Source organism: Scyliorhinus canicula, chromosome 2, assembly GCF_902713615.1.
Source record: "Scyliorhinus canicula chromosome 2, sScyCan1.1, whole genome shotgun sequence".
Classification (NCBI taxonomy): Eukaryota; Metazoa; Chordata; class Chondrichthyes; order Carcharhiniformes; family Scyliorhinidae; genus Scyliorhinus; species Scyliorhinus canicula.
The window spans coordinates 64,277,796-64,421,974 of NC_052147.1; the positions used below are offsets into that span (position 1 = coordinate 64,277,796).

The window sequence follows — 144,179 nt, forward strand, 5'->3', positions numbered from 1 at the left end:
GGCAGCACAGTAGCACAAGTGATTAGCACTGTGGCTTCACAGCGCCAGGGTCCCAGGTTCGATTCCAGGCTGGGTCACTGTCTGTGCAGAGTTTGCATGTTCTCCTCGTGTCTGTGTCCTCCGGTTATTCCGGTTTCCTCCCACAGTCCAAAGACGTGCCGGTTAGTTGGATTGACCATGCTAAATTGCCCTTAGTGACCAAAAAGGTTCGGTGGGGTTATTGGGTTACGGGAATAGGGTGGAAGTGAGGGCTTAAGTGGGTCGGTGCAGACCTGATGGACCAAATGGCCTCCTTCTGCACTGTATGCTCTATGGTTTATGGTCAGTGAGAGGGAAGGGCCATTATGTCTGGCACAAACAACACACGTGTGGCAGATCATCTGGTGGGGGCCGGTGGATACTTACCTTTGCGGTGGAGGCCAATTTAGACGTCAGGAACCAATCTGTCTAAGCCCACCCCCTTGACCGCCAGATGAGAACTCTGACGTCCGGCACCTTGTTGCCCATCTGGGCCCTTTCTGTCTGTTGTGGGACAGCTTCTCCTGCAGGTACAGAGAAAAGGCATTGTGAGCTGCACGCTTTATGCATCAGAGGGGTGGCGGGGGGGTGGGGGGGGGGGGGGGGGGGGGGGGGGGGGTTGGGGGGGGGGCTGTCGCTGGGGACAGTTAAATGCAAACTGGGTGACTGCTTTGCAGAACACCTTCGGTCAGTCCACAAGCAGGACCCAGACCTTCCTGTTACTTGCCATTTCAACTCACGGTCCTGCTCTTACGTCCACATGTCCATCCCTGGCCTGCTGTAATGTTCCTGTGAAGCCAGGCACAAACTGAGCAGCACCTCATCTTCCGATGCAGCATGTTTCAGACTTCTGGACTTAACATTGAGTTCAAAAACTTCAGACTGTAAACTCTTTGCTCTGCCTTCATCCCATTTTTAGTTCTATTCATTTATTTTAATTTTTAAATTTTATTTGGGTGGCACGGTAGCACTGTAGTTAGCACTGTTGCTTCACAGCTCCAGGGTCCCAGGTTCGATTCCCGGCTTGTGTCACTGTCTGTGTGGAGTTTGCACGTTCTTCCCGTGTCTGCGTGGGTTTCCTCCGGATGCTCCGGTTTCCTCGCAAAGTACAAAGATGGGCAGGTTATGTGGATTGACCATGCTAAATTGCCCTTAGTGTCAAAAAGGTTGGGTGGGTCTACTGGGTTACGGGGATAGGGTGGCGGCGTGGACTTAAGTAGGGTGCTCTTTCCAAGGGCCGGTGCAGACTTGATGGGACAAATGACCTCCTTCCACCCTGTTTGATTTGATTTGACTTATTATTGTCACATGTATTAGCATACAGTAAAAATTACTGTTTCTTGCATGCTGTACAAACAATGCATACCGTACATAGGGAAGGAAGGAGAGACTGCAGAATATAATGTTACAGTTATAGCAAGGTGGAGAGAAAAGATCAACTTAATACGAGGTAGGTCCATTCAAAAGTCTGATGGCAGTAAGGAAAAAGATGTTCTTGAGTCTGTTGGTACGAGACCTCAAACTTTGGTATCTTTTTCCTGACGGAAGAAGATGGAAGACAGTATGTCCGGGGTGCGTGGGGTCCTTAATTATGCTGACTGCCTTTCCGAGGCAGCGGGAATTGTAGACAGAGTCGATGGATGGGAGGCTGGTTTGCATGATGGATTGGGCTACATTTACGACCTGTTGTAATTTCCTGCGGTCTTGGGCAGAGCAGGCTCCATACCAAGCTGTGATACAACCAGAAAGAATGCTTTCTATGGTGCATCTTTAGAAGTTGGTGAGAGTCGTAGGTGACATGCCAAATTTCCTTAGATGTAACTTCCATCTATGTGAATTTGCTTTCTTCCAATCATGTTTTTCCCTCATCATTGTCCCTCCTCCCCCACCCCACTTGTGCAATCTGTTCCCTGTTCCGAGTTGCCTTTTGACACATTGCTCACATTTTGACACACTGCTCACCTTTGTTCTGCCATTAACTCATTCCAATCTCTTTCTGTGCGACTATCAGCACCCCCTTAATCATCTCCATTAACATTCCTTTTGTCTTTCGCTCCTCTTGAGAGGGACGGACTGTTTTCTCTCTCTCCTCTGCCATGCTCCGTGTTGGAGTGGCCTATTCTGGTGGGTTGGGCTGGTGTGCCTCTCCGCTGACGTAGGTCGGGGGCGGGGGGGGGGGGGGGGGGGGGGGGGGGGGGGGTGGTAAGTGTGTCCTGGGGTGCCATGTGTTTGGTGTTCCTGTTGTACCGTTTTCTGCATTTTGCTGATGTTATTAAACTAAAATACATTCTTTTGTCTTTCTGTCCACGACATCTTTGTTAATCTCCACCTCTTTCCAGCCCCACCACTGAATGCCCCCCCCCCTCTCCTCCCCATAACATTATAAATCTGACCCTATTTCCAGTTCTCTCCAGCTTTGTCAAAGAGTCATCAAGATTCGTAACATTTGCTCTCTCCACAGATGCTGTCCGACCTGCGGTGATTGTTCCGTATTTTCTGTTTTAGTTAACAAGGGTATATTGATGAAAGCCAAAGGCAGTTAAGTAACAGTAACAGAACTCGATATAACAAGTCTAATCACTCTGGCTTCCGCGTGATTGGCCTCGAGCTGGTCACGGGATCCATCGAGCCTGCCCCCTTTAAGGGGGTGCTACCACACAAGCGGACCTCTATTATGCTGAAGGTAGAGGTTCTGCCAAAGAGGAAAATCTGAGGGTTGGATAACAACTGCTGAAAGGCATGGCCTACAGGCTAGGTATGGAAATGTACTCTTCAAGCCTTCAGTGTCCAAAATACTTTTTGCAGAGTGACATCTGTCACATTTTCAAATGATGAAGAAACGATGGATCAGATCAAATTGTGAGCTGTGGCTATCATAGGCAGGCCTGTTTCGGATTGACTGACTATAATATATGCACCTGATGTTGGAAGATGGGATCTGAGTCATCCTTCTGTGGCAGATTTTCGAAGTCAAAATCAGAGGCAGATTTCGCTGCAGTCCCCCAGGATGCTAATGATGATTGACAAACCAGCTTGGTCCATAAGTGAAGGTGTAAATCTATTCCTGCGAGTTGGGACTTGTTTCTCTCAGGATTCAGACCAGACCAGAAGCTATGACTCTGTTGGGTTCGGTGGCCCTCCCTGGATTAATGACAGGAATCTCTGTAACGTGGAACTGCATGACTTTGACTGTCGGTTGTGTTCGGTCAGATTTCCTAATTACACTGGGGATCCTAAAACATTGGCTCTTATCAATCTCAGCTTCCGTAATTAGGCCAATCGGATGTGTCACTCTTGGGAGAATGTGTGGAATCCACAGGCAAAGCTCAAACATATCTGCAAAAGTTAAAAAATGAGCAAACATTGACCAATAGTTTCAGAAAGAGTTTAAGCAGCCCCCAAAATGGATTAAACACCTGTGATGTAGAAAAAAACAAAAAGTTATACAGACTTGCAAACATAAGCTCCTAATTTTTTCACTTAGTGCTTATGGTTCTTTCCCCTCCAACAAATAGAAATATAAAGGGAAAATCCCATTGTTATATTTACTTTCTTGCAGAAAATGTCCGATGGGGTGTAGCATCCTAGGAAATTGTCGGCATTTTGTGAATTTTGCATTTTTTTGCAATGGTGCTTTTTTGATCTCAGGTGGATTCAATGTTTTGCTGACTTTTTTGCAAAAAGCTGCTCTCAATCCATCATTTGGGAATGAACGCTGTTCCTTTATACCTTGAAACGTCCTTCTACCAGTGGCAGCAACAGTTGCTCCACTGCCAGGTTAAGGAGCTGTACCTGCAATTTTCCTACAATTATATTGGTTCAAAACAGATGTAAAATTATAGCAAACGTTTTAGTTACCGGGGGAAAATAAGGTAATTTCTCTGCTTGTGCTGTCATTTTTAAAGTTATTTTTTAAAAATGTCTCCTCACTGGGACTATCATTGGGTTTTTGGTAAATTTGAACGCAAAGTGGACGATGCTTAGGTGACTTGAAAATGTGGGTGGATTTTTCCTGCAGGCGCCAGGACCTCGAGCAAGGACCAAACAGGAGTTCTGAGCCATTTGCCGGCAGCAAGGCTGGCCCACAGCTTTCCAGGAGGCTGCCGCTTAATTTGCTGTCTCTGAGCTTGCCATCCTATTGAGGAAGACAGGTGGGATCTTGATGTCCAATCAGATGATTAGTAGTGCTGAGGCCTTGGCAGCTCACTGGAAGAGATGGGTGCACCTGAGGCAGTTCGGGGATTGTGAGGGTGCCTCAGCATGGCCTTTGCTAACATGCAGATCAAATCTTAAATAACCAGGATATGGACCAGCTGGTTGGAACCCTCTGCGGGATATGTCTCAGCCACAATCATGGCCTTTTGTTAAGTCAGCCCCCTTCTTTGTGCCATGGACTCTCTGGCTGCAGTGGCCAGCCCCGTGGCTTGCGGCAGGGAAGCTATCTCCATTGGGCTGGGGGTCTCTAAACACAGTGGAGGCTGCTCCACCTTTGGCAAAATGGCGGAGAGGTTGCTAAATCAGCCAACCAGCTTCCCATCCTGTCCCTTGGAAAAGCTCTTTGGCAGTGGGAATGCATCAGGGAACTGTGTCGGTGAGGTTGATCACACCATCCTCCTCCGGTGGCTTCTCCACCCTCACCCAGCGGATTCTATTCTTATCTATCTAATTGTAACCAGCTATCCACTTGCAATGGTGTGTCTTCCTGTTCCAATGCCATTACCTCTGCTGCACCCAAGGATAGAACATAGAACAGTACAGCACAGAACAGGCCCTTCGGCCCTCAATGCTGTGCCGAGCCATGATCACCCTACTCAAACCCACGTATCCACCCTATACCCGTAACCCAACAACCCCCCCCATTAACCTTTTACTTTTTTTAGGACACTACGGGCAATTTAGCATGGCTAATCCACCTAACCCGCACACCTTTGGACTGTGGGAGGAAACCGGAGCACCCGGAGGAAACCCACGCACACAGGGGGAGGACGTGCAGACTCCACACAGACAGTGACCCAGCCGGGAATCGAACCTGGGACCCTGGAGCTGTGAAGCATTTATGCTAACCACCATGCTACCCTGCTGCCCCCTTGTATTATATGCCCCCTTATATGCCCCCTGCTGCTGATCTCTCCTTCTCCCTTTCTGTTTCTGATCTACATGCTTCTCGTTAGGGACATCATCTGAAAACATATAAGAACATATGAAATATGAGCAACAGCAGGACTTTGAGCCTTCTTTGCCATTCAATAAGGTCCTGGCTGACCTGATTGTGACCTTGACTCCACTTTCTGTCTCACTTCATCAAGCGTGAGTATATTCAATGACCTAACCTCCATTGCTCTCTGGGATTGTGAATTCTAAAGATTAACAACTCTCTGAGAAAATAAATTCCTCCTCATTGCCATCTAAAATGTGAGATACATAATTTAAATCCTCTGCTCTAGGTTCCCTAATGACGGAATCTTACGTCCATTCCTGTGGCAGTTTTGCAGGCTGTGGGGAGCATTGAATCAGGCAAGAGGGTGGTGGGTCAGGAACCCACATCTCTTTGGATTATGAAACCTTCCATGGCCACGGCCACATGCAGCAAGACCAAAACAGCACCAATACTTGGGCTGATAAGTGGCAAACAACATCCATGGTACCACCGTGCCAGGCCGTGACCATCTTCAATAAGAGAGTCTAACCACCTCATCTTAACATTCAACAGTATTATCATAGTCTACCATGAATAATATTCTGGTGGTCACCATTGCACATAAACTTAATTGTAAGTAGCCACATCTATACAGTGGCCCGTTGAGCTGGTCAAAGGCTGGGAATTCTGTGGCAATAATCTGACCTCTTGACCTCTGAAAGCCTTTCCACCATCTGGAAGGCACGATCAGGAATGATATGGAAAATTGTTCATTTGCCTGGAAGCAGGCAGCTCCAACAACACTCAAGAAACCTGATACTATCCAGGACAAGGCAGCCTGGTTAGCATCCACCACTTCCATCACTGATGCATCACAGCTTTCATCACTCAGCAACACTACACCCCTGTGTGCTTCACCCAATGCCGGTGTTATGTAGTTACATTTTGTCCCTTGTGTTGCCCTATTATGTATTTTCTTTCATTCCGTTTTCTTATCATGTACTTAATGATCTGTTGAGCTGCTCGCAGAAAAATACTTTTCACTGTCCCTTGGTTCATGTGACAATAAACAAAATCCAAATACAAACTTGCCGAACCTTGTCAACAGCACTTTCCAAACCTGCAACCTGTAACATAGAGAAAGAGTTGTCAGAAACAAGTACATGGGAACAGCACCAGTGCATGTTTCCCCTCCAAGTTACACACCATCCTGACTTGGAAATATAAAATATATCACCGTTCCTTCATTGTTATTGGATTAAACCTAGCAGCACTGTAGCTGTATTTACACCACAAGGGTTGAGAAGATGGCTCATCACCATTTCTCAAAGGCAATTAGGAAAGAACAATAAATGTTGGCTTTAAACTTCCGGTGACGGCGGGTGGGAGGCAGCCGCACAATGGAGGGCTCCCGTTCGGGAACGGCATTTTCGGGGCTTTAAGCCTGGTCCCAGGGGCCACGGAGGCGGCAAAAGCAGGGAGAAGGCACAGAGGAGGCACAGTGAAGGCACAGTGAAGGAAAATGTCGAGGGTGAGCAAACAAACGGCCGTAAAAGAAACAGCTGAAGGTCCGTCGGGGAGTGGAAAGGTCACCGCGGGGTCACCAAGGAAAATGGAGGCTGGAGCACCGGGGAGGCCGCATTGCTTACGGCTGAAGAAATGACTAAGGTAATGGCTGCAGAATTCGAAAGGCAGTTTACAAAATACATGGATACAATGAGGAAGGAGATGAGGGAGGTTTTGAGTGTGCTGGTGGAGGAGGCAATTTCCCCGGTGACGACGGCGGTGGCGAGTGCAGTGGCGGAGGTGCGGAAACAAGGGGAGGCGCTGAAGGAAGTGGAGGAGACATTATTGCAGCACAGTGATCAACTTACCTCGATGGGGAAGGAGATGCGGAAGGTGATGGAGATTAACAAGGATCTGTGAGGAAAAATGGAAGACCTGGAAAACAGATCCAGACGACAGAATTTGAGGATTGTAGGGCTGCCCGAAGGAGTTGAAGGGCCAAGGCCGACAGAGTATTTTGCTGCGATGCTGGCGAAACTATTGGGGGAGGGGGAGGATCCCTCCCGATATGAACTGGATCGGGCTCATCGGTCGTGGAGGCCTGTACCAAAGGCGGGTGAGCCGCCAAGGGTAGTGACTTTGTGCTTCCGTAGGTACAGTGTGAAGGAGAAGGTCCTGTGCTGGGCCAAGGAGAAGCAGGTGGTGCAGTGGGAAGGAGCTGGTATACGTGTATACCAGGACTTAGCGGTGGAGCTGGCGAGGAGGCGGGCTGCCTTTAACCGGGTGAAGAGGGCACTGTACATTAGCAAGGTGCAGTGCGGCATTGTATATCCAGCGAAGCTGACGGTGACTTATAAGCTCAAGGACTTTTATTTTGGAACGGCGGAAGCAGCGGAGGAGTTTGCGAAGGCAGAAGGACTGTGGCAGAACTGAGAAATTGAGAAATGGCCATGTGCCGATGTAACCTCATGACTGTATTTTCTTCTTTTTTTGTTGTTTCACTGCGTGTGGGTGTATGGGCTAAAGGAGCCAATGTTGTATGTATTTGGACAAGGGAAGTGATGGGACTCACTTGAAATGAGGGCCCTTTGGGGTGTAGATGGATATGTGGGGTTTGTGTGCTAAAAGGGGATTTCTGGGCTTTCCTGGGGCCGGGCAAGGGGGAAAGGGACCCGAGCGGGGGCCTCCATGCTGGCCGGTTTAAGCCGTCAGAGAACGGGAGTGAGGTGCGGGGAGGGGCTGCGGCCATCGGAGCCTGGCAGAACAGGGTCCGCGGAGTCTAGCTGGGGTGGAAAGTTGGGGGGAAGGAACCGAGGTTGGGGGGAGGAGTTTTACAAGAGGCAGTGGAGGGGAGGAGGGGGGGGGCTGTTTACAACTCTTGGGTATCATGTACGGTACTCTTTCAGAGGTTGGATGGCATTGAGTGTGTGTGGGGGGGGGGGGGGGGGGGTGGGGAGGGGAGAGGGGGGAGTGGACTCTCTTGGTTAATGGTGACCATGGGCGGTCCCGGACTCCTTTTTCTTATTCTCCTTTGTTTTTTGTTTTCACCGTGGAAGGGTTTGTTTTATTGGATGCATATATTGACAGGTGGGCCGTTGTTTGGGGTGGTGGGAGGATGGGATTGTTGTTATTGTTAAGGGGATTGATTTTGTATTTGTTACCGTTTACTGTCTGTGGGTGGGGTGTAAATTCTGAAGGAAAATGTGAAAATGGAGAATAAAAACATTTTTTTAAAAAATAAATAAATGTTGGCTTTACCAATGATGTACACATCTAATGAAAGAACAAGAAAATCTGCACCCTCCAGTTCTGACCTCTTGAACAAGTTTAATCAGTCCACTGGTGTCTGAGCTTTCAATTCTGGATATCCCTCCTCTCTACCTCATATCTTCTCTCTGCCCCTTACAACCTACTTCTGCTGAATCGTTTACTCATCTGCCCTAATATCTTTCTAATTTGTCATATTTTGCTTGATAACGCTCGTGAGAAGTGACCTGGGGTGTATTACAGGAAATGGGGCGATTTCCAGCCCGCATTCACTGTGAGCGCAAAATCTCATGAGAATTGGAAAACAACTGGCGAGATCTCGTTTCCAATTTTCTTCTGCCCATCGCCTGTGATGTAATGAACTTCCCACCCAGAAAGGGCGGGGACCTCACTTTAATGCATTTAAATACACTTAAAATAGGTAAATGGCTTCCCTGGCCATATGTTCCCCTCAGGTAAGGAATTCCCTTCTCGCCGAGGTGTTTACAACAGGTGTTGATAAATGGGAAGCAGTTGAACAGTATCCACTGGGGGTGCATAGCCCTGGTTGGGGGTTGCCCCAGTGCTCATGTGAGGGGCTTTGCACCGGCGCTCCATTGTTTGTGGTGGGAGGGAGGTCTCCCGTGTCTCTGGAGTGGGAGATGTTGTGGGGGGGAACTTTGCTTTAGAGCAGATCGTGGTGCCCTTTAAGAAGGTCATCTTGATCTCTGCAGAGCCTCTTTGCTGTCTGCATCAGGCCCTGCCCCGCCAGCGTGATGGCAGGAACCATGGGGCTGGATTCTCCCAAAATGGGGCTATTGTCCCCACGCCGGCATAAAAACACTGGAGTTTTACTCTCGTGATTTCTGCAAAAAAATACAGCTAATACAGCATGCGCACGGTGGAGGCCTTCAGCGGCCGAACCGAGCTCCATGGTGGACTCGGACCGCGGAGGCAGACATAAAAATTAGACCCCCTCGATTGAAATGAAATGAAATGAAATGAAAATCGCTTATTGTCACGAATAGGCTTCGATGAAGTTACTGTGAAAAGCCCCTAGTCGCCACATTCCGGCGCCTGTCCGGGGAGGCTGGTACGGGAATCGAACCATGCTGCTGGCCTGCTTGACCATGCGACCAAGCATTTGACTGCGCAATCTAACCTCCGGCCGCTTATAAGGCCCCCCACCGTCGGTGTCCGATCCCCCCCCCCTCACCCACCAGGGCAGCGACGCGGACTGAGTCCGCAGCCGCCACGCCAGCATCCTGACCGGCAATGGGTGTTCAGTTCCACGCCATCTGTAACTCGGCCGGCTGGGAGTGGAGGATCGCTGGGCGGGCCTCTGTCAATGGGCCCCCAGCAATGGACCGGCGCCAAGCCCGATTTCGGCGTGAAATTGGATTCTTTGAACGCAATTTTGGCGGGGGGCTGTGGAAAATCCGGCCAATGGCCTCAGATCTTCTGAGTAGAGAGAGCCAGAGAATTGGAGAGAAACCTAGGCTGGAGAGCTACACTCTGGTTTTCTCACCCCAGCCAGCACCTTGTGCACACAGAGTGCAAAATTCCACCCACTATCTCAAGGCAAGTTGTTCTTGTGTGTTGTGGCATAATAATCCAAGCAACATAATTCAGTAGTGATCATACCTGTATTTCATTTAAACAGTTTTGAAAGGTGAGAATTAAGGCCAAACCTCCCAGATGATATTAATATTTCACGTTTGTGCTATGTATCTGCATTGCAATTTGAAGGTCATTGTCAATTAAACTGAAGAAAACGATTTTGAAAGCCATAGAAACGCTGTTCGAAGGGCAGACTTATTTTTTAAAAATAGACACATAGTAAGTTAATCATTAATCCTAACATCTCACTTCAGATAGCTCTGCAGTGACTTGTGAAACAGTCATGTGGAGATGTGTACTTGGTAAACAGAAGCCTCCTGAAGAAAGACTACTTCAATCATACATTGTGCCGCTTCAAAGCCCAGGGTGAAGGTAAGGGCAGCAAAACCTATCTTTGATTGACTGTTATGAAAATGGGCACGTGTTCTCAGCTTTGTGTCATGCACCTCCTCTCTCTGTAGTCCAAATTGCCCTAATTCAGTCAAATAATAAAGCATTTCGAGAGCATGGCTCATGAGAGCTTGGACTCGTACTGCAGTCAGATATAATTGCCCATTTCCCAGGGTCATGTGCTCAATTTCAAAATAGCTGAAGACGTGTATAATTTTAATTCGTCATGGTCTGAAAACTGTACATCCTTCTAAATCCGGAAGTTTCTATTTCGCTATTTAATCCTTTGCTTGCTGCTGAGAGGGGGAGGAATCATATTGTGCCGATTTGTTCTTCGAAATTAATGAGTAGTCTCCATTAATTAAAGCATTTTTCTTACTTCGTACACTTATTTTGTTGTGCGGCTGATATGATGTTCTGCAGGTTGGTGTTTTCTCTTTATGCTCTGTGCTCTCGTCTAATAGTGGAGCTCAGGCATGATCCCTGCTTATATTCTTTATCCATCTCTCTGAAACAGGTAATAAGGGCTAGCCAGACTGTGTGGCTCCAGACTGCAAAGCTTTGCTTCGAGCATCCCAGCCTCATAAATGCAAAGCTGTCAGCGGGAGAGTTGAGGAGCTGGAATCCACAAACAGCTGATGTGGATTTTTTTTCCCCTTTAAGCTGTGACTTAAATGTGGTTTCTCTTTGAGATGAAAGGGACTGTGTCCCCTCTATTGGCCTTGCTGGGCTGTGTTTCAAAAGTACAAAATATCCACCACATTATCATTATAAATCTATTCCTGCTGCTTCTCAAACAGCTTTTCTATGGCTTGCAAAATCATTTTCTTCAGTCTAATTGACAATGAGCCATGCTAGGATTTCATTTTCTCAAGGCAGGAATGTAGCATAACACAGAAGCAGGTAGTCCGATATACGCAGGCTGTTGGTCAGACGGGAGGAATGATTGAGAAAAGGCGAAGTTTTAATGAAACATCACAAAGACCTGCCAAGTCATTGCTTATTTTTTTTCACAGTAGTTAGCATTGCTGCCTCACAGCACAAGGGACCCGGGTTCAATTCCGACCTTGGGTTACTGTCTGTGTGAAGTTTGCACGTTCTCCCCGTGTCTACGTCTTTTCCTCTGGGCGCTCCGGTTTGCTCCCACAGTCCAAAGATGTGCAAGTTAGGAGGATTGGTCGTGGTAAGTTGTCCCTAAATGTCTGAAAATGTGCAGGTTAGGTGGGGTTACGGGGGTGGGGCGGAGGGTGGGCCGAGGTAGGGTGCTCGTTCGGAGGGCTGGTGCAGGCTCGATGGGCCAAATGGCCCCCTTCTGCACTGTAGAGATTCTATGATTCTATAATATGGGTGTGGGCAGCAAACTGTGATGTGTAAAGTGGGATAGATTATAGAATAGAACATACAGTGCAGAAGGAGGCCATTCAGCCCATCGAGTCTGCACCGACCCACTTAAGCCCTCACTTCCACCCTATCCTCCGAACCCAATAACTCCTCCTAACCTTTTTTTGAACACTAAGGGCAATTTAGCATGGTCAATCCATCTAACCTGCACATCTTTGGACTGTGGGAGGAAACTGGAGCACCCGGAGGAAACCCACGCAGACACGGGGAGAATGTGCAGACTCCGCACAGACAGTGGCCCGGCGGGGATTGAACCCTGGCGCTGTGAAGCCGCAGTGCGAACCACTATGCTACTGTGCTGCCCAATGATACAGATGGTACTTATGGGACGTGCATATGATGTTCTGAATCGGGTATTGCAATACTTCACAATTTTCTACTTTGATGACTTTCGATGACAGTTTCAGTCTATTTCAATATTGAAGATTGGAGATCAAAGTTGCTATCAAAATAATGGTGAGACAAAGTTACGACCCCCAAAGGGGCTCGCACCTACATTTTATTAGATTCCCCTCCTACACCTTGGAGTATGAGCTCCCTAGGTGATTAGAGGGCGGAGCCTCCTCCCAATTGGAGGATCCCCACAATATACAAACCCCGGCCTGGGAGCAGGTCGGGGAAAAGGACCCTGGGGGGGAGTGGAGAGGGAGAGAGTATCATATTAAGTAGAATAAACCTAGTTGTATACCATCTGCCTGGCTACGTGTGGCGTCCTTACCTTCGGTTGCAACACTGGCAACGAGGATCAAGTGGAGCTGCTGCAACCACAGGACTCTGCGCCTCCGGCCTACCTCCACAGGGTTTGGAGAAGCTTTTGCTGCGGACAAACAAATGGCGCTCATCGGTAAGCTCAAAATCGTTGATGCCAATACTGATGATTGGGTCCAGTATGTGGAAAGGCTGCAACTGTTTTGTTTAACCCTGCCATCGTGAACAGCCAACAGCAGACGATGACCTTGCTGACCGCCATTGGCAGCCCTTCTTACATTTTGTTTAAGAACTTAGCTTACCCGGACAAGCCTGACGAGCTAGCATTTGATAGGTTGGTTGATCTGGTCGGCCATCACCTGAATCCGCAGCCCCCTATCATGGTCCGCCAGTACCGGTTTCACACGGCTTTGCAGCCTCTGACGGAGTTGGACGGGGAGTATTTGGCATGCCTGTGGGGTCTCGCTGCCCCCTGCGAGTTTGGAGCCTTCCTGGCTGACTCCCAAAGAGACCGTTTCATTTGTGGATTGCGGGACCGGGAGACACAGCGGAAGTTGCTGATGGAGTGCCCCCTAACCCTCCAGCTGGCCGTAGACATGACGCTTTCTTGGGAGAGCCCAAATGTGGGCTCCAGTAGCTCCTAGGCACATTGGTCTTCAACATTAGGCACCGGTGGGACCGCAGGCTGGGAGCAACTAGAAATGAGGAACCGGGCTCGTCGCAGGGTAGGGGTTTCCACAGGTCGCAAAAACACTGCCGAGACTCCCCCCGAAGTGACCGGGGGGACTCCCCCTAGCCAACACTGAGATGGCAGCCGCCTACATCGAGTGGGACACCACGGTCAGGAACAAGGCTCCTGGAGGTCACGTGAAGGGCAACAGGCTAGTCATCATCCCTTCCCGAGAGGCTGCACGCACTCACTGAAAGACCTGAAGGCTTAGGAACCACCTGTATTGCTACACTGTGTCACAGGCCCCAGGATCGGGCCTATCCGGATGACTCTGCAGCTTAAAGGACACCCCACTGAGATGGAGCCCGACACAGGGGCAGCAGTTTCCATCATCAGCGACCATACATTAATGATCGAGGGCACTGCCCATGTGCCCGTGGTGTACGGGAATCACTCATATGCCTACTATTGGTGGTAGTGCGCAGCGATGGGCTGAGCCTGTTGGGTCCTGATTTCCATCAACACCTGCGACCGGATTGGCAGCGCGTATGCCAGATGTACCCCTGCGGGCCAGAAGGGGTGCTGGCAAAATTTCCGTTGGTTTTTCTGAAGGACTTGGGGCAGCAGGGTAGCATGGTGGTTAGCATAAATGCTTCACAGCTCCAGGGTCCCAGGTTCGATTCCTGGCTGGGTCGCTGTCTGTGTGGAGTCTGCACGTCCTCCCCCTGTGTGCGTGGGTTTCCTCCGGGTGCTCCGGTTTCCTCCCACAGTCCAAAGATGTGCGGGTTAGGTGGATTGGCCATGCTAAATTGCCCGTAGTGTCCTAATAAAAGTAAGGTTAAGGGGGGGGTTGTTGGGTTACGGGTATAGGGTGGATATGTGGGTTTGAGTAGGGTGATCATGGCTCGGCACAACATTGAGGGCCGAAGGGCCTGTTCTGTGCTGTACTGTTCTATGTTCTATGACTCGGGACAATAAAGGGAGCGGTGGCCATGATCTGTGTGGATGAGAACGCCCAACCCAGGCATTTCTGTGCCCGCTCAATACCCGATACAGAACATCATATGCCATACGCATTCGGACCCAAGGTCGGCCAGGCGTTGGACCTGTTGGAGCAGTTGGGCATTACCCACTCCGTCCATTTCATGGATTGGGTCGCGCCAGTGGTCCCAGTAATGAAGCCCAAAGGGTCGGTGTGACTGTGCGCCGACGATAAGATGACTGTCAACCGAGTGTCCTGTCTCGACCGATACCAGTCACTCGGCTCAGCGGTGGGAAAACATTTACAAAGTTGGACATGAGCCATGCATACTTACAGCTGCTGCTGGACCCAGGGTCAAGGAAGTATGTATCAATCAACACCCATCGGGGTCTGTACGAATACATCCGTTTGCCACTTGGATTCTCCTCGACCTGTGGCATTTTGCAGCGTGTCATGGGGAACATACTACGTGGACTGCCACGAGTGGCTATTTACCTGGCCGACATCCTCATCACTGGCACCTCTGTTTGTGGAGTCCTTACCGTCGGTCACAACAACTAATGTCATTTATTTGAAGCCGCCACAATAACTTCATGCAGAATTCTAGAAGTTGCTGTCCGAGATGCACTACTCCGCTATTAGCGGCACGGGAAAGGCACCTCTCGTCTGGCTCCCAATTCAAATGCACTGAATAAAGTGCATTTCCTGTACTTGCCCTTTAGTTATAAACTATACACATTGCAGAAAGATAGCGTTTGCTCATTTTAATGATGTGATAAGTAATAGTTACTGCTAGTCAAGCTCACTGCCATTGAAAATTATGATGCTTCTGAACATAAGAACTAGGAGCAGGAGTAGGCCATCTGGCCCCTCGAGCCTGCTCCGCCATTCAATGAGATCATGGCTGATCTTTTGTGGACTCAGCTCCACTTTCCGGCCCGAACACCATAACCCTTAATCCCTTTATTCTTCAAAAAACTATCTATCTATATCTTAAAAACATTTAATGAAGGAGCCTCTACTGCTTCACTGGGCAAGGAATTCCATAGATAAAGCTCAATGGCGGGTAAGATGTTTGACAACACAGAGCCAGTTGATGAATCAAAAGAGGTGAAAAGATAGCCATGGGTATCATAAACATACACGTGGAAGATAACCCCAAACTTATGTGACTTCCCAGTTTCCATCCTCCGTAAATTACAGATTGCCCAAATCTTTACAACACATATCTTGCTAAGCACCAAGTTTGGCTTATCCTCACCTCATCCTTATACTTGCTCCTCATCTCCCATTGTTGTGTATGTAAAATCCTTAACCTCATCTCAAAAGCCCTCCAAACCCTCATCCCACCCTCACTTTATCATGCCATCCAGCCTTATATTCTCTTTCAATAGCTCTGCAAAGTGACAACACCACAATTTCATCACCACAATATTGATAAATCCTTTGTTCCGTACTAAATCCTACAAGAGGCCATGAATAATTGAGATCTCAATTTGCTCATGAGAACTAACCTCTGCCAACTATCCCAAGACGAAGCATACCATATAGAGTACATTAATCTAATGGAAATTGAGCAAAATAGCACTCGTGTGGAGGAATGCAAATTCCAAGGACCCCTGTTCAATTCTATCTACTCTGTGTGGTTCCATTTCTGGTTGGAGATTCAATTAAAGCAGGCTTTGGTTTTCTGTGCTTCTGACCTCTGTATCTTTGGATAGTTTAAAGTTTCAATGCCTGTTGTCAATGGAGTTGTACTTTCTTTGCAGTCCTGAGTGCGGGGGAGGCTGTGGCATAGTGGGAATATCACTGGACTAGTAATCCAGATGCCCAGACAAATGCTCTGGGGGCAGGTGTTTACATCCCACCACTGCCAGTGGGTGGAATTGAAATTCATTATGTAAAATCTGGAGTTAGAAAGTAGCCTCGGTAATAGCGATGATCATAAAAACCCACCTGCTTTACTGATGTTCTGTAGGTAAGGAAAATCTGCCGTCCCTGTCCGGCCTCCATGTGACTCCAGCCCCACGGCAATGTGGTTGACACAGAAATGGCAAAGCAAACCACTCAGTTCAAGGGCATTAGGGTTGGGGAACAAATGCTGGCCTTGCCACTGTCACCCACATCCCATGAAAAAAATCAATAAATAAATGATAGTGGTGTTGTGATCCTTATAGAGAATTGTATAACAAAATTTACTGAATAAGTCCCACATTAAGAAATTACCAAATAGATTTCACTCTTTGTAACATTTACTTTAACACAGATCAAAACCAATGTGCATTAAACTGAATTAACAGGCAAATTATACTTTAAATAAAAAGGTAAATTCCATTATAAATATGATGTGGAAATGTCAGCATTGGAGAGGTGGGCTCAATAAGAAGTCTGACAACACCAGGTTAAAGTCCAACAGGTTTATTTGGAATCACTAGTTTTCGGAGCACTGCCCCTTCCTCAGGTGAGTGAAGAGGTATGTTCCAGAAACACAGCATATATATAGACAAAGTCAATGATGCAAGATGATACTTTGAATGAGGGTCTTTGCAGGTAATTAAGTCTTTACAGGCCCAGACGGTGCGGCTGGAGAGAAGGATAATCACAGGTTAAAGAGGTGTGAATTGTCTCAAGCCAGGACAGTTGGTAGGATTTCGCAAGCCCAGGCTAGATGGCGGGGGGGGGGGGGGGGGGGGGTTTAAATGTAGTGAGACATGAATCCAGGATCCCGGTTGAGGCCGTACTCATGCGTGCAGAACTTGGCTATAAGTTTCTGCTCGACGATTCTGAGTTTTCGTGTGTCCTGAAGTCTGCCTTGGAGAACGCTTACCTGAATATCAGAGGCTGAATTCCCTTGACTGCTGAAGTGTTCCCCGACTGGAAGGGAACATTCCTGCCTAGTGATTGTCACGCGATGTCTGTTCATCCGTTGTCGGACATTGCGCGACAATCACCAGATGGGTTTTTATGACAAAGGTTTCACGGTCCTCGCGAGACATTTCATTCCAGATTTTTATTGAATTCAAATTTCACCATCTGCCGTAGTGGGATGTGGTGGTGACGTAGTGGTATCTTCACTGAACTAGTTAACCAGAGACCCAGAGTAATGCTCTGGGGACCCATGTACAAATCCTGCCATTGCAGATGGTGAAATTGAATTCAATAAAAATCTGGAATTAAAAGGTTAATGATGACCATGAGACCATTGCCGATTGTTGTAGAAACCCACCTTATTCACTAATGTCCTTTAGGGAAGGAAATCTGTCATCCTTACCTGGTCTGGCCTACGTGTGACTCCAGATCCACAGCAATGTGGTTGACTCTTAACTGCCCCCTCAAGGGCAATTAGGGATGGGCAATAAATGCTGATACAGCCTGCGGCACCCACATCCCCAAATCCTGCTTTGGGTCTCTGGATTACTAGTCCAGTGGCAATAGCACTGTGCCAGTGTATCCCCCACTAGTATCCCCCTCTGGGGCAGCACGGTAGCATGGTGGTTAGCATAAATGCTTCACAGCTCCAGGGTCCCAGGTTCAATTCCCGGCTGGGTCACTGTCTGTGCGGAGTCTGCACGTCCTCCCTGTGTGTGCGTGGGTTTCCTCCGGGTGCTCCGGTTTCCTCCCACAGTCCAAAGATGTGCGGGTTAGGTGGATTGGCCATGCTAAATTGCCCGTAGTGTCCTAAAAAGTAAGGTTAAGGGGGGGGTTGTTGGGTTACGGGTATAGGGTGGATACGTGGGTTTGAGTAGGGTGATCATGGCTCGGCACAACATCGAGGGCCGAAGGGCCTGTTCTGTGCTGTACTGTTCTATGTTCTATGTTTAGTGCTACTGCTAAACCAACCGGACCCTGACGTGGAAGTGACTATCTTTAGACACAAGAAGAATTACGAACCATTGATTGTTAGAATATTCAGTCATGTTCACAAGTTTCCTTTCTTCTCTTACTCCTGCTACTAAGAGCCATGGACCTATTTCAACAGACATGTTGAAACGTCACCAATCACATTCTATCAGAGATAGAAGGCCCTTCTGCCTGATGACAGTTGGCATGGGCAGAGGTCGCAGCAGAAATTAGCGCCCTTGGGGACCACAGGAGAACTGTCCAGAAAGGCTGGAAAAGGATGAATCATCCGCTGCTCTCCAGCATGAATGTGCGGCACAGTCTACTCACCAGGAAGTGTAAGTGTGCACGTGCACAGGGATGTCAGACAGGAGTTTGGGTTGCAGGACTCAGCAGATGGATCATGTGCATTTTGTAGAGGATACTCCATGCTCCCAATGTTCTGTAAGTTGCAGGACATCCTGCTTGCTAATCACATACTGGGGAGGGTTCAGAAGCTGAGATGGAAATGCATGCTCTTAGACTAAGTCTTGTGGCAGGGGTAAGAACCAGGAGTATTTCCTGCAGCAGATCCCGGGGGTACCTGCGTCAAACCGCACAATGCTGGACTCATTAATTGTGCAGTCGGGGGTTTCTTGTGACATTGCGTGGTGGGGTGGGCTGGATGACTTGCACCCTGCTATAATATCTGGACACCATTGTTAAAAGGCGCCCAGATATCAACTTCTATGTTGTGAACCCTCCGAGGAAGGCGGAGATGGCCGAACGATCCCAGGGAACACCAACCCCAAATTCAGCAATACTTCCCTCCATGTGCTGCTCAATGCAGTGAGGCCAGGAAGGGTGTCCTGAACCCCAAAGATGGAAGGAGGGGGCCAAGCTGTGTGACCAATCATGCATGGGAGGAAGTCACCAGGGTGGTCAGTGCCCACTGGAGGACTGCCCTGCAGTGCTGAAAACAGGTGAATGACATCATCTGGGCCTCAAGGTTAAGTGAACCTTCATCTGTTCACACCCACCTGCCTGAATGGTAGAGGGGACATGGCGTGGCCATCTAAAATGGCCGCCGCAAAGGATAATGGGAATTGTGGTCAGATTGGGACATAGATGATACACAGCTCATGTGTATTGTGCAAAGGAAACCAGACTTATACAGAAACTTGCACTTGCTAAAGGTCAATCACCGAGCTCCCCAGGACAATGGGACTCAGATTGAAACATAACAGTAGCAACAGACTTGGGAGCGCTTATTTGGAAGTGCATACGTGCCTTAGGCAATAACAAACTGGACTGCCCAGCTATCAAGGTACCCGCCCCTAATTGGCCACAAACAGGACTGCCCAGCTATCAAGGTACCCGCCCCTAATTGGCCACAAACAGGACTGCCCAGCTATCAAGGTACCCGCCCCTAATTGGCCACAAACAGGACTGCCCAGCTATCAAGGTACCCGGCCCTAATTGGCCAGAATCGAATAGGGTGATTGAAACCCTATCGATCCATTGGATCCCGAGTTGGGACCGCCCAAAAGGGCGTGAAAAATCGGAGGATAAGAGGAACTGCACGACCAACACTCACTCTCTTTTGGGACCAGCCTCTGCCCCACCAACTGCAACATATCGACCAGCCAAGTTCAAGGACCCGCGATCGCTACCAGAAGGACGAGCCTCAGCCCAGACGCACCTGACAACTTCCAGCCGCCACACGTGGGGAACTAGATATAGGCCTTATGTAACCTGCACAGAGCCGGTCACTTTAAAGTTAAGTAAAGGTCATTTAAGTTGTTAGATATAGTCTAATGTTTTGCAGCGTGTAAGTTATTAAGTGTAGAACCAATCCTATGTTTAATAATAAACTATAATTGAACTAATATACTGGTTGTGTGGTCATTTGTCCAATACACGGAACGTACATGCGTCTTGTGGTTATTGATAAAGATAGAAGAAGTCAGCAATGGCCATTAGAGGCAAGGGCAACATCTGTGCATGGCCCATTCATAAAAAGCTACTCAATGTGATATGGGGATGTATCATAGCCCCACTGCAGTCCACCTCGGTGGAGAAGCCAATACGGGTCCCTGTCCCTTCCACATACACAGCTCAGAAGCTGTCTGGGTTGGGTCGGGGGGGAGGGGGGGGGGGGGGGCGGGGGGGCAGGGTGGAGGGAAGGGGTTAGGTGTTGAGGGCATTAACAGGCACCATGAGTGACATGTCTCTGTGAGCCTGATCCTTCCATCCACATGGGCTCATCCCTCAGCATTGTCAGCACTATGTCAGGTTGGTGTTGCCGTTCAGTTGTCTAGTTGAGCTGATCTGCTAATGTGGCCACCCTCGATGATCCAACTGCCGTGCAACATCTTGAGATCTCAATGCTCTAGATAGTTGCAAGCGGCCATGGTCTACGGACTTTACAGGTAGAGTCCAACACCTTCCAACCTTCTCCCACGATCCACACTCTCTCCCCATAACCATTGACACTCTTGGTGTGAGCCCTCACCCATCACCATCAGTCCCGTGTAGGTGAATGTCTACATCCACTACTTTCCAGAGGAGCTAACCCCTGTGACAATAGACATAACCCCCTTATCCCGTAATACCAAGATTCAGGTTTTATTTCTGATGCCCCTCCAACAACCTTCAGCATCTCTTCACCTGTCATTGCCGAACTCTCACTATCCAACCTTCCCCATTTAATCCTCACCATCCGTTCCCAAGCAACAATTCGCTCAGCATGTCCCCGCAGGATTCATCAGTTGATGCCACAGACCCTTCCCTCTGATTCCCGTTCCCCTCTTCACACCGTGCATGCCTGTTCAAACCTGCACACCACTGCCACTGCCCCCCCCCCCCCCCCACCCCCCCACACATTCCATGGGGTCTCTTCCCACTCTCCCATTTCATAAACCATCTTATGCATTCCACGACCGCACAGCATCACTCACTTCTCCCAATATCTCCATGATCCCCCACACCCCCAGGCCTCCATGTCAGGCCACATCTCTTTTCCTCACCTCCCTCTCTGATACCCCCCCCCCCCTCACATACTATCATCGTTCAACAGAACCTTATGAAACCGACCACCTACAGTGTGAAGATCCACATCCTTATCTTCTGCAATATGAAGATTTGCGCACTGGAAGTTCCTGCAGTACAAATATCCACGGTCTTGAATCTCCTGCAGTGTGAGGATCCAGGTGGCATGGTGCCGCAGTGGTTAGCAGTGGTTAGCACAACTGCCTCACAGCGCCAGGGACTGTCCGTGTGGAGTTTGTACATTATCCCCGTATCTGCATGGGTTTCCTCCGGGTGCTCCGGTTTCCTCCCACAGTCCAGAGATGTGCGAGTTAGGTCGATTGGCCACGCTAAATTGGCCCTTCGTGTCCAGGGGTGTGCAGGTTAGACTATGGGGTTATGGAGGTAGGACAGAATGGACATGGAGAAAGTGCTCATTCGAAGGGTCGGTGTAGACCCAGTGGGCCGAATGGCCTCCTTCTGCAATGTAGGGATTCTATGATTCTATGAAGATGTACATCCTGGAATCTCCTGCAGTGTGAAGATCCACGTGTTGGAATCTCCTGCAGTGTGACGTTCCACAGGGTTGATGTTCCACCCACCCACTGCTGAATCTGATGTTCCAGGGTCCATAGTTGCTGGAGGCCTCCATTTTCCACAAGCTTCCCCAGGCCGCCTTTCAGGTGAGCCACGATGTATCCATGCCACATTGCCCCGACACATTCCGGACCAGCATGGTATCCCACTGGTGGCAGGGATCATTGGATCGGCGGTCAGTTCTGGTCGAGGATTCATCTGCATGTGATTAACAAGATGCAAAATGGCTAGACGCTGGCCTCTGGCAGGAAGATGATCTGCCATGACAGGCAACCTTGCATGCCTGCGCCGTCAATTCCCACCAGTGGGAAACTGACTTATCAGTTGCTGCCGCATTGTCTGTTCCTGCCCAGGAGGGATGGGTGACTCGAAATTCCCAGATATTATTTTAATATGCTCAGGCTACCACTAAAAATCTTTCTTTTCTTCATTCCATGTACCAGCAAGAAAAGGGGAGGCAAAGTAGGAAAATCAGCTACTGAACCAGATCTAACCCAGCCTCTGAGGAAGATGTCCCAGATTATTGCCAGCCAGATCCTCTGTGTAAAAAAGGTAGGCATTTTTAATGCCTTCCATTGGTCTGACTTCTGGGGATTATCATGCCAACTAATGCTATGAATCGCACCTAAATTGTCAGGGAAGGAAGATGGGAAGTAAGGAAGCACTTCTGGAAAAATAGACTTTAAAAATCCTTAGCTAGTTATTTATGCACTCTAAACTCTTCCAAGATGAAATTATGGTTTGTGTGGTTCTTCTTTTATAAACTGTAATTAAATAAATGTAATTAAGATTACAGACCCATAGAAAATAATAACAGATACAACATAAACTTATTTGGAAAATTTCCCTTCATATTCTCTTCATGTTAATCTGCTCGCCTTTCAGAAAGTCAATCTCTTTGTTGATGCTGTTGCCAGCAGTTTCTTCATTTGTTGCTGGCTGCTACACAAGCTTATGGCTTCATTGATGTGGTTTTTTGCCGTGCAATTTGGTAAAGAATCACTTGATCTAAAGTAATCGCACTTTTGAGGCAAGAACAAAGACATAAAAATAAGGCAATGATTCTTAATCTGGATGTGCATAAAAGCAGCATTGCCTATTATTATGGAAAATCATTCTTCAGTTCACTCTTCCCAGAGTGCACAAATTAAGATCCAATCCAATTTTTAAAAAACATTTTTTCCATTAAGGGGCAATTTAGCGTGGCCAATCCACCTACCCTGCACAACTTTGGGTTATGGGGGTGAGATCCAGCCAGACACGGGGGGAATGTGCAAACTCCACATGGCCAGTGACCTGGGACCGGGATCAAACCTGGGTCACTAGCGCCATGAGGTAGCAGTACTAACCACTGCACCACCGTGCCGCCCAATCCATACTATGAACGATCTGTATCTGTCCCTTGATTGACTGCAAAATGGCAAACACCCCACAGGTAAAATAAAGCCATCTCAAGTTTTGGATTATGCTTGATATATCAGTGATTTCATAGTAAATGGTGCACACTCCACATTTCTTTAAGATGTGGAGATGCCGGCGTTGGACTGGGGTGAGCACAGTAAGAAGTCTTACAACACCAGATTAAAGTCCAACAGGTTTGTTTCAAACACGAGCTTTCGGAGCACTGCTCCTTCCATTCACCTGAGGAAGGAGCAGTGCTCCGAAAGCTCGTGTTTGAAACAAACCTGTTGGACTTTAACCTGGTGGTGTAAGACTTCTTACTGTGCTCACATTTGTTTAGTTTGAATTACTCCTTTTCTGATGTTTCTATGTTTGCTAAATGGTTCAATCGGATTTTTAACCAAGGTATTCAGTTCAAAAGCATTTGTACCCCTGCTTGCACCTTGTCATCTCTAAGCTTGTTTCTCAATGAGCTACCTTCTCCCACACGAACAGGAGCTGCACTGGTGGATGCAGATCAAGAGCTGGCAAACACTTTACAGTCCCTTGTTAACATCACAGCGTACGCGTTTCACATTTCAGAATTAAAAATGTACCCTTCACTGAGCAGAGTTTACTGGTTGACAGGCAGCCAGTGTTCATTTGCAAGCTGCCTGTTTTACAAAATCCATCAATTAAGTGTGAGTAGATTATCTAAACTTCTATTTTTGGGAATACAATTGTAGCAAGGTGGCATTAGGAGGGGTAGGCCCACTTGTTGCTCAAAACCAAGGAGATCACTTGCAATTGGTTTCCTGGTCATTCACCTAAGTGCCATGATAATTTGCTGTAATTTGGAGTCATTCCCATGAACATGCTAAATACTCTTTCAAGTGAGCAGCCAGTTTTGTTGATGCTACAGCAATAGAGACCGGACTGCGTGGAGCCAGTATGTTGACGGGAAGCACTGTGACCCCTAGTCAGAATTAGAGTGGGATAATGAAGGGTTATTGACCTTCACTTTACAGCCTGGGAAGATGAGCAAAGAATTCTGCTGATACAACCAGCCTGAACCAACGTTCTTGATGTACTGTGGTGACATAAATTGGGTTTTGTTTTCGCAAGTTGGCAGAAGTTGCTCACTTAAAAAGTAACCTTCGTACAGTTTAAGGTTGTCAGCTGGGGACAATTAGTGAGTTTTCCAAATTCTCGTTATCTATTTTTGTAATGCTGAAACGTGCGCGTGTGTGTGCAATCTTACCTGAATCCAGCAGTCCACTAGAATATCTCAACTAGAAAACTGTACACGCTAACCCTGTTCTATATCCACTTCTAAAATTTCTTTTTAACCTGGTTTTCCTTCTTTTCTTCCCCACCTTCAGTGCTGTACACACAGCCAAACATTATATCCTCGTCATTGTAGAGATGGAATAAGGTTTTGTGGTCAAGCATTTTCACATTGATTTACAAGTTTAAGGATGTGTTTACATTGAAAGTGTAGTGTCAAATTGGCTAAGATTGCAGTTTACTGGAATCTAACCTTGATTGAATTTTTCTATGATTGAATGAAGCCAGGGAAGCTGAAAGAGTCTGATAACGCTGGCCGACTGAGCTGCGGGGCTGTGTACCTGGGGGATACCGTTAAACACCTAAGATGCACTTGAGAACCAGCACCCACCCCTCCCACCGGAAGTTCCCAGGTAAGGATTGCACAATTCCACAGCAATTGCCCGGGTGTTTCAAACTTCCTTTGGGCAACTGTCTTGCACGAGGAAGCATTCGAACATTCGATTCAAATCGCAGACTTCATAATCGTTCTGACTGTGTTACAGTAATAGTTACCCAGAAGATATTAGGAGAATTAAAACCACTTTTAGCTTTTGGGTAACTAGTGCACTGAATCACCACAAACCCCTATGGGACGCCTCCCACTCAGTACTGCACCCTCCCACCCCCAACCTGCTATGGAGCTTCCATACCCCCACTACTGCACCCCCTGACTAACACTGACTACCCACAGGGCTCCCCCTACCAGAGCGCCCCCCCCCCCCCCCCCCCCCCCCCACCACCACCACCACCACCAACCCCCAACAACTGCAACCCAACGCAATATCCACGCGCTGGCCTGACCTCGTCTGCCACGATCCCCCATGATTCAAACCTGCCCTACCGGGGCCTGATCTGATCCACCTCCACAGGCCTGGTCTGACCTAACCCAACTTGACCTGACATGACCACCCCTCCCGGCCTGATTCCCCCTCCCCCCAACCAAATTCTTGTTCACTTAACTTCTGCTTGGCATGCCAAAGTGGCTGGACCTTTAAACTTACCTGGTTTATGGCAGCAAGTGCTGTAAAAATGGGGTGTGGTTTTCTTTCTTTTGACATGGCTGCCCTTGTGTGGGCCTCAGGAACTTGCTCTGTGGAGTAATCCCGCCCAGCCTGAGTTGGAAGGTCGGGTGAGGTAGGAGTGGCTTCATTTTAAAAAATAAATTCAGAGAATCCAATTCATTTTTTCGAATTAAGGGGCAATTTAGCATGGCCCATTCACCTAGCCTGCACATCTTTGGGTTGTGGGGGCGAAATCCACACAAACACGGGGAGAATGTGCAAACTCCACACGGACAGTGACCCAGAGCCGGGATCGAACCTGGGACCTTGGCGCTGAGGCAGCTGTGGTAACCACTGTGCCCGGAGTGGCTTCATTTTAAGGTATGAAACTAGGAGCGGAGGGAAAGTCAACTCAATTGCCACTCCATCGGATGTTACTGGCCTTGATGTTTAGGGAGGCACGGTGGCACAGTGGTTAGCATTGCTGCCTCACAGCGCCAGAGACCCAGGTTCAATTCCGGCCTCTGGCGACTGTCTGTGTGGAGGTAGTACATTCTCCCCGTGAGTTTCCTCTGAGTGCTCTGGTTTCCTCCCACAGTCCAAAGACGTGCAGGTTAGGCGGGTTGGTCATGCTAAATTACCCCTTAGGTTAGGTTATGAGGTTACGGGGATAGGGCAAGGTGGATGGGTGAGTGGACCTGGGTAGGATGCTCTTTCAAAAGAGTTGGTGCAGACTTGATGGGCCGAATGGCCTCCTTCTGCAATGTAGGGATTTTATGATTGCATGTAGATGCTGCCTGAAACTCCACTCCAATTGTAAAGGTGCTAAGTGATGCACGATCAATTGCACAAAGACTCAGATTGGGTACAACTGTGGCTTTATTGCAGTCAGATGCGTGGCCTCCTGCTGCAGCTGGCGAAATGGCAGATCAATGGAGGACACGCATATTGATACAGCTCCTAGTGGGCGGAGCCAGCCGGCAGTGGCTACCGGCGAACCTGTAGTACAGGTCCTACCTTACATCCCCTAATACAGGTGTACACAATGGTTCACCACACTGAGGCAGTTCCCTGAGCCTCTTAAGCATTTGGAAGCATATTTAACTGTGTTGGGTGTGTGAACACTCCTGCACATTCTCTCTAGCCACCATTCAATTCCTCTTCATAGTGACTGGGAACCCTTATTTGCCTGGAGCTCCAGAGAGGAAAAATGGACAGGGATCCAGTCCGCTTTGTGATGCCATGGGATTTCTAGAACTTTTCCAAGTATTTGGAACAACAAGGGTTTGTGCCTACAGGAGTCAAAGACCTGACAGTGTGTTGTTAATGACAGCAGAGGAGATGTTCCAGTCCAGCCTCAATTTCTTCTCATTATAACCAAGCACCTGGAATCCCCGGAAGCCAGAGATGGGCTATGTTTCATGCTCCTCAGTGTCTGAGAATAGCAATGCAATGAGGGTCTCAAATATAAGTTGTTTTTAATTCTTTTCTGGGTGCGGTTGTCAATGGTACGGCCAGCATTTTGTAGCCCATCGTTAACTGCCCTTGAGAAGGCGGTGGTGAACCATCTTCTTGAACTTCTGCACTCCATCTGGTGCAGATACACCTACAGTGCTGTTAGGAAAGGAGCTTCAGGATTTTGAACCAGCAACAGTGAAGGAACAGTGGGGTAGTGCCAAGTTAGAATAGTGTGTGGTTTGAAATGAAATGAAAATGGCTTATTGTCACGAGTAGGCTCCAAATTAAATTACTGTGAAAAGCCCCTAGTCGCCACATTCCGGCGCCTGTTCGGGGAGGCTGGTACGGGAATTGAACCGTGCTGCTGGCCTGCCTTGGTCTGCTGTCAAAGCCAGCGATTTAGTCCAGAGTGCTCACCATTATACCATAGAACTCTAGGCTTTGAGGGGAACTTGTAGGTGGTGGTATTCCCATGCTTCTGCTGCCCTTATCCTTCCAGGTGGTAGAAGTTGAAGGTTTGGAAGGTGCTGTCAAAGGATGCTTGATGAGTTACTGCAGTCTATCTTGCATATTGTACACACTGTCGCAACTGTGCATCAATGGTGGAGGGAGTGAATGTTTAAGTTTCTGGCTGGGATGCCGATCAAGCAGACTGCAAGATGGTGTCAAGATTCTGGAGTGCTGTTGGAGCTGAACTCATCAAGGCAAATGGGAAGTCTGACTTGTGCCTTGTAGGTTGTGGATAGGCTTTAGGGAGTTAGCAGGTGAGTTAATCTCCACTCTCTGATCTGCTCTTCGCGCCATATTTTTTATATGGCTGGTCCAGCTCAGTTTCTGGCGGATGTTGATAGTGAGGGAATTCAGCAATGGTAATGCCTTTGAATGTCAACGAGAGATGGTTAGATTTTCTCTTGTTGGAGATGGTTATTGCCTGGCACTTGTGTGGCATGAATTGTAAGGACAAGGGCTGGTACATTTTTCCCTCTTGCTGGTTCCCTTACTTGTTGCAGGCCCAGTCTGGCACAAATGTCCTTCAAGACTCAGTCAGCTCAATCAGTAATGGGCTAAACATCCAGAGTACATCTGTACCTTGGCACCCTCAATACTTCAAAGTGATGTTCAATATGAATTGATTCATCTCCTGAGGGAGGGCAGTATGCAGTAATCACAAGGTGTCCTTCCCCATGGCGGACCTGATGTCATGTCCTACTCCCGATCCATCTGTGCCACAAATGTTGCTGTGTCTGTTCTGCCAGAGGGACAAAACATACCCAGGGATGGTGAAGGTGGTGAGAGAGACATTGGCGCAATTCTCCCAAAACTCTTGGGTCTTTGGCGGGAAACGAGATACCATTCCCGTTGGAAGGTTGGGCGCGATCCAGGTCACACCGAGAAACGTTTTTGGGAGGTCGGGGTGAAATGCGCCCTGAATGAGGTGTGCAGGACCTGAGGACACTGGCTGGCCTGGCAATGGGGTTAGTCTCAGACTAACACTCCGACCCCTCCCACTTCTCACCGGCAAAGACACCTATCCCTTCTCGCCGGCAACAGGTGCTGCCCCCAAATTGCTGGAATCAGCCACCCCTCACAAACTGTCAGTACCAGCACTCCCCCCACCCCCCCCCCCCAAACAGGTGAGCGACACCCCACCATGGAGTCGCCAAATGACCCCCTTTATGCCCTATTTAGGCTCTGCCTCCTCCAGGCTCTGTCCCCTTCATGCCCACCCCAGACCCTGATCCTTCAGGCCATGCCCCCTCAAGCCCCACCCATTGGCAGTGCTAACCTGACAGCAGCAGATTGGGATTGCCAGGGTGCCAAGGGGAACTGACACATCCCTGATCACCTGATGGCTATGATGGCCTCCGAGCCCCCTGGCAAGTGCATTGGGCTGGATTCTCCGATTCTGCGGCTTTGTCCGGAGGATGCGTCTGGTCATACGACCAAAACCTTGGCACCACCCCCGCACCGATGCTCCGACTGGTGGGGGGCTGGCAGCCGCACCATATAAAGCCCTTACCTGCCAATATGGATGCAGAATGGCCAGATCTGTGGCCGTGCATGTGCACGGTGGTGGCCTGTGGCAGCCGTGCCGTACAACATGGCGCCGGCCGTGCGCGGACCCAGCCTGCCAAGCATTGCCCCCCGCAACTCCTCTCACCCCCTATCACCCCTGGACCGCCCCCCCAACCCCCACAGAAGCCCCCCCATGCCAGCCCCCCCCCTCCCGACTGTGGCAGCGCAGGAGACAGTCCGCAGCCGCCACACGAGGTCCCTGAAAGTTGAGAGGACACATGCTCCACGCTGTCGGGCACTCGGACCATTGGGGGAGGAGCATCGGGGGAGGGCCTCCACTGAAGTCCTGAGGCCGTCCCGACGGCGTGCGGCGCACTCCACGAGTACAACGTTTTTGAGGGGGCGGAGCATCAGAAAAACGGCGCCGCCCCCGAATCCCGCATAAAAACGCATTCTCTGGCCGATCGCCGAATGCGATTTTGGCGTCGCCGATCGGAAAATACTGCGCCGGTGAGTGGGAGAATTGCAGCAGGCGGGAGTATTGGCTTTAAACAGTTCCTGCAAATTTAACTGAGGGAACAGATCACTCAGCTGGAGCGGGCTGGGAGCATGAGAAAGTGTCTGGCGTCTGGTGCAAATCCTGTATGTTCCAGAATTCATCCGACATAGCACGATTTGTCTCGGGCGCTATGTGGCCGGAGAGTAAGATGTGATTCTGTTGCTTGACTATCATCCACATTTGCTCAAGCATCATTAGAGCGAGAGCTCTCCCAATTTTGGCACAAGCCCCAGGAGTACTTTGTCAGGTTGGCAGGGTTGGGTCTGCCATGGTCGGTTTCAATGCCTAAGTCAATGCCATATTGCTTGCCTGGTTTTATTCCTGTTCGACTTTTAGTTTGGCATAACTGAGTGGCTTGCTGGGCCATTACAGAGGACAGTTAAGAGTCAACCACATTACCATGGGTCTGGAATCACAATTAGGCTGCACCAGGAAAGGGTGCAAGATTTCCTTCATTACGAGCCACATATATTCACACAGCAAGAGCAAGGAATACGATGGATGACAATTTTAACCAATACTTGTGGACTGTGCAAATGAATATGCCTATACATGTTAAGGGAATCATTTATGTCATCCCTTCAACTAATCCTTGGCTCATATCAACAATAACAATGTGCAGTTTTTAACCTACTTTGTTGCTAGGAAACTGACAATTTTTTCTTCAAAAAGCAATGCTTGAGTAAATGAACAGAAGCTTTAATGATGCTTGAATAAATGTGGATTATAGTGGACAGACTGGCTTTGCATCATCACTTTCTGTGTTGCTGCTGGAGTTCAAGAGGTCACCACACATATTCAGGACACAACTGGATTGGACCAGTTATCAGACAGAATAGCCTAAAATCTTGTCTGGGTAAAATAAACTGGTTTATTCTGCGATTAAAGTAAAACTCATTGGAGGTTAGGTTAATAGTAAGATTGTGTGTTTTTTAAAAAAGAAAAAGCCTTTGGGTATAGTTTGTAGTGAATGGAGACATTTTACATACATATTACAGTGCTCACATCAGCATTGATATGAAGATTAGAGTGCTCCTATGTCCTGGCAGTTTACACACTATTAAACTTTGGGTGGAAATGTCCCATCTGGGGACTATGGCTCATGGTGGGGATGGGAATGTGGAGTGTTCCCCACTGTGGAGGCCAGCGGGAAAACACGCCATGGGCGGGATTCTCTGTTGGCCGACACCGGAATCAGGAAACGCAATTAGGCAAAGTATAGGTTCCGACGCCAAAATTGCGGCGGGTGCCGATTTGACGCCAAATCGCAATTCTCCGTCACCTCGGCATTGGCGTCGATGCGTACCGGAACGCTTGTACAGTAAACACCCTTTGCATTTCATTAGCGTGCCTGACCCAGTATTCTCCTGGGCATCCGTGATTCTCCTCCGATGGGCCGAGTTCCCGACGACACGGTTCACTTGTGCTTTAAAAAATCGGGAAACTGGCGTTATGGCTGATGAGGGAGAGAGAGAGGGGGTAAGACGCAGAGACGAGTAACCGTGGGTTGCCAGGCCCGACACTGGCCGATTGGCTGAGGTGGAGGGGGCTTCCCAGAGCTTGTGGAGTGGGGATTAATGGGGGAATGGGCCGTGTGGCCAGGATGACGCCCCATGGGACTGTGGCAATGTCCAGTCCCACACCACCATTACCACGGCCTGCAAGGCAGTCATCTTGTTGCACACCCACTCACCACCCACCTTGGCCCCTGATTCTGCAGAGTGATACTCAATCGAGGACCTGCTGGACCAGGCATGCCATCAAAGATTCTGGCTCAGCAGAGAGGCAGTGCGACATATCTGCCAGGTCATGGCACACCTGGCAGCGTGGGGGTAAGAGGGAGGACACCCGTTCCCGGTGGCCATCAAGGTGACAGGTTTCCTGAACTTTTATGTGACGGGCTCCTTCCAGGCACCGAGTCAGGACCTGTCTGGGATCTCACAGACCTCGATGCATAGGTGCATCTGCGCCCTATATGCCCAGGCAGCTCAATACTTCCAAACCAATGTGGACCGAGCCCACCAGAATGCCTGGGCAGCGGGGTTCACCGCCATCGTCTACATGCCCCGAGTCCAGGGGATGATCAACGGGATGCATGCCCCCCTACAAACACCTGTTGATGACAGGTAGCTCTACACCAATCCGAAGGGGTTCCATTCGATGAATGTGCAGCTGATATGTGACCATCAGCTGCTCATCATTCACCTCTGCGCCCGATACGTGGTCAATGTGCACGACGTCTTCATCCTGGCACACTTGACGATTCCTGACATGCTCAAGATGCTCTCCCCCGGCAGGGGGGTTGGCTCCTGGGTGGCAGGGATTATCCACTATGGTTGTGGCTGCTGAGACCAACCCGGTAGCCACAGACTGACCCGCGGAGACACGCTACAACGACGCCCATACAGCGACCAGGTCCGTGATCGAGCCGTGCTTCGGCCTCCAGAAGATGCAGTTCAGATGCCTGGACCGCTCTGGAGGTGCCCTCCACTATGATGCTGAGAGGGTCACTCACATCGTGGCGGCTGGCTGCGCCCTCCACAACATTGCGCAGCAGAGGGGCGATGTGCTTGAGGAAGAGCAACACCAGGCCTCGTCTGATAAGGAGGATGCGGGGGAGGATGAGGATGGACAGGACATGGAGCTCAAGCAGGCATGGGAGGCCGCACGACGTGTGCGCCAGGGCCAATGCGCAAGGGACACTCTGATCAGTTCCAGGTTCACCATCCGGGGGGGCACCAGGCAGGGGCAAGGATGCCGCATCCCACCCCCGCACCCCTTCACTTCCCCCTCGGGCACCCCCCTCCCCCTGTCTGCAAATCCCTCTGTGATACATGTGGTGAATGTATAAGCACTAGTAATTCACCAGTATACTGTGTTGCATTATGCCATGCCATTAACCCTGTGGGCTCCATCTATGGCCACTGTGCGGCTTCACCCACAAGGGGAGATGTGGAGCATGTACGGACTCCGCCCATGGCTCCGCCCCTCATAAGAAGTATAAGAACAGCTGACCTGCGGGACCGCCAGTCGCAGGCAGGCAAAGTTGTAAGCTGATTAAAACCACTGTTTACTTCGACTTGAGTCTCCGAGTGAATTGATGGTCGCATCAATTTAATCAGCTTAGAGAACTACTGTGGAGTCAGCCCTCAAACCTGACAGACTTGAACTCGATCCACAGGCCGCAGAGGGAAAATACATTTTTTCACATTGGCTTCGGTGTTTCAAGGCCTACCTGGCCGAGTCTCCTCCACGCACGGGTGAGCCATCGCATTTCTGCCCAACTCGACGAAGCCACCTCCTATACTGAGGCCCTCGCGACACTCAAACGCATCTACGTGCGGCCCGTGAATGAAGTTACACGCGCCATATCTTCGCTACTCGCCGCCAGCGCCCCAGGGAGTCGCTAGATGACTATCTGAGCGACCCCAAAGCCCTCGCGCGCGACTGTAACTATCAGGCCCTTACAGCCACTCAGCGCATGGAACTCGCCGTGCGAGATGTTTACGTTGCGGGGGTCCGATCGAACTATGTGAGGCAGCTCCTGCATGAAAAAGGGGCCCAGGGCCTGGAGGACACGGGAAAACTGGCGGCCTCGCTGGAGGTCGCCTTTCAGAGTCTCACTGCGTTCCCGGCCGATCACGCGACCCCCTCGTGGGCCCCCGACCAGAGACTACCCCAGGCCTGCGCCGCGCGGCCGCCCCCCACCACGGGGGGGCTATCCTGCCATTTTTGCGGCCAGCCCCAACAACCCCGACAACAATGCCCGGCCCGCAAAGCGAACTGCAGCAGCTGCGGCCGAAAAGGACACTTCGCAAAGGTCTGCCTGGCCAAGCCTAAACACTCAAACCCGAACGCAAAAACTCGATTCACCGACTCTCATGCCCGCATACCCCGTAATGTGGCAGCATGTCTGCCGACCCCGACTCCACACAACGCGTGCAACTCACGGGGGCCGCCATCTTGGCAATCCTCCCCCACGCGGCCAGCCACGTGCGATCCATGGGGGCCGCCATCTTGGTCATCACCCGCTACGCCGCTCGACGCATACGATCTGCACGGACAGTCATCGCGGGGCCGCCCCAGCACCGCCGACGACGCCGACGACTATCCCCAATCCAGTGCAGTCACCTTGGACCAGTCGTGACCCAAGCACATCAAGAGCTCCATGATGGCCGTCCGGGTTAACGGATAGGAGATACCTTGCCTGTTCGACTCCGGGAGTACCGAGAGCTTTCTCTACCCTGATCTGGTAAGATGCTGTTCGCTCCCGATATTCCGACGCAACAAACAATCTCCCTCACCTCTGGGTCGCACTCAGTACAAATCCAAGGGCGCACTACTGCAACCTTAACGATACAGGGCGTTGAGTATACCAATTTTCAATTGTACATGCTCCCAGACCTCTGCGCTCCTCTCCTCTTAGGACTCGATTTTCAGTGCAATCTCAGGAGCCTAACTCTTAGTTTTGGCGAACTCCTGCCCCCGCTCACTATATGCAGCCTCGCAACACTAAAAATCGATCCCCCTCCCCTCTTCGCTAACCTCACCGCTGACTGCAAGCCAGTAGCCACTTGAGCAGGAGGTACAGTCTGCAGGACAGGGCATTTATTAGGTCCGAGGTTCAGCGTCTCTTGCGGAAAGGAGTCATAGAAGCCAGCAATAGCCCCTGGAGAGCTCAGGAGGTTGTCGTCAAGACCGGGGAAAAGTTCCGGATGGTGGTTGATTACAGCCAGACCATTAACCGGTTTATGCACCTTGATGCGTACCCCCTTCCCTGATTGCAGACATGGTGAACCAGATCGCGCACTACCGTGTGTTCTCCACGGTGGATCTGACGTCTGCATACCACCAGCTCCCAATCCGCCCAGAGGACCGCCACTACACGGCGTTTGAGGCAGACGGTCGATTCTTTCATTTCCTCTGGGTTCCCTTTGGCGTCACGAACGGGGTTTTGGTGTTCCAACGAGCAATGGACCGAATGGTGGACCAGTGCGGGCTGCAGGCCACGTTTCCGTACTTGGACAACGTCACCATCTGCGGCCATGATCAGCAGGACCACGACGCCAACCTCCACCGATTTCTCCAAACCGCCCAAAAACCTAACCTCACGTACAATAAGGAGAAATTCGTTTTCCGCACGACCAGGCTAGCCATCCTCGGCAATGTTGTGGAAAACGGGTTCCTGGGGCCTGACCCTGACCGTATGCGCCACCTCCTACAACTCCCCCTCCCTCACTGTCCCAAGGCTCTCAAAAGGTGCCTTGGATTTTTTTCCTATCACGCCCAGTGGGTCCCCCAGTATGCGGACAAAGCCTGCCCACTATTTGAAGCCACCCTTTTCCCACTGTCAGCCGAGGCTCGCAGGGCCTTCAACTGCGTCAAGGCGGACATCGCCAAAGCCACCATGAGTGCGGTGGATGAGTCTGTCCCCTTCCAGGTGGAGAGCGACGCTTCAGAGGTCGTTCTCGCCGCCACACTGAACCAAGCAGGCAGGCCGGTAGCGTTTTTTTCACGCACCCTCTCCACCTCTGAACTTCGACACCCCTCGGTGGAAAAGGAAGCTCAAGCCATTGTGGAAGCCGTACGGCACTGGAGGCACTACCTCACTGGTAGGAGGTTTACCCTCATCACCGACCATAGATCGGTTGCCTTCATGTTTGATCATTCGCAGCAGGGCAAGATCAAAAATAATAAGTTGTTGAGGTGGAGGATCGAACTCTCCACCTACAATTACAATATAGTATATCGTCCTGGGAAGCTCAACGAGCCCCCAGATGCCCTATCCCACGGCACATGCGTCGGTGCGCAAGATGACCGACTACAGGCTATCCACGACGACCTCTGCCACCCGGGGGTCACCCGGCTCGCCCATTACATCAAGGCCCGCAACCTGACCTTCTCCACCGAGGAGGTCAAAGCTGTAACCAGGAATTGTCAAATCTGTGCGGAGTGTAAACCGCCCTTCTATCGACCAGATAAGGCCCGCCTGGTAAAGGCATCCCGGCCCTTTGAATGCCTCAGTATTGATTTCAAAGGGCTGCTCGCCTCAAATAATCGCAATACCTATTTCCTTAACATTATAGAGGAGTTCTCCCATTTCCCGTTTGCCATCCCATGCCCCGACATGACCACCCCCACCGTCATTAGAGCCCTGCACAGCGTCTTCACACTGTTTGGTTTCCCCAATTATGTCCACAGTGACAGGGGCCCGAACTTCATGAGCGATGAACTGCGTCAGTACCTGCTCAGTAAGGGCATCGCCTCGAGCAAGACTACCAGTTACAACCCCAGGGGTAACGGGCAGGTGGAGAGGGAGAACGCGACGGTCTGGAAGACCGTCCTACTGACCCTACGGTCCAGGAATCTCCCGGTTTCCCACTGGCAGGAGGTCCTCCCCGATGCGCCCCACGCTATAAGGTCCCTCCTTTGCACGACCACAAACCAGACTCCTCATGACCGCTTGTTTATCTTCTCTAGGGGAACTACCACAGGGGCCACGCTTTCGCCCTGGCTGAGGACACCGGGTCCTGTCCTCCTCCGGAAACACGTTCGGACCCATAAGACCGACCCCCTGGTAGAGAGGGTCCAGCTCCTGCACTCGAACCCACACTATGCATACGTCGAACACCCCGATGGCCGGCAGGATACCGTCTCCCTCCGAGACCTGACGCCCGCAGGCTCCTCCACCACTACCACTAATGTACCACTCACACTATACCCCGCCCAACCCCCCGTGTCCGGCGCCCCCGCACGTATTTGGTTTCTGCGCTCCCTTCCACCCGGCACACCAGTCCACAGGAACGAAGACCCGCACCGAACACACTTCCACAGCCACCCGAAATGGCTGCGACGTACAATCCGGGCTTCGGACCGACTGAATTTGTGAACCCGTCACCCCCTCCGGACTTCATTTTTTTTACAGGGGTGAATGTGGTGAATGTATAAGCACTAGTAATTCACCAGTATACTGTGTTGCATTATGCCATGCCATTAACCCTGTGGGCTCCATCTATGGGCTACTGTGTGGCTTCACCCACATTGGGAGATGTGGAGCATGTATGGGCTCCGCCCATGGCTCCGCCCCTTATAGGAAGTATAAGAGCAGCTGACCTGCGGGACCGCCTTCAGCAATGTACCAGTCGCAGGCAGGCAAAGTTGTAAGCTGATTAAAACCACTGTTTACTTCGACTTGTGTCTCCGAGTGAATTGATGGTCGCATCAATACATACCTGCTGCACTACAGGGTGGAGCGCTGGGTTGGCGGTAATAGCAGTCTGCCCCATGGGATGGAGGATGATGACAACCTGCTCTGCATTGAGCTATGGTGCTCTGCATCTGGGGCAACTGGACCTGGAAGGGCCCCAATGTTGCTTGGGTATCCCAGGTGCCATGGTGCTGCCCTGTTCCACCCGCTGCCCAACAGATGCATCAGGGACAGGGACGGGGTGGAGGGGTGTGCGGTCCAAGGTGTTGCGGTGTTCCGACACCTCCCCTGCAGGAGGTACGGCACGGGCCCCATCATCGCCTCCACACCTCTACTCTTGGGGTGCCCCCAAGCTACTCCATGGGACATTTGAGTGAGCGGAGCCATTCCCTAAGGCTCCGCCATCTGGCCCTGCCAGTCCTGGATGCCCACTCTGGTCTCGACCAGGATCTGCACATTCGCGGCCAGGGAACCGTTGCACGTTTTACTTGAGTGTAATACGCGTTTATTGGAGTGTATTAACACACCTCCGTTTAAAGGCCGTGTGCTTAACACTGCTAGGCTCTGTATGTGTAATTTCAGCTCGGAAGTCGCCAGGTGTCGTATATAAACACCTCACAAATATTCCAAGGTCAGGTTCAAAGTAATAAAACTATACACCGATTAGTAAGTTCCAACGATCAATATTTATTATACAAATATAATAAATACGCATGCACACGCTAAAGACTAATACCTATTTCTACTATTAAACGACTAAATACTTATCTAAGTGGGAACCAGCAAGGTCAGGGGACAAGGCCTTTGGTCCTTTATGGGCTGCACCTTCTGTTCGTTATTAGAAGAGTACTGTATAAGTTCACGTAGCGAGCGTCGTTTTGGGACTTACTGAACGATGGCTGGTGCTCAACGGCTGGTGATGGAAGACAGGATCAACAGCTGGAGTCGGAGTCAGGATACAACAGCAGATCTGGGTCGAAGTCAAAACAGCAGTCCAAGCCGGAGCACAAAACAGACAGGACCATGTGTGGGGGTCTATCTTTATAGTGGTCCCCAATGTCCGTGCCTTTTCGGGGCGGGCTTTACCTTCCATGCATTGATTGGATCAATTCTCAATCGATGTCTCACTAATTCCCCAATCTGAGGGTCCCTTCTCGATGTGTGGGGCGGTCTCTAGGGTCTTTTGAGATGGATACTTCTGGTGCCGTTTTGTCTGGGCCTCCACTTAAAGTATCTATTCAAAACCAAATGTTGCTATTGTGTGTGCCCAGATCTGGATTGCCTCATTAATATGCAAAGCGTTTTGCTATTAACACCTTTGGTTGAGATCTTCCACCTGGCCAGAAACTAGTTTTGCTGCGTGCAGAATGCTAATCAGTCTTTGCAGACTGCTTGTCTTGGCTAAACTGCTTTTTCCCTGCAGTCTTAGCAGTTCTCCATTTTGTTAGCCCAGTGTCCATCTTAGGTGGCTACAGAACACAGGGAGTGGACCATCTCCATCTGGGATTGCGCCACATCACCTTGACTTTGCCACCTCATTCTGGGTTTCTGTCACATCAGCCAGTGACTGCGCAATCTCCCTCTGGGACAGGGCCAGCTCCCTCTGCGTCTGTGCCACGTTGGCAAGAACCTGGACAATGCCGGCAATGTTCTCAACCATCGCCCATTGTGACTGGGCCATGCCTTTGAGCTTGGACCCATCGTTCAGATCCTGGAGAACGGGAGGTCTGGTGCACTTTGGAGATTTATTTCTCGATGGAAGCTTTCTCAGCCTTGAAAAACTCACGGACAGATACAATCTGACTGGCTCAGTGGCGTGCAGAGTGGGGGGGGGGGGGGCGACGGTGCGTTGGCCCCGGGCATCCATTGGATGGGGGCATCAATCAGAGGCTATTGCTCTCCCCAATGTCACCCAGATGCCTAAATTTTTCCACCTGAATTTAACAAATTATTTTGCTAAGGGGGGGTCGTCACAATCAAATCCAGTGACTACCGACATGTACCTTGTGTCAGGGTGAGGTGACTGCGCTCCCAGACTCCCCCGCGGTGGGGAAACCGCCCTATCCGCCGCGAGGGCGGCCCGGGACTGCGCATGTCCAAGGGAGGGGGGGCTCCTCACATGCAGGGAAAGGCCCCGCCCCCTGATCTGCGTGCTGAGATGTTGACCAATGAAAAAAGATTGAGGACCGGAGGGACTGTGGTTCTCCAGCCAATCAGAGCTCCTCACATGCAGGGAAAGGCCCCGCCCCCTGATCTGCGTGCTGAGATGTTGACCAATGAAAAAAGATTGAGGACCGGAGGGACTGTGGTTCTCCAGCCAATCAGAGCGCGGGCTTTGTGTGAGTGATAATTGAGCTTTCACACCGACGGAATCTTCCTCCTGTCTCCAACAACTGTGAGTAAAACACTTTCTTTTCTCCCCCTTTCCATTTCTTTTTTCATTCTGACCATCAATTGGTCACTTGCAGCAACAGAAGGGAAAGGAAGTGAATCCAGGGAGGGTTCAGACTCTGGAAAGCTTGGCCCAGGTATCTCTCTTAAAAATATTGACATCCTTTGCTCCCTCAGTTTGACACATGAAATGAAATGAAAATCGCTTATTGTCAGGGGCTGTTTAGCACAGGGCTACATTGCTGGCTTTGAAAGCAGACCAAGGCAAGCCAGCAGCACGATTCGATTCCTGTAACAGCCTCCCCAAACAGGCGCTGGAATGTGGCGAATGCGGAATGTGACAATAAGCGATTTTCATTTCATAAGTAGGCTTCAAATGAAGTTACTGTGAAAAGCCCCTAGTATTGACCAGGACACGGGGGTAACTCCCCTGCTCTTCTTCAAAATAGTGGCTGTGGAATCTTCAACATCCACCTAATAGGGACAGACAGAGCCTCAGTTTAACAACTTATTTGAAAGAAGGCTGTTCTGACAGTGCAGCACTCCCTCAGTTCTGAGTGTGATTAGGGATTCAGTCATTCACCCCAACTGCTGATACACCAGCGAGTTCACTCTGGGGAGAGGCTGTTCACCTGCTCTGTGTGTGGGAAGAGATTCTCTCAATTAACCAACCTGCTGACACACCAGAGAGTTCACTCCGGGAAGAGGCCGTTCACCTGCAGTGTGTGTGGGAGGGGATTCACTCAGCCATCCATCCTGCGGAGACATCAGCGAGTTCACACTAGTGAGAGACCATTCACTGCTCTCTGCACACAACGGTTTAGAACATCATCTACATTGAAATGAAAATCGCTTATTGTCACAAGTAGGCTTCACTGAAGTTACTGTGAAAAGCCCCTAGTCGCCACATTCCGGCGCCTGTTCAGGAGGCTGGTACGGGAAGTTATATTCAAAATGTTTTCCTTTCTCATAATATTTCTCAGTATATTAGGCCTTATACTTGAGTCTTTGGGGCATACAATCAAGATTTGCCCCGGGCATCACCAGACCTCTGCACGCCACTGGACTGGCTCCAACCTTCTTTTTTCAAATTCGGGATTTCTCACTTCAGTTACTTTCCTCCTTCTGTGGGGAAGGTCTACCAGAGATGGTGGCCATCATTACTTTCCTTAAAGACCTGGACACTTTCAAGGGTTAAGGGACTTGAGTTAGAGGGGGTTAGTTTACTAATATGGGTTTCTTGTTCCATTGTATTTGTTAATGACTTTCTTACTCTTGATTCGGGTTTTGTTTTATGGAATATAGATTATGTGTATATACACATATGTGTATATCTTTGTCAATATGTATATTACTGTTTATAATTGATAATTTAATAGAATGTTTATTAAAAAAAAAGAAACCGGAACTTTCTGAGGCTGGAAGAAGGGCCTCCTCCAGGACACCGAATCTGGAAGATCCACTTGTAGATGCTCCCACCAACCCACTGCTGTGGTGTTCTGGAGTCCTGGGTTGCTGGCCGCTTCCATCCCGAACCCCTAAGGAAGCCTCATGTCTTGTTATGCTCTTGGCGTAGCATAAGCGGCTTCCTTGATGCGCACTCTGACAAAGGAAGGTTCAGACATGGAGATAACTTCAACACGTTTATTGAACTATTTACAATTCTCCTACTCGGGTTCGCCACTACTGTTAATCCTTCTGTAGCTACTCAGACTGACGAACCAGTCTGCTACAATCCACGTGGTGGGTGTGATATTGAATCAACCCTGTGTCTGTACTCACTGAGTGTCTCCACTGGAAAGAGGAAGATCATGTGTGGTGTCCTTTATATATGGGTTGGTGTAATGCCCCCCTGTGGTAGTGTCACCTCTGTCTGTATCGTGAATGCCCATTGGTCCTGTCCTATCTTCCTGACCAATTGGTTGACTGTCTGTGTGTCATGTCTCTGGTGCTCCCTCTAGTGTCTAGCTAGTCTACGTGTACTTACATTAACCCCTTGTGTATCTACAGTGATGCATATCACCACACCTCAGGCACATCTGCACGCCATGTTGTTTCACACGTGTTGTGCACCGGCATGTTTTCCCGCCGGCGTTGTGGAGAATTGGGCCTGGGTGGTCGGGCCTTCACCTGCATCTCATTGGCAGGATGCAAATCAGCTTCATCACGGCCACCAGAGGGTTTCCTGATCCACCATGACAGGCACCAGTGGAAGATCCCGCAGGAAGTTCATGGCGCCAGAAAATAGATTTTTGGGTATCCCGCAGAATTCCCCCTACACCTGCTGCCTGCTGTTGAACCTGGCAGTGGGGGCATGGGAAAATTCCACCCTTTACTTTCATCTAATTTTCTCTGGGAAACAAAGTGAGGAGTGATGCACGATCAATTACACGAAGACGATAGTTGGATGCAATCGAGGTTTTATTACACTAAGATGTGTGGCCTCCTACAGCAGCTGACGAAATGGCTGCTGTATGGGGAGCACACATATTTATACTCCGCCTGCTGGGTGGAGCCAGCAGGCAGGGAACTACCCCCGTACCTTTAGCGACTCCGGCGTTGGTTTGGTTTTCGGTGACTTCGGGAGCGTGTCAAAATCCTCTTCATCCCCGGGTGTGAGCAAGGGGAGGATGGATTGTCCTGGAGCGGGGGCTGCGGTGGGGCGCGCCGGGGGAGGGAAGGGTGGCGCCGGGTCGGGAGTGTGTGTGTGTGGAACCAGCTGGTGCCAGGTCCCTGAGGGAGCCTGTGTCTTGGTGGCCCTCGAGGTACGCTACGTAGGCGTACTGCGGGTTGCCGTGAAGTAGCTGTACCCTCTCAACCAACTGGTCCGCCTTGTGGAGTCAAACGTGTCTACGGAGGAGATCAGGTCCTGGAGCTGCCAGCCATGTTGGGAGCGAAACCCCGGAGGTGGCCTTCCTAGGGAAGGCAAGGAGACGTTCATGGGGAGTTTCATTAGTCGCGGTGCACAGGAGTGACCGAATGGAGTGAAGGGCGTCGGGGAGGACCTCCTGCCAGCGGGAGGTCGGGAGGATTCTGGACCGTAGGGCCAGTTGGACGGCCTTTCAGACCTTCCCATTCTCCCACTCCACCTGCCCGTTTCCCCTGGGGTTATAGCTGGTCGGCCTGCTCGAGGCAATGCCCCTGTTGACCAGGAACTGGCGCAGCTCATCGCTCATGAATAAGGATCCCCTGTCGCTGTGGACGTAGGCGGGGAAGCCGAACAGAGCGAAGATGGTGTTGAGGGCTTTGATGACGGTGGCAGACGTCATATCGGGCATGGGATGGCGAAGGGAAATCTGGAATATTCATCGACCACACTGAGGAAGTATGTGTTATGGTCGGTGGAGGGGAGAGGCCCTTTGAAGTCCACGCTGAGGCTTTCAAAGGGGCGGGAGGTCTTCCCCAGGCACGCACGGTCTGGGCGGTAGAAGTGCGGCTTACACTCCGTGCAGACCTGGCAGTCTCTGGTGATTGCCCTAATTTCCTCGATGGAGTAGGGCAGGTTGCGGGCCTTGATGAAATGGTAAAAACATGTGACCCCCGGGTGCCAGAGGTTGTCGTGCAGAGTGCGGAGTCGGTCCACCTGTGCACTGGCACATGTACCTCGGGATAGGGCATCAGGGGGGTCGTTGAGCTCACCGGGGCAATACAAAATCTCGTAGTTGTAGGTGGAGAACTCGATCCTCCACCTCACGATTTTATAGTTTTTGATCTTGCCCCGCTGTGTGTTATCAAACATGAAGGCAACCGACCGTTGGTCAGTGAGGAGAGTGAATCTGCTGCCGGCCAGGTAATGCTTGGGCTTGGGCCTCTTTTTTGATGGAGGAATGCTGAATTTCGGAGGCATGTAGGGTGCGGGAGAAGAATGCCACGGGACTGCCTGCCTGGTTGAGGGTGGGGCCAGAGCGACGTCGGATGCATCGCTCTCGACTTGGAAGGGGAGAGTCTTGTCGACCGTGTGCATCGCGGCCTTGGCGATGTCGGTCTGCGTGTACCGATTGATGGTCTGACTGTCGTCAACGACTATCCTGAGTTTCTCCCCAGTTTTCACAACTACTACTTGGGATTTCCAGAGGCTGTTGCTGGCCTCGATGATACCTTCCCGAAGCAGTCGCTGGACTTCGGATCTGATGAAGGTCCTGTCCTGGGAGCTGTACCGTCTGCTCCTGGTGGCGATGAGTTTGCAATCTGGGGTTAGGTTTGCAAATAGGGAAGGTGGGTCGACCTTTAGAGTCGCGAGGCCGCGTATGAATTTCAGTGTTAGGCTCTGGAGGTTGCACTGGAAGTCCAGGCCGTGTAGCAGGGCAGCGCAGAGGTTGGGAAGGACGTAGAGGCGGAAGCCACTGAACTCCACGCCCTGGATAGTGAGAGTGGCGATGCAGTACCCCTGGATCGTCACGGAGTGGGACCCGGAGGCCAGGGTGATTCTCTGGTTAGCGGGGTGTGCCTCGAGGGAGCAGCGCCATACCGTATCGGGGTGAATGAAGCTCTCGGTGCTCCCGGAGTCCAGCAGGCAGGAGATCTTGTGCCCGTCGTCCTTCAATTTGGTTGAAGCAGTTGCAAGGTTGTGTTGACGAGACTGGTCAATCGTGACCGAGGCGAGACGCGGCTGGTCATCGGTGGCTGCAGGTGACGAGCGGCCGGGTGAGGTGCCCGGGGTGCATGAGTCCTGGGCCGGGTAAGATGGAGGCGCCCACTGGCCGCACGTGTCGTAGGGAAAACAAGATGGCGGCACCTGTTGGTCCTGGGGGGAACAAAATGGCACGCCCACGGGCCACACGCGTCGCGAGTCGAGCAAGATGGCAGCGCCCACTGGCCGAACGTGGTCCGAGGAGGGGAAGATGGCGGCGCCAACGGTCCGCACGTGGTCCGAGGAGGGGAAGATGGCGGCGCCCACTGGCTGTACGTGGGAGGTGCCGGAACAATAGCGGCGACTGAGTGGGCCTGGCACACCGCAGCGAAGTGTCCCTTCTTGCCACAGGCCTTGCAGAGTGCGGACGTCCATCTTCTGAAAACTTAGTGTAATAAATTGATGCACGATCAATTACACAAAGACGAGAGTTGGATGCAATCGAGGCTTTATTACACTAAGGTGTGTGGCCTCCTACAGCAGCTGGCAAAATGGCTGCTGTACGGGGAGCACACATATTTATACTGCGCCTACTGGGCAGAGCCAGCAGACAGGGAACTTCCCCCGTACCTGTAGTACAGGGCCTTACCATAAAGCACCTACATTGACATCCTCTATATACAATATATACATCAGTGGTGACTACCACAAGGAGGTTGTGGGAAGGGGGGTGGGAGATAGAAACTGCTGTATGGGAATACAAACTGGCTGTAACAATGCCGTGGGGGGTGAATTCTCCCATCGCACCAATGGCAGGTTTTGTGACAGGTGAGAGCGGAGAATCCGGCAGGTGCCAAAAAGTTGAACCCAATCCCCCCCTCCCATATGGAGTTAGGGTGGTTCAACTATATAACCTTGAGGGGGGAGAAAGACCAGCAGCTTTTGCGTCACGTACCTTAGCAAGTGGTGAATCAAATTACAGCCGGTTGATGATGGAGACACTGAGTATTATTTCTGTGGTGCGAAAATGTCCTCACTTCACACTGTAGCCACCTAAAATGGACACTGGGCTAACAAAATGGAGAACTGCTAAGACTGCAGGGAAAAGCAGTTTAGCCAAGGCAGCAGTCTGCAAAGACTAATTAGCATTTTGCAAGCAGCAAAACTAGTTTCTGGCCAGGTGGAAGATCTCAAACCAAAGGTGTTAATGGCAAAACGCTTTGCATACTAATGAGGCAATTCAGATCTAGGCACACACAATGGCAACATCTAGGTTTGAATAGATACTTTAAGTGGATGTCCAGACAGAGCGGCACCAGAAGTATCCACTATAGAAACCGCCCCCTCCATCAAGAAGAAACCCTCACATTGGGGGAAATTCAAAAGATATCGATTAGAATTCGGTCCAATCGATACCTGAAGGTAAAGCCCGCCCCAAAAGAGGCACGGACATTGGGGTCCTATAAAAGATAGACCCCACACATGGTCCTGTCTGTTGTTTCGTGCTCCGGCTTTGACCAAGAACTTCAACCTGTATCCTGACTCCAGCCGTTGAGCACCAGCCGCCGAACCGTAAGTGACCATACGACGCTCGCTACGCGAACCAGGCCCACTAGACCCCCAGCGACCAGCGCGCTCTCTGAAGGTTGCAGACCAAGATCGGAACGAAGGCCTCGCTCCCTGACCTTGCCTGTTCCTGTTTAGTTAAGTGTTCTGATCGCTTAGTTTAGTTATAGCTTAGTCCCTTAGCGTGTGCATGCGTATTTATTATATTTGTATAATAAATATTGATCGTTTGGAACTTACTAATCGGTGTATCGTTTTATTACTTTGAACCTGACCTTGGAATATCTGTGAGTTGTCTAGATACGGCAACTGGCGACTCCCGAGCTGAAAATACATACATAGAGCCTAGCAGTGTTAAGCACACGGCCTTTAAACGGAGGCGTGTTAATACACTCCAATAAACGCGAATTACACTCAAGTAAAACGTGCAACAACACGCTGATGGACTACAGGACCTTAACAACTATTTTGGAGCGCATAAGGGTATTCCTTCATTGGCAGCAAGCAGACTCCAACGGTGGTCTTTAATATTATCTGCACATTCCTACAACATCAAATACCACCAGTCAGGTACGCTGGTCAGGTTCTACCCAGTAGTGAAAATATCTTCTATTATTTGCAGGTAGAATATGTCCAGGTGACTGCAGCTCAGATCCAACAACAGATTAGAAATAATCCTGTTTTAGGGAAGGTACTGGAAATGGTGCTAAACGTGAGGCTAGCGTGAACGCACCTCGAATTAAAGCCATATGTTTCCAGAAAACTTGGGTTGACAGTACAGGGTGGATGCCTGCTGTTGGGGATGAGGGGAATGATATCTCCAAACTTGTGATAAGGAGTATTAGAACAATTCGATAACGGACAGCCAGGTATAGTTTGAATGAAGGAACTCACAAGGAGCTACTTCTAGTGGTCAGGAATCAACGCCCAGATCGAGGAAAAAGCAAGACTGTGCCAGTCATGTGCGCAGGTAAGGAACGTGCCACCATTGTTCCCATTGCATCATGGGAGCAGCCTAAAATGCCGTGGCAACACCTACAAATTGACTTTGCAGGTCCATACGGCACATGTTCATGGTTGTCAGAGATACACACTCCAAATCGCCTAAGGTGGTCCTCATGAAGTCAATAACTGCGGAAAAAAAACATCAAAATGCTCTATGAGATTTTACACCAGATTTGGGAAACCGGAACAAAATGTCAGTGGGAACGGTCCACAATTCACGGCTCAGGAGTGGAAGAACTATCTAAAGATGAGAGGTATCCAACACATAAAATCAGCCCCTGACCACCCATCCACGAATGGTTTCACCAAAAGGTTTGTCTAGTCCTTGAAACATGCACTGAAACCCTCCATGGACCAGGTTTAATTGAATCGGAATCTGAATAATTTCTTGGCAACGTATGGCAACACCGCACACATGACTTTACTACACCTGAAGAGGAAGCTGAAAACTACATTTGACCTACTTTTACCGCAGGGGACGTCCAACAGTCACAAATCTTAAGAAGAGAAGGTAATTCCAAAAGATGCTTGTTTTGACATGGAGAGCAGGTTTTGGAACACAGCTTTACCACCAGCGATAAATGGGTTACTGGAACTCTATTGGCTCAGACTGACCCTATCTCCTATACAGTACAAACTGAAGATGGAGACGGCAGGCAGATCAGTTGTTATCTGTACACAGTTGTTATCGGGGCAGCACAGTAGCATTGTGGATAGCACAATTGCTTTACAGCTCCAGGGTCCCAGGTTCGAGTCCGGCTTGGGTCACTGTCTGTGTGGAGTCTGCACATCCTCCCTGTATGTGCGTGGGTTTCCTCCGGGTGCTCCGGTTTCCTCCCACGGTCCAAAGATGTGCAGGTTAGGTGGATTGGCCATGCTAAATTTCCCTTAGTGTCCAAAATTGCCTTTAATGTTGGGTGGGGTTACTGGGTTATGGGGATAGGGTGGAGGTGTTTGCCTTGGGTAGGGTGCTCTTTCCAAGAGCCGGTGCAGACTCGATGGGCCGAATGGCCTCCTTCTGCACTGTAAATTCTATGAATCTATGAATCTCACTGTGCCAGCACCGTATACGCTAGAAGTACCTTAGGATGAACTGCCATCCATCCTGTCAGACCATGTAACTTCTGACCAATCAGCAGAAGCAGAGATTGTCAAACAATCTCAAAAGACCCCGAGTGCCGGGGTCTGTCCCTGCCTCCAACTGCTGCGGGATGTTTTTGTGAGATGTACTCCCAGATGTTAGCCCAGGTCTAATCTCGAGATATAACCCCCCAAGGTGTGTGTCTCTGAGCTGGTGGAGGATGCAGATTAGCAATCTCATGGTTCTTTGTGAGCCCCTTAATCATCAGACATGCTCTGGCGGGGCTCTGAGTGCTGCTCTGCTGTATGAATAGCCTCGAGCTTCTGGTGCCTGCAAGAAATAAATGACAGTTTTAGTGGATGAGTTGAAGTTATTTCAGAGTACATTTATTCGTCAGAATTTGATGAAGTGATAGAGCTGAGATCAATACTAGGTTGTTGGTACACACCACTCTCCACTGGAACGACCCCTGTCCTCGCAGCTCATTACAGCCTCCTCACTTCCGCAAGGGCAATGATCTCTGTGCCAGCACTGCCTCCCCGCCTCCCTGGGGTCTGGGGGCTCAATCAGGCTTTCTGTGCGCCAGGTTGCCCTGTATGATGACGAAAGAGAGGTTATGTGATCAGAGAGGATAAAGCAGAGGTTGGGTGAAATGCATTTCCCTTGTGTGTGGACATGTCCCCAGAAGGGTCAGAGGGTGGAGTGTGAGCAGCGGGTGGAGTGTGAGCAGCGTAAAAGATGAGATGGCGATGATGTGAAAGTGCCTGTGAGAGAATGAATGTTGATACATGGGCCACTCTAATGGATGTGTGAGACATGTGAAGAGAGTAGCTGTTTGATTGCATGTTGCCATGATTGGAGTTTGATAGTGGAGGGAGCTGAGAGAGGACTGACCCTGACAGAGCGGAGCAGGTCATTCATTCCCTTCCTGCACTACGTGGCGCTCCTGACGCGATTCCCAGCCGCGCTGACTTCCTGGGCAGTGGCCACCCAGGCCGGAGAAGTGAGGGTCGGTGCGCTTCCTCAAGCCATCCCTGGGTTAGAGGACATGCCTCTGAACCCGGTCCCCGAATCAAGGCCCCAAGGGCATGGTGGTTAAATCGGGGTGAAGATTTCTTCTTGAGGCTGCTAGCCTTTTGCTTCTGGGTTCTGGACATCCTTCACGGTCTGGTGAAGACAGGTGGGCTGGAGAGAGTGATATGAGTGGACTGCACTGCTGTTTCAATATGGAGACAGGACCCTCAAACTCGAACACGTCAGCTGACAGCGGACAGATGAGTCAGCTCCCAACCTGCCAGGTGATTCAGAGAGATACTCGCTTGTACATAATCAATGAGGTTCCAAGCGCTAAATTAGGCGTGACTTTGCGCCATTTTGGCAAGTGGAAACAGTGTCGCAGGAACCACCCGCAATCACACTTTAAAAAGATGTGGAGAATTCCACCCATGGTGTTTATTAGTTCTTGGAATTGTAGTAACTCCACACTCAGATGTATTCGTACCATTTAAGATTTCAAAGGATTTTACATTAGAGGAGTGCAGTTGATGGTAAGTGAATGGCTTCATTAGTGTAAACAACCTTATGTCCAGGGAATTAACAACATTATAAACTCATGGCAGTTTGTGCCAAGGAATCTTCCATCAGACTAATGCTGACTGATCCAGCAAAGTAAACCCATTGAATTTGAATTTACACTTCTGGGCTTCCTTATGAGCAGCAAGACCCAACATGGCTGACTGCAACTGGGGGAGGTCAGTGCACAGAGGCTGTTCCTGTTAAATATAAACGTATCTCTGAGGGGAGTTCCAAATGTGATAATAGAGTGTAAAACTAGCATTCCATTGCAATATTCAGCACAGTGGGAAAATCTTCCCTGTTCCTATTCCTATTCACTGATCTGGGTACATTGTAAACACAGAACTGAGAGAACACTTTGCTGGAGATACCCATAATGCTAGCCATTGAAATCATTTGTTATAAACATTAAGCAGGCAACTGTGTGAGCATAACATCCTCCTTTCCTTAATTTCCTCCATGAGCTACGCCAACTCTATCCATTGAAGTCTCAGGAAACTTGCCCTAGTTTCAGATCAGATCCAGTGCCTCCCTTTGTCCAGGTAAATGTTGAATTACCCTGAATGCATGCCTACCCCTTAGGCTTCAGGTCTGTTCCAGGGTCTTTCAGCATCAATGCCATCTAGTTGCTGCCTGATGGAGTGACTTACTGTTTGAGGAGTGGGCTGTGTTTTCTCTCTCCCCTAAATCTCAACGGGTAAATGGGTGAGAGGAGCAATACATATTAATACTGTGAGAGGGGGACAGATGCGCACCGGGTGTGTGGTAGTTATCTGAAGTGAATAGTTGAACTCAAATACAACCCATTTTATTTTCAGTTGAGCCGTTAGGCATATTTAGTGGTTTAAAGTATTAGAGTATTAAAACTTCATTCTGCACCATTCTTGCCCGAGGGGTGATTGTTAACCCTTTGGCAACCTCGGATTTTGGGATCACATTTATGCTACAACTGTCAAGCTTGGTTATTGTATAATTCCAGATAAGAGCATTTTTCCTGCAAGAAGCTATGTTAAACCATTTCTAAAAAATGTCCGTCACACCTCCGGAAGTTTTAGACAGCGTCAGTGTGTCCACTGGAATGGCTAAGCATTTTAATGGAATCGCTAGGAGAGGAGCTCTCTGCCAGTCAGCATTGCAGAAGATTTGAAATTTCATCCAGGCGTGCAAATTGGAGGTTGACTGACCGAAGGCTGAGGTAGTAGCGACAGTCTAAATGCACCTTGAAAATAGACATTCTTCATGTAGCGAAATAATTCCAGCCCATTTAAGCTGCTTGTACGTTGCTGCTTGCTTGGGCTCAATTCTGGGAGCTCACATTATCACATCTGTCTCTTAATCCATCCAAGAGCCAGAATTGTACTGGGATTAGGATCTAAATTGGAGTTAGCAGTGTAAATGTCAATGCAGACTCTCAAGTGCATGGTTTGTACAATCTAATGTAAATACTGACTTAACAAAACCTGGAATCTGGCTATATTTCCCCACCCGAGGAGAATACCACCCCACAGTGGAACAATATTTGGGAGATCCAGGATAAATGCTGCTAATCGCTACCCAGTCAAATCTGCTCGAACTGGGTGATTGCCCAAGTCACAAAAGGCTTGGTTGTTTTGAGTGAGTTGGTAATTATCTCCAGTGCCAGTTATGGCCTTATCCCTCTTTCTAAAAGCATTCGCTCCAACTTGGATGGATGGCTCGTCAGAGTTATCAGTTCTCTCGATATTCAATGGGGGAGGGGGTTAGTTGCGGCAGGGGGTGGGGGGTGGGGGGGGGGGGGGGGGGGGGGCGGGGAGCCGGGGGTGGTGCGGGGGGTTTGGTCACAATCCACTTAGTAACTATCGGTCAGGCATTTCAGTAGAAATTACCAGCAGTTAGCCTGTCTTTAGTTTGTTTTCCACCACCTCCCCCATCATCGATCCCCCATCCCCCCAACCCCCGGCCATGCTCCATAAGACATAGGAGTAGAATTAGGCCACTTGGCCCATCGAGTCTGCTCCGCCATTCAATCATGGCTGATATTTTATCATCCTCATTCTCCTGCCTTCTCCCCATAACCCCTGATCCCCTTATTAATCAAGAACCTATCTATCTTTGTCTTAAAGGCACTCCGTGAATTGGCCTCCACAGCCTTGTGTCGCAAAGAGTTCTACAGATTCATCACTCTCTGGCAGAAGAAATTCCTCCTCATCTCTGTTTTAAAGGATCGTCCCTTCAGTCTGAGATGGTGTCCTCTGGTTCTAGTTTTTCCTACAAGTGGAAGCATCCTCTCCACGTCCACTCAATCCAGCCGTCTCAGTATCTTGTAACGCCGCACCCTCCTGCACAAACCCCACGTTATTAAACCATAGTTGCCAATGCAGTTTAGCACAACATAGGTGGAATGAACCCAGGATGATCTGTGTGGCTCAACAGCACATTTATACATTGAGCCATAATGGGAAAAGCTTTCGGATGTTATGAAAGCGTTTAAATTACGTAGGTAGTTTTTAGAGGTTTGTTTACGCAAAGAAAATTACCATGATTTGCGAGAAAATGGCAAAAGCTCTTTCGAAAATTCCGGAGTCAACTTCTGTTTATTGTGGAAGGACCACTGTGACTTAGGATGGAATTTACTTTTCATTTATAGAATGAATACAGTGTCCTGTGTAAGCCTTTTACTTCAAAGTGGAAAACTCAGCGTACAAACCCAGTCTTTCTCTTGGAATTACAAAACGAGGCTGTTTGTCTGCAAGGCCGTGCCACCATGTTGCAATCTAGAGCACACCCTCTATTTAATCTATAAGTGGGAGTTTTGTTTCCAAAGCCTTAAGCCCCGTTTTCCACACCAGCGAAAGTAGAGAAACGTTTTGAAATATGTACAGAGGAGAATTAAAGTTCCCAGTTCTCGACAAAGCTCCCAAGGCTAAATCGCTGGCTTTTAAAGCAGACCAAGCAGGCCAGCAGCACGGTTCGATTCCCGTACCAGCCTCCCTGGACAGGCGCCGGAATGTGGCGACTAGGGACTTTTCACAGTAACTTCATTGAAGCCTACTCGTGACAATAAGCGATTTTCATTTTTCATAAAGGGTGCTTTTGTATTATTCCAGTGCTGTAATTCAGCCAGTGATTAAACCAGAGATAAATACCCCTGGCTTTGTCAGTACAATGAGGCACCGGGAGTAGAAATAATTCATCATTGTTAACATGAAACGGTTGCAGTGGCCACCCTGCACCAGTCTGATATTCAGCTGCTGGATCTTGAAGAATGGGGGAAAAATATTGATGCCTTTGGGTGGGGAGTGGATTTGGAAAACTTATTTTTGTGGTGGCTCAAGGCAATACTAGAAAGACTTCCAGTGAAAGTGAACAAAGCTTTATTGGTAATAAGTTAAGGTAAATTATACATAGGCACAGAGTCACTAAACAGATCTTCACTCTCTGGCTCCAGGATCCACTCTGCCTGGGACCCCGCTCCCAGGTCCCACGCTCTTTCCCCATTGGTCAGAGTTCCGCGGCCTCCCGCGTGATAGGCGCTAAACTGGTCACATGGACAGCGAGGGCTTGCCCCTTAAAGGGACTGTGCTGTCATGCCCCTCCCCCCCGTGAGTCTCTCAATAACATATTTAAAGAACAGGTTATGTACAGTAATTATAGAAAATAAAAAGGTTGAGAAACAACCTGTAATTGTATGCTTCAACCGATGCCAATGCTTATGTAGTTACATTGTATATCTTGTGTTGCCCTATTATGTAGTCTCATGTATTTTCTTGAATTTTGTTTAATTCCCTTTTCTTCCATGTACTGAATGATCTGTTGAGCTGCTTGCAGAAAAATACTTTTCACCGTACCTCGGTACACGTGACAATAAACAAATCCAATCCAATCCAATCCAATCCACAAGGGGAGAGAGTCCATAACAGTTCATCAGAATGTCAATCTGTCAGGGGATTTTCAGGGCCCTGTGGCCCACCGTTCCTCCACCCTTCCCATCAGATTCTGTGAAACTGAGTCCATTAGCGTCCCCGAAGATGACGGTCTATAAGCAATTCCGTCAGTGTGAGCCCCATGGTGACATGAGGGTTGTGTTATAAGATAGAGGAAAGTTGACCAACCTATGGTGTAGTAGTCTCCTGGACTGCTTCGTCATGGCTCTCTTGAATGTCTGCCCAAATCTCTCAGCTAACCCGTTTGAGCGGGGTGATCGGGAGCTGTTCTAGTATGGCGAATGCCATTTGTTCATACAAAGTGCCGAAACGCTTCTCCAGTGAATGCAGTGCCGTTGTCAGATAGTATTACTTCGAAGAAGCCATGGGTAGAAAACAATCCATCACAGAGCCTCTATTGTGATCGCTGAGGTTGTCGTCCCCATCACTTGGATGTCTAACTACTTTGACTGGGTGTCAACCAAGATGAGGAACATTCTGCCCAAGAAAGGGCCTGCGAAGTACACATGTACCCTCGTCCATGGCCGACTAGGCCATTCCCATGGGTGGAGGTTGGCTGTGGGTGGCAACGTCTGCTATGTCTGGCAGGGGTTGCAGTGGTGCACCATGTTTTCAATATCCTCATCTATGCTGGGCCACCAAATGTAACTTTGAGCTAGCATTTCCATTTTCATTTGGCCTGGATGGGCACTGTGTATTTTCTGCAACAGTGGCTCCCTTGCTGGGCTTGGTACCACCATCGAGAACGCCAGACTTTGACGCCATCCTTGCAACTGAGTTCACCTTTGCAAGTGAGGAAAGGTCCTTAACTAGTCAGATTTATCATGGTGCCACCCGGTTAAGATCATGCGCTTCACTTTAGACAGGACTGGGTCGGGTTGTGTCCATTCTTTATATGACCTTACGATACTGGACAGATGCCCAGAAAGTTTAGTGCCAGGACAGTTTCTTGAGACACCGATGGTGGTGCTCGGTTCTTTGGAAGTGGGATGAACTTAGCACATCAGCTTTTGAAATTTGTGTGCCTGGCTTATGCTGAAAGATGTAATCGTAGACCGCCAGCAACAAACCCCACCGGTGTACCCTGGCAGAGGCGATTGGCTTGTCTTCACAGAGGAGCCCAACCTTATTATTGTGAAGCCTCGCTCATAGATACACTGCTAACATTTCTCAATCATAGATTACAGCAAGGCCTTCTTTCTCGATCTGTGCGTATTTCCGCTCAGCATTGGAAAGCGTTCTGGAGGCGAAAACAATTGGCCATCTTCCATTTTATGGGGCAGGACCATCCCTATTCCATATGATGATGCATTGCAAGTTAAGATGATTGGCTTACCCAGGTCAAAGTGAACAAATAGACTTGATGGTCTGCTTGATGTTCTGGAAGGCCTGCTCATGTGGTTCCTTCCAACGCCATCGCTGGTGTTTTCTTAAGAGCAAGTGTAGTGGCGCCAACATTACTGCTAGGTTGGGGGTAAAACTACCATAGTAGCTTACCACCCTCAGGAAGATCATTAATTCTGCCATGTTCTTCGTTGCCAGGATTTCTCTTATGGCTTTCACCTTGTCTTTCAGTGGGTGCAGGTTTTTGAGTCCACCTTGAATCCTGGGTAAATGACCTCACTAGCTTGAAAAGTGTACTTCTCACGCTTCAGTTGGATTCCCGCATCTCTAAATCTCCTCAGCACCTCTTCTAGGCTTGCTAGGTGCTATTCATGAGGTTTTCCTGTTACTCGAATGGTATCCAGGTAGACCACAAACTTCAGGATGCCCTGGTGCAGATTCTCCATTGTGTGCTGGAATATTGCATAGGCTGAGGGAGATGCAAAAGGGTGGTGTATTCAAACAGGCCTTTATGCGTGTTAATTATCGCAAACTTTCGGGAATGTTTATCTAGTTCTAACTGCAGATAGGCGAGACTGAGGTTGAGTTTGGTGTACGTGAGCCCCCGCCAACATTGCCGAAAGCTTTTCAATTTGTGGAATTGGGTATTTGTAGACTTGGGCTACCTGGTTTATTGTAACCTTGTAATCTCCACAAACTCCAACTGAGCGGTCCCGGTTTTAGCACAGGAACGATGGGGGCTGCCCATTCAGTAAACTGCACGGGTCTGATAATTTCCAATTCTTTCAGGTGTTTAAGTACGGCTAACACTTGTTGGTATACAGTGTAAGGGACGAGTTTTGCCCTGAAGAACTTTGGTGTGGAATCAGGATTGATGTAAATCTTGGCCTTAACATCCCTTATTCAACCCAACTCGTTCTGGAATATGTTGTTATATTAACAGAAGACTTCCTGGAAGACACTATCTGAATTTTTGAAGACTTCCAGCCAGTTCAACTTGATTTGGTGCAACCAATCTCATCCCATGAGACTTGGCCGATGTTGCTTGACAATGATCAGAGGTAGCTGGGCATCCTGTTGCTGATACGACTCTGGCATTATGGTTGTCCCCAAAGCTTTCAGGGTTTCCCCCTGTATATATCAGCAACTTAGCCATTGTGCCACTTAGGTTCAAAGACTGAACTCCTTCTTGAAGATTTTTGAATGTTTGTTCGCCCATAATCATGGCCATGCCCCCGGTGTGATGCTCCGATTTTAGTTGCCTTCCATTTACTGTGAGGACTATCTCAATTGGGGCAATTTTGTTCACTTTCACAGTGTTTAATCTGTATATTTCAGGTTAGCTATCTGAATTCCTCTTCACTTTGTTCACTGGAGTCATGACTTGATTTTTTTTGATATGGCACATTCTGCCTGTGCGGCAACATGCTTCGATTTGGCCCTTCCTATTACACTAAAAACAAGTAAACTCTCTGCAACGGTACTCTTCTTGCGGGTAGTCTCCCTCGGGTAGGGTGCTCTTTCCAAGAGCCGGTGCAGACTCGATGGGCCGAGTGGCCTCCTTCTGCACTGTAAATTCTATGATCGCGAGCAATCACCTTGTCTGCTGGGCTGACAAGCCACTTTCTCCCCTGACCATTGACTGTGACCCTGTTCCTGGGATAGTGGCTGAACGTCCTCTGTGCCTGTTGACCTGGCTGCGCGCCTTGCACTTTGAAGCTCTGATACCCCCCTCTCGGTGCACTCGGTTGCCTGAGTTATTTTGATCGCCCTGTCTGGGGTAATCTTCATTTCACCCAGCAGTTTCTTTTGAGACCATAAGGTATAGGAGCAGAATTAGGTCATTTGGACAATGAGTCTGCTCCGCCATTCGATCATGGCCGGTATGTTTCTCATCCCCATTCTCCTGCCTTCTCCCCGCAACCCCTGATCCCCAGGTGCCGGAATGTGGCGACTAGGGGATTTTCACAGTTACTTCATTGAAGCCTACTTGTGACAATAAGCGATTATTATTATTATAATCAAGAATCTACCTGTCTCTGTCTTAAAGACTCAGTAACCTGGCCTCCACAGCCTTCTGTGGCAATGGGTTCCACAGATTTAACACCCTCTGGCTGAATTAATTCTTCCTCATTTCAGTTTCAAAGGATTGCCCCTTTCGTCTGAGATTGTGCCCTCGGACTCTAGTTTCTCCTGCTTCACGTCCACTCTATCCAGGCCACTCATCATTCTGTACGTTTCAATATGACCCCCCCCCCCCCCTCCTCCCCCCCCCCCCATCCTTCTAAATTCCCTTGAGTACAGACCCAGAGTCCTCAACTGCTCCCCATATGACAAGCCCTTCATTCCGTAGATCATTCTTCTGAACCTCCTCTGGATCTCCTCCAAGGCCAGCACATCCTTCCTTAGATTTTGGGGCCACAATTGCTCACAATATTCCAAATTGAGTGTGACCAGAGCCTTATACAGCCTCAGCAGTGCATCCCCACTCTTGTATTCCAGGCATCTCGAAATGAATGCCAACATTGCATTTGCCTTCCTAACTGCCAACTGAATCTGCATGTTAACCTTAAGAGAATACCGAACCAGAACTCTTAAGTCCCTTTTGCTTCATATTTCCAAAGCCTTGTCCCATTTAGAAAATAGTCTGTGCCTCCATTCTTCCAACCAAGGTGCATAACCTCACACTTCTCCACATTGTATTCCACCTGCCACTTCTTTGCCCACTCTCCTAGCCTGTCCTGTAGAATACTACTAGTCACCAGCTGCTATCCTGAAAAAGACCCCTTTATCCCCACCCTCCGCCTTCTGTCAGTCAGCCAATCCTCTATCCATGCCAGTACCTTGCCCCTAACACCTTGGGCTCTTATCTTATTTAGCAGCCTCATGTACAGCACTGTGTCAAAGGCCTTTTGGAAATCCAAATAGATCACATCCACTGACTCCCCTTTGTCTAACTTCCTTGTTACACCCTCAAAGAATTCTAACAGATTTTTCAGACCCCCCTTGACAAAGCCATGCTGACTCAGCCCTATTTTACCATGCACTTTGAAGTACTCTGAAAACTCATCCTTAATAATAGACTATAAAATTTTACCAACGACTGAAGTCAGGCTAACCTGCCTATAATTTCCCGTCTTCTGTCTCCCTCCCTTCTTAAACATTAGCCATTTTCCAATCCTCTAAGACCCTTCTTGACTCCAGTGATTCCTGAAAGATCATCTCCAATGCCTCCACAATCTCCTCAGTTATCTCCTTCAGAACCCTGGGGTGTAGTCCGTCCAGTCCGGGTGATTTACCTTCAGACCTTTCAGTTTTCCTTGCACCTTCTCCTTAGTAATGTCCTCTAGATGGGCTTTAGATTGGTTTCACAGGTCGGCGCAACATCGAGGGCCGAAGGGCCTGTACTGCGCTGTAATGTTCTATGTTCTACTCCACTCACCTCTGCCCCCTGACTCTTTTGAAGTTCTGGTATGCCACTGTTGTCTTCCACTGTGAAGACCACTGTGAAGACTAATGCAAAGTACCTATTCAGTTCCTCTGCTATTTCTTTGTTCCCTATTACTACCTCTCTAGCCTCATTTTCCAGTGGTCCAATGCCCATTCTTGCCTCTCTTAATTATTATATATTGAAATAAATCTCTTGCAATCTTCTTTTATATTTACTTGCTATCTTACATTCATATTTAATCTTCTCCCCTTTTATTGCTTTTTTAGTTGTCCTCTGCTTGCTTTTAAAGGCTTCCCAAACCTCTGGCTTCCTACTAATCCTCGCCACTTTGTATGTTTTTTTCTTTTGCTTTTATGCTGTCCTTGACTTTCCTTGTCAGCTATGGTTGCCTCATCCTCTTCTGAGCATGTTTCCTCCTCGTTGGAATGAATTTCTGTTGTGCCTCCCGAATAACTCCCCCAAACACCTGCCTTAGCTATTCCACTGTCTTCCCTGCTCGGCTCCCCTTCCAATCAACTCTGGCCAGCTCCTCCCTCATGTCTTTGTAGTTACCTTTATTGAATTGTAATACTGTTATAACTGATTCCAGCTTCTCCCTCTCAAACTGCATTGTGAATTCTATCAAATTGTGGTCACTGCCCCCTAAGGGTTCCTTCACCTTAAGTTCCCTAATCAGGTCTGCCTCATTACACATCACAAATCCAGAATTGCCTGTTCCCTAGTGGGCTCTACCACAAGTTGATCCAACAATACCAGCTCATAAACATTCCACAAATTCCTTTTCTTGGGACCCACTACCAACCTGATTTTAGCAGTCCACCTATATATTGAAATCCCCCATAATTATTGTAATATTGCCTTTCATATATGCCTTTTCTATCTTATGTGTTAATACAGCATACTAAACGGCAGCGCATGTCAGTGAACGTGGTGCCGAACTCACAATACTCGGCCATTTGGCGGATTTTGGCAACAAAGGCAGAGCTCACCTCTCCTGGAGCCCTGACAGCTGAGTTAAACTTGGATCTCTGTCATATGTTTGAGGGTCTGGTGTCGACATGCCCCCTGACCAGTGTCATCAACTGGTCGAATTACTTTGTGTCAGGAGCTTCTGGAAACGTCAAATTCCTTATGAGGATGTAGGTCTGGGGCCCACAAACTGTTAATAGAATAACCTTATGTTTATCCTCCCGTGTTATTTCACTTGCTGCAAAATTAATGGTACCATTCAATATACTGGCTCTCGCCTTTGGCACCCTGATCAGATGGGTCAAGCTTCCCACTCATGGGCATACTTCACTCACTGTTTTATGATGTCGCTGACGCTTCCCGATTTTTCTGTTTGTTTTGGAGGCTTCTCCCTTTCCCCTGGAATTCTGAACTACTTCGAACTTGCGATTTATCCAGTTTACACTCATCACCAATATGGTGGCTCGAGGCAATACTAGGGAGACTTCCAGTATAACTGAACAAGGGTTTATTGATAACGAGTAAACGTAAACTATACACAGGCACAGAGTCACTAAACAGGTATTCACTCTCTGGCTCCAGGGACCACTCTGTCGAGGACCCCACTCCCAGGGCCCCGTGCTTTTTCCCCACTGGTCGGAGTTTACATGCTCCTGCACGATAGGTCCCAAGCCGGTCATGTGGACCGTGAGGGCTCACCCCTTAAAGGGGCCCAGCTACCACAATATTAATGGTCATTACAGTGAAATTTAAACTGGGGTATGAGCATGAGACCAGCAGGGTGAATGTCAGGCTCCCGATTCCTCAATGTAAGACCCGGGCCTCATGTGTACCAGGCCTGACTCTTGTCTGAAGTGGACCCCAACGACATGGGGGCAGTGCCCCGGAGGCCGCAGCAGGAGACCTATGGCAACTATATCCCCAGCAATGAGGCAAGTGGTTTGGATGGGGCACCACGGTTTACTTTGGAGAAGGGGAAGAAATCCCAGAGCAGGGCTGTCCCTGTCCTTCCTTGTGGAGCTTGAAGAAACTGCAAAGAAGTTAAATATTTCAACTTCTCTGCCATCTTTTAAGCTGGTTTCCTCATGGCATCTGGTTTTCTTGGTGAGACTGGTGCCCGGTGGCAACCTTGCAGCATCAAGTGAAAATAGTGTCAATGTTTGATTGCCGAGGGCAGCAGCCTCACACGAGGCCTGTTTAAAATGGCGTCATGAGGGCATGCAGTGCAGATGTGATCCGTGTCACACTGTATTCTCATTGGTTAAGGTAGAGGAGAAGAGTTGTTAAGATCGAAGCTTTGTTTTTAAACACTTAACAACATAATTGTGTAGACTTCAATTTTCATAATTGTTTTGGATTTTATTGATTAATTAGCCATCCTGCCCTCCCCCACTCCCAGGAGCATTGTTAATAGTCGTGTGCAACTCCAAGCTGTTATCATAATCTTGCTGTTTTCCATTCCTTCCCATGGGGTGCCAGATGGATGTTAAGCAAACAAAGAATGCCCCCCCCCCCCCCCCCCCCCCCCCCTCCCCGGCATCAAACAGAAAGTAAATGTGAATAAGTCTTTTTTTTTGCCCTGGTTTGGTTCGCATTTCTGAAGTCCTCCTCCAGCCCACGAGCTGCAGAAAAATTCCTTTCTGTTACATAGGATTTGAAAATTAAACTAACCATGTAATAAGATTACACTGCACACCGGGTGCCCTTGCAATACCTTACTGCTACTAGAATTTTATTGGCCACTTGGGGAATTACTCACTCTGCACCGCGCCACGAGACACAGAACTGCAATGTTCAAAAGATCTTGATATAATCATGTCTGACAGGAATGGCACTTGCACTTTACACTGTGTGTAGCAAGACTACTTTGCTTGAATGTTATGCTGTGTCTACCATTTGTTCTTTCGATTGCAGAACTAAAATGGTTCAAATGTAGGCGGGATGCACAAGTGATGGCATTGTTGGTAGAAAACCGTACCTTTCTGCCTCAGTGCAGTCTCATTTGTATTCAGCTGTTTGGTTCATGTTTTTTCTTCTGCATCTTGTTAGGAATGTCGTAATTGCATTTAAACAGATGCCTTAATGGACAGAGGTGGAATTCATTCCTTAAATGCATTGCAGCAAATGACCATCTTGCAGTGAGATGGAGAGATCGAACCGAACAGCGATGCTCAGAGGTTGTCATCATCTATTTATTTTACTGATCTGTGGAAACAATTTTTAAAGCTATAATAAATTCTTCAGGATATTCTGTCCCAGTTTAACAATTTAATACAAAGATAAAAAGGATTAGTTTACTTGCACTTTGTACAGACTGTCTCTTTTGAAACATAACCTGTCTCCTTCCTCTGATATTTATATTGAATTGAATGGAAGATTCAACCTGACACCAACCCTGCTCCCCTCCACCTTGTCTGGCTGCATGTAAAGCTGACACATTTTAATTCAAAACCTAATTCAATTAAAGGACTGTCACACCATGGCAATGTTTCCTGCCAAACAAATATGCATGTTTGCACACAGATAATATAGCTAGCAGTTTCAGTATGCTATTAATTATTTGCCATCAATTTACTTTTATTTTACATTGATTGAAAATGAATTGACGCACAGCATCTGACTAATACAAACTTGGTGCAGTGGTGGAGCTGCAGCAGATTTTGAAGAACTGCACCTCCATGACAAAGATTTTGTATCCTAGCCTAACTCAATGGTTTAGCGGAGAAATAGTGTCGCTGAGCGATCAATAGTTGTTTTTTCAAATTGATCCTAACTCTGTGTTCGAATCTGAATCTTGGACCTACATTTTTGCGGAAATGGAAGAACTCTGCACCTTAGCTAAAATGGTGCTGGGGGAATCATAGAATCCCTAAATTGCAGAAGGAAGCCATTCAGCTCATCGAGTCTGCACCAACTCTTAAAATGAGCACTCTACCCATACCCACTCCCCCTATTCCCGTAACCTAACCTGCACATCCCTGGACACGAAGGATCAATTTAGCACAGCCAATCCACCTAACCTACACACCTTTAGACTGTGGGAGGAAACCGGAGCACCCGGAGGAAACCCAGGCAGACACGGGTAGAACGTACAAACTCTACTCAGACAGTGACCCCAAGTCTGAATTGAACCAGGGTCCCTGGCGCTGTGAGGCAGCAGTGCTAACCACTGTGCCACTGGGCCGCCCTTTAGAACGTGAGTGCAGGAGCGGCTGTGATTTTGTGAGCTCTGGCTTTAAACATCTTTAAATCCTTTATTTTATCCTAATGTACATTCCATAATTATCTTTTTTTTGGGAATATGTACCAGCCTTGGGTGACTGCCTGTGAGGGGTCTGCACTTTCTCCCTATGTCTACCTGGGGTTCTTCCAGGTGTTCCAGTTTCCTCCCACTGTCCGAAGATGAGCAGGTTAGGCGAATTGGCCATAATAAATTGTCCCTCTGTGTCCAAAAGGTTAGATGGGGTTTCTGGTTTATGGAGCTCGGAAGGGAAGTGGGCCTATGCAGGGTGCTTTTTCATAGGATCAGTGCAGACCCGATGGGCTGAATGGCCTCCTTTTGCACCATAGGGATTCTGTACGTCTTGAACTCTGTCCCTGGATGATCCTGGTCGGAGTGGGGTGACAAGGAGCCGGATTGAATCACAGAATTCTTGTTTGACTGAGACCAGAGGTGGCTGGGGTGGGGTCCAGGTTGCAGTGATGGGCCCACGTCTCAGCGGTGCTGTTTGCATCGGGATGATGGCTGCCATTGCAAATGATGTGGATGATGATGATCTTGGCTCTGTGATGCATTTCTCTTAAAGTGCTCACTTTAACAAACTGCAGAGTATCCTTGGGAGAATGGTGGAAGCGCAGATGAGGATCCTGGAATGTGATAGAGCAATTTCCCTGGAGGGGGAACCGGTTCGTAGAAATCCTGCTGCATGGCGCGTCATCTATCCTGACCAACTCGGGAAGTGAGGGCCGGACAAGGAATGTTGGTCAGCATGGTCTCTTGCGAGATATGGGAGGCGAGTTCCCAATTGAGTTTGAAAATTGGCTACCGTGCTTTAGATATCTTGATGTGGGTGCATCAGGTTCAACAAAGCACATTTGTTCCAGTCCTAGAGGCTGGGATCGGTTGGGGCCCCCAATCACCAGTCTTCTATTATCCTGTTCTCGATGGTGGTCATGAGGGGTTGGAGGTGGCTTATTGTGTCGATAAGGGGTCTTATATAGCAGTTTCCTGAGTGCCCCGCCCCCTGCCACAGCCATGCCCTACGTTCCTGGTTGTCGGGGCGATGGCACGGTGGAGGTGAAGACGCTTCATTCAATGGAGTTTTTGAGAGATCCTGCGGGTGGTTCGACAATCCTGTCATAGCTTCAGCCTTTCCAAGATGGCATTCTTATCCAGTAGTTCATCAATGTTCCTGGACTTTGCTCCCTTGTGATTATGCTGTTGATTTCATGTTGATGCCTTTTCTCCCGGCAATGATGGGCGAGGTGTGAGCATGAGGGCGAGGGTCATCTGTTATCTTGTTTCAGCAAAAATCACACTGAGTCGGTGATGCGATATGTGGTTTGTGCACAGTCTTGCTCCTGTTTTTTTATGTGCTGTATCCTTTGCAGTTATGAGGAGGGAGTGCATTTAGACACCCCTTTATCTTGTTTACATTGAAGATGAAAGGAGCCACGGCAGGGTGATAGATGGATGGTTGGTGTGGAGGTAGGTGGTAGGGTTAATTGGGCCTTCACTTGGATTGAGGATAGCTAATCAATAGTTAATCGTATCGGGTTTGTATTTTGCTTTTTTAAATTACGTTGAAATTTGAGATTCCACTCTTATCTCCTTCAAAAGCCCAGGCAGATCCTGGAGTGGACTGGGTATCTTCTGATTCTCCGTTGGGGTTGGTGTCTTTTGAGAGCTATTAGAGTCAGGGGAAGTGAGTAGGGGCGCAAGCCGGGGTTGATTAATCCTTGTTTGAATTGTTGAAGTGAGAGCCTGTATGCGGTGACTTTACATTGCTGGAGTCCTTCATTTTGACAGTCGGCTTGATTTTCCTGAGTGTCCTCCTTGTGGCAGCTAGGTCTTCCATGGGGAGGCAGTATCTTTGTCTCTGTTGAGGCAGTGCTGTCTTGTCCTCTACCATCCTTTATACCAGCATGGTAGCATAGTGGTTAGCACTGTGGCTTCACAGCGCCAGGGCCCCAGGTTCGATTCCCTGCTGGATCACTGTCTGTGCGGAGTCTGCACGTTTTCCCTGTGCCAGCGTGGGTTTCCTCCGGGTGCTCCAGTTTCCTCCCACAGTCCAAAGATGTGCAGGTTAGGTGGATTGGACATGATAAATTGCCCTGAGTGTCCAAAAAGGTTAGGAGGGGTTCTTGGGTTAGGGGGATAGGGTGGAAGTGAGGGCTTGAGTGGGTCGGTGCAGACTCGATGGACTGAATGGCCACTTTCTGCACTGTATGATCTATGATACTAATCATTTTCAAACCCGGAGTTGTGATCCGCGGGTGGGTCGCGGGCGGTTGCCGGCAGGGTCATTGGGCCATGCATCGCGACGTTCCCGATCACGGGACCATAAGCCACGGCGTTCCCGATTGTGGAAAGTAGCGCCCAACGCATGACTGACTTTTAAAAATGCCTCTGCGGCTGCCTCTCAGAATACCAGCCGTTCTGTCTGCACACGTGTGCCTCCTCAGCAGTGCGCGGGCTCAGAGCCAAGTGGGGCACACGCCTCCCCCTGATGTCAGTGCATTGACCCAGGAGCAGATTTCTTTTGAGTCGCTGGGGCCTTCCGGCCTAGAGTGACGGCAGAAAGCAGGTCACTGACATCCACCATTTTGCAACTGTCAGCAGTGCTGGTGTGAACTTTTGGGCCTCTAGTGAACAACTCATGAAGAAGAAGCTGAAAACAGGAGCAAAGCAACATAAAGATGATTACTTGAGGTGTGGGTTATGTGATAGTCACCACTTGTATATATCACATATGAGATGTAATACGGTCAGGCTCCTGTACTACAGGTACGGGGGTAGATCCCTGCCTGCTGGCTCCGCCCAGTAGGCGGAGTATAAATGTGTGGGCACTCTGAGCTGCAGCCATTTCGGCAGCAGCTGTGGGAGGCTACACATCTCTGTGTAATAAAGCCTCGATTACACTCTACTCTCGTCTCGTCGGAATTGATAGTGGATCAATTTATTAAGCAGAGATTTTACAACGATGGACCGCCGCATCACGCCAGATCACCTGCAGCTGCTCCCTCAAGCAGACAATGCCAAGTCCGCCTTCGCCCATTGGCTAGCTTGCTTTGAAGCCTACAATGGATCTGCGATAGAACCACCCTCAGAGGCACAGAAGCTCCAGATCCTGTACACGCGGCTGAGCTCCGATATCTTTCCCCTCATCCGGGACGCGCCGACCTACGCTGAGGCCATGGCGCTGCTGAAAGAGAACTACACCCAGAAAACCAACAAACTCTATGCCAGGCACCTCCTGTCCACGCGGCATCAACTCCCCGGTGAGTCTGTGGAAGAGTTCTGGCGTGCCCTGCACGCCCTGGCGAGGGACTGGGATTGCCAGGCCGTCTCGACAGTTGAACATTCTGAACTCCTAATTAGGGACGCTTTCATTACGGGCATAGGGTCGGCGTACATCCGCCAACGCCTCTTAGAAGGCGCTACCCTTGACCTCGCAGAGACCAAGAAACACGCGATCTCACTAACGGTCGCCTCCCGTAATGCACAGGTGTAAGCCCCCGATCGCATGGCGCCCCCCTCCTGGACATCGTAGCCCCCACCAGCGAACACCCCATCGTGGACACCACCAGCGACCGCCCCCAGCCAACCCCAAGCCTGCGCCGCTGCTGTATGTGGTCTCATGACCATTAAGGTCGACCTGCCTTCTCTGTTTGCAAACCTCACCCCGGATTGCAAACCCGTCTCCACCAGGAGCAGATGATACAGCGCCCAGGACAGGACCTTCATCAGGTCTGAGGTCCAGCGACTGCTGCAGGAAGGCATCATCGAGGCCAGCAACAGCCCCTGGAGAGCCAAGTGGTAATTGTGAAAACTGGGGAGAAAAACAGGATAGTCGTTGACTACAGTCAGACCATAAATCGGTACACGCAGCTCGTTGCGTACCCCCTCCCACGCATATCTGATATGGTCAATCAGATTGCACAGTACCAGGTCTTCTCGACAATGGACCTGAAATCTGCCTACCACCAGCTCCCCAGTATCACCCCAGTAAGCTCAATGAGCCCCCTGATACTCTACCCCGAGGTACATGTGCCAGCACACAAGTGGACTGACTCCGGACCCTACACGACGCTTTCTGTCACCCAGGGGTCACCCGGTTCTTTCACTTCATAAAGGCCTACAATCTGCCCTACTCCATTGAGGAGGTCAGGGCTATCACCAGAGACTGCCAGGTCTGCGTGGAGTGCAAACTGCACTTCTACCGGCCAGACCGTGCGCATCTAGAGAAGGCCTCTTGCCCCTTTGAACGCCTCAGTGTGGATTTCAAAGGGCCCTTCCCCTCCACCGACCGAAACACGTACTTCCTTAACGTGATCGACGAATACTCAAGATTCCCCCTCGCCATCCCATGCCCCGATATGACGTCTGCCACCGTCATCAAAGCACTTAACACCATCTTTGCCCTGTTCGGTTTCCCCGCCTAAATCCACAGCGACCGGGGATCCTCCTTTATGAGTGATGAGATGTGTCAATTCCTGCTCAACAGGGGCATTGCCTCGAGCAGGACAACCAGCTACAACCCCCGGGGAAACGGGCAGGTGGAGCGGGTGAATGGGACGGTCTGGAAGGCCGTCCAGCTGGCCCTACAGTCCAAGAATCTCCCGGTCTCCTGCTGGCAGGAGGTCCTCCCCGACGCCCTCCACTCCATCCGATCGCCACTTTGCACTGCGAGTAATGTAACCCCCCCATGAACGTCTCCTTGCCTTCCCTAGGAAGTCCACCTCGGGTTTCGATCCCAATGTGGCTGGCAGCTCCAGGGCCCGTTCTCCTCCACAAGCACGTGCGGCTCCACAAGGCGGACCCGTTGGTTAAGAGGATATAGCTACTCCATGAAAACCCGCAGTACGCCTACATGGCGTACCCCGACGACTGCCAAGACACAGTTTCCCTCAGGGACCTGGCACCAGCTGGGTCCCCATACCCCCTAACTCTGCCCCGGTGCCACCCTTCCTCCCCCCAGCGCACCTCACCACAGCCCCCGCTCCAGGACGATCCGTCCTCCCCTTGGTCCCACCCGGGGATGGAGATGAGGTCTACACGCTCCCGGAGTCACCTATGACCGAACCGACGCCTGCATCGCACCGGGACTGTGGCGCTCACAACGGAGGATCAAGGCACCCGATCGGCTGAATTTGTGAACTTTCCCCAAAATGTTGACCTATGCATGTAAATAGTCTTCCAACCCCCCGCTGGACTCTTTTTTTAACAGGGGGTGAATGTGGTTGTCACCATTGTTGTATATATCACATATGAGATGTAATACGGTAAGGCTCCTGTACTACAGATCCCTGTCTGCTGGCTCCGCCCAGTAGGCGCAGTATAAATGTGTGTGCTCACCAGCTGCAGCCATTTTGGCAGCAGCTGTGGGAGGCTATACATCACGGCTTAATAAAGCTTTGATTACACTCTACTGCCATCTCATCGTAATTGATAGTGCATCAATGGGTTATTAATTGTGCCAATGCAAATCAGGATTCAAAGTTCATGTGTGTTACATGTAGGGAAGTACTGGCAAATGAAAGATTAAAACCTTAAAAACCTCAAAGACATGTGAAGACTAAGCATGGCGAGTTTAAGGACAAACCTCTTGATTTTATTCAACAGATGCAGTGAGATCTTAACTCATCAGCTGAAGTGCTTATCAGAAATGTAACATGGAATAAGAAAGCAAGTGAGATTGTGAGGACCAAGCAGGGTCACCCATCACATTAAAGGGAAGTGAAAATGGTGGGTCACGAAGGTCAGCCTGTGTGGGTCCCGAAGGATGGCTGGTTGGTAAAAATTGGTCCCGTGCATAAAAAGTTTGAAAACACTGCTTTGTGCAATGGCACACAGTGCTGGTCCATGGATAATGTTCCTGGGCTAGCTCGGCTATTCCTACCTTGGGGGGTGGTTTCTCTCTTCCCCTGGGTGAGCAGTGCACTGTTATAAACCCTGGTTTGGTTCAATGGATTATGGGGGGGTTTCCTTTATCATTCCAGTGGGTGGGGGGGGGTAGAGGGAATTGGTCTCCCTGCCACGACATCTAATTATTGGGTGCCTTGATGATTCCTCTCCTCTTCGGTGGTAGGGTCTCCTCGTTTGAGGCTGGTGTGATTTTTCTAGTGATAGTAGGGTTGGAGCACTGCCCTGGGTGTGGTCGGCCTGGTGCAGGACCGGCTGGGTGGTAGGTCATGGTGTGTGCTGGGTGTCCTGGGAATACTCATTCTTGTGTGTCAGAGTGTACTGGAGTAAGCCAGGTCCGGTGCTGTGGTTGGTATTGTGTTGCCCCCTTATGCCTGAGACATCCCTTATTGAAGGCACTTATTAGAGACGTCCTGAGGGGCTGTGTTTTCTTTTGATGCGTTTGAATCTGCTTGGTTGATGGACTCCTTTGTGCACGAGGGCCTGGGGTTGAGTCGAGTCCTGTACTGTGGTTGATATCCCTTCATGTTACCCTTGTCTGAAGGAGTAGTCTTTTTTCTCTTCTTAATTAGTAGGCGGTGGGCATGCACCAGGGAATATGCACCCTTTGCTGGGTCCTGGCCCTCCTTTATCCTGTGACCTTCTGCTACTGGTAGTGCTCCTTTTTTTTTTAACCCTATTTCAATTAGGTTGTTGGGAGGCGTGACGGCACTGACCATAATCCGAATCTAAATCTGTTGGTCCTCTGTATAAATATGTGAAATGATGATCCTTCTGTGCTGTACCTGAGGTTGGGGTTATGTTGCGTTGTGTGGTACATTTATAATATCCTTTTAGAATAAGGTTCTTGTATTTTCTTTGTATTTGTTCTTTTTGTTATGATGGGTATAAAGAATCCGTGATTGGTTCCTGCAGGGGTACAGATGGGTCTATTATCTGAGTGGAGGAGGTTGCGGTCTGTCTTTGATGCCTCTGCTGATGCCGGGGTTGAGGGAGATATGCGCCCGAACATGCCACAAAAAATTTATCCTGGACTCTTGCGATCATTGCAAAAACTGCCGTCTGGGACGGTGTGCACCATTTTTTCCTAGCCTTATTCTTTTCTCCCTTGTTCTCTGGCGATGCATATGGAGGTGTCAAACTCAGTCCAATTATTGCATTGAACCAGCTATATTGCTGGTTTCCTGTTCCCCTCTGTATCCATGTATATTGAGACTGCTTTTATCGTTTTTCTTGATGAGTTGTACCATTCCTCACGGTAGCATGGTGGTTAGCATCAATGCTTCACAGCTCCAGGGTCCCAGGTTCGATTCCCGGCTGGGTCACTGTCTGTGTGGAGTCTGCACGTCCTCCCCGTGTGCGCGTGGGTTTCCTCCGGGTGCTCCGGTTTCCTCCCACAGTCCAAAAATGTGCGGGTTAGGTGGATTGGCCATGCTAAATTGCCCGTAGTGTAAGGTTAATGGGGGGATTGTTGGGATACGGGTTACGTGGGTTTAAGTGGGGTGATCATTGTTCGGCACAACATCGAGGGCCGAAGGGCCTGTACTGTTCTATGTTCTATTCCTGTGGGGTTTTTTTTTGCCCTATTTGTTAAAATGTAAAATATCAACAAATATATTTTAAAATGGTTCCAGAGCACCCATTCCAAAAGTCCTGCCCCTAAACCCAGCACCTACCATTTGCACCGGTGGTGTTGGGGGGGGGGGGGGGGGATGGTAGTTGGAAGCATGCCCATTGTAGTTTACACATCCGTGGTTCTTGGAGGCAGTTCTACAAGTAAAAGCGCAGCTGCTTTCAAGCAGATCATGTTTTCTATAACACGGATCATGGGCTTTAGACTTTTGAGGTAAAGGTCTGAAGCTGCCAAAATTATTTGGTGAGGTGAAGTACAATTTTCCAGAGGTCAGATGCATTTTAGGAGAGGTATAATAATAATCGCTTATTGTCACAAGTAGGCTTCAATGAAGTTACTGTGAACAGGAGATACGTACTCCTTTTGGAGAGGTACGATGCCCTAAGGAGAGGTTAGGTACTCCTTCCAGATGATTAAGAGTAGGCATTAATGCGCATAAAAACTGGATAAGGTCCGTGGAAGTGATGAGCTGTTAAATCATTGATATCCTCAGGTCTTCTAAATGCCTGGAAAAATAAATTCAGCCTGTTTTTGAAAAAAATCAGTGCTTGCTATTTCATACTCTGTTGACATAAGGTTCAATGCGACTTGACTGCTTCCACCATCTACCATTATCACAGTGGGCGTCTTGTAAGTTCACAGTTTGTTTGACAGCTCCACGTGGTTGGAAAGAGTTTAACTGTCTTTGACATGGGGCTATGAATGCAAATGTTTGCTTTTATGGAGGATTAAGTACTTGGAGGAAATGTTTGTTCTTAAGAAGGATTGGGTACTTGAAGGGATTTAAGTGTTATCAATTAAAGTATTTTTTTTATATAATGAGGTCTGTAGTAGAGATTTAGAATTTTATTTTATTTCACCTCACTATAGCTCCCCTGCACCCAGCAGCATTTAAGGCTGCCTACAAACACTCTCCAGGCTTGATGGGCCTTGTTAGTAACCACCATGCCCAGAACGAAGATCCAAAGATTTGGGAAACTTTCTACTTAGTTGGATTTATGGAGTCAGGAATTTCCCCAATGCTGGCTCCTGACTCGGGGAACTAAGGTTTGGTTTCGGCCCTTGGAGTATCAACAAAGTGAAGCCAAAGGAGTCATTGATTTTATTTTACTTAAGTAACACCTCTTAAGGTGTCAGTTGTGACTCAGTGGGTGGCATTCTCCCATCTGTGTCAGAAAGTTGCGAGTTCATTTCCCAGTCCAGAAACATGAGCCTTTAACCTAGGCCCACACCACAGTGCAGTACTGAGGGAGTGATACATTGTCAAGGTGTCCTCTCAAGTGGATGTCAACGATTCCGCAGCAGTATTTGCAGAAGAGCATTGGCGCAACTGCGCCACGACGCCGGCGCGCGATTCTCCGAGGTGCGGGGAATTGGCGCCATTTGCTCCAGCGCGTTGGCGCGGCGCCGGCCACGGGCCACTGGAATCGGCGGGGCCACCGATGCCTGGTCACTGCCGGCGGGAACACTGCGCGAACGGTGGGGGGGCGGCTTGTGAGGGGTGAGGAGCGGGGATCCTTCACTGGGGTGGGGGGGCCTCCGATGGGGTCTGGCCCGTGATCAGGGCCCACCGATCGGCGGGCCGGCCTCTCCCAACCCCGGGCCTACTTTCTGGCGCGGCCGGCCCCTGAACACTGACGCCAGCGCGCTAAAGAAGTCCCCTGCGCATACGCAGGTTGGCGTGTCCCAACTGCGCATGCATGGGTTGGCGCAGTGCCTACTTGGCGCCGGGAAGGAGGCTGAAGCGGCGTGACCCGCTCCAGCGCCATGCTGGTCCCCTGTGGGGGCCAGAATCGGTCGACCCGTGCCCGTCGTGTGCCATCGTGAAACGCGACAGCGTTCACAAAGGCGCAAACACTTGGGCTCCATATTGGACTAATTGTCACCAAAATTGGTGTAGACTAAGAAGGCCCAAAGCCTGATCTTGGTTTCTGCCGAGTTAGGTGATTGCAGCCAGTGGAGGGATAGTGTTACATTTGGGCTCAATGGCCCAGAACTGTTGGGAGAGAGGGGTTGAAGGTGGAATCAACTGAGGCTGAATCAGAATAGATAGGTTTTGTTTTTGTCAGGTTATAACTTGCAGTCCCTTACTCAGGTAAATCTGATTGCAGTGGCCATTTTAAACAAAGTCACAGCTTAGAGAAAATTCCTGCTGTTTTGGGGGAAAAAAGATTAATGCCACATAGTTCTTGCACTGATTTTATAGCATGAAAGAATAAAGATACACTAACAGGCTTTATTCAGAAAATATTTATCTGTTGTTACTTTGACTTCACCTTTGCTGCTTTTGTCACTATGAACTAGAGCGTTTGCCAATTCTCAGCATATCCTAACTGGTTGAAATCATTGCAAAGCAGGATATTTCCAGAAACATCTAAATAATTGTACGATTCATAACGTGCTGCAGTATTTGATTACTTCTGGTATGTGTTTTGGTAAAACGTCCAAATCATCTTGTTTCAAAACATCTACAGCTCCGCAGGCTTCAAGGGTTCTCAAAGCTCAGTGAGTTCCAAACAAAGAGAGGTTTACAGTGCAGTTTTATTTTTTCTGAGTTAAGAAAATCATAAAATACATGTGTTACTTTGCAGAACCTTCATTTAAACTTTAACTGGCTGTGAACTTCAGCTGCTCACAACAGTATAACTATTACTCATTTATCCTGAGCATTGTGTTTTAAAGCCAAAAGCAGTCATAAGAACTAAAATATTTGGGTATATTTAGTCAAAATGTTTTGAATCTGAAAAATTGCTATGTTCATTCAGAGAGGTTGAACAATGACCTTGTTTCAAGGCTTCAAAACAGTTAACCCCTGCTTTGGTAAGAAAATAGATGTCCTGATTATACCACAACCACCTAACCTCTCAGGGGATTGTGTCTCCAGCGCGTGTAATATTAAACAGCTCTTGCTGCAGGCAAATGTCAAATTCCACTTGCATTCTGAGGCCCTTTAAAGAAACAGTATCCCCTTTATGTTAGCTTATGCAAGCCATATTTCAAAAATTGTAAAAATAAACCACATGCAACGTTCCCATCAATATTCCGCAACCTACAAAAAAACAAAGATTTGGTTGATCAAAGAAAATAGTTGCATTTCTAAAATTAAAATAACTGTTTATTCTAATTTGATACACACTTATGAAGAAGATAAAAAAGAAAAAAACTGTTGTGACAACAATGTTTATGCAAAGAAGTGTTTCGATTATTTTTAAAGAAAATAGGAACGACATTTGTAAGTGCAAGAGGGCCCCTGGACCCATAAAGGTTTATTCATCCAACACTAAGAACAGAAATGTTTTATTCGGCAGAATGTATCAATTATTTTTGAGGTCATCATCAGCAGAAAGAGACAGTTGAAGATTTTACTTTGGGCTATGTTGCTTTGGCATTATGTGGTGTGTATGTTTCTGACTAATGCATTTGGATTAGAAGTCCTAACATAAAAGTGCCATAGGATGATCATACCACACTTGTTGGCAAATCACTGTTTAACTTGTACCAGAAAAATATTAAGAAATGTCTTGTCTTAAGGGAAGCACGGAGGGTCAGTGGTTAGCACTGCTGCCTCATGGCGCCAAGGACCCAGGTTCGATCCCGACTCCGGATCACTGTCTGTGTGAGTTTGCACATTCTTCCTGTGTCTGCGTGGTCTCGCACGCACAACCCAAAAGATGTGCAGGATAGGTGGATTGGTCGCGCTAAATCGCCCCTTAATTGGACAAAATTTGGGTACTCTAAATTTATTTTTTTTAAAGAATTCTCTCTGCCTTCGCTAATTGACTTTCTTTCGCTTTCACAGTTAAAATATTCAATAAAATGAATATAGCATAATGCCAATGTGTGCAGACCTGTCAGCAGAGACTTTTAATAACCTCCTTAGCAAGCTGGAAACAGGGCAGCAGGGAGTTGAAATGGATGTTGTGAACTTACTCATCCACTCACACGTCTCAACCATACAGCAGAAAAATCATCAAAGGGAAGTGTTAAATTTATTTTTGAGAAGGAACAGGAAACTCTCTGGGCTGCGCAAGAATAGGGTGAATCACTGCTGCTCCAGGTCCCCCATCTCCTTGATCAGCAGCATACTCTCTCCGATGCCAGCTTTGCCAGCTGCTTTCTTGGTGGTTATAATCTACCCAATTGGCGATTATTCACCAGCTGGACAGTAATGTGTCAGAGCTGATCACACGGCCCTTGCAGAAACGGTTTGATTTTCAATGGAGCCAATGAGAGGAATATTGGGCGAAATTCTCCCAAAACGGGAGAAATCGTAAAACTGCCGTAGCGCGCCCCTTCCCGACGGGGGACCGATTCTGGTCCCCCGTCGGGGCTAGCAGCCCGACGTCGGAGGCTCCGACAAGTCGGGCTTAACGAAAATCGTTAAACCCGCTTGCCGGAGTTAGCGCCGGCTGACGCGTCATATGACGTCAGCCGCGCATGTGCAGGTGGGAAGACTCCACCCGCGCATGCGCGGGTGACGTCATCGCGTTTTTGCGCGAAACCCGCGCATGCGCGGGCCGGGTTGCCCCTCAGCCGCCCCGCGTATTGATACTGCGGGGCGGCGAAAGGACAAATAGTGCGCGGGCATCGGGCCCGCTGCCCGCGATCGGTGCCCACCGATCGCGGGCCCATGGCACCCTTGGCACGGCCGTGGTACTGCCGTGCCAATCGGTGCCATGGTTATTTTTTGCGAGTTTGTCACGACGTTTTTACGAACGGCAGGACCAGGTGTGTTTGCCGTTCGTAAAAAGGTCGTAAAGGGCTGGGACTTCAGCCCTTCTAACAGCTGAGAATCGCTGCCGGCCGTAAAAAAACGGCGGCAGCGATTCTTGTCGGGATTTCGGCGGGGGGGGGGGGGGAGAATAGCGGGAGGGCGTCAAAAAAGTCGGGAAGGCCCTCCCGCTATTCTCCCACCCGTCGTGGGGGGCGGAGAATTTCGCCCATTGGGTGGGTTCTGGAGTGGATGGGTAATTGACTCTGCCACGTTACCATCCACTGCCAGAGTTGGAAATTATCCCCATACCGTTGCTTCCTTGCAGGTACTAGGTGGAAATCGCAGTTAATTGAATACAGTGAGATATTATGGCTGTCGGCTCCTCATAACGTCCTGCAGGCACCACAGGAAACTTGCGGGATTCACTGAAGTTTGTGCTGAGCAGGTCACTCCCGTTGCTGACCTCAGCAAATTTGTTTACCTTGGAATGTTGCTCGCTGATCGATCAAGACCTGATTGTCTGGAGTCAATGTCCCTCCAAACGTACTGAAGCAAACTTGAAAATATCTAACCCAATTCAAGGTAATCAAATAATCAAGACTGGGATTCTCCGGCCTCGTCGGTGATGGGAATCGTTGGGACTGAGGACGGAGAATTTGGAATTCCAGCCAAAACTCCATTCACTTTCAGCAGTACCGGAAAATCCCAGCGCAAACAAGGACGGAAGACGTTGGCCAATGCCACTGTTATTATCCATGTGAGGTAATCGTTGCCTCAAGCGTGCTGTTTTCACCACATTTGTATATGTTCTATCATAAAAGTAAAACCTTGCATCATGCAAATAAAAAAGCTGTGTTGTTACTAATGCTGGGTGCTCGGTATTCCCGTAACCTACTGCAAATAGAGCAGGTAATGCCGCTGGATAATGTGGGCTGGATCCTGAAATCTTGACTCTTTTAATAAATGTTTAAACATGCAGCTTTTAATTTGCGGCTTGGATCACTACATGGCAGAAGACTGACAGAGGATTTATAATGATCGGTTTCTGTGACCTTTTGGAGATCTTTCATTTTCTCCCCTGCCCTTTTGTTCAAGTTGATGCTCAATGTTGGCAGAAGTCAAAGGGGGCAGGTAGCCTTCACTTTTATTGGCAGGTGAAAAACAAGTGACACTGGGCCATTTTGGAGAATCCCGGCCATGGATTTTTGTTGCGACTTTTGCTGTGGGCTGAATACTGTAAGAGGCAGCGTCGAGCATCACTAGAAAACTGTGAGAAAATTGCTTCTCACATCATGGCCAAGGGATGTCTCGAGAAAGCTGCACATGGAAGACATCTCTCAGTGCGCTGATCCACATGAGTGTAAATAGTGACTTGAGATTTTGAACTCCAGGGCCGGGATTCTCCAAAATCGCAGCAAAGTGTTGATGCCGGCGTAAACACAGAAGTGTTTCACTCCAGCGTCAACGGGCCTCTTGGCCCAGCGATTCTGCAACCCCCAGGGGGCCAGCATGATGCTGGAGTGCTTCATGCAGCTCCGGTTGCCGATACTCAGATTTGGAATATTTTACTAATTACCCCATACCTTTGAAATGTATCTTTTTGGTTAACTCAGCTGGCTAGGTATCTAATGAGTGGTGCCGAATGATAACAATAGTATGGGTTCAATCACTATACTGACTTTGGTAGTTCATGGAGGCCTGTCTCCTTACCTTGCCTCACGCTTGATGTGGAATGGTGTCAAGATTCACTTTGTTACCCTACATGGGTAGGCCTGAAACATGGGGCTGAATTTGGTGCAGCTCTGTCCCTAGGGTCTATACTCAGAGGAGATGCAGCTTTGGCTGGCAGAAGATCCAGTGGTGGCCTCCAAGAAGGGCAAGCCTATTCAGAGGGCCAGTAACTTAGCAACGCCATTGTCAATGCTGAGGTTATTGTTGCAGGGAGAGAGTACCTTGACAACCCGCAAATGGGGTTGGGGGTCTCTGGTGGCAAACAGGCAGGCCCCAACGGTCTGTGAAGCGGATCACTGAACATCGGCAGCATTTTTGCCACAAGGATAGTCATTGCCGCGGATGGAATGGCTAACATGGAAGGGAACCCTGGAATTCACTGGGAGGCTGTCAAGTTTCATGTGGTGGCCTCCCCACATGGTGGTGGGCCCCATAGCCACTGACAAAATGCCTGCAGAGGTGGAAAATGGGTCTTCCTTACCCACTAAAGTGGCTCAATTGACTTCCTGGAGAGTAACTGATCTGTCAACTTTCCCAAAATGGCACGGTATGGGAAGGGATAGGGCACCCTCACACCCCTTATGTGCCATTTTGCCAGCCTTCTCTCAACTCAGCTAATTACCAAAGGGGCAGTAAAATTAATCTATTAACCCTGTTTCTCTCTCCAGAGATGCTGCTTGACATGGAGATCACCAGCAGGCACAGTAATTAAAATATCTACTGAGCCACTGGCTGAATCATATGTCGCATTTCGATGGGTGGGACCTGTGATGATATGCATTACACATCAATGTATATAATTGCCTATCAGTGCAGATAGTCATCGGTACGACCTCTGATCAGCAGGTGGCATCAGAGATCTATCGTGTGACTCAGGACACCCGCCAGTTGGTAGTAAGCCGTACAAGAAGATAGTCGCACTTAAAGTAGCTCCAGGCGAATTCACTAAGTTCATTTAGTAGCCATCTTCTGTATTACAGTTCATCAGTTATCTTTTCCATGTGCTTGTTAATAAATCACCTTTTTTGTTGAACAACTATATGGTCTGTGTACACCATTACAATGGTTATATCACATAATACAACATGACTCACACCTGGAGGTGGGTGGATAGTTGGCTCCTGGCCCCACTTTTTCTGGACGCTATGTAAAATGCCTTCAGGGCTGGTTTTAATCCCACAATGTCAATGGACTCTCAGTCACTCACTCATCTGAGCAGGAGGTCAGAATACCCAGTGGCTGAATCATTGGCTGTAACTAGGAAGGAGGTCCTGAATGCTCATTTAAAGGGCCACCTGGCAAGGGGTAGTGTCAGGGCACCCTGCCATTGTGTGAAGGTAAAAACCGCAAGGAGGAGGTGTTTGTTCACAGAAAGATTATCCGGCATTGTTTGAGGAAAATATTGTTATTCCGTAAAGTGTGTTAAATTCTGCAGAGGCTTTGAGCTGATTGTTGCCAGTGAACAGAGATGGCATTAAATCTGATCATGAACTTAATGTTAACATATTAAAATTGAACAGCTGTTTAGTTCCTCCTTAGATGGCTGGGACAAGGGAGTGAAGGGGGAGGCAGGGAAGAAGGGCCAGGACTGCCCTGCATTTTGATGATCCCTCTGTGCCCTCCCCCAGGCTGTGTCCACCTGACGTGAAGTCTTTGTGCCAGCTGATGGGAAGTAGAGACCTCCCTCATGACCCAACCCACCTGGGCAAAGGTGACAACCGGGGTCAGCAACGTGGGGGGGGGGGGGGGGGGGGGGGGGGGGCGTGGAGGGTGGCTTGCCTTAAAACTGGAGTCAATGGAGGGAGAGGCTAAATGACCTCTTGAAATAAGCAGGGTGAGTAAGTCCTCAATATGTATATTATTATGCAAGGAGGCTGCAGAGAAGGCGGGAAAATGCTGGAGCCTTGTGTGTACCACTGAGGTAAGGCCTTATGCAGCAATGTTGCTGCCTTCCACAAAACCCTTACAGTGCAAAGGAGGCCATTCAGCCCATCAAGTCTGCACCGACCCTCTGAAAGAGCACCCTACATAGACCTACACCCCCACCCAATCCCCATAACCCAATAGCCCCACCTAACCTTTGGACTCTAAGGTGCAATTTAGCATGGCCAATGCACCTAATCTGCCCATCTTTGGAATGTGGGAGGAGATGGGAGCACCTGGAGGAAACCCACACTGATACGGGATGAAAGTGCAAACTCCACCCAGTCACCCAAGGCCAGAATTAAACATGGATCTATGGTGCTATGAGGCAGCAGTGCTAACCACCGTGCCACCCAAATGCATTTAACTGGTAATTGTAAGCTACTTTCTTTATATGATTAAAGTTAGTAATACTGTATTAATAATGCTCTCTTGTACCTCCTATTGCTCCAGGGCATCCCCTCTGAATGGTGAGATTATGGAGGCTGCAGCGCACAACGACGCTCCTCCCGTTCCATCCAGGCATCCGAACCTCATCTTTAGCAGCCCAATTACCTGCTTGATGATGGCCCGGCGGTTCTGTGGCTGTCGTTCTAGCTCCTCTCCACATCTGCTCTGGGGATCTTAACAGGCACCATAAGCCAACTCTTCAAAGGGTAAGTTGTGGTACCCAGGAGCCAACCATCTAAGGCCCCAGGTCCATTAAACATGTCTGGCGTCTGAGAGTTCTGGGGAATGTACAGGTCATGACTGCTGCCCGGATAACTGGAGCATACTTGCATCATAATTATTCGATTATGGTCACAGACCAACTGGACATTTAAGGAGTGATAGCCCTTCCTTTTAACAAATGTACAGGGTTTGTGAACTGGAGCCTTTATGGTGACGTGACCACAATCTATTGCTCCCAAGATCCTGGGCAAATCTACAAGTTCCACGAAGCCTCTGTCTCTTTCCAGTTGATCCTGGAGGTGGATAGAAATTACAATGTAATGACTTTCCCTTTAGAACATTACATGTGTAAAGACCTTAATGCAGTGATGTGCAGCAGGCTGCATTTTACCATTGAGGTCCCCACAGGCAGCCTGAAAGGAGCCATTGTGTGAAGGTAAAAACCGCAAGGAGGTGTTTGTTCACAGAAAGATTATCAGGCATTGTTTGAGGAAAATATTGTTATTCCGTAAAGTGTGTTAAATTCTGCAGAGGCTTTGAGCTGATTGTTGCCAGTGAACAGAGATGGCATTAAAGACCAGAAGCACGACACAGTCCACGGCGGGATCAGTAGCAGAGCTGGTCGGAGGATCCTGTGACGACCCTGGAACCAGGCGAAGGGGACGCCTGTTGCGGCGCCGAATGGATCCATCCGGTAAGCGGACCAGGAAGGAGGTACAAGAGAGCATTATTAATACAGTATTACTAACTTTAATCATATAAAGAAAGTAGCTTACAAGAAATTCAATGCAAGTCACTGAAGTGTTGGCAAGTGTGGACTTGAGAGATGAACAGACACTTCCAACACTGATGAAGGTTCAACTCAATTTTATTTACTAACTTCTAACTAACTAACACACGATGACTGTGGGTCTAAAAGATGCTAACTTAAACTAGAGACCTAAGCCTTGTCTGAACCAGTTGATTCTCTCAGCACGCGGTGTGGGTCTGTGCTGGGCTGGATGAGTTCTTATTTCACTGAGAGGCAGCACCCAGAATGAGCGGGAACCATGGTTCCCTCTGCCTTTATAGTGTGTGTATTCTAACTGGTGATTGGCTGCGGTGTTTGTACATGTTGATTGGTCCCTGTGTGTGTCCATCAGTGTGTGTCTGCACCGTGATATACTGGTGTATATTATGACATCCTCCCTTTTATAAAAAATGTTGATATAGGCATGTGATAATAAATAGTGTGAGTGTGTGGAGAATGTACCTCGCTACGTGTGAGGTGCAAAGACATATGTACAAAGCTATATACAGGGAACAAGACTATTTACAGAGGAAGGTGCCTGGTGCAGATGACTACCATGAACTGGAACCAACAAATCTATTTACAAATCACTGGAGAACGAATGCAACAATGAAGGATATAGAAAAAAAACATTTCAGAAAGTCCACACGTGTACAGAGTTCATAAGTTCAGTCTCTGAGGTGGGCGACGAACTCTGGTTGACCGCCTCAAGGGTGGGGCAATGGCTGGCGCCTCAGGAGCTGGGAGGGCTGCAGCACTGTCAGGGGCAGGCAGAGCGACCAGAAGCACGACACAGTCCACGGCGGGATCAGTAGCAGAGCTGGTCGGAGGATCCTGTGACGACCCTGGAACCAGGCGAAGGGGACGCCTGTTGCGGCGCCGAATGGATCCATCCGGTAAGCAGACCAGGAAGGAGCGGGGGGCCACCTGCCTTAGAATGACGCAGGCGCAGACCAGCCACCATCCGGGTGGTGGATGCGAACCTTGTTGCGTGGATGGATGTCGGGAAGGTCAGCAGCCCGTGAGTCATAGGAAGTTTTCTGCTGCAGTTGAGACATGTGCATGCGATGGAGCACGGGGACATAATCGAGGTTGGGAGTGAGAATCGATGGCACCGTCGTCCTGAGGGTGCGGTTCATTAGTAGCTGAGCAGGCGACAGGCCGGTGGAGAGCGGGGCGGAGTGATAGGGTAGCAGAGCAAGATGGAAATCTGAGCCTGCGTCGGCGGCCTTGCTGAATAGCCGCTTAACTATGTGGACCCCCTTTTCCGCCTTCCCATTGGATTGGGGGGTATAGGGGACTGGACGTAACGTGCTCGAAGTTGTAGTGTCGGGCAAAGCCGGCCCATTCCTGGCTCGCGAAACAGGGGCCATTGTCTGATATGACCCTCAGCAGAATGCTATATCGGGCAAATGTCTCCTTACACGTCCTGATCACAGCCGAGGATGTGAGATCGTGCAGCCTGATGACCTCCGGGTAACTGGAGAAGTAGTCGATGCCCACTTTGGTCCAAGGCGATGAGATGAGCTCATGGGGCATCAGGGTATCCCGTGGTTGGGCGGGCTGAAAACGCTGGCAGGTAGAGCAGTTGAGCACCACATTGGCGATGTCATCATTGATGCCCGGCCAGTAGACGGCTTCTCTGGCCCTGCGGCGGCATTTCTCGATTCCTAAATGGCCTTCATGGAGTTGCTCCAACACTAGCTGGCGCATGCTTTGTGGGATGACGATGCGATCCAATTTCAGGAGCACCCCGTCAACAACCGCCAGGTCATCGCGGACGTTGTAAAATTGCGGGCATTGGCCCTTGAGCCACCCATCTGACATTATATGCATCACCCGCTGCAGAAGTGGATCAGCCGCTGTCTCGTGGTGAAATTGCTTCAGTCGTGCATCTGAAGCTGGCAAATAGGAGGCTGCAAGCTGAACTTGAGATCTATTTGGCAAATGAAGCCGTCATGATCACACCGAGTTCTGATCGACCTTGAGAGGGCATCGGCAACGGCAAGGTCCTTGCCAGGGGTATAGACTAGTTGAAAGTCGTACCTGTGCAGCTTGAGTAGGATACGCTAGAGGCAAGGCGTCATGTCATTCAAGTCCTTTTTGATAATATTTACAAGCGGGCGGTGGTCGGTTTCAACCGTGAACTGCAGAAGTCCACAGGCGTAATCGTGGAACTTCACGGCTCCAGTGAGAAGGCCGAGATACTCTTTCTCAATTTGCGCATAGCGCTGCTCTGTGGGAGTCATCGCCCGCGACGCATACGCAACGGGGGCCCATGATGAGGCCTCGTCTCTTTGCAGGAGCACGGCACCAATCTCCGACTGACTGGCATCAGTAGAGATTTTGTTCTCTTTGGTCGGGTTGAAAAAGGCCAACACTGGGGCCGTGGAAAGCTTGGCCTTCAGCTCCTGCCATTCACGCTCGTGAGCGGGGAGCCATCTGAAATCTGTGGTTTTATGAATCAGGTCTCTGAGGGCCGTGGTGTTTGAGGCGAGATTCGGGATGAACTTCCCGCGGAAATTCACCATACCCAGGAACCGGAGGACCGCTTTCTTGTCCTCGGGCGTCTTCATGGACGTGATTGCTGCAATCTTGTCATCGTCCAGACGCGCCCCCGGTGGGAGATGTGATCCCCCAGAAACCTGATACTTGACTGGCCAAAGGAGCATTTGGCCCTATTGAGGCGGAGGCCGTGTTCGTGGATGTGCCTGAGAACACGCCGAAGGCGGGCAATGTGTTCCTGCGGGGTGGTTGACCAGATAATAATGTCGTCGACATATACATGGACGCCGTCGATCCCCTCCATCATCTGCGCCATGATCCGATGGAAAACTTCGGACGCAGAAATGATGCCGAATGGCATCCGGTTGTAGCAGAATCTGCCAAAGGTGTGTTGAATGTACACAGCTTCCTGCTTGACTCATCTAGTTGGATCTGCCAGAAACCCTTCGAGGCATCCAGTATTGAGAATAGTTTGGCGTGGGCCATCTCGGACGTGAGCACCTCACATTTCGGAATCGGGTAGTGCTCCCGCATGATATTCTGATTCAGATCTTTAGGATCAATACAGATCCGCAGCTCGCCGGACGGTTTCTTGACGCAGACCATGGAGCTTACCCAGTCTGTGGGTTCCGTGACCCTAGAAATGACTCCTTGGTCCTGGAGGTCCTGGAGCTGTTGCTTGAGGCAGTCCTTGAGGGGCGCTGGGACTCTGCGAGGTGCGTGAACGACAGGCACGGCGTTGGGCTTGGGTAAGATTTTGTACGTGTATGGGAGTGTGCCAATGCCTTCGAAGACATCATGGTATTGCTGGATGATGGAGTCGAGTTGCGCCCTGAAGTCTGTGTCAGAGGATGCAGACACATTGCTTGAAGAGAGAGAGTGTACTCTCTGCACTAAGTGGAGCAGCTTGCATGCCTGTGCACCAAGCAAGGAGGCTTTTGAGGCAGCAACAATCTCAAACGGGAGAATGGCTGTGTGAGCACGATGTGTCACCTCAAGGCGGCAGGACCTGCTGGCGGCGATGGCATTGCCATTGTAGTCAAGCAATTTACACGCAGATGGCAGGACAGCAGGCTGTACGGAGAGCTTGCGAAAATCAGACGACGCAATGAGATTGGCAGAAGCACCAGTGTCCAGGCGGAACCTGACAGGGGACTGGTTGACCTTAAGGGTGGCACACCACTCATCTTCCTGTTTGATGCTGTGGATGTGGATGGGTTCAGTGCCACGCTTGGGGGACATCCTGTTCGTGGTAACGACGCCGATTTTGAACGGGACCTGTGGGTTAACGTAGGCACAGTCGGAAGCAAGGTCTAGAGTAGGTTCATTGATGGCAGGCTGGATAGCCCTGACGTCTCTGTGGGGCTGGGTGGACCTCCTAAATACAGCAGGCAGGGAAGATCTGCACATTGCAGCGTAGTGGCCTCGTTTGCCACAATGCAGGCAGCGTCTGGACTTCATGGGACATTGCCGCTTTAAGTGGGCGGAGCCGCAGTTGCCGCACGCCGGAGCGTCGGGACGTTCGTCGCGCCACCGCGCATTCGCAGGGCGATCCAGTGTGGTGCGCACCTGCGCGAAGCGGTCCGTGACGTCAGCACACTCGCTGCGTGTAAGCGCGGGACTCCGCGAAAAGCGCGCGAAATGGCCGCCATCGTTCAGATCCAGAGCCTGAAAAGATTTAATCATTTGGACCCGTTCTGCCTCGTAAGGGGCTTGCCGCGCCATTTCAGCAGCCTGGATGCAGGAGTAGCGCCTGGAGGCATGTTCATGAAGTACACAGGTCTCAATGGCCGTGGAGAGAGTGAGCTGCTTTACTTGAAAATGAAAATCGCTTATTGTCACGAGTAGGCTTCAATGAAGTTACTGTGAAAAGCCCCTAGTCGCCACATTCCGGCGCCTGTTCGGGGAGGCTGTTACGGGAATTGAACCGTGCTGCTGGCCTGCTTGGTCTGCGTTCAAAGCCAGCGATTTAGCCCTGAGCTAAACAGCCCCTGCTTTTAGTAGCTGCTGGCGCAGGGGCTCAGATTGAACACCAAAAACAATCTGGTCATGGAGCATGGAGTCAGAGGTTGACCCATAGTTGCAGGACTGCGCAAGGACGCGGAGCTGGGTAATAAACGACTGGAAAGGCTCGTCCTTACCCTGAATTCTCTGCTGAAACATGTATCTCTCGAAGCGCTCGTTTACCTCGACCTCGCAGTGGCTGTAGAACTTTAGAATTACGGTGTTGAACTTCGATTTGTCCTCCCCCTCAGCGAAGGTGAGCAAGGTGAGTAAACGTGAAGAGCGTGGTCCCCGGCTGTGAAGAGGAAGAGAGCAATCTTCCGTGCGTCCGAGGCAGCTTCCAGGTCCCTGGCCTCGAGGTACAGCTGGAAGCGCTGTTTGAAATGTTTCCAGTTCGAGCCCAGATTCCCGGCAATGCGGAGAGGCGGCGGCGACAAGCGAACGGAGTCCATTCTGTAGGATGGCACGAGACTGGTGGAAGGCAGATCACTGAAAGGTAGGTCTCAGAAGTGCTAGCATCCCTCAACTTCTGGTACCATGAAGTGTTGGCTAGTGTAGACTTGAGAGATGAACAGACACTTCCAACACTGATGAAGGTTCAACTCAATTTTATTAACTAACTTCTAACTAACTAACACACGATGACTGTGGGCCTAAATGATACTAATTTAAACTAGAGACCTAAGCCTTGTCCGAACCAGTTGATTCTCTCAGCACATGGTGTGAGTCTGTGCTGGGCTGGATGAGATCTTGTTCCACTGAGAGGCAGCACCCAGAATGAGCGGGAACCGTGGTGCCCTCTGCCTTTATAGTGTGTGTATTCTAACTGGTGATTGGCTGCGGCGTTTGTACATGTTGATTGGTCCCTGTGTGTGTGTCCATCAGTGTGTGTCTGCACCATGATATACTGGTGTATATTATGACAGTCACCTTTGTGCTTGCTAACATTGCATGACCATCAATGCAGATGGAAGAGATCTCCACTGTCAGCATCTCACAGAGATTTCACTGTGGCTTTGGAAAGGCCGAGTGTCCATTAGCACAATATCTCTGACACCTGAAGATTCCTCATTCCATGCCTATATATTCAATTGGCAGAACAAGTCCTTCTTTGCCTCCATTACATGCAGCATTTTATCTCCATCGGCTTCTTGCTCTGGTGCAGTTCTGCAACCCTCATGGACCACCTGTGAATCCTGAACCACGCCATCTACCCTGATTTCTCTGTCAATCTCCTCCGCCTCCTCTCTTCCTCACTACAGGATGTGACTGCCATGGAGCCTACTCCCATACTTTCACTACCTAACAGGTTGATGTACGTTGAGATTCTGAGCTCACCTTTCTGGGGAAAATTGAAGCCCCCAAATAGCAAATGAATCCCTTGGATATACAGCTTTCAATAGCAAACACTGGCGGTGCACGTACCACCCTGACTGCTGAGGTCTTAACCTGCCCTTACAATCTTATGTAAAAGCAAGATTCCCATCTGGTGCGATTCACACTCTTGAAGCAGTTTATTGCTCTCAACATGTATTATTCCAGTCAATTGGGACATTAACAATCTTAGCTGAGCAATGAATTTCAATTTGAATAAGATGGGAATGCTCCTGATTTCTAGGCCCACCTGCCTATTGTATTATCGCGATTGGGTGTGATGATGTTGGGAACGACATTGCGCATGTTAATAGGTTGGCACCAGTTTCGTCGGGTATTATTCAGCCCCATGTTTCTTGTCCTTAGAGTATGATGTATCTGAAAAGGAGAGATTCTGTTTCCACTCTCGGTACTTCTGATTCATTTGGTATACCTTAAAAACAGGTATCCTGATATCATTATTCTGTGTGGATTTGGATAACACTGTGGCACAGTGGTTAGCACTGCTGCCTCACAGTTCCAAGAACCTGGGCTCAATTCTGGCATTGGGTAACTGTCTGTGTGGAGTTTGCACTTTTTCCTCGTGTCTGGGTGGGTTTCCTCCGGGTGCTCCGGTTTCCTCCCACAGTCCTAAGGTGTGCAGGTTAGGTTCATTGGACATGATAAATTGCCCCTTATTGTCCAGGGATGTGCAGCTTAGGTTACAGCTTAGGTTACAGGGATAGGGCGGGGTCGGCATGGGAGTGAACCTGTGTAGATTGTTCTTTCGGAGGGTCGGTACAGATCCGAAAGGCCGATTGGCCTCCCTACGCACTGTTGGGATTTTGTGATGAAATTTTGCACCTGGACCAATTCAGTTACTGTCAAGGGGCTAGCACCGGCGCCACAGAATCAGAGAATCACAGAAAAATATAGTGCAGAAAAGGCCCTTCGGCCCATCGAGTCTGCACCACCGAATCAAAGGCATCTCATTTGCAAATCCTAATCCCATTTGCCAGAACTTGGCCCATAGCCTCGAATGTTAAGATGTGCAAGTGCTCATCCTGGTACTTTTTAAAGGATGTGAGGCAACCCGCCTCTACCACCCTCCCAGGCAGTGCATTCCAGACCATCACCACTCTTTGGGTAAAAACATTTTTCCTCAAGTTCCCCTGAACCTCCCGACCCTCACCTTGAATTTATGTCCCACGTAACCGACCCTTCAACTAAGGGGAACAGCTGCTCCCTTTCCAACCTGTCTATAACCCTCATAACCTTATACATCTCGATCAGGTCGCCCCTCAGTTTTCTCGGCTCCAGCAAAAATAGTCCAAGCCTATCCGACCTCTCTTCATAACTAAAATGTTCCATCTCAGGCAACATCCTGGTGAATTGCCTCTGCACCCGCTCCAGTGCAATCACATTCTTCCTATAATGTGGCGACCAGAACTGCACACAGTAGTCCAGCTGTGGCCTCATCAATGTTCTATATAACTCTTCCTTGCTTTTGTAATCTATGCCATGATTGATAAAGGCAAATGTACCATATGCCTTTTCACCACCCTATCCTTCTGCGTTCAGAGATCTATTTACAAACATGCTAAGGTCTCTTTGTTCCTCAGGATGTCCCAGTGTGCTGCCATTCATTGAATATTTCCTTGTCAAATTGCACCTTCCAAAGCGTATCGCCTCACACTTTTCAGGATTAAATTCCATCTGCCACTTTTAGAACATAGAACATAGAACAGTACTGCACAGAACAGGCCCTTCGGCCCTCGATGTTGTGCCGAGCAATAATCACCCCACTCAAACCCACGTATCCACCCTATACCCGTAACCCAACAACCCCCCCCTTAACCTTACTTTTTAGGACACTACGGGCAATTTAGCATGGCCAATCCACCTAACCCGCACATCTTTTGGACTGTGGGAGGAAACCGGAGCACCCGGAGGAAACCCACGCACACAGGGGGAGGACGTGCAGACTCCACACAGACAGTGACCCAGCTGGGAATCGAACCTGGGACCCTGGAGCTGTGAAGCATTTATGCTAACCACCATGCTACCGTGCTGCCCCCATTTGACCATCCCATTTCTGCCCATTTGACCATCCCATCTATATCTTCCTGTAACCCAAGACTCTCAGCCTCACTGTTAACCACACGGCCTACTTTGTGTCATCCGCAAACTTACAGATCCTACACCCCACATAGTCATCTAAGTAATTTATATAAATGAGGAATAATAGGGGACCCAGCACCGATCCCTGAGGTGCGCCTCTGGACACTGGCTTCCAGTCACTAAAGCAGCTGTCTGTCATCACCCTCCGTTTCCCAATGCTTAGCCACCTTTGAATCCACCTTATCAACTTCCCCTTTTTTCCAAGTGCATTTGCCTTCTTTATAAGTCTCCCATGTGGGGCCTTGTCAAATGCAACCCTCATCTACACATTTAGTTACGTGCTCAAAAGATTCAATCAAATTTGTTAGCTATTACCTCCCTTTGACAAAGCCATGCTGACTATTCCTGATCAAACCGTGCCTCTCCAAATGGAGAAAGATTCTCTCCAGAATTTTCTCCATTAGTTTCCCCACAACCTTTTTCTGCAATTTGACAATTTCCTTGCCCATAACAAACTTAAATTGCACCGTGCTGTGATCGCTATCTGCAAAATGCTCCCCCACCATCACATCAACCACCTGTCTGGCTTCATTCCCCAGAATTAGGTCAAACACTGCCCCATCCCTTGTTGGACCCTCCACATGTTGAGCTAAAAGTTTCTCTTGTATACATTTTACAAACTCTGCTCCTTCTGAGCCCTTAACACAATGACCATCCCAGTTAATGTTGGGAATGTTGAAATCACCCACTATAATTACCCTATTATTATTTTTACACACTACTGCAAATTGTGCATATATTTGCTCCTCAAATTCCCTCTGACTATCTGGGGGTCTATAATAAACACCTAGCAATGTGGCTGTCCCTTTTTTATTCCTAAGCTCTACCCACAAAGCTTCATTTAACGTCAACCCCAAGATATCATCTCCCATCTTACTGAAGTAATTGACTCCTTAACTAATAGTGCAATGTCTCCCCTCTTTTGTCCCCTCCCCTGTCCCTCCTGAAGATTTCGTATCCCGGGATGTTAAGCTGTCAATCCTGCCCCTTCCTCAACCATGTGGAACACAACCGATTCCAATGAGAATGGTGCTGGATTCGCCGGATTTGCGATTGACACACAGGAGGCTGACAAGCTGCAGCTGCATATACACACGTCACTTCCCACAAACAACATCACGGCCAACAAGATGGCAACAAGAAGAGCGGCCCCATGATTTCTGGACACCGAGCTTGACTCAGGACTCCTGGACACCATGGAGGAGAGGCAGGCCACCCTGTACCCTGGCCCGGGAAAGAGGCTGCTAGCCGCCACTGTTCGCCGTGCCTGGATGTGGGTGGCAGATGTAGTGATCTCTGTATGTGCATGTACATTAGATACCACAAAGAACACTGAAACCAATAACTTTGAGAATTACTCAAATTATCCACAGGGAACAGTCATTGAGCACAACAAGAAGCACAACAAGAACAACAAGAAGCACAACAAAAACAACAACAAAAACAACAAAACCAATAACAAGAAGCACAACAAAAACACCAACAAGAACAACAACAAAAACAACAACAAATACAACAGAAACAACAAACGCAACAAAGACAACGACAGAAACAACAAAAACAACAACAATGAAACAATGACCTCTACAAAATGGTACAACTCTGCACATGAAGGACAATCTAGCAGCACAGTCCAAAACAATGGCAAGAATACAAACATAAAATGGCATGACAACGAATCTCGCAAATATCTGCCCCACAACAAACAAGCAAACCAGCTTTCAGGGCAGATGACATACAGAATCAATACCGTAAGCACAGGAAAAAGTCCAGGTCAGACAACAAAGATGTAACACTGAATCACTACCACAAGCATAGAAAAAAGGCAAAATCAACCATTTGAACACCTCATGATGACTTGTTGGGACTGAACCACAAGCAAACGAAAAGAAAAAACCTAAAAGACTAAATGTATCAACATTTGACTGATTAACTCATTGATTTTATGTAATGCATTTGCAAACAGCATCCATTATGTTTGTTCAATTTTTTTTACAACATACAGAAAATATGTAACACAAGAAAAAAAAAGGGGGATGTAGTGATCTCTGTATGTGCATGTACATAAGGGGTTAATGTGCAATCAGCAGCACCAGATGATCACTAGAGGGCCGGACCAACACGGGTATAAAAGCAACCGCATTGTGCCTTTCTCTCTCTCTTTTGGGTGTACTGTGATCAGGACAGGAGTATCAAATTAGCTCAGATGGTGAGTGTGGTTAAGCGTAGTTACTGTAGTTAGATCTTGTTGACCTTATCACTAGTATCAATGTTAAAGTAAAGAACTCACGTAATTATTGTTATCATAGAACATAGAACAGTACAGCACAGAACAGGTAGTTACTCAATAAACATTTTGTTACTGCTGGATGAGTTTGAGTCTTCTTCATCGAGATTCAGAAGACCTCATTAGCAACCAAGGTTTGAGTAACACATATTACACTCCATAGTATATCAAAACATACAAAGAAGTGTAATAAAAGATGATACAGGAGTGCAATAAAATAGTAGAGGCAGTAAGAGCCACGGGTAACACCATCCGGACCGGCCAGCAGTGTCGTAATTAACTGCACATCCTCCTCAGGGCCCAATCCCTGGTGTGGGCACAATGCTGGCTGGACACCATGGCACTGCCACCTGGGCACCCTGGCAGTGTCGCTTGCATGCCTCCTTGGCAGTGCCATGGTGCCTAGGTGGCGCTGCCAGCCTGTCAGGGGCACTGTCACGGTGCCAAGTTTGCACTGCCCAGGTGGCATTTTGCATGTGCCGGGGATCAGGCCCAGATGTCCCCTGTTCTTATGGGTTGGGGTGCAGGGGGCTCAAGGACCCCCTCAGTGGTAAGTTAGGGCATTGAGGGGTCTGGAGCCTATGGTTGGGGGGGGGGGGGGGGGGCGTTTCAAAGATTGGGGTGCCATTAAAAATTGTGGAGCTTGTTAGTGCAGGAAATTGGACTATGTGAGGCCTTGCGGCGGGATTCCATGCCGAGGTTCAGAAATGAGGCAGAATCCCATGTAATAGCAGGATTGTTTTCAGCACTGCCTGCAGCGATCGTGCCGTAAAACATGGCGCCGGCCGTGTGCGGACCTGACCTGCCAAATAATGCCTCCCTGGCCACACCCTGGCCACCCCCCCACCAGTACCCCCAGCCCTCACGGAAGCGCCCCCGGCTAGCAGCACGACTCATGCCCGACTGGGGCGGCTCTGGACACAGATCGCAGCCGTCACACTGGATTCCCAACCGTTGAGACAACACGTCAACTGCGCAATCGGGAACTCGGCCCATCAGGGCCGGAGCATCGGGGAGGGACTTCAGGGGACGCGCTAACGCCGTTCCAACGGCGTGCACGCGCGCCGCGCTGCTGCTATATCAGAGAGGGTGGAGAGTACAAAGCCGTTGTTGGAAGGGATTTTTCGTCGATCCCCGTTTACGATATCGGTGTCGGGCAACAGTGAATCCTGCCCCCAGCCTTTATATCCCGCTTAAGAAAACGTGGGAGATAGTTTTCAAATAACTTAACAGAAGCCTTACCTGCTCCACTCCTTCTGGTAGACTGACCACACAGATATTCTGCCTCCGGCCTCTGTCCTCCAAATCTTCCAGGATTCCTAACATACCCCATTGCTGGTTTTCCAAGGATCAAATGGGAGCTTCAGCTGAGGAAATGAAAATGAAATGAAATGAAAATCGCTTATTGTCACAAGTAGGCTTCAAATTAAGTTACTGTGAAAAGCCCCTAATTGTCACATTCCAGCGCCTATTCGGGGAGGCCGGAATGGGAATTGAACTGTGCTGCTGGCTGGCCTTGGTCTGCTTTCAAAGCCAGCGATTTAGCCCTGTGCTAAACCAGCCCCAGTAGCACATTTGATGTTCAGGATTCTTTCCTCCATTTCATCAAGCCTCTTATTACTACTCAGCAACTCGGCCTCACCAGCAGTCAAAGTTTGCATCAGCAAGCCGAGTCTTTGATCTATTTTGCAGTCATCATTTTCAGTGCCTCAGAGAGCGCCAGGTCGAGAGACCGCTTGAGGATCAAGTCGCCATTTTGAAAAGGCAGCTCCAATCCCTATGAATCTGACTGCACCCTTTTATCGATGGATCTTTTGGCATTCCTCGCCAGTTTTCTCCATTACTTATCGAAAAATCTTCCAGGGATAAAATACCAAGTATCAACTCTCAGATTAGGTGAGCATGTGCCAGGCAAACAAGATAACAGACGGATTATTAAGCGAGTGGCGCCAGAGCCAGCAGAAAAGCTGCTATTCCTGAACGTGCATCAAATGGCTGCTCCTCACTGCCATTTTAAACTGGTGTCTCACAATATGTTTGGTATATTCACCTTTTATATGTGTCTGCTGAAGGGCAGCACGGTGGCGCAGTGGTAGCACTGCAGCAGCACTGCAGCCTCCCGATGGTGGGGTCTGTAGCCACCTGGGGTGGCCACGATCCGATTCCAAAATGGACATTCACAAAGAGTACAGGGAAAAATGGACAGTACTAGGAAAACAAGTAGGTACAAGGTTTGCCTGTGGATTGGAACTTGCAGGTCCCAGACAGACCGATACTAGAAGCCATTAGCATAGTAATGAGCTATCTCCAGGAACAAAAGAGAAACATTTAAACAATCGGTACCAGGCCAGACTCCCCGGCGCCAGTGGAGACTAAAACAAAGGCAGGCCAACGGTTACCTAGAGCCCGCCCAGTGATCAAGAAACAACCCCTTTATTGGAGAGAATCGATACAAATGATTGGGACATGGTCCAATTAATTGGGACCAAGTCTAGGATCCGCCCTTTGGGGTATACAACAGAGTCCCCAGGATCAGTTCGGGCTCTTGAACTCTTCACCTTCATCTTGGCATTTGGCTCTCAGCGACGAGAGGCCCGCCAAGCACCAGCCAAGTAAGTCTAAGGACAACGCACGCTACGAGATAGGCGCTCCTAGCTACTATTCTATACCAGTTCGAAGCCAGCAGTATCAGAACCGGACAACGGCCATTGTTCCTCTGACTGAGTGGGCGCCCGAAGCTAAGTATAAGCTTTTAGTAGTAGTTGTCCTTTAGTGAGTAGAGTTTGTGCATGAGTAATAAGTGACTGTGTGTAAATGAATATGCATTGATTTCAAGCTTACTAACTGGTGTATCAAGTAATTGATCAGTATTCGGTCTTGAACCTTGTGGTGGTATCAGAAAGATACCTGGCGACTCTTGAGCAAAGGTAATTAAAACAGAGAAAATTAAGGAAAAGCATAACGAGCAACAGGTCCCAGGTTCAATCCTGGCTCTGGGTCACCGTCTATGTGGAGTTTGCACATTCTTCGTGAGTTTCGCGCCCGCAACCCAAAGATGTGCAGGGTAGGTGGATTGGCCATGCTAAATTACCCCTTAATTGAAGAAAATTAATTGGGTACTCTTAAGTTTATAAAAAAAAAATGTCAGCTGAATAGTGAGATTCCTGTTACTTTAAATGTCGTGGACTAACTGGGGCATGCTGCAGACATGGAACTTCGAGGGGGTGAGGGGCAGAGAGGTGCTACATAGACCATTATTAATGCATTTTGATTGCCTGCTTTGTGATTGTAACATATTGCGACCTGGCATCTCCATGCCTTCTGCATGGTAATATCTAAGATTAGAATTTTACTGGTTGTCTGTCAGATCCACTGCAAGAGAAACAATTGGTTTCTGCAGCCGATTACATTGATTTTTGCTCTTGTAAAGTAGCGACACATGAGCAATGAGAGTGACTGGGAAAGCTTTATTTATTTATAACTTTGACACAACAAAGTACAAAAACAATACCTCTCACAAAATTTTTTTTAAAAGTCAGTAGTTGGCCATCTGTTATCTGCTGTAGCTGGCTGGCTGTAATACCATTAGTTTTAAAAGACAACCTGTGTAAGGTGGCCGATATTATCCTGTGTTTTCTAATTAAATAACAAGGCAACTATCTCCAGCTTCTCCTTGTCTGAATTGTAATGAAGAGATTCATAATGAATCTGATTTCTGCAGTGCACCATGTGGATAATTGTCAGTAATGGAAATGAGCCCAAAGAGTTGAGGACATTTTTCCAATAGATGCTGACAGTCGACATGATGGTGATGTACTGTGTTAATGTTAGAGCTGCCACACACAGCTGCTGTATTTCCATATTCAGACTTGGTTGAAGAGTGCAGGCCAAGGCAATGAGTCGTTGCTGGTCCTGTGTTTGGATAGATGACTGCTATTGTTTACCAGGAACTTCAAGAAGCCGCTAAGCAAACACAGCATCTGGGAAAGAAATGTAATCGGGATTCATTTGTGAAACAATCATGTTCAAGCCTCTTCTAAACAAAGAGCTTTTTGTCTAGGTTTTGGTATTTAACCCTCGGGTTCCCATTGGGCTGCGATTGTATTTTGCTTTCCATTTGCAGCATCTTTTCTATTATTATTGGCAAAAGCTCTTGGTTTATGGCTTGGAGGAAAAGTGGACAGAGCACAACCCCCAAAACCCTGGTTTACAAAATCCTCTACTCCCATGTAACACAGGAATTTATCTTCAGCAGTCACCGCAAGCCCATTGACCTGAATATTTTTTCATGCTTTCGCCCTGTTAAGATTTACCTTTTGTTTTAAATAAATGATGGGGTGGAGTCTCTGCCGCCCTCCGACGGTAGCGGGATTCCTGTTGCGGCAGAGAATTGAGTGTTGGATGAAAAACGGCGCCTATCCCATTCCGATGCTCTGGTCCCCCACTGGCAGAGACAGGGAGCTACATTCCCTGTGCCGGGGGAGGATGCAAATGACTCACTTGAACATGCATCCGATTAATGGGCTGGAAGCCTGATTCTCCATGCTCCCATGATGCTCCGGTCCTCTCAGCCGGGATTCACGTGGGTGTGGATTGGTGCAGGTGTTTCCAAGTCTGACCCTGACACAGTGGGTCAAATGGGTAAGTATGTAATTTAGGAGCCTCCAAGGTCCATTGGTGGGTCCCACACATCATGAATCTTGCCCACCCCACCCTCAGCCACCCATCAGACCCAAACAGAAACGCCCCATCAGGTCCTCTCAGAGCACCCCCTACATCAGAGACCCCAAAATCAGAGAACCCATTAGAGACTCCATATCAAAGATACCCCACAGAGATACCCCCATTGGAGACCCCCATCCGTTACCCCTGTCTTGAAGCTAAAGAGCAGTCCAGGCAGAAACAGCTAAAAATCACTGCCCTTTCACTTACCAGACCCTTCTGACCTCAGACAGAAGTGTTGAAAGCAGCAGCTGTTACAGTTGTCCCAGACATCATTGAAAGCCAAAACACATCACAAGGCTTTCAACCCCCCTTCCTGCCCTGGATTCTTGGATCTGCAAGGTTTTATTCACCTTCAAAGGGAAATAGCTTTTAATAGGCTGGAATTAACAGGCTAATAACGTACAGACAGTGCGTGTCTGGATTGTTTATTTTTATTTCCCTTCACGTTTGAATGCATCTCAAGTACCCTGCTTTGAAGCTAACCACAATGTTTATAAACATGCAGCTATGATCGACAGCTCCTGACCACATGAAAATAAATTAAATGCTGTCTTCTGAGAGAAAGAAAAAATGCTCTTACCTCCTGGATTTAAAAAAGATTAATTTATCAATTTTTCCAATTAAGGGGCAATTTAGCATGGTCAATCCATTTACTCTGTACGTCTTTTGGGTTGTGGGAGTGAGAACACACAGACACGGGGAGAATGTAAAAACTCCACACAGATAGTGACCCGAGGCTAGGATTGAACCCAGTGCTGTGAGGCAGCAGTGCTAACCATTGCAACACTGTGCCATCCCCTAGATGTTTATAAGTATTGTGGTTAGCTTTAAAGAAGGGTACTTGAGATGCATTCAAGCATGAAGGAAAATTAAAATAAACAATCCAGATTCCTGGCTGTCTCGCAGCTATTATCCTGTCAATTACATCCTACTAAAAGCTATTTATCTTTGAAAGTGAATAGCAGCCTCACAGATCAAAGCAAATTTGGGCTGTAATTGACAGGGTAATAACTTACAGACAACCAGGTATCTGGATTGTTTACTTTTATTTCCCTTCACGATTTAATACATTTCCGGTATCCTGGTTTGAAGCTAACCACAATGTTTATAAACATCTCGGAGGTAAGTTCTTCTTCCCTCTTTTTCTCAGCAGAAAGCACTTAACTTCTTTTGATGCGGTCAGTATCTGTCAATCATAACTGTTACAGGTTTTCATGGCTTTATAGAAAGGCAAAATACATCACAAGGATTTAAACCCCCTCAGGTCATTTGATCTGCAAGGCTTCTATTCACTTTCAAAGGATCTGAGGGGGTTTAAATCCGTGTGATATGTTTTGGCTTTCGAAGAAACCTAGGACACCTGTAACAGCTGCTGCTTTTTCTCTCTATGACTGAGGCAGCAGGTGTAAGGGACTGGTGTGTGAAAAAGCAGTGATTTTACCTTCCAGGTAGGGTGACTGATGGAGGATCTCTGATGAGGGATCTCTGTTGGGGGGGGATCTCTGATGGGGGGGGGGTCTTTGATATGGATGTCTGTTAGAGGTCTGATATCGGTCTCTGTTAGGGGTCTCTGATGGGGGGGTCAGATGGGGGCTCAGTGGCGAGGGGGCAGGCCACCCTGATACATGCGTGCTGTAGGGGTTTACCCATACGTCCCATGGTGGCTGGGGCGAGGATGCCCCTATTTGTCAGTGGGGGAAGGAGCAGGATTTACATTGTGGGGGGGGGATGGGGTCCAGCAACTGGACCACAGTATCAGTCTGCCTGCTCAATATGGCTGCCAATTGGAGCTCCCCTCCATGCTCCTGGGTGTTGCTCCTGGCACCAACACAAACCAGGAGAGATTCTACTCTGGGGGAGAACGTAGTCTCCCGAGTGAAGAATTCAGCCCGATATTACTTATCATTACCAGATTTAGTGTTGTCAGTGGTTACTGATAGGAGTGAGGGGGTGGGTTAATATAAACAGCACTAATTTCTCCTCTTACCACTCATCGTTAATAGAAAGGTGTTTTTAATTTGCTCTCCCCTTTATAAGCGGTGACATATTTTCCAAACCATCAATTTTGGTGTGATCCAGTTTTCTACTAATAATCTAACAGCAAACTTGAGATAGGATGAACTCAAAGGGTTAGTTTATTTGCAGGAGAAGGGTCACAGCATTCCCTCCTTTGCATTTATTCAGTAAAAGAGAGATAGAAAAAAAAACATTTACAATGCAAGAGACAACAGAGAAAATAAATATTGCTTCACATGGGTTCCAGAGTTGAGAATCAAAGTTCAATGAGGTATTCCTGCATGGAGATTGGTGAGCTGAAAACTGATGCTGTATAAATCATTTTCTTGGTGGTGTTGACGTCACACAATGAGATAGGCATGCAGAGATGAATCAGTCTTATAGGTGAAGGTATAGAATTTCCAGCAGAAATGAAGGGGTCACTGAGGGTCCCTCAATTCGCCCCCTTCATGGCCATGACCCCTCTCACGCTCTGCCCCTTGCCAGCGCACCTGTCACCCTGGCACTGCCCCCTGGCAGTGCCAACAGGCATTACCAGGGTGTTCAGGGGCAATGCCAGGGAACTTCCTTTGCCCTGTACCCAGCTACCCATGGGCTCTAATGACCTCAGAGCCCCCCAAGCGTGGCCATCATGTCTGATTTCCATTTTTGGAAACCGGAGCTGATTTCCGCCGGCCTCACCCTACATCGGTGCTTCCGGTGAATCCTGGACGCCAGGAGGCTCCAGCTTCGAATGGGCTGAGCATATTTAAATCAGTTTAAAAACTCATTTAAATATACAAGTCTGGTTCATGCCCAGCGAGGACGTAAACGAGATTATATCGGGAGCATTGCTCTCTGACCGGTGCCCGGCGCGAATCCCGTTTAAGGGTTTTCCCACTATACTCCAGGAAAAGCACGAGCTGCGCTGGGCACAACTGGGGGTTAGAATCATGCTACATTTGTAAGGATATGGCATTTGAAGATGCATTCATTGGGTGCAATCTTCCCAAAATTTGGCAAAGTGCTGGATTAGGTGAGAAAACCTGTGTGAATGACGTAGGTTCCACAGCCTGTTTTACTTGCCAGATCTGACACGTCTCTCTGTTCAATTTCGAAAGGGTGAAGTGCCCCAGACAGCGAGCTGGAGAGGCAGGGCCTAAAAATCCAACAGCGACCATCCCAATGATTAATTAATAGGACTCCCTTTCCCCCCCACCCCGCCCCCTTCCTCCTCATATGGGGAATCCCTCAATGGAGGAGGGTATCCGGGTATCCCCCAAATAGAGCACCCTGGAAGTTCCCCTGGCCATACCCTATGGGCACTGGGGGCATGGCCAGGGTGCCAGGGGCATTGTCCAGACATGGCCTCCAAACTCTGGGGATATAGGCACACCTGCACCTCCGGCCTGGTCAGCACGACTGGTTTGCATTTTTGATTACCAGTAGTGATTGGTGCCGGTGCGACATCACGCCACCGGTGGGGGGTGGTGGGTGGGAGGACAGATGCGTCTTGGGCAGGGCATCTGGCCCTTTACTGATATTGTAATATTTTTGAAGTATGTGCATCAGATTCACCTCCTTTGTGAGTGTAAACCGGGTCTCGTCATCGGCAGGGTGCAGGGAACTTGGAAACTCAAATCTCGCCATTGCGATTTGTGCTTTGAGTTCATGTGTGATTTAGCAGCCATTAGTGGGAATCTCCCACATGGCGAATGCGGCCACTAAATCGTGACCACTGATCTTTTATTTTTATTTTAGAGTACCCAATTATTTTTTTCCAATTAATGGGCAATTTAGCATGGTCAATCCACCTAGCTTGCACATTTTTGGGTTGTGGGGGCGAAACCCACGTAAACACGGGGAGAATGTGCAAACTCCACACGGACAGTGACCCAGAGCCGGGATCGAACCTGGGACCTCAGCGCCGTGAGGCCACAGTGCTAACCCACTGTGCCACCGTGCTGCCCTATGACCACTGATCTTAACCACTCATAGAACATAGAACGATACAGCGCAGTACAGGCCCTTCGGCCCACGATGTTGCACCGACATGGGAAGTCAAAAACTAAAGGCCATCTAACCTACACTATACCATTATCATCCACATGCTTATCCAATAAACTTTTAAATGCCCTCAATGTTGGCGAGTTCACTACTGTTGCAGGTAGGGCATTCCACGGCCTCACCACTCTTTGCGTAAAAAAACTACCTCTGACCTCTGTCCTATATCTATTACCCCTCAATTTAACGCTATGTCCCCTCGTGTTAACCACCTCCATCCGCGGGAGAAGGCTCTCACTGTCCACCCTATCTAACCCTCTGATCATTTTGTATGCCTCTATTAAGTCACCTCTTAACCTTCTTCTCTCTAACGAAAACAACCTCAAGTCCATCAGCCTTTCCTCATACGATTTGCCCTCCATACCAGGCAACATCCTGGTAAATCTCCTCTGCACCCGTTCCAAAGCTTCCACGTCCTTCCTATAATGAGGCGACCAGAACTGTACGCAATACTCCAAATGCGGCCGTACCAGAGTTTTGTACAGCTGCAACATGACCTCATGGCTCCGGAACTCAATCCCTCTACCAATAAAGGCCAACACACCATAGGCCTTCTTCACAACCCTATCAACCTGGGTGGCAACTTTCAGGGATCTATGTACATGGACACCGAGATCCCTCTGCTCATCCACACTACCAAGAATTTTACCATTAGCCAAATATTCCGCATTCCTGTTATTCTTTCCAAAGTGAATCACCTCACACTTCTCTACATTAAACTCCATTTGCCACCTCTCAGCCCAGCTCTGCAGCTTATCTATGTCCCTCTGTAACCTGCAACATCCTTCCACACTGTCTACAACTCCACCGACTTTAGTGTCGTCTGCAAATTTACTCACCCAACCTTCTGTGCCCTCCTCTAGGTCATTTATAAAAATGACAAACAGCAATGGCCCCAGAACAGATCCTTCTGGTACGCCACTCGTAACTGAACTCCATTCTGAACATTTGCCATCAACCACCACCCTCTGTCTTCTTTCAACTAGCCAATTTCTGATCCACATCTCTAAATCACCCTCAATCCCCAGCCTCCGTATTTTCTGCAATAGCCGACCGTGGGGAACCTTATCAAATGCTTTACTGAAATCCATATACACCACATCAACTGCTCTACCCTCGTCTACCTGTTCAGTCAGCTTCGCAAAGAACTCGATAAGGTTTGTGAGGCATGACCTACCCTTCACAAAACCATGCTGACTATCCCTAATCATATTATTCCTATCTAGATGATTATAAATTGTATCTCTTATAATCCTCTCCAAGACTTTACCCACAACAGACGTGAGGCTTACCGGCCTATAGTTACCGGGGTTATCTCTACTCCCCTTCTTGAACAAAGGGACCACATTTGTTATCCTCCAGTCCTCTGGCACTATTCCTGTAGCCAATGATGACATAAAAATCAAAGCCAAAGGCTCAGAAATCTCTTCCCTGGCTTCCCAGAGAATCCTAGGATAAATCCCATCAGGCCCCGGGGACTTATCTATTTTCACCTTGTCCAGAATTGCCAACACTTCTTCCCTACGCACCTCAATGCCATCTATTCTAATAGCCTGGGTCTCAGCATTCTCCTCCACAACATTATCTTTTTCCTGAGTGAATACTGACAAAAAGTATTCATTTAGTATCTCACTTATCTCCTCAGCCTCCACACACAACTTCCCACCACTGTCCTTGACTGGCCCTACTCTTACCCTAGTCATTCTTTTATTCCTGACATACCTATAGAAAGCTTTTGGGTTTTCCCTGATCCTCCCTGCCAAAGACTTCTCATGTCCCCTCCTTGCTCGTCTTAGCTCTCTCTTTAGATCCTTCCTCGCTTCCTTGTATCTATCAAGCACCCCAACTGAAACTTCACGCCTCATCTTCACATAGGCCTCCTTCTTCCTCTTAACAAGAGATTCCACTTCTTTGGTAAACCACGGTTCCCTCGCTCGATCCCTTCCTCCCTGCCTGACTGGTACGTACTTATCAAGAACACGCAATAGCTGTTCCTTGAACAAGCTCCACATATCCAGTGTGCCCAACCCTTGCAGCCTACTTCTCCAACCTACATATCCTAAGTCATGTCTGATGGCATCATAATTGCCCTTCCCCCAGCTATAACTCTTGCCCTGCGGGGTATACTTATCCCTTTCCATCACTAACGTAAAGGTCACCGAATTGTGGTCACTGTCTCCAAAGTGCTCACTTACCTCCAGATCTAACACCTGGCCTGGTTCATTACCCAAAACCAAATCCAATGTGGCCTCGCCTCTTGTTGGCCTGTCAACATATTGTGTCAGGAAACCCTCCTGCACACATTGTACAAAGAACGGCCCATCTAATGTACTCGAACTATATCTTTTCCAGTCAATATTTGGAAAGTTAAAGTCTCCCATAACAACTACCCTGTTACTTTCGCTCTTTTCCAGAATCATCTTTGCCATCCTTTCCTCTACATCCCTAGAACTATTAGGTGGCCTATAGAAAACTCCCAGCAGGGTGACCTCTCCTTTCCTGTTTCTAACCTCAGCCCATACTACCTCGGAAGAAGAGTCCCCATCTAGCATCCTTTCCGCCACCGTAATACTGTCCTTGACTAGCAGCGCCACACCTCCCCCTCTTTTGCCCCCTTCTCTGAGCTTACTAAAACACCTAAACCCCGGAACCTGCAACAACCATTCCTGTCCCTGCTCTATCCATGTCTCTGAAATGGCCACAACATCGAAGTCCCAGGTACCAACCCATGCTGCCAGTTAGAACATAGAACATAGAACAGTACAGCACAGAACAGGCCCTTCGGCCCTCGATGTTGTGCCGAGCCATGATCACCCTACTCAAACCCACGTATCCACCCTATACCCGCAACCCAACAACGCTCCCCCTTAACCTTACTTTTTAGGACTCTACGGGCAATTTAGCATGGCCAATCCACCTAACCCGCACATCTTTGGACTGTGGGAGGAAACCGGAGCACCCGGAGGAAACCCATGCACACACGGGGAGGACGTGCAGACTCCGCACAGACAGTGACCCAGCCGGGAATCGAACCTGGGACCCTGGAGCTGTGAAGCATTTATGCTAACCACCATGCTACCATGCTGCCCTTTCCGCCACCTTATTTCGTATACTCCTGGCATTGAAGTAGACACACTTGAAACCACCTACCTGAACACTGGCACCCTCCTGTGAAGTCAAATCTGTGCTCCTGACCTCTATACTCTCAATCTCCCGTACCCCAAAACTACAATCCAGGTTCCCATGCCCCTGCTGAATTAGTTTAAACCCCCCCAAAGAGCACTAACAAATCTCCCCCCCCAGGATATTGGTGCCCCTCAGGTTCAGATGTAGACCATCCTGTCTATAGAGGTCCCACCTTCCCCAGAAATAGCCCCAGTTATCCAGAAATCTGAATCCCTCCCGCCTGCACCATCCCTGTAGCCACGTGTTTAATTGCTCTCTCTCCCTATTCCTCATCTCACTATCGTGTGGCACGGGCAACAACCCAGAGATAACAACTCTGTTTGTTCTCGCTCTGAGGTTATTACATTGCTTTAGGCACTGCATCCAGATTCTTGGGATTAGACCGCTGGCATTGACCACTATTGTTACCTGATCCTACTGTTTTCTCAGTATCTGTCTGGAAAGCCTCTTGAGAATGAGGACCACTCGCTTCATGTATACTTCCTGAAGCATCCGGTAACCTTAGATCATGCTCTCTGGCTGTTCTGCCATTATTGTAGGTACTGCCTGGTCTTCAATTCCATTTTAAGCAGTTTCAGTCCCTGCTTCAGCCAGAATGCACTTCATCTTAAAGAAGTACATGCTGGCTTTAAGTAATGTGGGCTAGTTTTAAATGACGTTAACCTTGGGTTCCCTACTCAGATATGCTGCCACTCAACAGTGCATTCAGAGCAGGGCTGAATATCACAATCATTATAATTAGCAGACAGCATGCTGCCTGTATCACTTTAGGTCGGTTAGTTGTGTATTATGTTTGCCCCCACCCAATTTTGTGGGTTAAACATTTTAAATCTGCACCCTTCCCACCAGCCATTTGCTGTTATCTTAATTGTTCCTCTGCCATGGATGTCCTTGGTTCATTCTCCAAAGTTCAGAGGTTGTCTCCTCGCGTTATTTCTATCTGTCCCATCATACAGTCCAATCCTGCAAATAGTATAGAACGAAGGTGGAATTGCAATTGCCAGAACTGCTTACAGACTTGAACTTACAGGGATAAACATGTGACCATATGTGATTACAGGAGTATTTATCACACAGGTACGGAAGATGAATAGATTTGTCATGTGGCTAGGTATCTACAGAAGTAGATGTTTCTACAAAACGCATCATGTTGCATAATGGGCATTTATGGGAAGCGTTCAAAGTGTCATCAAATTATGTGAAGGCAAGGTAACTCCAGATACCATGCATGCTTAGGATGCTAGGACGCAAGCCAGGGCCAAAAGTACAACCTTGAACCAAAGATGGACAAAAGAACTGAATCCAAGAGGTGAGGTGAGGGAAACTACCCTTGGTATTAGTGCACCTTTGACCAAATGTGGCTTTAAGGGTTGAAAATTGAAATCAACGGGAATTGGGATCAAACTAGTTGGAGTCAAAGCTAGCACATAGCGGCTGTAGTTGTTGGAGGCCACATATCACATTCCCAGAACATTGCTGCAGGAGTTCCTTCTGATAGTGTCCTAGGCCCGACCATATTCAGCTACTTCAACAATGACCTTCCTTTCAGAAGTGGGGTTGTTTGCTGATAATTGCACATTGTTCAATTCCATTTCCAACTGCCCAGATACTGAAGCTCTCTGTCTTCACATGCAGAAAGACCTGGATAAACTTCAGGCATTTTCATTCACATCGCACAAGTGCCAGGCACTGACCATCTGCAACAAGAGAGAATCTAATCACCTCCCCATTACATTCATCAGCATTGCCCTTGCTGAATCAACATCAACATCCTGGGAATACCATCGATTAGAAACTCAAATGCACCAGCTATATAAATTCTATGGACAGAGACTAGAATTCTGAGGTGGGTAAATCAGATCCTGACTCCTCAAAGCCGAAGTACCATCTACAATTTACAAGTCAGGGGCGAAATTCTCCGACCCCCGCAGGATCGGAGAATCGCCCGGGGCCGCCGAAAATCCTGCCCCCGCCGTGGCAGAAATTCTCTGCCACCCGGGAATTGGCGGGGGCGGGAAACACCACCCGCCGATCGGCGAGCCCCCTGCGGCGATTCTCTGGCCCGCGATGGGCCGAAGTCCCGCCGCTGAGAGGCCTCTCCCACCGCCGTGGTTTGAACCACCTCTGGTGGCGCCGGGATCGGCGGCGCGAGCGGGCCCCCGGGGTCCTGGGGGGGGGCGCGGGGCGATCGGACCCCGGGGGGTGCCCCCACGGTGGCCAGGCCCGCGATCAGGGCCCACCGATCGGCGGGCGGGCCAGTGCTGTGGGGGCACTCTTTTTCTTCCGCCGCCGCCACGGCCTCCAGGCGGAAGAGAATCCCCCAGCGCGCATGCGCCGGTAGTGACGTCAGCGGTAGCCTTTCGGCCAGCCCCGGCGCCAGGCGTCAAAGGCCGCTGGAGCAGGTTTGGGCGCCAGTCGGTGTGGTGCCAACTGCTCCGGCACGGGCCTAGCCCCTCAATGTGAGGGCTTGGCCCCTAAAGGTGCGGAGAATTCCGCACCTTTGGGGAGGCCCGACGCCGGAGTGGTTGGCGCCACTCCGCCACGCCAGGACCCCCCGCCTCGCCGGGTAGGGGAGAATCCCACCCGAGGAGTGTGATGGAATACTTTGCACTTCCCTGGATAAATGCAGCACCAACAACACTCAAGATGCTCAACACCATCCAGCACCAGATCCACTACCTTAAACATTAATTTCCTTCACCACTGGTGCAAAGCGGCAGCAGTGTGAACCATCTACAAGATGCAGTGCAGCAGTTTGACAAGGCTCCTCAAACAGCACTGAAGAGATTGTCTGTCAAATGTAGATTAGCCGAGGACAGCACGGTGGCGCAGTGGGTGGCACTGTTACCTCATGGCGCCAAGGTAACGGTTACGATCCCGGCACTGGGTCACGGTCCATGTGGAATTTGCACATTCTTCCCATGTTTGCGTGGGTTTCGCCCCCACAACCCAAAGGTGTGCACGCTAGGTGGAGGCCACGTTAAATTGCCCCTTAATTGGAAAAAAATGTAAATTTAGAAGAAAAATGTAGATCTGCCTGAAAATTACAGCTTGAGCATCACTTATCCGACATTCCAAAAACGATAAATTCCGAATTCCGCGCTTTTATTTGAGTGCCGACGTGACGCCATGTGTGGGAAATTCCACAAGGCTCCCGGACGATGGGAAGTTCCAAAGTGCGCCGTACATGCACAGTTCCCAACGTTCTGAACACGCACAGTTCCCAACGCACACCTCACATACGTAGTTCCGAACGTGCACCCCACATGTGCAGTTCCCAACTCGCGCCACACAGGCGCAGTATATTACAAAATCCTAAAAATTCTGAAATTTTATATACGCTCAGCACCAAGTATTTCGGATAAGGGATGCTCAACTATAATGGAGTTAACACAAATAATTTGTAATTATCTTTAATGTTGTATAAATAGAAACATAGAAAATAGGAGCAGGAGGAGGCCATTGGGCCCTTCGAGCCTGCTCCGTCATTCATTATGATGATGGCTGATCATCCGAGTCAGTAACCTGTTCCTGCTTCCCCCCCATAGCATTCGATCACTTTATCCCCAAGAGCTATTTCTAACTTCTTCTTGAAAACATATAGGGAAGAATTCTCTGTTCAGGAGAATAATGGAGGGATTCTCCGTTCCCCTAGCCGCATGTTTCTTGGAGGTGTACCATTTGCTGGCAGCTGGATTCTCTCCTCCCGCCACTTGTCAATGGGATTGCCCATTGAAGCCACCCCACGCCACCGGGAAATCCATGGGCAGGGGTGCACTGCCCCAGGACCAGTGATCCCAACGGCCGGAGAATTCAGCTAAGTGGGCCAGCATTCTGCCCAGACCAATTTACAGAAATTTCCATTCCCGCTGGTGTCTGATTTTCTGGGGCTGGAATTGGCACTGGAGAGCCGGACAAGCTGGAACTGTTTTCATAGAATTTACAGTGCAGAAGGAGGCCATTTGGCCCATCGAGTCTGCACCGGCTCCTGGAAAGAGCACCCTACCCAAGGTTAACACCTCCACCCTATCCCCATAACCCAGTAACCCCACCCAACACTAAGGGCAATTTTGGTCACTAAGGACAATTTATCATGCCCAATCCACCTAACTTGCACATCTTTGGACTGTGGGAGGAAACTGGAGCACCCGGAGGAAACCCACGCACACACGGGGAGGATGTGCAGACTCCGCACAGACAGTGACCCAAGCCGGAATCGAACCTGGGACCCTGGAGCTGTGAAGCGATTGTGCTATCCACAATGCTACCGTGCTGCCCTTATAAGATCTCCACTCCCCACACACTCTCATTCTTGGTTCTAGACTCCTCCAGCATCAGGAACATCCTTCCTGCATCTACCCAGTTTAGTCCTGTTAGAATTTTACAAGTAAATGCGTCATCAGACAGAAATTTGACATTGAACCACATAAAGAGATATTAAGACCAAAAGCTTGTTCAAAGAAACGTATTTTAAGGAACAACTAAAGAGTCAGCTGTTTTCAATGACGCACTGCCCAGCTTTCACCAAAACTGAGGCTTCAGCTAAACAATGATGGTTTGTGTCTGGGAGGAGCCGATGAATTTTTTCACCTCGCCCATCAAGTGGTCATTAAGGAAAGTAAATCCATATTGTCAAATATATCACCAGCAATTCTTTGTACTGTCTGCAGGTCAATAACTGGAAATTGAAGCCCCTGTAATTTGAGTCGCAAAGTGCCACTTTGTAGATTTACAGCGCTTATTGAATGCTGTTTGCTTGGTAGTTTACTGCCGCATGCTTTTGTGAATTATTTATACATGGGTGCAATCCACTTTTGCAGGTCAATCCACCCATTCGAATGGATACTACTTACAGCAGGAAAAGCTGCGGCAAGAGGCATTGCTCGATGTTGAAAAATTCATGGAGGTGTAAGCAAAGTGTTTCTTTGCATTCACTGTTATTAATTCGGGGATAAGGTCGAGATGCTCATCAGATCAGTTGCTCCCTTAAGTAAGCTACTTTATGAAGCAGAGGCCGACTCCCACTGCCCTATATCTACCAGTGCGGTAGTGGCACCTGGTCCAGGCACGAGAGAGCTTCATTGTGTAACCGCCTTTGTGTCCTGCGTTGGTTTTCTGTGCATTCCTTTAATCTCGCTAAAGACAGGCAAAATTAACATTGATGAAGTTTTGTTTGAATCGTATGCTTCTTTATTCCACAGTAGGTAAAACATAAAGGAAACTGATCAGAGTCACTTGATACAATTGGTGCAACCTACTGTTTCAAAAATCTGTAAGCAATTGCCCACAGTGGTGGGTGTCCGACTCAACTTGAAAGGGTAACCTCTCACCTTGGGCGTGTCAACCTGGAAAGTGGTTCCTCCCTTTGCAGCCTTTCATTGCACAGCTATGATACCCACCACCAGCACCTTTTGAGGCCTTCGTTCTGATATTAAAGGCTTCTACCGCAGCTTCCACAGAGGTCACAAAATGTTTCCAACAGCAAAGTGCCTGTTGCTATAACTAAACATGGCTAATGAGCTGTCCACTGTTTGGGCCTTGGAGAAACATCTTCCCATCTGCACTCTACTGATCAATGGTCTTCCCATCAATCCAAAATGCAGCCGGGGCTGTCATCAGAAGCTAAGGCCATTTGTGCAAGCTTTGTGCTTAATTACCTTGTCATAATAGGCACCCATGCACATCATGAGGTAAAAGCAGGCAGTGACAGACACCCAGGTGAGCCAATCAATATACAGAACAGAACACGACCAATCACAAGACAGGACATCAGAGGGGGGCTTCCACCTATAAAACACATGAGGCATCAGCACTCTGCTCTTTCCACTGGTGACACCTGTAGTGACAGTCAGGGTGTACAAATCATTCAACACCTTCTACATGTGGATCAGAGCTAGCCTGGTCTAGATAGTTAACGTTAGTCTACTTGGAGTAGTAGGGAGTCAACCCACAGGCAGCAGTGTGTTTCTTTACTGGAGTTCAATAAATCTCATATTGAACCAACGCCCATGTTTGGTGTATACTTGATCAGTTAACTGCATCGTGTGCAATCCGTGTTACCCCAGGGTGAACAACACAACATGATACCAGAAGTGGCTACTGCTTCTAAGTAATTTACCTTCAAAAATTCACTGACGACTAGCAACTGCATTCCAGTCCGAGCGTCACGACGTTGACGTGACGACGTGCCCCAACTGCGGCACTGCCCATTTAAAGGGGCAATGCCCTGCGAGAGGAGGGTGATGTCTGAACTGCAAGAAGCTTGGCCAGTATGCGGCTTTGTGCAGATCTGCACCTCTGACAGGGGGCCAGCGATCCCAGTTCCAACAAAGTCGAGTTTGCAGTGTGCAGCAAGGGTTGCTGGACTTGGAACCAGATCCCGTCCCCGATCCAGAGGATGACTGTCCAGAGTCCCCTTATCGAGTGGGCATCATTACCATGCATGGCAAGGCCTCCTCACATTCACTGACACCTTAAAGTGGATTATGCGGACGAGTGTCGCCACCGGTTCAAGCTGGACACCGGTGCTTTGGCCAACCTAATATCCCAAGCAGATCTGGATCATATCCAAAGGCAGCCTACCATTCTTCCGCCGGCGTGCCAGTTCTCGACTACAATGGGAATGCCATCACGGCGCTCGGGTCCTGTCACCTGCACGTATCCAACAGGGCCATCAAGGTCACTTTGCGGTTTGAGATCGTCCAGCCCGGCAAGGCTTCTCTGCTTGGTGCCCATGTATGCAAGCTACTCCATCTCGTTCAGCGTGTACATGCCATGTCCTCTGCCAACCGCACTCTTCAAGCCGACATAGAGGAGCTCCTATTGCAATAACTGGATGTGTTCAGTGGGATGGGTACACTGCCCTACCGCTATAAAATTCTGCTCAGGCCTGATGCCACGCCTGTCATCCTGCGCCACGCTGGGTGCCGGCGCCCCTCAAGGACCGTCTAAAGGCGCAGCTGCAGGAGCTCCAGGATCAAGGAATAATATCCAAGGTGACGGAACCAACTGACTGGGTCAGCTCGATGGTCTGTGTCAAGAGGGCCTCTGGAGAATTGAGCATTTGCATCGAGCCCAAGGATCTGAACTGTAACATTAAATTAAATGAATGAAATGAAAATCGCTTATTGTCACGAGTAGGCTTCAAATGAAGTTACTGTGAAAAGCCACTAGTCGCCACATTCCGGCGCCTGTTCGGGGAGGCTGGGACGGGAACACTATCCGATCCCGAAGCGGGAGGAACTGATGAGTGAGATGGCACATGCCGAATTCTTTACAAAGCTGGATGCATCGCGGGGCTTCTGGCAGATACAGCTGGATGAGTCCAGCAGGAAGCTCTGCACATTTAACACTCCCTTCGGGAGATATTGCTACAATCGCATGCCATTTGGCACTGTTTCAGCCTCCAAAATCTTTTATCAAATAATGGAGCGAATGCTCGAGGGCATTGACGGCGTGCGGTATCATTATCTGGTCCACGATCCCGGAGGAACATATTTCTCGTCTGCAACAAGTCTTCAGGCGCATACATGCCAACGGCCTGAAGTTAAATAAAACCAAATGCTCCGACCAGCAGGGTCGGAGAATCGCCCGGGGCTGCCGAAAATCCTGCCCCTGCCGTGGCAGAAATTCTCCGCCACCCGGGAATTGGCGGGGGCGGGAAACGTGCCGCACCGAGCGGTGAGCCCCCTGCGGTGATTCTCCGGCCCGCGATGGGCCGAAGTCCTGCCGCTGGGAGGCCTCTCCCGCCGTCGAGGTTTGAACCACCTCTGGTGGCGGCGGGATCAGCGGCGCGAGCGGGCCCCCGGGGGGGGGGGGTCCTGGGGGGGTGCGGGGCGATCGGACCCCGGGTGGTGCCCCCACGGTGGCCAGGCCCGCGATCAGGGCCCACCGATCGGCGGGCGGGCCAGTACCGTGGGGGCACTCTTTCCCTTCCGCCGCCGCCATGGCCTCCACCATGGCGGACGCCGAAGAGAATCCCCCAGCGCGCGTGCGCCGGTGGTTACGTCTGCGGCAGTTGCCGCTGATGTCACACCACCGGCGCATGCGCGAACCGGCGAAGGCCTTTCAGCCAGCCCGGCGCCGGGTGGCGGGCGTCAAAGGCCGCTGGTGCCGGTTTTGGCGCCAGTTGGCGTGGTGCCAACCGCTCCGGCGCGGGCCTAGCCCCTCAATGTGAGGGCTCTCCGCACCTTTGGGGAGGCCCGACGCCGGAGTGGTAGGTGCCACTCCACTACGCCGGGACCCCCCGCCCCGCCGGGTATGGTAGAATCCCGCCCCAGATCTCCCAACAGGGCGTGCAGCCGGACTCGAACAAAGTCCAGGCAATCAACACGATGAAGACTCCAGAGGACAAGAAGGCGGTCCTCTGCTTCCTGGGGATGGTAAATTTTTTGGGGAAGTTCATTCCCAACCTTGTGTCACACACCACGGCCCTCAGACACCTGGTGAAAAAGTCCACCACTTTCCAGTGGCTGCCTGCACTTCAAGCAGAGTGGCTTGAGTTGAAAGCGAAGCTAACCACCGCTCCTGTTTTAGCTTTCTTTAACCCAGCAAAGGAGACCAAGATCTCCACAGACGCCAGCCGGGACGGCATTGGGGCGGTGCTCCTTCAGAAGGATGACACCTTGTCCTGGGCTCCTGTGGCCCACGCGTCCAGGGCCATGACCCCCACTGAGCAACGCAATGCTCAAATAGTGAAAGAATGCCTGGGCCTGCTCACTGGCATCGTGAAATTCCACAATTATGTCTATGGTCTCCCGACCTTTACAGTAGAGATGGACCACAGATCCCAAGTAACACCCAGGACCGTCATAAAGGCCTGCAAAGAGGCATTCGCCAGGCATGGAATCCCACTCATGGTCATGAGTGACGATGGTCCCTGTTTCTATCGTCAAGAATGGTCCAACTTCGCAAAGCAATACCACTTCCAGTACATCACCTCGAGCCCACATTATCCACAATCTAATGGGAAGGTGAGAAAGGGATCCACGTCATGAAGCAGATGCTATGTAAGGCTGCGGACTCAGCTTCGGACTTTAATCTCGCTCTTCTGGTGTACAGGGCAACCCGTCTGTCCAGCGGTCTATCTCCTGCACAGCTCCTTATGAATTGTAACCTGCAGACGACTGTTCCGGGCATTCATGTACCTGACCTGGATCACCTTCCAGTGCTGCAAAAGACGCAGCAGAACCCGGCAAAAGATGACATATGATGCTCATGCTACGGATCTGCCGGTGCTCTCTCCGAAGGACGCTGTTCGCATCCAGTTGCCTGGTGGAGTCTGGTCAGCTCCAGCTGTTGTTGTTCGACAGGCTGCTCCCAGGACGTTCGTGGTTTGCCTGGCTGATGGATCTATTGTAAGGCGCAACAGAAGGGCACTGCGCAAACTTGCCTGCCCACCACCGGATCTCACTTTCCCAGATGACATTCTGCCCGATCCGGACACCTCGCTCCACGAGGCCACCAATCTGGCTGCATGCCAACCGGTCAAGACACCATCATCCCCGCCTCCACCTCTCAGGCAGTCCACAAGAATCAGATGACAGCCTCAACGACTGGACTTATAAATAGTTATTTTGTTTATATGCTGTTATGTTTCTGCATGCTAGACACCTTAGATGTATATATCCATCCACTCACCGATTGCTGTATATAGTTACTCTTGTAAATATATCGTTCCTGCTCTAAGCAGCCGACAATTTTTTTTTAAAAGGGGGGGCTGTCATAATATGCACCCATGCACATCATGAGGTAAAAGCAGGCAGTGACAGACACCCAGGTGAGCCAATCAATATACAGAACAGAACACAACAAATCACAAGACAGGACACAAGAGGGGGACTTTCACCTATAAAACACACGAGGCATCAGCACTCTGCCTCAATTGTAGTGACAGTCAGGGTGTACAAATCATTCAACACCTTCTACACGTGGATCAGAGCTAGCCTGGTCTAGATAGTTAGAGTTAGTTTACTTAGAGTAGTAGAGAGTCAACCCACAGGCAACTGTGTGCTCCGTTACCAAAGTTCAATAAATCATATTGAACCAACGCCTAAGTTTGGTGTATGCTTAATCAATTAACTGCATTGTGTGCAGTTCGTGTTACTCCAGGGTCCCAGGTTCAATTCCAGCTTGGGTCACTGTCTATGCGGAGTCTGCACATCCTCCCCGTGTATGTGTGGGTTTCCTCCGGGTGCTCTGGTTTCCTCCCACAGTCCGAAGATGTGCAGGTTAGGCAACACGGTGGCACAGTGGTTAGCATTGCTGCCTACGGCGCTGAGGACCCGGGTTCGAATCCCGGCCCTGGGTCACTGCCCGTGTGGAGTTTGCACATTCTCCCCGTGTCTGCGTGGGTCTCACCCCCACAACCCAATGATGTGCAGGGTAGGTGGATTGGCCATGTTAAATTGCCCCTTAATTGGAAAAAAATAATTGGGGTCTCTAAATTTAAAAAAAAAGATGTGCAGGTTAGGTGGATTGGCCATGATAAATTGCCCTTGGTGTCCAAAATTGTCCTTAGTGTTGGGTGGGGTTATGGGGATAGGATGGAGATGTTGACCTTGGGTAGGGTGCTCTTTCCAAGAGCCGGTGCAGACTCGATGGGCCGAATGGCCTCCTTCTGCACTGTAAATTCTATGAACACGACATACCTCACATCCGTGACAAAATAGACAATGGATACTTAACTGTGATGACCATTCTAAGATGCCTCACAGCGCCAGGGACCCGGGTTCAATTCCAGCCTCGGGTGGCTGTCTCTGTGGACTTTGCACGCTCTCCCTGTGTCTGCATGGGTTTCCTCCGGGTACTCCGGTTTCCTCCCACAGTCCAAACATGTGCAGGTTAGGTGGATTGGCCATGTCAAATTGCCCCTTAGTGTCTAATAGCTAGGTGGGGTTACGGGAAGAGGACGGGGGATTGTCCCTGGGTGGGGTACTCTTTCAGATGCTTGGTGCAGACTCAATGGGCCAAATGGTCTCCTTCTGCACTGGAGAGATTCTATGATTTAATAAAGAATTAATTAATAGCCAAACCCTTCAATATTTTAATGGTGCATAGTGTACGCCTAAGCTTTTGACACCCACTGTCGATGGATGAGACTTACATCATCAATATACAACAGTTAAATTGCCCTCATTAAATAATTTTGACAGTGTCAGGAAGTAAAATGAAGTTGGCTTGGATGAGTGTTAGTTTTGTGGAGAGACAGCCTGTTGTGGGTTCACTATAAGTGGGAGAACCACTGAAGGATTTGATGTCCTGTCTCACATAACCTGAGGCAGTAGCTGCTGTGTGGTCTGGATCCAGGACATCCTCAAGCTTGAAAAACAGTTGGGGGGGGGGGGGGGGGGGGGGGCAAAAATTCAACCAGTAATATCACTGCAAGTGGGTAATACAACAAAGAGCCAGGCTCAGAGGGGGGAGGGAAAAAGCAAATGAGGAGTAAAGAGGGCGTATGGAAATAGACTTTCAGTGACCATAGAAGGAAGTCCCAAATTATTCTGTAGGCATAAAAATAATAAAAGGCTGATAAATGGAGGATCAGGGCTGATTAGCGCTCAAAAAGGGGATTTACGCATGAAGGCAAAGTGCATAGCTGAGGTATTAAATGAATATTTTGCATCCATTGTCAGCAAGGAAGATGCTGACCATGTCATAGTGAAAGAGGAAGAAATTCAGACGCATGAAGGGTTTAAAATTGATGAGGAAGCAATATTAAATAGGCTGTCTGTATCTAATTTTGGTACAGCTCCAGGATTGAATATGATACATCCAAGGACATTGAGGAAAATGAGAATGGAAATTGCAGAGGCACTGGCCATAATTTTCCAATATTCCTTAGACTCAGGGTGGTGCCAGACGACTGGAGAATTGCAAATGCTACACCCTTGTTCAAAAAAGGGGTGTAAAGATAGGCCCAGCAACTCTAGACCCGTCAGTTTAACTTTGGTGGTGGGAAGCTTCTAAAAACAATAATTAGGGACAAGATTAATAGCCACTTGGACAAATGTGGGGTAATTAAGAAAAGCCAGCAGGGATTTGTTCAGGGAAAATTGTGTTTAACAAATTGCATAGAGGTTCAAGGCTGCGGTGATTTTCATGGTAAATGGGAGTGGATGTTCTCCTCCTCCTTGAATTCCAAGTCCACGAGAACATGGCATAGATGCTGCGCTGTCTCTTGTGGCACAGGCTTTCCATCATCTTCTCGAAAGACCAACGATGCTTGTACACTTTGGGCCATCGCTGGCGTCCCCTTCTGGGATCCGCTTCGGTCTGAAGGCAGGTCGGGTCTTCAGGGTGTGCGGCAGTCCCATGCACATGGAGTGCCATCTCCAGCCTGCTGTGATGCTCCTGCTGCCTTCACTGGTGTCTGCCTACCTTGACTGTCTCCTGCACCGTGAGGGCAGTCACTGCGGGACTGACAGCACCAGCCATTTTGTTATATATGTAAGAAATTGGAGGAGAGAGACCGACAATCAGTCAGGACTTCCACCCCGGGACCCTCAAATCCTCCAAGTCTCCCCCACCCTTATATGTCCCGTCTTCCCTCAGATGCATTCCTCGAGACAGTCATGCTGGAAAACCTCGCTCTGCATTATCACCCTTGGCCACGGCAGGAACCACTAGACCCTAGTCCTCAGACCCCTGCCAGAAACATTAAGGAGACTGTGCTCAGGTGCCCTCCACTGCTCCATACATTTACCCGATGGTCGTGAGGATATCCCCAGTGCTGAAGCCCAGGTCTTGAGTGTTTGATTATTGGCTGCTGCATCTATAATGCTGACGCTTCTAGAGTTCAGGCAAACTGTTCAGGCTTCGAAGTTCGATCGAAATACAATAATCATTTTCTGAGACATGGCACGTGTACCCACGAGAAGCCACTTGAGAATATTTTGTTTATTAACGGTCAACAGTAACAAAGATTTAGTTCAATCTTGGCCCTGGATCACTGTCCGTGTGGAGTTTACACATTCTCCCCATGTTTGCATGGATCTCACCTCCACAACCCAAAGATGGGCAGACTAGGTGGATTGACCACGCTAAATTGCTCCTTAATTGGAAAAAAAATGGGTCATTTAAATTCATTAATAAAAAAGAAAGAAAGATTTGAAAATCAACTATGTAACATTCCATATATCACAATAACCATTAAACAAGGAAATGCCACCTTTCCATATTGGTGCCAGTACAATGCTATACCAGCTAATTTTTACAAAAACAAACAACACACGGTATGAGTTACCATGCCCAGAACTTTGTCGTAGTAATGATCTGTTCTTCAATGTGTTATTTGTTCCATGTATCAGTGCCAACCTCTGTCCAGAAGCTGCAGCTGTGCAGGCCCTCCCACAAGGCCCAGTCTCACCCGGAACCAAATCCTGGCATCCATATATTCCACTGGCGCTCAAGGTGCAATTGAACATCCTTGACTTCCAGTGTGTTTAACCCGCAGTGACGTGCCAGTTACATGCAGCACTTACCATTCCAGCAACAAAAGCATCAACAATCTGCAAAAGCATTTCTTCAATGGCATCATCAGGTGGCCCATTTGGATCAATGTCGCACACCAGGTACCACAGCATCTTCTTGCTTCAAACCTGATTGCCTTCCGGACTCCTACGTCCCTGGAGTCCAGTGTTCCAGGACCCAGGTACCTTAGAAAAAATTGTCCTTCATTCCGGCTACAGAAAAGGAAGGAAACAGCAACAGCAGCCTCCAGGCATTTGCAGCCACCAGCAGAAGCAAACAGCAAACACAACCTGCAGCTGTGAAGTGTTCTCACAACTAACAAGCCAATTCCTTATTAGCTGCTGAGTCTTCAGCTCTGAAGCTAGTGGCTGCTCACAGTCAAAGTGGCATTCAGCATAGAACCGAGAGCAGGGCTCTGTCCTTGAAGTGTTTGGTGGGTGAGACAGGCAGCAGCTGTAGTTGTTCCTGTTATGGGTATCCACAATATTTAAAAATGGTTTGAAGGTTTCACAAACAAAAAGCCACTCGCCCACCTCCCCCCGACCAAGGGGCGACCCCTGACCTGGAATGCTTCAGCCCCCGACCAAGCCCAACCCCACTGAGGGGTGTCCCCCGTCTACCCTCCCAGTGACTGAGGTAGCAGCTCTGGTACCCTTGATCTGCATGCCGAAAAATGGAAATGCCTACTCACCTCCTCAGCAGCCACTGCATCAGCTTCAGTTTTTAAGAGAGGAATACTAAACGACACCCGTGCAATTTCTCGCTGGGAAGCCGGATAATTCCCGGGAGTCCATTGCATTCGACTTCAATCTCCCTAATCAGATGGAAATGATTGCAAATGAGGGTTAATGATATGCTCACCATATTTGGCCGAGATATGGAACTCGCCATCGGGGGGCGGGCTGATGAGATAACAAACTGATTCAAGCCCTGCGCTAATCTCGATTTTGACCTTTCCCGCTATTTACACGGCATGCCCAGATCTACGCCGGGCGCAATGCGGTGGGTACATCACTCCCAGAGAGTTATTACTGTCATGCCATCAATAACGTCAGAGACATGTTTTGAAAGAGAGGACATGTAGATATGAAGAACTGCTTTACAAAAGTTCTGAGTCATCAGTGAATCAGAAGAGTCGTGAAGATGATCACAGTGCTGAATAGAGGTTTGTGATCACAAGGTCTGGTCAAATAAGTGGACCTCTTTTACATTTTTGAGATACATAGTTTTGTGTCCTTGTAAATTCCATGTTGTTTTATTCCTGTCTATTTACTCTAATTGCCAACATCGCTGTACATTGTATCCATGTTTCCTGATTAATGGGATATCAAAGAATCACAGAATAATACAGTGCTGAAGAGGCCCCTTGGCCCATCAGTCTGCACCAATGCAGAAAAACACCTGACCTACCTACCTAGTCCCATTTGCCAGTACTTGGCCCATCGCCTTGAATGTTATAATAGCAAATTACTGCAGATGCTGGAATCTAAAACCAAAAAGAAAATGTTGGAAAATCTCAGCAGGTCTGGCAGCATCTGTAGGGAGAGAAAAGAGCTAATGTTTCGAGTCCAGATGACCCTTTGTCAGAGCTGTGATTTTCCAGCATTTTCTCTTTTGGCCTTGAATGTTATGACATGCCAAGTGCTCATGCAGGTACTTTTTAAAGGATGTGAGGCAACCCGCCACTACCACCCTCCCAGGCAGTGCATTCCAGACTGGGTAAAATCATTTTCCCTCAAGTTCCCCTTAAACTCCCGCCCCTCACCTTGAACTTGTTTCCTCTTATAACTGACCCTTCAACTAAAGGGAACTGCTATACCTTATCCATCCTGTCCATGCCCCTATAACCTTGTACACCTCGATCTGATCACCCCCTCAGTCTCTGTGCTCCAGCAAAAACAACCCAAGCCTATCCAACCCTTTCTTCCTAACTTAAATGTTCCATCTCAGGCAACATCCTGGTGAAACGCCTCTGCACTCACTCCAGCGCAATCACATTCTTCCGAAAATGTGGCGACCAGAATTGCACACAGTACTCCAGCTGTGGCCTCACCACAGTTCTATACAACTCCAGCATAACTTCCCTGCTTTTGCAATCTATGCCACGATTGATAAAGGCAAGTGTCCCATATGCCTTTTTCACCACCCTGTTAACCTGCCCTTCTGCCTTCAGAGATCTATCAGAGAACACTCCAAGGTCCCTTTGTTCCTCAGGATTTACCAGTGCCATGCCATTCATTGAATACTTCCTTGTCAAATTACTCTTTCCAAAGTGTATTACCTCACACTTTTCAGGGTTAAATTCCGTCTGCCACTCTGCTGCCCAGTTGACCATCCCGTATATCTTCCTGTAGCCCAAGACACTCAACCTCAGTGTTAAGCACCAGGACAATCTTTGTGTCATCCACAAGCTTACTGATCCTAACCCCACATAGTCATCTGTGTCGTTCGGAGACCCAGCACAGATCCCTGTGGTATGCTACTGGATACTAGCTTCCAGTCACTAAAACAGCCATCTGTCATCACCCTCTGTTTCCAACAGCCCAGCCAATATTGAATCCACCTTATCAAGTTGCCCTGTCTCCCATTTGCATTTGCCTTCTTTATAAGTCAAAGGCTTTGCTGAAATCCATGTAAACTAAACCAACTGCACTATCCTCATCTACACACCTGGTTCACATCTGGATATGTTGTCATCTTTGTAAAGGAAGGGGGATGTTGTGGGATCATGTGAAGAGACTATAAGAGGAGAACCATGAAAGGAAATAATGGTTGGAATTTTACAATTGTTGGTATTCCCATTGGTAGCGCACCCCTGCCTGCGGGTTTACCGGCGGCACCAGGAAGAGCTGCTTCTTGCAGAGCCTAGTGGATTTGTGAAACTCGCTGCCCAATAGTGTGGTGGAATCTGAGTTGTTAAATGGTTTCAAGAAAGAGATGGATATATTTTTGATTAAAAAAACAGGTTAAAGGGATATGGGCAACAGGGCGGAGGTGGATTTGAGACCAGGAAGAGATCAGCCATGATCTCATTAAATTGCGGAGCAGGCTCGAAGGTCTGAATTGCCAACATCTGCTCCTAATTCCTATGTGCTTCAATGGGAAATCCCAATGATAAGTGCTGGAGAATCCCACAGCCAGGGAATGGTGCGCCATCGGGAAGCATGTGGCTGGGGGGACCAGAGAATCCAGCCCTGTGTTATATCTCACATGACCCAAAAGTCATTGATATAGACTAAGAGAGTAAGATGCGTATAAATGTCTTCCTGTACTCATGTTTTGTATATATGTTCCAGTTCAAATCACAATTAAATAACTCACATTTTTAGAACATAGAACATAGAACAGTACAGCACAGAACAGGCCCTTCGGCCCTCGATGTTGTGCCGAGCAATGATCACCCTACTTAAACCCACGTAACCCATATCCCAACAATCCCCCCATTAACCTTACACTACGGGCAATTTAGAATGGCCAATCCACCTAACCCGCACATCTTTGGACTGTGGGAGGAAACCGGAGCACCCGGAGGAAACCCACGCACACACAGGGAGGACGTGCAGACTCCACACAGACAGTGACCCAGCCGGGAATCGAACCTGGGACCCTGGAGCTGTGAAGCATTGATGCTAACCACCATGCTACCGTGAGGCCCCGAGATTTTATTTTATATTGGGTTGTATTCTCCGATTTTGTGGCTATGTTGGGAGGAAGCATCTGGTCTTACGATCAAAAGGTCGGTGGCGTCCCCACACCGATGCTCCACCCGGTGGGGGGCTAGCAGCCACGCCACGTAAAGCCCTGGCTTTACCTGCAGATACGGATGCAGAATGGCCGGATCCATGGCTGCGCGTGCGCATGCCGGTGGTCCGTGGCTGACGCGCCGTACAACATGACGCACGTGGACCCGGCCTGCCAGATAGTGCCCTCCTGTAATGACTCTCGCCACCCCCGGACCATCCCAAAACCAGTCCCCCCCAGCCCCTGACGAAACCCCCCCACCTGCGGAACGGCGCCCCCCTCCCTCCCGACTGTGGCGGCTCGGGACACAGTCCGCAGCCGCCACGCCAAGTTCACGAAAGTTTAGAGGACACGTGTCCCACTCCGTCGAGAAGTCGGCCCATCGGGGGCGGAGCATCGGGGGAGGGCCTCAGGTGACATCCTGAGGCCGTCCCAACGGCGTGCGGAATACTCCTCAAGTATGCCATTTCTGAGGGGGCGGAGAAACCGAAAAACAGCGCAGCCCCAATTTTGGCGTAAAAATGGATTCTCCAGCCAATGGCCAAACGCAATTTTGGCGTCTGCAATCGCAGAATCCTACCCCTTGTTTGTGTTCCTGTGACTCCAACATCAGCCACATCCTAAAGGAGCAAATAATATAACACTGCCAGCCAACATTCTGATGTTTCTGTTTGATCAAAAACTAATTGTGCTAACTTGGTTTGATTAGTCCATCTTGTCTTTGAAATGCTCATGTGTGCAAAAAGTTAATATTCACATCAGTCACTTAAATTGATTCCTGTTGAAACCTTGATGTCCAGAGAAGCCATTGAATAAAAGGCAAAGAGATTATAGTCTGCACCTTATCTGTTTCAAGATCTGAGATTAATAATGTTTTGAAATAAATTCTTCAATCTTCAAGGGAGATCTACCCTTTTGGAGGCTGGATAGATCCATTAGAGATTAAGGCATTTCCTGTATCGCCATTTCCTTGTTTGGAATGGAGTTGGTGATGAAAACTGCTGTAAAAGTAATCAATCACAGTACTTTTTAAATCAGAATCTCAGCTGAAAGATTCTAGAAGAGCAAGCAAAATGTTCTTTGGCAGTGGTATTATGTAAGTTAATATTTGTGTTACAGGCTCATTGCTATGTATTACTGCATCAATGCATTTATGTTGTTTATAAATAAAATGCATAATTAATTTTATTCTGAATGCTACAGACCAGCAGTGTGAATTTTAACACATTTTGAAAAGGACAGGATAATGTAAGAGGCAGTCCCACGGGATCACTGTACACAATGTTGTGGAAATAGGGTAATTATTAGTCCCGCGGCTATTATTTTTATGTAATGCATAAGCGTGCAAGTTTCCAATTTTTGAAGACACAGGAATGCTCATGAAAGTTGCCTTTTTGCAGTAAATATGAGTTTACTGCTGGAACAAAACCTGACCTATTGGTGTAATTGGTTTCTGGAATGTAATATAGACTAAGGTCTTTCATATGGTCCACAGAGCTCCATGGGCATCTAACAGTGCAAGGCATAACACAATGAATAACTGGATTTTGATTCTGTCCTCTTGACCCCAACAGAAATTACAGCAACTGTAAACATAACTGGAAGAGGCCTGAGGAAGCACAAGGTAGTGAGACTTGGGATGATGTCCATGGGATTGGGTGGAATGAGTGTGGATCGCTCACCATGAATATTCATATGATTTGAGTAAACTTGAATAATATTATTCAGTATTTTCTGCCTATTTTCCTGATGGTTTTGATCATTTTCCTACATATCTTTAAAATTGAGTAAGTCACAATGGTCAACGTAACAAATCAATAATTGCATCAACAATTAGAATGGTTTGAAACAGGACAAAAGCATTTCTCCATCTAACCTACTTATATAAAATATTCTCTTGGTACATTTAGAATAACCCTAAATTCATTTGGGGTTGACAGGAACCTGTTTGGGAACACAGCAAGAAGAATAGATCATTCCATAGAACCATAAAATTCCTACAGTACTGAAGGAGGCCATTTGGCCCATCGAGTCTGCATCGAGCCTCTGAAAGAACACCCTATCTAGGTTCACTCCCCCGCCCTGTCCATGTAACCTCACCTAACCTATACATCCTCGGAAATGATAGACCACTTTATCATGTGCATCCACCTAACCTGCACATCCTTGGACTGTGTGAGGAAATTGGAGCACTCAGCAGAAATCCATGCAGCCACAGGGAGAAAATGCAAACTCCACATTGGCAGTCACCCAAGGTCGGAATTGAACCCGGATTCGTGGCGCTGTGAGGCAGCAGTGCTAACCGCTGTGCCACTGTGAAGTCCCTCAAACCTGTTCTACTATTCAATAAGATCACAGTTGACTTGTGTCCTAACTCCATCCTCCCACCTTGGTCCCATATCCCTAATAATAATAATGATAACCTTTTATTGTCACAAGTCTGAAGTTACCGTGAAAAGCCCCTAGTCGCCACATTCCGGCTCCTGTTCGGGTAAACTGGTACGGGAATTGAAGCCGCACTGCTGGCATTGTTCTGCATCACAATCCAGCTGTCTAGCCCACAGAGCTAAACCAGCCCTAATGCACTTGACTAGCAAAGCTCTAACAATCTCACATTTAAATTAATAATTGAGCTAGTAACTGCTGCAAAAACGTTAAGAATGAGTGCCAGAATTGGAAAATTTAACTTCCTCCTCAAAAGGAACCCCAAACAAACTTCCCATTGGTGAAAAGAAGTTTGTGCCAGATTCCGGTTATGGTCCTGCACGCAAGTCATAGGTGTTGCCATGGGCTGCAGGGAAATTTGCATTTAAATATCCTACGGTATTTTCATTGAGTCAGGTACATTTTGGAAACATTTGGAAAACACACCAGGTAAGAGAGCTCGGGATCCTGGGGAAATCTGCTGAGGAGTTGGGGGTATTCTGACAGGCAAGTGTTAAATGTTTTGATGACTTTAACTGCCACTATTAGATGCATCCTCACATATTAGGTGTTTTTACGCAGTCATTGTTTATATAGCTCTGTCTGGCAAAGGTAAGACCACTTCATTGACTAACATTTTATAATTATTGAGATGCATCAGAGTACTTTTCCCATGGAAAAACTGCTATCATGTATTCAACCCTCCTGCCATGATCATAATGGTAATTTACAGGTTCAGAATGCTTTCACTTTGAAAATATTTGACCTATTGCTTAAACACAGAAGGAAAAGCAACCACCTGCTATACTCCTTTAATTGACAGGCTATCTAATTTAAATGTTTAACACATACTGCCTTTCATTTCAATACACTTCATTATATGGAACTGTAACGGTTTATTTTGACAGCTGAGCCCATTATAAATGCTGAGCTGAGTTTCAAAAGCTAATAAAGCGATTAGCTCAGCAAGAGGGTTGTTCACACAGTTATGCAGAGGACTGAGAACCTGGTTTGATTGACAATTTGAAGAGGTTATGATAGGATTTTCTGTCTCATTTAGTTTCTGAACAGATGTTTATTGTCATAAGTTCTCAAGGCATGATTTCCCAAACCTTTCCAGCTGTGGAACCCCTAGTGACCTCCCAAGAGAACAGGGGAACCCCAAACAATCCTATCATATTGAAAACATTTTTCTGTTGTGAAATAGGTGCAAACACATAAACTAAAAATCTTTTATAGCTACATGTATAAAATTACATAGTATGAGCATGCCCCTTCTCCCATATCCCCTCACATAAATCCCCTCCCATTGAATCTCTGACATCAAGCTCTCCTACGGCCCCCTTCCCATCAATCTCTTGCATGCCTCCCTCCCATCATCCTCCTCGATGACCAGCCTCCTCCATGACCTCCCTCACATCAGCCTCTGCCATGACCTTCCTCACATCAGCATCTACTATCCCCCCCATCCCATTGGCCACTCCCATGGCCACCCTCCTATGCCCAACTTCACTAATTCTCTCCTATGGTCCACTCTCCCATGGCCCCATAGCCCCCTCCCATGGTTCCCTCCCTTAGTCCCCTTCACATCATGGGCAAATGTCTCTTATTTTGGGTTTGCCCTGCCCTCCACTGCCTCCTCCCCTCCTCCTGCTATCCAGCCACTGTCTCCACTGCTCTTTCCCTCACCCACCACTCTCCTTTTCTCCTTGCCAGCCATTTCCTCCTTTACCGCATTGGCCGCTCCTCTAGTCATTCAGCTGCTCCTGCCTCCCACTTCTATGCTTGCCGCCCAGCAACAGACAAAAGCACAAAACCATATTGGCCAATCAGAGCTGGGATTTCACATGCTAAGAGAGACAAGCTTCTGATTGGACAATTTAATTTTTATGCTCTTTTCCGATTTGTGGCCATTGATCCCTCATTATTGTTTGGAATCTTCGCTGCAATGTTCTTCAGGCACCGCCCATTCCAGCACCATATGGTGCCCCGGTCCACCCATGTCCAACAGTGCCATCCACGCTGCCCCACCCCCACCCACCCCCCATAAACCCCCCTACCCCCACACTGAACGACATGTGTGGCTCATGATGCCCGCTCTGTGAACCCGCAGGAGAAATTGGTCCACAACAGACGGGAGAAGGTCCAGATGGGCGGCGGGGTGCCGGACATCAGAGTCCGCGCCTCCTATGAGGAACGGGCCCAGGAGGTCGCGGGATGGCAGACTTCTGGGGTACATTCTGATGAGCACATAAGGTGGAGGCAGGAACACCCAGGCGAGACAGCAGGCGGAGGTCTGCTGTATCCCAGGACCCAGATGGGTCCCAGCCTGATGCTGAACCTCTGGAACAGGGTTACCCGGAGCTGATGCAGTGGATAGGGTGCAACCGTCATATTCAGAGGGCATTGTCAGCAACACTCCAGCAGGTCCATAACCGATTGGAGGAGTCCCAGAGGCTACAAGCTCAAGAGATGCGTAACAACGAGGCCAACACTGCTCGGGTGGTGACCATAGTGGGAGCCTGTGTATGATATCAGCAGTATGAGTGTCCAAGGTGTGACTCAATCAGTGACAGCCATGGCTGAGCACCTCGATAGCATACCCAGTTGCTGGGGGAACGTGTCCCAGTCCCTGGTGAACCTTGATGAGGCGCTGTGGAGCATCTCTCAATTGCAGGTAGGCTTTGCCGGGGAGCTCCAGAGTATGTCCCAGTCACTGACAGCATCTCCGAGGGCATGCTGCAGACTTTTGGGAGCCTCCAGGACTGGCAGAGTTGATGCAGGGGCAGCCGGGGCTCAATCTGCTTGTCCCTCCGCCCTGAGGTGAACCCCAGGGTGCTACGGGCACAGAGCTGGTGGCGCTGGGTTCCATCAGCTCCCCTGAGACCCACCCCTGACAACGACGTGTCTCCGGGTCAGCACCCAGAACAGGGTGGCAGGGCAGGGCATGTACCGCCGGTAGGTGGGCTGGGGCCCTACGGCCCCCGAGCCCCCAGATGACGCCGGCCAGGGGCATCGAAGGCCATAGAAAGCGGTAGGCAGCAGGCTGCCTCCACCTTTGATGTGCATCCTGGGGGCACAACTTGGGGTTGGGTGGCTGACGAGGCCATGTCCTATGTGAAGTGGGTGAGGATGAGGGCCTCCCTGGTTCTCAGGCTTTCCAGGCCCTTGCCACTGCCGCCTGTCCTCCATCCTCCGGCTGGTCCTGCGCGTCTGCCCCGGGCTCATCCTCCAGCCCCTCCTGGTCCAACGCCCCCTCAGAGGTGGCCACATATTCCTCCCCCTCCACCTCCAGCATGTGGTCCTGCTGCTGTGCCAGGTAGTGGAGGGCACAGCAGACCACCACATAACGGGTGACCCTCTGGGGATATTTTGCAGTGCACCACTGGAGCGGTCGAGGCATCGGAACCTCATTTGGAGGAGTCCGATGCACTGCTCAATGACTGCCCGGGTGTCCTCATGGGCCTTGTTGTATCAGGCGTCGCATCAGACACGGGCCTCTGCAGCGGTGACATTAGCCAGGTCCTCAGAGGACCTGAGAATCCTTATCCCCCAAGAGCCAACCGTTGATCCTGGAATGGTCCTCGAAAAGGTCCGGAATATCTGACTGCCCCAGGATGTGGCTTTCGTGCACACTCCCTGGGAACTGTGCATATATGTGTATGATATTGATGTGGTGGTCGCACACAAGTTGGACATGATGGAGTGGAACCCCTTCCTGTTGATGTACGGCACTTCCAGGCAGCCTGGTGAGCACAAGGCGAGATGCGTGCCACTTATTACCCCCGGACCTGGGGCATCCTGGCAATGGTGGAGAATCCTGCTGCCCAGGCATCTTAGTTTTCTGCCTGGGCAAGCAGGACATCACTGATGCACTTTTGGGCTGTAGCTTTTGAGATGCCACACAAGTCCACACTCAAGCCCTGTAATAATCCTGAGGCGGATTAGGGCTGTGGTGACTTTGATAGCCACCAGGAATGGATACCCTCCTCCTCCATGTGGTGCCAAGACTGCGAGGACATGGCACAGGTGCCACGCTGTCCCCTTGTTCAGGCTGAGCCTCCTGTAGTAAGCGCTGTCCGTCATCTGTTCGAAAGACCAGTGCACATCCTTGGCCGTCGCTGGCCTCTCCCACTGGGCCCCTCCCTGGTCTCATGGGCAGCCGGCTCCTCAGGGTGTGGGGCGGGGCCCTGCACATGGGTCGCTACCTCAAGCCTCTGTCGACGCTGCTGCTGCTGCCTTCTCCGGTGTCTGGCCACCTGGCCAGCCAGCGGCACCGTGAGGGCAGCTTCCCATTGGAATGAAGATCCCACCATTCATAGCAGTTTCTCCTGAGGCAGATGCAGCAAGCCAGGAGATTTCCTAACCTCAAGGGAGGAATTCTGGACCTGCGTGAGTCGCTGTGAAGGATACTTGAGGACTTTGGAGGGTGAATGGGGGCTATGACAGGGTGTGGAGGGGGCATGGAAAAGTAATGGGTGATATGCGGGGGCATGGGGAGGGCATGGGGATATGTGAGGAAATGGAGGGGATGTGGGCAGTATGAGAGGGTGCAGAGGGTGCATGGCGATAGGTTGAGGTGAAGGGGTGAAGGTTAGAGGGCATGAGAAGAATGGGGCTGAGGTCTCTGAGAACAGATGCGGGCCTACTAACCAGCTCGCCTTAGCACCTGCACCCGGCTGCGCTTCCTCGATCCTGCTTAGGGAGGTGGCAAACCCGAACATTGATGCCCATATTTCTAGGAGATGAAAATATGGTGGGCACGGGAGAAGGTGACAGGTTCGGGTTGGCCAAGGCAGGAACTGCCCTGACTCGTGTTTCCCGAACCTGAGTTGAAAAGCCAGCCCATATGTCTACGATTGTGTAAAGAAGTACTTCTTAGCTTCACTGCTCTGAATTCCCTTGGTCTGATCGTTAGATTATGTCATCTTGCCCCAGACTAAACTCCATCTCCTACACTAATTCCTTTCAAAATCCCAAAAGCCACAGGAAGTTCACCCTTTAACCTCCTGCATTCCTTCTAATTCCTTCTTGAAAATCATCACGTTTCTTATGCCACCATCCATGTTCTGCTCCACATATTTCCCAGCCTTTAGTTAAAAAAAGTTACTCCTGCAGCTCTGTTTCCTGTTTTAGTCCTAGAGTTGCGGCAAATGTAACAGTTTGTATGTGTCATTTGTTTCTGTGGATACTTGATGGACATACGTTTGACACCAAGCCTATATTATAAATATATGAAGATGACCAATGTGTTATTCTTTTCAACAATATGTAACTAAAGGACAGCACTGTAGACCACATGGGCCTGGAATCTTCTGTATTTGCTCACAGAGACCCGGGCAAAAGTGGTGAAAACTGAACACTTATGCTAAAATATTGCGTAATTCTGGGTGCAAGTAAGTTACATGCAATATCCCTAAATCTCCTCAATACTTCACTCTCCACTCGTAATCCTTCTGCTCAAAAGCATCTGCATCCATAGTAATGACCTTGCTGCTAAATTACAGACCTCACACTGGAGTTTCTGGCAATTATACTTGCTCCCCTCAAATTACATCAGGTTCTCAGATGCAATAGGGAAGTAGATAATGTTAATTTTTTTAATTGCAATTTTGGAGCATTTTATATTCTATCTTCATTGAGACCTGCGTCCATGGGACTGGGTAGGTTGGATGTGGATTGCTACCTATGAATGTTCATGCAACTTGAGTAAATCTGAATGATTTTATTCAGTAGTTTTTCCCTGTTTTCCCAGTGATTTGAATGAATTTTCTCATTCTGAATGTATTTTTATAGACTAAGTTACAGTAAAAGTTAAAAAGCTACGTGATCGCAGGTTGTTCATTGTGTTGTTCCTGCTGTGTGTTTGCGATGGTCATTTTAATTTTTAAAGGAGATATATGTGGTGTGATTTCAGCACATGGCTCAGGTCGCGATGGTTTATGCTGATTTCTACTCATTGTTAAATTCCGGAGTGTTCGAAGAAACGTGTAGGAAATTTGGGCCTCACTTGGTATCGGTAAAGTGAGTGTGAAAATGTGCAAATGCAAATACACCAGATCCCAATTCCAGATTGTAGCCATGGAGGAGCTCCAGCCACTGCTTGGTGTTGAACAGTGGATTGTCACAGGAACAGATGTAATGGAGCTCTGCTGTGTAAACAACTTATTCATAACTATAAATTCTTACTGTGTAACCTTGTCTTGCTTCCAAGTTTCTGATGCAACCCACTCGTTTAGAATGGGGTTTACTAATTTCACCACAAATGTCTGGAGATAATGATCTCAATGTTTAGCTAAAAAAAAGTGATTTTCATTCTTAATCGTTTCACTGCTCCTCTATCCCTGTCTTTTAATCTTGCTCGGATCATTTATTTGAGAATTTGATGAATTTTCTCCATGTGCGCAATATCCTTGTTGTAATCCTGCAATAAATCATTCTAGGTCAAGGTACTCAGGGATGGATGAAATTATGCAGGATAATGTGACAGGAACAGAAAATCATAGGAGCAGCAATCGCTAAAGTGATACTGAAATGGGAGGAAATCATAAATACAGTTTCTTTTTCAACGAGCCGCTGTTAAAATGAAAGCTACCTGCCATTTTTAACTCTTAAGAAGCAAGCTGGGACAAATAACTCTTGCTTACCGAGGTGTATATGTGAAGTGCCAAAACGGGCTCTCAGGTAGATATATCTTTGGGGTGGCCCCTAAACTTAACATTTTAGTTTCCAGCACAATAATTTGACAAACCACAGTCAATACAATTTCAGATAGACTGTAAAGTTTCCACAATCAAGTCAAGTGGGAAGAGTGAAGGAACTGCCGTGCGTGAGTCCAAAGCCTTTCTGTCCAGTCTGCAGACAAAATATTCAGACTAGGATAAACTAAGGAGTAAAAAAAAACCTTTGGAAGAGATCCAAGCAAAACCTGTGGTTAGCACTGTTGCTTCTCAGCTCCAGGGTCCCAGGTTCGATTCCTGGCTTGGGTCACTGTCTGTGCGGAGTCTGCACGTGGGTCTGTGTGGGTTTCCTCTGGGTGCTCCGGTTTCCTCCCACAGTCCAAAGATGTGCAGGTTAGGTGGATCGGCCATGATAAATTGCCCCTTAGTGTTGGGTGGGGTTCCTGGGTTACAGGGATAGGGTGGGTGTGTGGGCTTGGGTCGGGTGCAGACTCGATGGGCCGAATGGCCTCTTTCTGCACTGTAAGTTCTATGAAAACAACGTGTAACCACAAGCACCATTACTGGAGATTATGGGTGCTGCTTTATCTGTGGCATGTCATTCCCAATGGTGGGACTAGAAGTTGTCATTTCTGATCTCCTGTCGGGAGCTGGCTCTCATGCGATTTTAATTAAAATTTGAAGTGCCAGCAATAGTTGTGAGAGACATGTGTGATCGCACAGCGAGGATAACTTTTCAGTGGTCAGCTGAACATGCTGTCAACTGACAAACCAGCAGATGTAAGCGTGCTGAACAAAAAGAGTTTTCTGGATGAACAGGGAGTGTCTGCACCATGACAACAACTTTCCTGCCAAACCCCATTGCCTCAGTTGTCTCATTATTGTCTGAGTTAATGACCCTTAAACCCCCCCACAATCCCACAAATCACTCCTCACATCACTCTCCACCTCCTCATGTACTATCATTCGCCTCCCCCACACCACACCCAGCTCACCACACCATTCCCAACCCCAACCTCTGTCCTTCCTTGGATCCCTATTCCTCTCCTTCATGCGGATGATCACAAACCCTTCCCCCTTGAATATCTCAGCTTAGCCCTGACTTGTCCGCGCTGGTCCCAAACCTCCTTGCAAGCTGCCATTTTCCTAATTCCCCCCCACATCCCCCACACCCCTTACACCATAGAGTTCAACAAAGAATACCACAAACCTCAGATGTGACTGCAAAAGTCAACTGCTGTTGCAATATGCCTTTAAGGGATAGCAGCATGCCATGTTTTTAGGGAAGTTTCATGTGATTCAGCCTCAGTTCACTTTCTTCTGGAGCAGAGCACACACAGACAGCTCTGCAGCTCTTTTTTTAAATAAATCTGGAATACCCAATTCATTTTTTTCCAATTAAGGGGCAATTTAGTGTGGCCAATCCACCTAGCCTGCACATCTTTGGGTTTTGGGGGCGAAACCCACGCAAACACAGGGCGAATGTGCAAACTCCACATGGACAGTGACCCAGAGCAGGGATCGAACCTGGGACCTTGGCGCCGTGAGGCAACAGGGCTAACCCACTGTACCACCGTGCTGCCTCAGCTCTGCCGCTCTGATGCTGTCAAGCTTTCTGTCCATGTAGCTTAACCCTACTGTCAGAAAAGTGTCCATACCACTGCAATGTGAATGTTTTCAGTCTCCCCATCACAACAATCCATTTAACCTCTATGAGTGGGATCACCAGTTGTGCCTTATTATATCGGTCATGTTCTATGGTCCCACTTCCACCAGAACCTTTGTTGAGACTGGTCAGAATCATTGCAATGAGGGTTTCACTGTCAACAGAAAAAGCAGACTTTCATCCTACAGACTTTCATCCTATTATTCCAGGCAACATTTGAACCCAGGACTTTGCCGCACTGCATCACTCAGGCCCCATGTATTTATCATATATTGGAGCAAATATATATTGGTGTCATGCATTTCCAAAGTTGTGCATAAACAGACAATTATTTTCGGATTATAAAGGGACCAAGGATTATTATCAAGACCGGGTTGAACAGAAGACAGGCAGCCTCTGGAATGGAACAAGATGGAAATTGATATCTAGACATCCTGCATAAAAAAGGCAGAAGGAAAAGTCAAACATTTGTCTTCTACAATGAACTACAGGAATCATGCCATTGAATTTGAAAATGAACAAGATCCTGCTGTTTCTTGATTTATAAGTGCCACCAATAATGCTCAGCAAGTCTCCGGCTGTAATTAAACATTAGCGTGAGAATGAAACTATCTATACCAGGCTCTTTCTGCGTACAGATGCCATGTTAATCTTCCTCTATGCACAAGCAAAAGCATGAATGCTTTCATGATTTGTTTTGCTGAATGCAGACAGTAAAAGCTCCATGTTAATTTTTAAGATGGTGGGCAGCATGGTCGGGCTCTCCCTCCTTTCACAAGTAGTATTAATGTTGTGGTCTCAAAAGGGGTGAAATTCAACTTTGGCAGAGCCACAAAATCAGTGGTGGAGGTCCGTTCGATCTCTTATTCATTTTTGACTTCTGTTGAAAGCAAGAATTGAATGATGTGGCGTGTGGGCTGCCACATCTGACCACCTGATTTGTGCCCTGCCAAAATGGAAATTTATTTGCTCAATTTGAGGATGAATGTCAACGTTGTGATATACTACCATCAGCACATCTCCAAATGAATGGTTTTCTTTTGGTTGTCCCATAAACACTTTTTGCAGTGACAAGCAGATGTGTTGCTTGTGACCTACTGAATGCCACATCACAGGAAATTGATGTCTGTTAAAAACAATCAGTGGTCGGTGTGGTGAATTCATACTGTATTGCATTGCATTGTATTATGTCCTTGTGGGCTCTGTATGTGAGCCGTTGCGCGGCTCTGCCCATAGGGGGAGATGAGGAGCTTGTACAGGGCTCCACCTTTGGCTCCGCCCATGGCTCCACCCATGGCCCCTCCCACTACCGGAAGTATAATGTGCTGCAGCCGTAAACCTGCTCTCAGTTCCTCTGGTCGCAGGCAGGCTCAGTTGTAAGACTATTAAAACCACAGTTTACTTCCAATCGTGTCTCTAGTGAATTGATGGTCACATCAGTCAGGCAGCACGGTAGCACAGTGGTTAGCATTGCTGCCTAAGGCGCTGAGGACCCGGATTCGAATCCCGGCACTGGGTCACTGCCCGTGTGGAGTTTGCACATTCCCCCCCGTGTCTGCGTGGGTTTTGCCTCCACAAGCCAAAGATGTGCAGGTTAGGTGGATTGGCCATGCTAAATTGCCCCTTAATTGGAAAAAATAATTGGGTACTCTAAATTTATTTTTTTTAAATGGTCTCAAAATTCTAATGCTGTGAGCGTAACAGCATCTGATTCGAGTACCGTGGATTTCCACCTAATGATGCATGGCCACCTCCCGCATCCTTGCTCCTCTCTGCACACATTTAGAAATGGCAAGCTTAACGTCCCTGTGGTTCTGCAAATACCTCCTCACCAGAAACCATGAACAAATAACAGTATTATTTTATCTCCAATCTTCGCCAGAAATTATCTTCTCTCTTCTTCCTGTTCTAGACTATGCTTACCACCTGGTCAGGGTGCTAGCCAGCTAATCTTTGTTACTAAGTTTTGGGATGGGGTGCTCATGACCAAGTACTCCTTTTTTTTTGGTGACTCCTATGAGATGGAATAGCATAGCACAGACTCCTTTAGGTGAAATTCTCAGAGAATATTTGGAATAAACGTTGATCAAGTGTTTTTAAAATATTTTTATTCTCCATTTTCACATTTTCTTCAAAATGTACACCAACAAACAGTAAACGGTAATGAATACAACGTCAATCCCCCTATCAACAACAACGATCCCATCTTCCCACCACCCCAAACAATGGCCCACCTGACAATATAAGTATCAAATAAAACAAACCCTCCCAAGGTGGAAAAAAAAGGAAAAAGAAAAAGGAATTCGGAATCGCCTATGGTCACCATTGACATATACAGTCCACCCCCCAACACCCCCCCTAATATTTAACATCATCCAATCCCCGAAAGAGTACTGTGATTTACACCCATGAATTGTAGATACATCCCCCGCACCCCCTCCCAGACTCCTCCCCTCCACTTCCCCTTGTAAACTCCTCCCCCAACCTCAGTTCCTTCCCCCAACATTTCACCCCGGCTAGACTCACCGAAACCTGTTTTACCAGGCTCCAATGGCCGTAGCCCCTCCCCCACCTCACTCCCGTTCACTGGCCGGCTTAAACCGGCCAGCGTGAAGGCCGCCGCCCGGGTCTCCTTCCCCTTTGCCCGGACCCAGGAAAACCAAGAAATCCCCTTTAGGACACAACCCCCGCATACTCACCCAAGCCCCAAAGGACCATCATTGCAAATGAAAGTCCCATCTCTTCCCTTGTCCAAATATATACAGCGTCGACTCGTTTAGTACATACACCAACACGCGGTGAAAAAATAAAGTTACATGAGGCTACATCGGTACACAATCATTTCTCAGGGGCTGGTTTAGCACAGGGCTAAATCGCTGGCTTTGAATGCAGACCAAGACAGGCCAGCAGCACGGTTCAATTCCCATACCAGCCTCCCCGAACAGGTGCCGGAATGTGGCAACGAGGGGATTTTCACAGTAACTTAATTTGAAGTCTACTTGTGACAATAAGCGATTTTCTCAATTCTGCCACAGTCCTTCTGCCTTCTCAAACTCCTCTGCTGCTTCCGCCGTCCCAAAATAAAAGTCCTTGGATTTGTAGGTCACCCTCAACTTAGCTGGATATACTATGCCACACTGCACCTTGCTGATGTACAATGCCTTCTTCACCCAGCTGAAGGCAGCCTGCCTCCTCACCAGCTCCAGCCCACTGTACCACCCGCTTCTGCTTTGCCCAGCACAGGACTTTCCCCTTTAGGCTATACCTACGGAAACACAGTTACTACTCACCCGCCTTTGGTATAGGCTTCCACGACCAATGAGCCCGCTCCAGTTCGTAAATTGCCCGTAGTGTCCTAAAAAAAAAGTAAGGGGGGGGGGGGGTTTGTTGGGTTACGGGTATAGGGTGGATACGTGGGTTTGAGTAGGGTGATCATTGCTCGGCACAACATTGAGGGCCGAAGGGCCTGTTCTGTGCTGTACTGTTCTATGTTCTATGTTCCTTCCAGTTCCTGCGCTGACTTTTCCACTCACCGGCGGACTTTCGTTAACCCCTTTTTTTATGGCCGTTTTTCTCCCAAACTTGGACATTTTTCTTCCCTGTGCCTTCTTACAGCCTTTTCAAACTCCGTTGCCTGGGACCGGGCATTAAAACTCCAAAATGTCTACTCCCGAGCGGGAGCCCTCCAGTGTGCGGCTGCCTCCCGCCCGCCGTCACCAGAAGTCCCACGTTGCTCTAGTGTTAATGACGTCTTGACAAAGTGTTCCAGGAAGTCTCCCAATGTGTATCAGAAGGTCTCTTCAGAGTAATGAACATGAAATGGTGAGTATTCCTTTAAGTTGGAATCAATGCCATATTTACTCCCAAGCAGCTGGTCACTGTTTGCAGCCACAAAGGTCACTTATGACTTTAAGTTCCATTTTCTGTCATAAAAACAGGAATAGTTTAATTTCATGCAATTATAAAAGAAAAAAAGACTTGAATTATGCGGCACATTTCACGATCGTCGGACATCTCAAATTTGATCTGCATCTCATTTCTATTTACCCATCTTTATTCCAGATCCTTCAATACAATTGCAGTCTTGAAAATTTCATTTGGCCCAGCTCAGCCAGGCACTCGTCAGGATTAAATTTGATGGGAAGTAAAATACGTGTCTGTCCAGTTCGCTGGTGTTATAACCCGCATCGGTCTCACTAAGTAGGGATGATCCACTACCCTGTGGAGTTTGCAGAATATGAGCTCCCCAAATAAGGGGTGGTGGACCCTTAACACAATTCATGTCCTGTGCTTTAAATAGAGCCGGCCCGTCAGGCATCACTTAGGGAAGACCCAGTAGGAAACTACTGGAGCTGTGCATAATAGTTAATATGTTAAATAATTAAGTTTATTTTTCTTTATAAATATTTTTATTGAGGGCAGCACAGTGGCACAGTGGGTTAGCCCTGCAGCCTCACGGCGCTGAGGTCCCAGTTTCGATCCCGGCTCTGGGTCACTGTCTGTGTGGAGTTTGCACATTCTCCCCGTGTCTGCGTGGGTTTCACCCCCACAACCCAAAGGGCCTCACGGTAGCATGGTGGTTAGCATCAATGCTTCACAGCTCCAGGGTCCCAGGTTCGATTCCCGGCTGGGTCACTGTCTGTGTGGAGTCTGCACGTCCTCCCTGTGTGTACGTGGGTTTCCTCCAGGTGCTCCGGTTTCCTCCCACAGTCCAAAGATGTGCGGGTTAGGTGGATTGACCATGCTAAATTGCCCGTAGTGTAAGGTTAATGGGGGGATTGTTGGGTTACGGGTATACGGGTTACGTGGGTTTAAGTAGGGTGATCATTGCTCGGCACAACATCGAGGGCCGAAGGGCCTGTTCTGTGCTGTACTGTTCTAAAAAATGTGCAGGCTAGGTGGATTGGCCATGTTAAATTGCCCCTTAATTGGAAAAATGAATTGGGTACTCTAAATTTATTTTAAAAAAATATATATATATTTTTATTGAAGGCATTTTGCATATATAGATATAAATTTCCAAAAATAAATCAGAGAACCACAAATACAAAAAACACAGGCCAACCACAACCCCTGATAACAGGCCCACAGCTCTCCTAGCCCCCTTCATTTTTCCTCACTTATCTCCGCACTTCCCAAAACACAAAGAAGTGGCAGGTGGAATACAATATGGAAACGTGTGAGGTTATGCACTTCGGTAGGAAGAATGGAGGCACAGACTATTTTCTAAATGGGAAAATGCTAAGGAAATCAGAAGCACAAAGGGACTTAGAAGTCTTAGTTCAGGATTCTCTTCAGGTTAATGTACAGGTTCAGTCGGCAGTTAGGAAGACAAATGCAATGTTAGCATTCATATCAAGAGCGCTAGAATGCAAGAGCAGGGATGTACTTCTGAGGATGTATAAGGCTTTGGCCAGACCCTATTTGGAGTATTGTGAGCAATTTTGGGAGGAATCGAAGGAAGGATGCCCTGGCCTTGGAAAGGGTGCGGAGGCGGTTCATGGAATGAAGAGCTTGTCATCTGATGAGTTGTTGAGGGATGAGGGGGGATCTAATTGACATTTACAGGATGCTAAGAGGCCTAGACAGAGTTGATGTAGAGAGGATGTTTCCACTAGGAGAGACTAGAACCCGAGGGCACAGCCTCAGACTGAAGGGACGATCCTTTAAAACTGAGCTGAGGGGTAATTTCTTCAGCCAGAGGGTGGTGAATCTGTGGAAATCTTTGCCGCAGAAGGCTGTGGAGGCCAAATCAGTGAGTGTCTTTAAGACAGAGATAGATAGGTTCTAGATTAATAAGGGGATCAGGAGTTACGGGGAGAAAGCAGGAGAATGGAGATGAGAAACTTATCAGCGATGATTGAATGGCAGAGTAGATTCAATGAGCTGAATGATCTAATTCTGTTTCCATGTCTTATGGCTTTATGGAATGGCAACTCCTCCAGCCTCCGCTCCTGCCCTCCGACATTAATTGGGAACACCGCGCTTTTCCCCATACTTAAACCCAGAGAAGCAGCAATTTCCCTCAGGATCTCCATCATCCTATCAAAAATCCACGCTTGGTCCGAGATATATCGCAGAATATTGTCCGCAAACAAAGAGACTCTGTGTTCAACCCCTCCCCGCTCAATCTCTCTCCAACTCCTCTACCCTGACAACCATTGCCAACGGCTCCATTGCTACAGCAAAAAACGATGGGGAAAGCTGGTCCTTTCCTATCGCCCCCAGCACAGAGTCCTCTATCTGCGACACTAACACCTTCGCATCCACATTTAACAGCGAAATTGGGTGATACGACCCACACTGCTCTGGGACTTTATCCTTCTTTAAGATCAACGAGATAGATGCCTGTGACAATGTGGGGGGGAGCACCCTCTTTCCTCCCAACATCAGCCCCCGCCTCCACCAACACCCCAACCACCCACCCTCAGCTCCACACCAAACTTCTTATAGAACTCTGTTGGAAACCCATCCGGCCCTGGGGCCTTCCCCACCTGCATCGAACCGACGCAGTCCATCGCCTCCCTCAGCCCAATCAGGTTGCAGTAGTAAGGCACCCCTTACTACTGCCTTCAGTGCCTCCCACAGTGTGGAGGCAGTGACCTCCCCCATGCCATTCAGCTCTACAGAACCTCGGATGGCCTCTCGCACCCTCTCGCACACCCCCTCATCCGCCACCAAACACACATATAACCTCGACTGCGGCCACTGGGCCTCCCCCTGTACCACCTGCAAATCCACCCAGTGCAGCGCGTGGTCCGAGACCACGAGCTGGATTCTCCGATTTTGAGACTAAGTGCTGACGCTGGCGTGGGAACGGTGGTGTTTTACGACAGGAAAAACGGCGCAACAGCTGCACCAATTCAGCAACCCTAAATGGTCTAGCACCAACCCCACGTGGAACACAACTGGTTCCATGCAAAATGGCGCCGATTCGCCGGGTCCGTTATTGGCCCACATGAGGCTCACACGCCGCAGTCGCACTTAAACTATTCATCCCCCCACACACACCATCCTAGTCAACAAGATGGCTGGAAGGAGACCAGCGCCACGGTTCAAGGACGTTGAGCTGGACACCCTCCTGGATGCCGTGGAGAAGAGAAGGGTGACCCTGTGTCCAGCCTGGGAGGAAGACTGCCAGGCACCGCCATTCGCCGTGCCTGGCCGCAGGTGGCAGAGGTGGTCAGTGCTTTGGGCAACATCGTCCGGACTGGCATGCAGTGCCGGAAGAAACTGCGCAACCTCCTCAGGGCGGCCAGGGTGAGTAGGCAGTGCTGTGCCCCTGGCACTAACCCCGCCCCTCCCCACACACCTGTAAACCAGACCCTTCCAATGGAGGACGGCTGGACCTCCACCCTGCCCCACATGCCAGCATCCTTGCCAGCCACAATGGCCGGGTGACCTGGCCACTGATGCCACCATCTACCCAATCCCTGGACTGCACGCGTCGGAATGCCATAGTTTGTGTTTTCACCCCCGCCCACCCCCCCACCCCCAGTAGGAGGCCGCACAAAACCGCTGGAAGCGGGAGAGGACCGGAGGGGGACGCCATACCTGTGGGCTCTCACCATGACCGAGCAGCAGGCACTGAACGTGGTCGGCAGCCTGGAGGAAAGGGAGGTCACCGAGGTGGAGGTCGGCGGCAGGCGAGCAAGTGAGACCCCACTTAGTTGCGGATCCCCATGATACCCTTCCCCAGACTCCTCCTCACTCCTCCTCAGCCCTCTCACCCCTCCCCCTCAACCTACCCGCCATGCCCCCTGACCTGCTGTCTAACCATACATGTCATCTTGTGTCTTACAGGACCTGCCGGTGATGGGACCAGTCCATCTGGAGCCCCCAGCCAGTGCCAGAGCCGGATGGCCGAGCACTGACAGGGAGAGCAGGGAGCAGCCCTCTGCCCGAGACTCAGGAGACCCCGGAGCTCGGGTCGGAGGAGGACATCAACCTTCCTTCACTGCTGTATGCTACACCCTCCACCATCCCAGAGACTATCACCTCAGTTGGACGCATTAGTGAAGAGGCTCCTGGGACACTATCTGGTGCACACCACACATCACATCCAGTACAGCAGGTGGAGGTAGGAGCAGCCAAGGGGCTGGGCAGTCGGAGGGCCGGCCCTAGGAACCAGCTGGCATCCAGACAGGTCCCGAGCTTCTGGAACACCCAGCCGCAGCCACAGTGCAGATGAAGAGAGCCAGGGACTACGGGATGGAATGACAGCGGGCAACCAGCACCTGCAGGCGCAGTGGAGGAGTCCATCGCGTGCAGGAGCAGGGGGTGGTGTCGGTCATGCGTGCCACCACGACGGAGGCAATGGGGGCGACGGTGTCAGCTATGGGTCAGAGTTTACATGGCCTGGGGCATTCTGTGCAGCTGGGGGCCAAGGCTCAGGGCAGGGCTACCATGTGCCAGAGCCAGCTGGAAATTGCAACGGCACTCTCAGCATGGCTCAGTCACAGCAGGCTATGGCTGAGAACATCAGCGGCATTGCCCAGGTGCTGGCCGGTGTTGCGCAGACACAGAGGGAGGTAGCCCAGTCCCAGAGGGAGGTGCCCCAGACCCAGAGGGAGGTGCCCCAGACCCAGAGAGAGGTGGCCCAGTCACTGGCTGATGAGGTAAACACCCTCAGAGTGATGCCACCGTCGAAGTGTGACGGGCCGCAGACCCAGATGGAGATGGTCCACTCTCTGTGGCCACGAACGTGCAGACCCTGGTTGAGACCAGAACGGGCCTCCAAGACTGGCAGTGCCAGGTGGCGGGGGCCTTAGGGGATGGCTCCGCTCGTATACCCGTCTCATGGAGTAGCCCGGGGGCCATCAGGCACCCCAGAAAGGGGGAGGTAACGGGGCCTGTGCCGGTGACTCCCGCAGGGGAAGTGCTGCAACACCGTGGCACCTCAGACTCCCCCTCTCCTGTCCCTGGTATATCTGGTGGGCAGGGCGACACCCGAGCAGCGGCCGGGTCCAACCAGGCCGGATTGCTCCAGGAGACGTGCGCCAAAGGGGACCCTTGTCACAGGGCAGGAGTCACAGCAGGCCGCTTCCACTTCTGGGGTGTCCGTCTGGGGAACCATCTGTGGGAAGTGTCAGGGCCCGTCTGGCCAGAAGGTTAGACACCAGTTAAGTTGGCACCGATGCAGGGCACAGACTGTGTATATATTTCTGCACAATAATCGCCTGTAACCACTGTTAAAACCTGCCTTGGCGCTCTGTCTGATAGGTGTGCGGGTGAGCTGGTGAGTGATGGCTGAGGTAAATGGGGGGTGGGGGACCAGTGCAGACCCCATGGTTAGACTGTCCTCCCCACCCCCTGCTGCCCCGACCGTCCCCAGAACCCCAGAAGCAGGGATTTGATGGAACCATGTGATGGACTGGCCAGCTCGCAAAGAGGGATCACCCAGGTGGAAGGTGCCACTGTGGGCATGAGTCAAACATTGTCATACGATGTGGAGCAGAGCGGGTTGTTATCATCCTCCATCCCATGGACCAGACCCGCTGTTACTGCAAACCCAGGGCCCCTATCTCGTAGCGCCCCAGGTATCAGGGGCTGGTTTAGCTCACCAGGCTAAATCACTGGCTTTTAAAGCAGACCAAGCAGGCCAGCAGCACGGTTCGATTCCCGTACCAGCCTCCCCGGACAGGCGCCGGAATGTGGCGACTAGGGGCTTTTCACAGTAACTTCATTGAAGCCTACTCGTGACAATAAGCGATTTTCATTTTCATTTCATCATGAAGTGGGTGTGCTTGCGGGCTGTTTGGCGGTGTGGAAGGTGAGGGGGTGTGGGTCTGGGATGTGGTGTCCATGTCCCTGGCCAGCAACGACCCCCCCCCCCCTCCTAGTCGGTGACTCGTGTCGCGACCAGAGCGTCCCATGCGCGCTGGCCCTGGTGATGGCGTTGTGCGGCCTCCTGTGCCTGCCTGGGCCCCATGTCCTGCTCATCGTCCCTCTCCACCCACATCCTCCCCGTCATATAAGGCCTGCCCTTCCTCCTCATCCTCCTCCTCCAGCAGATCGCCTCTCTGCTGTGCTATATGTTGGAGGGGGCAGCAGACCACCACGATGCAGACGACCCTCCCAGCCACGTACTGGAGGGTCCCTCCAGAGCTGTCCAGGTACCTGAAGCGCATCTTGAGGATGCCGCAGCTCTGTTCGACCACACTCCTGGTCGCTGTAAGGGCGACATAGTATCGGGTCTCTGCATCGGTATGTGGCCTCCAGATAGGCAGCATCCGCCACGACCACAACGGGTCATCCCTGTCGCCCAGCAGCCAACACCGCAGCCGGGGTGGGGTGCCCCTTGAACATGTCGGGGATTACCGAGTGTGCCAGGATGAATGAGTCATGCACACTGCCCAGGTATCGGGCACAGACGTGCATGATGTGCAGCTGGTGATCACAGACCAGCTGGATGTTCATCGAGTGAAACTCCTTTTGGTTTGTGTAGAGCGGCCTGTTATCCGCCAGTGCCCAGGGGTGACATGCATCCCGTCAATCACCCCTTGGACCCGGGGCATCCCGGCGGTGGCAGCGAACCCCGCTGCCCGGGCATCCTGGTGTTCTCGGTCCACATGGAACTGGATGGACTTGTCCGCCTGGGCACATAGGGCACCCGTGATGGTGCGGACGAACTTGTGCAACAAGGCCTGCGCGATCCTGGACAGCTCCCCACTCGGTGCCTGGAAGGTCCCCGTCGCGTAAACGTTGAGGGCGACCGTCACCTTAGCGGTCACCTGGAGCGGGTGTCCATCCCATACTCCTGCGGTGCTAGGTGTGCCATCATCTGGCAGATGTGTCACCCAGTCCCTATGCTCATCCGCAGTCTCCGTTGGCATGCCCGGTCCGGCAGGTCCTCTAACGACATGCGGCGCTGGTACGCGCGGGGCCTCATGCAGCGCCTCCATAGCACCTCCTCCTCGGCCTGTTGGGCGGCGGGCCCTCCAGCCTTTGCGGTCTTCATCTGCCCCTCTGCAGCCCGCTCCTCTGCTGCAGCTTCCCCCTCCTCTCTCAGCGGACCCCGCTCACGTGGCCGCAGGGTATCTCGGAGGGTTGCGGCTATCACCTCAGCGGCCAGCATCACAGGTTGATGTCTGAATGCCTTTGTCTGCAAGGGGTGAAAGGCCAACATGTCAGCATGGCGCATACTGCCGTGCCCATCAATGGTACAATGGGCTACACGGTGGCCCTCGTTGGCACTGCGGGTCCTTTTTAAAATTCTCTATTTCATCTGAGATCATTCTATTGGCAGACTAGGGACTCAGCTTCCTGATTGGGGATCTTTAGAATCTTTCATTATGAAGACGTCAGTGGCTCAGAATGCTCCATGTACCTGGTAAAGTGCCAATTCTCACTACGTAGTTGCCTTGAAAGGGAAAACCATTTTTATAGACCTGAGTTTCTGTCTCATGTCAGCACTGTCAGTAGAAATTGAATGCTGGGCTGGCTGTTCAATTACTATTGTGGGACACTTCACATTTTTGGTCACAGTAGCAAGCCTACCTGCTATTTACTCACTGTGTGAAATATAAGTCAGTTTGTGAGTCTATAAATCATACACTGGGTCATTAGTTTCTCATTCACAGTCAACTCCACAGTTTAAATATACAACTGCCGCCTCAAGACCATTCTACTGCAGACAGAGTTTCCCTTGATGTACAGTAACCAGCCAGACATTTTGACCAGACCCATATCCTTTCTGTAACACAATCCATTTTCCAGATGAACATCTGCAGTGTAATAAAACTCCTGGTGAGGAAGAATGGATTTGGGCTGCAGCTTTCTTTCTCCAAAATGTGTGCCTAGTTTTTCTAAGGCCTCAGAAGGGCCTCTTGACCAGAAAATAAATGATGATATTATTAGAAGGCTCTGCATGCAATTTGTACATACGCCACTGAAATAATTGCGCTGTTGCTGCAGTGAAAATTGTTTGCACCTAACATTGATGACCTTGAAGCATTTTCCCGGTGCTAATTTCAACAAGGATAACAGCTGTTTTTACCTCCTTATTGGGATTGACTGGTGCTGAAACGAGGCAAAGGCGTTATTATTCTAGACAATGACGTTTGTCACTTTTTTGTGAATCTTGTCACTTTATTAAAAAGATATTGGGCGGAATTTACCTGCTGTCCATGCCGGTGGAATATTCCAGTCCAACTGACGGCGCACGAGTTTCCCGGCGTTGAGGGGTGCAGCAAAAGGGATTTCCAACAGCGGGACTAGAAAATCCCGCTGGCAGGCCGCCGAGAACATACGGTAGGGTTAGTTGATAAATCCCGCCCATTGTTTTTATTTTCTCCCTCACTACCTCCAGAGAATATTTGGACCTGTACTCGCAGAATTCAACCGCAGTCTCCACTGGCAGAAGTTTGCAATCACATGATAATAAGCTTATATAGGTAAGTCACCTCAGCAGCAGAAGGCAGCCCACCGCTGGCCTCCCTCTGCTGTCAATGGTATTTCTCATGGAATCTACCGGGGGGGGGGGGCTCCACCGCCGGGACACCCAGGGCAGAGGTTTGCCGTCGGCGGGTCCAAAAGGTCCTGATGGCGAGAATGGCCAGAAAATCCCATCCATTGCTGAGAAAACAAGGGTAGTTTTAAGCAATTTATATTTGTATTATATTTGTATTGGTAAACATTAGAAATAAGGGACGCGATTCAGCGGTCAGTTAAAGCCTGTTTTTGGCACGTTTGGCGGCTGCAGCCCCGAGAATCACCCCGCTATTGAGCGGCACTTTACCATTTTTCTGGGCCTCAGGAGTCCCCTGCCAAGGCCACAGTCAGAGAGATTTTCTGCTGGCAAGCTGATCAGCAGAATCGATGAAAAGTGGGGGATAGATCCCAAGATAGCTCAGAATTATTTGAATATTGGGGAATATTACGATCCTAGACCAGACCAGCAAGGATACTGAACAGAAACCTCAATATTTTATTGTAATCTTGTAAAACTGTGAGGAAAGTATACCTCACTCCAGGAGTGAGTTCCTTCAATTAGGGATATGGTACATTAAAACTGTCTTTCCTACTAACACAGTATTAAAGTATCGTTAACATCACTCAAAAAAATAGCTTCCAATTACTCCTTGAACAATGCTAATCAATACAGTGGCATAATAACCCTTAACAGCTATCTTTATTTCCACTCAAACAACAAAACCATCTCAGAACCCAATCCACTTTTAAACACAGTTAGCACTCAGGAATACTTGCTGTAAAGAGATGTCCTGAATGCTCCACTTTGAAGAAGAGAGATCTTTTGTGACTGCTTAAAAGAAAGAGACCTGACACCCAATCAGAACAATGCAGAATCTCTGGCCGTGTTTCTTCATTAAACCTCAGCTCAACTTCCAGCCAAAAACTAAAACTCTGCAAAAATATTATCAGCTGACTGCTTCAACCCCTGGCTCCTCCCATTAACTACGCCATCATGCTAAACTGAACACAATGTCTCTAATTCACTACTAGATTTCATAGACTTCACAGAATCTCCAAATTGCAGAAGGAGGCCATTTGGTCCATCTAGTTTACACTGACCCTCTCCACAGAGAACTATCTTAATATAAATAAAAACCTATTAACCCACACCTTTACAATGCTTTAATTGCACCTCTCCTCCAAAAGGTCTAGCTGTCTTGCAAACCAAGATTCTTTAAAAACACTACAGTGGGGCAGCACGGTGGCCTAGTGGTTAACACAACCGCCTCACGGCGCTGAGGTCCCAGGTTCGATCCCGGCTCTGGGTCACTGTCCGTGTGGAGTTTGCACATTCTCCCCGTGTCTGCATGGGTTTCGCCCCCACAACCCAAAAACGTGCAAGCTAGGTGGATTGGCCACGCTAAATTGCCCATTAATTGGAAAAATGATTGAGTACACTAAATTTATTTTTTAAAAAACACTACAGCAGCAGTCACACACACACTAACCCAGACTTTTAACACTTACTGCACCAATAGATATAACACAATATATATGAAATTCCTGCATTTATCACAGGAAGAAGTCAGACTATTAAATGTTGGGGATGTTTTGTTCCAAAGGGAGACTTTTTCCTTACTTGTCTATCTAAGTAAGTAAACAAATTAAAATTTTAAGAGATACAAGAGCAGACTTAAGTGGGGTGCTCTTTCCTAAGGACCGATGCAGACTCGATGGGCCGAATGGCCTCCTTCTGCACTGTAAATTCTCTGAGATCAATCATTGATATTAGACGTTGATACAATTTTTATTCCAGGACATTTTATGAAAGAAAAAGTATTAGTAAGAGGTATTAATGGAAGGGATGAACCTGTTCCTTTGTGTAAAGTTAGTTTAAAAAGCAATTTTGTGAATGGAATTGTTACAATTGCTAATTGTTCATAAATTAGCAATTGGAGGAATAGTTTTCATCCTAGCTAAAGATTTGGCTTGTGGAGAGAGTAATGTGAAGGTAACTGTATTGCAGTTGATCACGGGAATCTTAACAAATCTTAACAAATAACAAAATCAGATACTTATTGCAGATAACAATCAATTGAAGGAAAACCTAAGCAACGCTGTCACGACACCCTGGGCGAGGAGGAAATGAAGGAGAAGGTGGATGGTATAGAATGTTGCAATTCAAAGGTGTTCCTGTGAATATAAACACATTGTTGAATACTGATTCAGTTGAGCAAAAAGTCAGTAATGGGCAGTAAGAAAACAGCTGATGTACTTTGAAAAATTGGAAAGTATGAATCGTCTACCAGAAGTGCTGACATTGCAAAGTGACCATTCTGAGTGAATGATCAGAGACTCTGATTTTAAAACGCTTGTCGGTGACACTACGCAAGAGGTAATTGTTGGAAGAAAGGCAAGTGAACGGTT

At 49.0% G+C, this 144,179-nt stretch overlaps 1 long non-coding RNA gene across 2 annotated transcripts; it reads left to right on the forward strand.

The window, feature by feature from the left end:
* Window positions 1-10,293: 10,293 nt before the first annotated feature.
* LOC119954700 lies at window positions 10,294-78,939 on the forward strand. Of its 2 annotated transcripts, XR_005458299.1 has the most exons (5): window positions 10,294-10,399; window positions 22,068-22,176; window positions 24,576-24,704; window positions 78,049-78,251; window positions 78,799-78,939. It is a non-coding gene; the product is annotated as an uncharacterized LOC119954700 (long non-coding RNA). The 2 variants fall into 2 exon arrangements; XR_005458301.1 differs by lacking the exons at window positions 78,049-78,251; window positions 78,799-78,939 and adding an exon at window positions 50,865-50,906.
* The last annotated feature ends 65,240 nt before the right edge of the window (window positions 78,940-144,179 follow it).